We start from the raw sequence: 121896 nt of genomic DNA, 5'->3' as shown, positions 1-121896 counted from the left end.
GTAGAGCACTTGCTTAGTATGCACAAGGCTCTGGGTTAAATCCCCACCACCACAAAAAATATAGATAACTTTCATTGAGTTAGGGCTTCAACTGGGAGCTAATCCAAGAGAAGAAGTAGTCCAGAGTACCCATTTTACAATTCCTTTCTAGGTTTGTATGTGCATGTATGTTTTTGGTTCCAATTCAAGTAACCACATCTAAGTACGATATATCAAAAGTTCCTTGTTCATCTAAAATACAATAATGAGCACAATAATAATTTATTACGTCACACATTTAATTGTTATTTTTATATTTAATTGTTATTTTAAAATACATTGCCTCCAAAATGGATAAGTCTAATCTTGATAGTGATAACAGTTTGATTTTCTATCTGTGGCTGGAGTGATGATGAGCATAAAATAGTTGGTATAAAATTTCCTCCACAATTGGATTTTATTTTTACTGAGCTTTTAACTATTCATGATGTCTTTAGGGATGACATCATTGTGCCTTATATTACAAATAATGATTATCTCTGTATCACTGTCATTATCACCGTCATGTGTCATCCTATCACTGCCATTTACATTATCATGGTATGCCTTGTCCTTGGACTTGGGAAGATGCTTCATTTTATTTGAAACATGATGGTTTCCAGCACTTTTCTTCTTTGCCTCACTAATATTATTGACCAAAAACTCAGAAGAAGAATTACAGACAAGGCATCTTTCTTTGTAACACTGGCACTTCTTGGCTAACAGAGGCCTGGATAACATGACTGCTTTTTGTATACTCACTGACCTATTTAAATTAGGATGTCTGTATGACTTGGCCAGTTTCTTTATACTGGATGTTTTAGATGACAAGATTTGATTTTGTGATCGTGGTAGGCAAGGTGACTTGGCTTGCCTGGTTGCAGATGGACTATTAGCTACCCAACGTGGCCCAACTGACTTTAGTGAATAGGATGATCTGTTGTGACGGACTAGCTTATAGGAGTGAGTTAGCTTTTCTAGACTCTGCATCCTATGTGACTTCTCCAAGTTTGACTTACGTAATCTTTTTGGGTTTTTTAGCTTAGACGACTTTTTTGTAGTTGATTGCCTGATTAACTTTTCTGCACTGAATGATACGGTTGACTTTTCTGGACTCGGGGTCCTGATAAACATTTCTTTACTATTTAATGTGGATGACTTTTGTGGACTCGGGGTCCTGATTAACTTTTCTGCACTGGAAGGTAAGGATGAAAACTTTTCTGGACTTGAAGACGTAGAGAACTTATCTGTACTGTATAGCGTAGGATAATTTTCTAAACTGCACACATTTGTTATCTTGGAATCACTGACTGGTATTTTGCATGGGCAGGATGGTATGGCTTCAAAACCTTCAGTCTGGACCCTGAAATGTAGAAAATTTAGAGTGTAACAATTTAAAACAAAAAAAAATTCTATAACCGTCATCAGAAATAATAGGGTACTATGTCAACTTAGACATTTGGTCTTTTTTTGCTTTCATAGTAAAATTAAACAATAAGAATTGGAGTGTGGTAAAAGTTATAACTCAGGTTACAGATATGAATTCATGCTAAATGCTTTTCCTCATGAGTATTTTACTGTTTCAACCATATTTGGTGATAACTTATAGTCTAGATATGGAATGACACAAAGTTGTTTCAAATTTACTGTTAAGAGAGAGAGTCAGCAACACAGAGAGAGAGACAAAGATAAACTCTCTTATTCCAGAAATTAAACTTTTTATTAAAATTACCACAAACTGGCAACATAAGAATCTCCTTAGACCAAAGTCATTATTTTCCTATCATGCTTAAAATATCAAGATATCTATCTAAGCATATTTATATTCATAATACTCCTCTAAAACTAAAGGAAAAGAGCACTGGAACCATATTTAGTCACTAGTCCTTAGATTGTCAATTTTTTAGGGAACCAGTTTATCAAGAGCAGCCTAATCCTCCAAAATGAAAGGCAAGGTTTAAGATCATGAGAGTAAGAGCAGTGAATAATTTTTCATGCTATTAAATCTTAAAATAGTAAGATTATCCAAAATGTTTTATTGCCTCTGAAAAACAAACACATCTCTCTGTCTCTTGCCTCTTCTTTCTCTCATTTTGAATTTTATTCAAATACTCATGCTCTCTTTTCCTAAACTAAATTTATAATGAAAGTAATAGCTTACAGTTCAGCTGAACCTTGAATAAGAGACAGTTTTGGTGAAAGTTGTTAATGTATTTGAGACTATTTAAGAACGGATATAATTTAAGTAACAGTATTTACCCACAAGAAGTTGGCAGCTCTTTGGATGGTTAAAGTTAATATTAAGTAACCTGAACAACAATGAAACCTCCACTATACGTACACACACACACACACACACACACACACACACACACACACACACTTTGCACTCTTAATTTAAAGGTGTAGAACTTACATTTCTTCTTTGGTGGCATCATCATCCACACAATTCAAATGAAGAAAAAAAAAACAGGTGAAGACAAAGGCTGTGATCATAATACTAACTATGAAAGTGAGTAGACGTTTCCTAAAATTGTCCATTTTCGGTAGAGTTGGTCCAGATTGCTTTGCTTCTGCTAAAGAGATTGTATCATTGGAGAATACATTAGGTAACCATATTTCCTTCCACTCTGCTAGTGGTTTGCCACTGTAGGCAATCTCTACATTGATGACTTTATAAAACTTGATAAAGTTTCCACTATAATTTTCTTTCCTCATGCACATTCCCAGCCATAGCCTAGAACTCAGATCTCAGAATTATCTCTGGCTAATCTGTACAATAATTTGCATTATCCCTGCTTCATGTCTTTCTTACTATAGTAAATAGATTTTTGTGTGAGTAATGTTATGCATGTGTGAGTGTACTTGAGTGTTAATGTGTATAAATGTGTGTGATAGGAAATGGTACAAGAACAAGTCCTTGTCAAAAACTGATTATTTGGTTGGGCGTGATGACATGTGCCTATTAGTGCCAAGTACTCAGGAGGCTGCGGCAGAAGGATCACTTGAGGCCAGGAACTCAAGACCAGCCTGGGCAACATAGGGAGATCCTGTCTCAAAAAACAAAAGAAAATGGAAACAAAACCCTACTATTTATTAGGTCCTATGCCAGATTCATTCACACAGTATCATCTAGTTTGATTGGGAGATTGTGTGGGAAATGGGAGTTAAAGGAGACCAAAGACCATAAGTCTATACTCTTTACAGTTATATTTTGCTCAGACTTTCTACACAGAACTAAAAATATCAGCTGTTATGCTAGAAATTCTTAATACCTATTAATAGTAACCCCAAAGTAATAGTAGAAGGCTGGCGGAGTGACTCAAGAGGTAACAATGCATGCCTAGCAAGGGTAAGGTCCTGAGTTCAAACTTCAGTGCTGCCAAAGTAGCAGCAGATTTCTTAAAAATAGCTAGTTTTTCTAATTAAGTGCTTGAATTAATAACATAATATATTATAATTTATAAAATTTAAAGTTAAGCACATACCTGTAGTAAAAGATACATCACTTTGGTTTGTGTTTAAACAATTGATTGTCCAAATAGACAAAAACAGGACATAAATACAACTATTCATGTCCAGGGCTTTGTTCATATGTTCCTTCTGCTAAGGTAACTACTGTATTTTATGTAGTTCAGCCTGTTCTAGGGCTTTATGACATCACCATCATTTCGCATCATACCTTGACAACAGAATCTCACCACAGGGAAGTATCAGTTTGTGTGTATAAATTTTATCAAATGGCTTTTTGTCATTTATTTCACCTTCACATCAAATATTCTTCACAATTCAAAACAAGAAAACTAAGGCCTTGTTAGTCACAGAAAGAATATTTACAGAAGGTAGGGGAACTGAAGTAGCTCTAGAAATCCAATTATTTCTCCATATTAAACAGCAAAGAGACATTTCATAGTGTGCTCTGGACTGAAAGTGTCTCCTAAAACTTCATATGTTGAAATCTAATGCCTGCATGATGGTATTTAAAAGGTGAAATCTTTGAGAGATAAATAGGTAGCACCAGATTGAGTTTCTGGTGGGGGTCTACCTTCCGGTTCATAAACCAGTGCCTTCTAGCTGTGTTCCCTTCCTCTTATGAAACAGGACCCTCATGATCTAATCACCTACCAAAGGTCCACCTCCTAGTTTCATCACCGTGAATGTTAGTATTTCAAAATATGAATTTTGAGGGAACATAAACTTTAGTCCATGATAGGGATCTAGGGATGACATTTTCTTTTTTTTATTGTTTTATTATTCATATGTGCATACAATGCTTGGGTCATTTCTCCCCCCTGCCCCCACACCCTCCCTTACCACCCACTCCGCCCATTCCCTCTCTCCCCCACCCCCTCAATACCCGGCAGAAACTATTTTGCCCTTATCTCTAGTTTTGTTGAAGAGAGAGTATAAGCAATAATAGGAAGGAACAAGGGTTTTTGCTGGTTGAGATAAGGATAGCTATACAGGGAGTTGACTCTCATTAATTTCCTGTGCATGTGTGTTACCTTCTAAGTTAGTTCTTCTTGATCTAACCTTTTCTCTAGTTCCTGGTCCACTTCTCCTATTGGCCTCAGTTGCTTTTAAGGTATCTGCTTTAGTTTCTCTGCGTTAAAGGCAACAAATGCTAGCTAGTTTTTAGGTGTCATACCTATCCTCATACCTCCCTTGTGTGCTCTCTCTTTTATCTTGTGATCAAAGTCCAATCCCCTTGTTGTGTTTGCCCTTGATCTAATGTCCACATATGAGGGAGAACATATGATTTTTGGTCTTTTAGGCCAGGCTAACCTCACTCAGAATGATGTTCTCCAATTCCATCCATTTACCAGCGAATGATAACATTTCGTTCTTCTTCATGGCTGCATAAAATTCCATTGTGTATAGATACCACATTTTCTTAATCCATTCGTCAGTAGTGGGGCATCTTGGCTGTTTCCATAACTTGGCTATTGTGAATAGTGCTGCAATAAACATGGGTGTGAAGGTGCCTCTGGAGTGACCTGCATCACATTTTTTTGGGTATATCCCCAAGAGTGGTATTGCTGGATCATATGGTAGATCAATGTTTAGCTTTTGAAGTAGCCTCCAAATTTTTTTCCAGAGTGGTTGTACTAGTTTACATTCCCACCAACAGTGTAAGAGGGTTCCTTTTTCCCCGCATCCTCGCCAACACCTGTTGTTGGTGGTGTTGCTGATGATGGCTATTCTAACAGGGGTGAGGTGGAATCTTAGTGTGGTTTTAATTTGCATTTCCTTTATTGCTAGAGATGGTGAGCATTTTTTCATGTGTTTTTTGGCCATTTGAATTTCTTCTTTTGAGAGAGTTCTGTTTAGTTCACTTGCCCATTTCTTTATTGGTTTATTAGTTTTGGGAGAATTTAGTTTTTTAAGTTCCCTATATATTCTGATTATCAGTCCTTTGCCTGATGTGTAGCTGGCAAATATTTTCTCCCACTCTGTGGGTGTTCTCTTCAGTTTAGAGACCATTTCTTTTGATGAACAGAAGCTTTTTAGTTTTATGAGGTCCCATTTATCTATGCTATCTCTTAGTTGCTGTGCTGCTGGGGTTTCGTTGAGAAAGTTCTTACCTATACCTACTAACTCCAGAGTATTTCCAACTCTTTCCTGTATCACCTTTAGAGTTTGGGGTCTGATATTAAGATCCTTGATCCACTTTGAGTTAATATTGGTATAGGGTGATATACATGGATCTAGTTTCAGTTTTTTGCAGACTGCTAACCAGTTTTCCCAGCAGTTTTTGTTGAAGAGGCTGCTATTTCTCCATCTTATATTTTTAGCTCCTTTGTTAAAGACAAGTTGGTTATAGTTGTATGGCTTCATATCTGGGTCCTCTATTCTGTTCCACTTGTCTTCATGTCTGTTTTTGTGCCAGTACCATGCTGTTTTTATTGTTATTGCTTTGTAATATAGTTTGAAGTCAGGTATCCTGATACCTCCAGCATTGTTCTTTTGACTGAGTATTGCCTTGGCTATTCGTGGCCTCTTGTGTTTCTGTATAAATTTAACAGTAGATTTTTCAATCTCTTTAATGAATGTCATTGGAATTTTGATGGGAATTGCATTAAACATGTAGATTACTTTTGGGAGTATAGACATTTTTACTATGTTGATTTTACCAATCCATGAGCATGGGAGATCTCTCCACTTTCTATAGACTTCCTCAATCTCTTTCTTCAGAAGTTTATAGTTTTCCTTGTAGAGGTCGTTCACATCCTTTGTTAGGTTTACACCTAGGTATTTGATTTTTTTTGAGGCTATTGTAAATGGAATTGTTTTCATACATTCTTTTTCAGTTTGCTCATTGTTAGTGTATAGAAATGCTAATGATTTTTCTGTGTTGATTTTACATCCTGCTACCTTGCTGTAGCTATTGATGATGTCTAGAAGCTTCTGAGTAGAGTTTTTTGGGTCTTTAAGGTATAAGATCATGTCATCTGCAAATAGGGAAATTTTGACAGTTTCTTTACCTATTTGTATTCCTTTTATTCCTTCTTCTTGCCTAATTGCTCTGGCTAGGAATTCCAGTACTATGTTGAATAAGAGTAGAGATAGTGGGCATCCTTGTCTGGTTCCTGATTTTAGATGGAATGCTTTCAGTTTTTCTCCATTAAGTATAATGCTGGCTGTAGGTTTGTCGTATATAGCTTTTACAATGTTGAGGTACTTTCCTTCTATTCCTAGTTTTCTTAGAGCTTTTATCATGAAATGGTGTTGTATCTTATCAAATGCTTTTTCTGCATCTATTGAGATGATCAAGTGGTTTTTGTCTTTGCTTCTGTTAATGTGCTTTATTATGTTTATTGATTTTCGTATGTTGAACCACCCCTGCATTCCTGGGATGAAGCCTACTTGGTCATGGTGAATAATCTTTTTGATGTGTTGTTGAATTCGGTTTGCCATTATTTTGTTGAGGATTTTTGCGTCAATGTTCATTAAGGAGACTGGCCTATAGTTCTCCTTTTTGGAGGTGTCTTTGCCAGGTTTTAGGGCAAGTGTAATACTGGCTTCATAAAATGTGTTAGGCAGTTTTTCTTCCCTTTCTATTTCGTGGAACAGGTTAAGTAGTGCTGGTATCAGTTCTTCTTTAAAGGTCTGATAGAATTCATCAGAGACTCCATCAGGTCCTGCACTTTCCTTTTGGGGAGACTCTTGATTGCTGCTTCAATTTCATTTTGTGTTATAGATCTATTCAGGTGATTAATTTCCTCTTGATTCAGTTTTGGATGATCATATGTATCTAGAAATCTGTCCATTTCTTTAAGATTTTCAAATTTATTTGAATATAGGTTTTTGAAGTAGTCTCTGATGATTTCCTGGACTTCCATGGTGTTTGTTGTTATCTCCTCTTTTGCATTCCTGATTCTACTAATTTGGGTTTTTTCTCTCCTCATTTTAGACAGGTTTGCCAGGGCTCTATCGATCTTGTTTATTTTTTCAAAGAACCAACTTTTTGTTTCATTAATTCTTTGTATGGTTTTTTTGGTTTCTATTTTGTTGATTTCAGCTCTTATTTTTGTTATTTCTCTCCTTCTATTTGTATTGGGATTTGCTTGTTCTTGTTTTTCTGGGAGTTTGAGATATATCATTATGTCATTGATTTAGGATCTTTCCGTCTTTTTAATATATGCACTCATGGCTATAAACTTTCCTCTCAGGACTGACTTTGCTGTGTCCCATAGGTTCTGGTAGGTTATGTTTTCATTTTCATTGACTTCCAGAAACTTTTTAATTTCCTGTTTTATTTCATCAATTATCCATTGTTCATTAAGTAATGAGTTATTTAGTTTCCAGCTGTTTGCATGTTTTTGTCTTTACTTTTGTCGTTGAGTTCTACTTTTACTGCATTGTGATCAGATAGTATGCACAGTATAATTTCTATTTTCTTATATTTGCTGAGGCTTGCTTTTTGCCCTAGGATATGATCTATTTTGGAGAATGTTCCATGGGCTGCTGTAAAGAATGTATATTGTGTCGAAGTTGTATGAAATGTTCTGTAGACATCAAGTAGGTCCATTTGATCTATGGTATATTTTAGATGTAGGATTTCTGTATTGTTTTTTTGTTTGGATGACCTATCTATTGATTATAATGGGGTATTAAAGTCTTCCACAACTACTGTGTTGGAGTTAATATATGCTTTTAGGTCTTTCAGGGTATGTTTGAATGAAATTGGGTGTGTTGACATTGGGTGCATATAGGTTGATAATTATTATTTCCTTTTGGTCTATTTCCCCTTTTATTAGTATGGAATGTCCTTCTTTATCTCGTTTGATCAATGTAGGTTTGAAGTCTACTTTGTCAGAGATAAGTATTGCTACTCCTGCCTGTTTTCGGGGGCCATTGGCTTGGTAAATCTTCTTCCAGCCTTTCATCCTAAGCCTATGCTTACTTCTGTCGGTGAGCTGGGTCTCCTGTAAGCAACAAATTGTTGGATCTTCCTTTTTAATCCATTTCATCAAGAGGTGCCTTTTGATGGGTGAATTAAGTCCGTTAACATTAAGTGTTAGTACTGATAAGTATGTGGTGATTCCTGTCATTTAGTTGTCTTAGTTGTTTGAAGGTTTGATTGTGTGTACCTAAATTGAGGTTACTCTCTACTGTCTTGCTTTTTCTTTTCCTGTGTTTTGGTGCTGCCTGTCTTTTCATGGTTAAGTTGCGTTTCACTTTCTGTGTGCAGAATCCCTTGAAGAATCTTTTGTAGTGGTGGCTTTATGGTCACATATTGTTTTAGTTTCTGCTTATCATGGAAGACTTTTATTGCTCCATCTATTTTGAATGATAGTTTTCCTGGGTAGAGTATCCTGGGGTTGAAGTTATTTTCATTCAGTGCCCAGAAGATCTCACCCCACACTCTTCTTGCTTTTAATGTTTCTGTTGAGATGTCTGCTGTGATTTTGATGGGTTTACCTTTGTATGTTACTTGTTTTTTCTCTCTTACAGCCTTCAATATTCTTTCCCTAGTTTCTGAACTTGTTTCTTTAATGATGATATGTCATGGGGTAATTCTATTTTGATCTGGTCTGTTTGGTGTCCTGGAGGCCTCTTGCATCTGTATGGGAATATCTTTCTCTAGATTTGGGAAATTTTCTGTAATTATTTTGTTGAATATATTACGCATTCCCTTCGCTTGCACCTCTTCTCCTTCTTCAGTGCCCATGATTCTCATGTTTGGTCTTTTGATGGAGTCGGTGAGTTCTTGCATTTTCTTTACACAGGTCTTCAGTTGTTTAATTAATAGTTCTTCAGTTTTTTCCTTTAATTACCATTTCATCTTCAAGTTCTGAGATTCTGTCTTCTGTTTGTTCTATTCTGCTGGATTGGCCTTCCATTTTGTTTTGCAGTTCTGTTTCGTTCTTTTTTCTGAGGTTTTCCATATCCTGGGTGGTTTCCTCTTTATTGTTGTCTATTTTTGTCCTGAGTTCATTCATCTGTTTATTAATCGTGTTCTCTGTTTCACTTTGGTGTTTATACAGTGCTTCTATGGTTTCCTTTATTTCTTCTTTTGCTTTTTCAAATTCTCTATTTTTGTTGTCTTGGAATTTCTTGAGTGTCTCCTGCACATTTTGGTTGACCATATCCAGTATCATCTCTATAAATTTCTCATTGAATACCTCCTGTAGTATTTCTTCTTTTAGATTATTCTTGTGGGCTTCATTGGGTTCTTTGGCATAGTATATCTTCATTTTGTTGGAGTCTGGATCTGAGTATCTGTTTTCTTCATATCCTTCTGGTTCCTGTACTAATTTTTTGCTGTGGGGAAACTGTTTTCCCTGTTTTTTCTGTCTTCCCGTCATTGCCTTTGGTGTTGTTACTGTCCCTGAGCTGTGTGCAATTAAGTGTTTTCTAGCTTGTAATAATAACAATGGTGATATTTGGAATGGAAGGGTGAGAGGAGATGGAAAGCAAAGAAGTTGAAGAAAAAGGGAAAAACAAATAAACAAACAGACAAGTAGAAAAAAAAACAAAGAATCAAACAAAAAAGTTTCAAAGATATAAACAGGGAGCATTAGTGTACTAATCAACAGTAAGCTGACAGGCATTAGAGAGACAGAGAGAGAATTGAAAATAAAAAAATAAAAAGAAGAAAGATAAGAATAAAAATAAAAAATAAGTAAATGAAAGAAAAAATATATAAAAATAAAATAAAACAAAATGAAAAATAGAAAATAAAGAAACCCTCCAAGTTCAAATGCAATGAAGTTTCAGTCTTAATAATTTTGGTGTCCGTCTCAGCCTCCAATCCTGGAGATGGTATCTCAGATGTTGTTCTGTAGTTGTCTCATCAAAGGGTACGCATAAAGTAGAACAAAACTGCACACACACACAAAAAAACCCACAAAGTGTCCCAAGTTCAAATGCAATACAGTTTCAGTTTTTCAGCATGCAGGTGTAGTTCAGTTGTTTTCTCATCAAAGGTATGGAGAGAGAAAAAAAGAGTCTGGAGACAGGTCTGTGAATGGTATCTGCAGCTGTGGCTTGCCTGCCTGCTGCTGTCAGCCTGCTGTTGATGGAGGCGTTGTTTATGCAGATCTCTGGGGTGAGCTGAGCACTCACCTGTCCCCGCAGGCTTTGCTTACTCAGAGTCCTCCTGTGCGTGAGCCTCTACTACAAGCTTTCCCCTTTCCAAGCACACTGGGGGGGGGTGACACTGCATCCACTTTCTCTGGCCTGTGTGTTTATTTACAGCTCATGTGGGAAGTTGGTCTTCCCCCATCTCCTGTGGCATTTTCCTCCCACCACTGCTTTTACAAGCTTTCCTGCTCTTGATTGCTGGGCAGTGCTGCTGCTCCTGCCAGTTGCTGTGTTTGTTTACAGCTCATGTGGGAGGTGGGTCTTCCCCCCTTTCCTGTGGAGTTTTCCTCCCTCCACCACTCTCATAAGCTTTCCCTCTCCTGGTTGCTGGGCGCACGCACCCCCTCCCGCCCTCTCCTCTCTGGCCAGGCCCGGCTTGTTTATTTACAGTTCTGGGAAGGATTCCCCTGCTCTTCGGAGCTCAGGGTGCCCCACCCTCTTTGCCACGTGTCTTTATTGTTCTTATTGCTTATTACTCAGTTTCTCTTTTTTCCCCAGGTGGAGGTCGGTCTGTCCAGGGGGCTATGCTGATCTGGTCCAGGGTTGTCTGTGGGAGTACCGCATACCACTTAGCTCACCTTGTCCGCATTTTCCCAAGCTGTCTGGGTGCGGGCGACTGGTGGCCCGGGGGCCTTCCTGGTTTCTCCATTTAATGTGAAGTGGAGATTCTCTGCGCCAGCTGGAGTTGTGGAGGGGTCAAAGTTTTGCCTCTTGGTGGTTTTGCCTACAAGGTGTGTCTCCAGCATGTCTCCAAGATTTCACTATAGGAGGCATGCTTTCTGCTTCCTCCCTCTAGCTGCCATCTTGGAATTCAGGATGATGTTTTCTAAGACAGAAAACACCAGGTCGATTAAAAGATTATAGGAAAGAGCATGAGGAAGATATTGAAGCCACAGAAAAGAATGGGAGTAGGTGACAGGGCCAGGCTGCTTAGGAGGCAGGAAAGAATGTCATAGTTAGATTACTCTTTAAGGTAGAGAGAAATGTAGATTACAAAGTGGGAGTCTGGAACTCAGGATGTAGCTCAGCAGTAGAGCACTTGCCTAGCATATGCAAGGCCTTGGCTTCTATTCCCTTGCAATGAAAAGAAAATAGAATCTGGTACAAATCCAATCAAGGTGGGAGAAGGAGTAGAGATGAAGGTGTTGGGGAAAAGAAATTGAAAAATTTTTATCTGATGGTTATTTTCTTTTTTCTTTTTTTTGCTGAGACTGGGGCTTGAACTCAGGGATTCATGCTTCAAAGCAGGTGCTCTACCACATGAGCCTCACTTCCAGTCCATTTTTCTCTGGTGACTTTTCAGATGGAGTCTCAAGAACTATTTGCCTGGGCTGGACTCAAACTCCATCCTCCTAGATCTCAGCCTCCCAAAGATTACAAGCCTGAGTCACCAGCACCCAGTTCATGACTATTTTCTTAATGAAGTAAGTGTGAAAATAATTTTTTAAAGGAGGGGCTCAGAAGTTTGATGACAGTGGGGAAAGTTGGAAATAGAAGCTGTAGAGAATGGAAATAGAAACTTGTTCAGTTGTGATACAGTTGGAGATTTTGTCTTTCTCCAGATAATGAGAAAAATGCTTTCCTTTAATGATAAAGCTATTTCTATGGTACTTGATATGTTCATTAAGTTAAAAAAGTTAATCATCATAATGAATACTACTTGGGAAGTAGATGTTAATCATGGCTACTACATAACAGAGCATTCAACTCAAGTGTTTTCCCCACAATCATATTGTCACTGTATGACTAATGGACCAGTATATACTGTTCAATTTGCTGACGCATCTCAGAGCTCTGAAGCCTATGTCCCTTAAAAGCAGAGGAAATAAGAGGCCCTTTGCTTAGTACATGCTCCAGTCTCCCTTTGCCAGCCTTAGTTTTGTTTTTTGTAAGCACTGTTTTAAAGATTTATTTTTTCACACAATATTTTAGAGTCCTATTTCTGATAAGCCTTTGTTGTAAGCACCCTTTTAAAAAGTGCTTTGGCTAGACAGAAGACCAACTGCCATAATTTCCACTTCGGTCCAACAGAAGACCTGTGATTGGTTTAAGCACAATCTCTCATTTGTATAATGGGCTGTACCAGGATTGGTGCAAACGGGAGAGGACTGTTGTGAATGGTGCAGACACCCTTTCCCCTCCCTCTTCTGGCTGTATAAGTTAGCTGCTCAACCCACTTTGTGAGGAGGTGGAACACATTCTCCTTGCTGCCCTTCCCTACCCTGCCACACACACACCATGTTCCAACAAAAGGACTCCAAAAAGGCCTCTGCAGTGGTTTTGCCCACCTTTGCTAAGTCATTTGTTACTATGCCTTCAGAAGTAGAGACAGTTGAGTGAGGGAGGCACTCTACCTGTTTTTGCATTGGTTATTTTTGAGATGGGGTCTAGCTTTATTATACTCCCACCCTCTTAAACTCTCAGTATCCTTTCCTTTCTTCCTTCCCCCTCACTGACCCATAAACAGCCCTCCTTTTACATTCATGTTCCATGGTCGTTATTGTTGTCATTGTCATCATCATTTTAAATCTAGGTTCCACAAATGGGTAAGAACGTGATATTTGTCTTTATGAACTTAGCTTATCTCACTCAACATGATGATTTCCAGTTCCATCCATTTTCCTGGAAATGACATAATTTAATTTTTCTTTATGGCTGAGTGTTTGTGTATATGTATATATATGTGTGTGTCACACACATTATATTTTCTTTATCTATTCATTGGTTGTTGAGCACCTTGACTGATTCTTGTAGCCATTTGAATCCTTGCTTTTTTGGTGGTTTCCTTATATGTATCAGTATAGTCCTTCTTTTGCTTCAATGGCTAGAACTGAGTTCCTGCCCTTTGTAATCCTGACTAGTGCAAATTGGTGGGATGTGTATGTAAATAACAAGATAATACCCCAGGTGTCCCAGAGCTATTACCACACATCATTAGGTCAAAGGCAGTCCCAACACTCTGGTCTCGGACTGCAGCCCCCAGCCACACCTTTGTAGCACAGAGCCTGCTGCTGAGGTAGATTACGGCTGAGGCCAAGAACATTCTAACACATTGAAAGCATTTTAAGTATGCAGGAGGGGGATGAGGGAGCATGATGATGGCGATGAACCTATCCAAGGTACACTGTAATATGGAAATGTCACAATGACATTAATAAATGTATTATTACATTTATAATAAATAAATATAAAAATAAATAAATAAATAATAAAAGCTGAGACCATTGACAATTTTCCCTCTTTATGCCCCTGTGCTTAGCCAACAATACTTCCCTGCCATTATTAAAGTGCACGTGTTCTTATCTCACATAGTCATAATATGTGTGCATGTGTGTCCTCAAGTGTCTTCAAAAACACACACATGTGCATAGGACCTTGTGTTCTCACCTGTAGGAAGCATACTAGAAATTAAGTTTCTGTGTCTATTAATGTGCTGTAGTTGTTGCCATGTAAATGGTGAGAAGCAAGTTTGATCTGAACTGTGGGTCCAGTTCCAATCTCAATTTATTCAGTGACTGATGTTAATGGAATTGTAATAGATTACTTCTAGAAGGTCATGACTATCCTCAAAAGGAGTTCTTGACATTCCAGTATCCATTTCACAATTCTTTGCCTATTCTGCCATCGTGTGGGCAAGGAGCACAAACACCAAGGCAACGATGACCCAAGGTTACACTTGAAAAGGGCTCTAACAATCAGATATTTTTCCTTTAGGGGTGGAGAAGCGGGAAGCACACAGGTAGAAAACCTGAGTCCCACATCAAAATTGATAGACCGCTTTCACTAAATCTTTACAATCATTTCAGGTTGGAGGGTTTGTTAATCTCAGTACAGTGGCCCTCTGAGAAGCTAGCACTTAGCACTACTGGGTGCTAGGTATGAAATTTTCACAGCAGTCATCCTGTCCTCCCCAGTATCCAGCTAGGTAGGCATTACCATTGCATTATAGTCTTCACTTTACAGATGAGCCTACAGAGGCTTGGAGTGGCTAAATAGCATTTTAAAGTCTCCACAGCTGTAAGTGTGGGAGGTTTTGAAAATAAACTGGGATGATAAACTCCAAATATAAAATAAAAAGCTTCATTAAGAAATTACATACAAAGGAATATAGGTGATACCTATATATCTATATATAACTTATGAAGATAAATAATAAAGCAAATATGAACCCTCCAACTAACTAAAGAATACCACCAATGTCACAGAATCTCTCTGTGTGTTCCTAATTCTATATACTCTTGTCATTCTGTCCTCATCCAGTTTCCTGACTTGTTTTATCACTCACTTGATTTTTATTAATGTTTTTATCTCGAAAGTGTGTGTCTTTAGTTTTGCTTGATTCTAAAAGATATAAGAATGGAAGGCTTGCATATAACAGGTTGTAGAATGTTCACAACAGAAAAAAGAATGGAAAAATATTTTTGTACTTCTCTTTCACTTACTTTATTCACTTAAAATTGTCTGTGAGATTTATCCATGTAGGAAGTGTTGGCATGCATAATTGCAAGTTCCTTTTTTCACTGATGTATAGGATTCTATTACATTAATGTACCAGAATATACTCAACTATTCTCCTGTTGATGGAAACTTGGCTTGTTTCCAGCTTTCCACTATTCCATGACTTGCAGTGCCTGTGTAAGAGTTTCTCCAGAGACTACACTTGAAAGAGAATGCCTGTATTGCAAAGAGTGCAAATTTCAACTTTTATAAGAAAATCTAATAACCTTCCCCCAAAGTATTTGTATCAGTTTATATTCCTACCAGAAGTGTTGTATCAATTTATATTCCTACCATTCGTCCACATCCTTGTGGTCATTTAAAGTTGCCAGAACATTTAATTTTGACCAAACTAGTAAGTGTAAAATGGTAATTCCATTGTGGTTTTCCTAGGAGTTTGTCAAATTTATATGTCTTCAAATTTAGTGGCATTGAATTGTATATGTTGATGGGGTGGAGGGAGAGAACTCCAGGTGGAAGGGACCACTAGGGAAAGGGCTCTGAGTCAGGCCAGAGGTTGATGCCTATATGGAACAAAAGCAAAGCCAGCATAGGTGGAGCACAGTGACCTCACCCCTGCCTTAGGTAGCTCACCTCTCTACCTCACATCTTGCCTGGCTTGACCTGTGGCATCTGCCAGGCCTCACCTGCCGCTCCTGACCTCTTCCAGCCAACCAGCCATTATTGCACCATATGATATGTTGAATCATGTTGTAGTTTTAACCAAGCTGGCTCAAACTGGGTCTCCTGCTTTTTATCTTTTATCAGCTAGCTTTCACATTTGGATGAATTTCCAGAAGGTTATTTCTGAGTATCTTTCTTGCCATTTCATCATTGGTCCACTGTCAATTCCTCTTTAATCATCAAACAACTTTAAAATTGGTTTTTGAAATACATGTGGGCCCTTTCATAGACTTCAGAAAGATGTGTGAGAAATGATTTTTCAAGAATTTACTTTAGAACTAAAAATAAGCTTCCACTTCTTTGGCCTAGAACAAGGGAGAGATTCTGTTAACTTAGCTGTGAATTCAGATTATCTTTGTTTTTTGGGAGATTTGGCTGCTGATGTTCTAACTCAGGTTTTACCTACTGGATTACAACATGCAAACATTAAAACAAAACACAAAATAAGAATTTGAGTAATCATGAGGTTAGTGAACTTTGCCTTTGGTCCTCTGTGGTATCTAGATTCTAAGTATGGCCCCCTGAGAACCACACTACCTACTATTTGTGTCCTTGTGTAACCTTGCCCATACTAAATACAGGCTGGCCTGGGACCAATAGAAAGCTGTGGAAGGGATGCTGTGTTAGTTCCAAACCTAACCTTTAAGAACACTAGCAGTTTCTGCTTCCTGTCTCTCCAAATACAGTCAGACCTACACATCATCAAGTTCATCATCCACATATTCACAGAATTCAAATATTTGGGAAAATTGCATCTTTGCTGAAAATGTACAGATCTTTATGTATATATCATTTATATTATAATAGGTATTCTGAGTAATCTAGAGAGAGCTTACAGTAAACAAGAAGATGTGCATAGGTTATGTCCAGAAACTACATCCTTTATGTAAAGGACTTGGGCATCTGATCCCCTACAGGTCTGATACTGAGGGACACCTGTACTCACTTTAGGGAATCCTGTGAAATGTCTAGCTACCCTTCTGTGGGGACTATATGGAGAAGTCACGTGGAGAGGAGGGGCCCTGAGACCATACAGGGAAACAGAACAGACTAGCCATATCAGTGTCCCAATCAAACCTCCAGATGACTCCAGTCCTAACCATCATGTGACTGCAACTGCATGACAGCCCCTGTGTGAGACCGTCAGAACTTTATAGCTGAGCTCAATAACAGCACAGCAACTAAGAGATAGCATAGATAAATGGGACCTCATAAAACTAAAAAGCTTCTGCTCAACAAAAGAAATGGTCTCTAAACTGAAGAGAACACCCACAGAGTGGGAGAAAATATTTGCCAGCTACACATCAGACAAAGGACTGATAACCAGAATATATAGGGAACTTAAAAAACTAAATTCTCCCAAAACTAATGAACCAATAAAGAAATGGGCAAGTGAACTAAACAGAACTCTCTCAAAAGAAGAAATTCAAATGGCCAAAAAACACATGAAAAAATGCTCACCATCTCTAGCAATAAAGGAAATGCAAATTAAAACCACACTAAGATTCCACCTCACCCCTGTTAGAATAGCCATCATTAGCAACACCACCAACAACAGGTGTTGGCGAGGATGCGGGGAAAAAGGAACCCTCTTACACTGTTGGTGGGAATGTAAACTAGTACAACCACTCTGGAAAAAAATTTGGAGGCTACTTCAAAAGCTAAATATTGATCTACCATATGATCCAGTAATACCACTCTTGGGGATATACCCAAAAAAATGTGATGCAGGTTACTCCAGAGGCACCTTCACACCCATGTTTATTGCAGCACTATTCACAATAGCCAAGTTATGGAAACAGCCAAGATGCCCCACTACTGATGAATGGATCAAGAAAATGTGGTATCTATACACAATGGAATTTTATGCAGCCATGAAGAAGAACGAAATGTTATCATTCGCTGGTAAATGGATGGAATTGGAGAACATCATTCTGAGTGAGGTTAGCCTGGCCTAAAAGACCAAAAATCGTATGTTCTCCCTCATATGTGGACATTAGATCAAGGGCAAACACAACAAGGAGATTGAACTTTGATCACAAGATAAAAGAGAGAGCACACAAGGGAGATATGAGGATAGGTAAGACACCTAAAAAATTAGATAGCATTTGTTGCCCTCAACGCAGAGAAACTAAAGCAGATACCTTAAAAGCAACTGAGGCCAATAGGAGAAGGGAACCAGGAACTAGAAAAAAGGTTAGATCAAATGAATTAACTTAGAAGGTAACACACATGCACAGGAAATTAATATGAGTCAACTCCCTGTATAGCTATCCTTATCTCAACTAGCAAAAACTCTTGTTCCTTCCTATTATTGCTTATACTCTCTCTTCAACAAAATTAGAGATAAGGGCAAAATAGTTTCTGCCGGGTATCGAGGGGGTGGGCGGGGAGAGGGAGGGGGTGGAGTAGGTGGTAAGGGAGGGGGTGGGGGCAGGGTGGAGTAATGACCCAAGTATTGTATGCACATATGAATAATAAAAAAGTAAAAATTAAAAAAAAACCCACAGAACCATGATAGATGACAGAGTCGTATTGTTTTAAGCTGATAACTTTTTTTTGGTGGTACTGGGGTTTGAAATCAGGGCCTCATACTTGGTAGTTAGGTGCTCTACCACTAGAGCCACTCCACCAGCATAAGCTACTAAATTTTAGGTTGGTTTGTTATGCCATGAGAGAGAACCAAAATAGAAATGGGTATGTGAAGGTTGGGTGTGGTGGCACATGCTGTAATACCAGCACATAGGAGGCAGAGGCAGGAGGATTGTGAGTTCAAGGCCAGCCTAGGCTACATAGTGAGACCCTGTCTTAAAACAAAACAAAAGCAAACAAAAAGAAATAAAAAAGAAGAAAAGAAATGGGTATGTGAGAGGGAGTGCTGACATAACAAAAATCAAAAACATGTGCCAGCAGGCAAAAGCTGAAATGGTCTCGCAGAAAGTGCTAGTGAAGATGAGATACATTCACTTTTGGGAACACTTCTCTACCATGTAAGACATCTAAATACTTTGTTGGGAAGGCCACCTGGAGTGGGCAGGTGTTGAGCTACAAGGAGAAGAAGAAAGGCCCAACCTTCTCAGTATCTGAGCAGGTCTACACATGAGTCCAGCCCAGTAGCTATCTTGTTGTCTGTGACCTTGAAATAACCCAAGTGAGACCAGCTGAGGAACTGGCTGAGGGAGCCAAGTTTATCCACAGAAAGATATCAGGCAATGAAATAGTATTTTAAAGCCATTAAATTCTGTCCAATGTTTGTTATACACACTAGGTAAACTGATACATTGCTCTGGCCTTCATTGTTCATCAACTCCTGTACACAAAATAACCTCATGCTGCCCTCACATTCGGGGCCCACAGTTATAAAATGTTCCACCTAAATCTTTCTTCCTTTGGCAGTGCCACAGAACATGGTAGTCAAATGGCCCTCAGGTCAAATCCTGGCTCTCTTGCTTGTTAGCTGTATAAATTTTGGTAGGTCGTTTAAGCATTTTGAGACTTAATCCTAACCTGTCAAATTGGGGAGATGATTTTTCTGTCCTCCCAGACTTGTTATAGATAAATTAGCATAAACATCTTCATTACTTGAAAGCTACAGGCATAAATGTACTGTATTTTTATCAGATAATCAGTAACCAGCCATACTAGCCTCCTGCAGACTAAAGTTAGTCCAGCTACCCAATCTATCCTCTCCCTGAATCCCAGTTTACATCGCCAAGGAATGGTGTCTAACCATTGTTTACCCACAAAAAACCTGGTATGTTTAGAGGAGTCACCCCTCACTTGGGTTATTGAAACCGGTCTGCCCTTCTCCTGTGATCCCTGGCCAGTGTCCCTTAAATACTGCATGTAGTTTGAGAGCCTGCTCATGCTTAACTCCAACTCGTTGCACTGAAGTTCTTTCATATAACCTGGGCTCACTCACCCATCATTAGCTGAGACAATTTTTTCTAATATTTGTCAAACCTCAAGGAACTCCCTAATTGCAATTCTGTTCTGAGACGAAGCAGGCTCCCCAACTAGACTCAAAAAGCTGCTTCTAAAGTTGGGGAAATTCATGTATATTTTGTAAAAATGTACAGTAGGGGCTGAGGATACAGTAAGGTCCTGGGTTCCAGTCCAGCATCAAAACAAAAAAGCTTCCTCTGGAATTTATCTTCTAAATAAGTTGGAACAATATGGGGTGCATTTACTTATTTACTATCTCATGTGAATCAATTGGAAAAAACAGACAAAATATTTGAAACAGTCTCAAGATGTAAGACATCAGGAAATAAAGGACAGTGATTCTGGGAGGTGGGAAAGCAACAACGTGAACACTACAATGGCGCAGCTTACTATCCTTGGAAAATTTCCAAGCCACAAAGCATGAAGAAAGAATCCAGGTGGAGGCAGGCAGATTTTCTGTGGAATTATAATACATGTAGAAGTATAATATATGGCAATAAAAGCACCAAGGACAGAAGGGGAGAAATGAAGGTTTACTATTGCATGGTTCCTGTACTATATGTGAAATGGAGGTAGACTCTGATAAGATGAAGATGTGTCCAACGAACTCTCAACCAATCACTAAAACACTAAAAGAGGTACAGCTAAGTTAACATAGGAGATAAAATGAAATTATGAATAAATACTCAGTTCAAAATAAGGCAGAAAAAAAGGCGATGAATGGGAAAGAGAACAAATGCGGAGAAAGCAAATTATGAGATGATATAATTACACCAAACTATATCAGTAATCACATCAACTATATATTCTTTAAATGTTTCAATTAAACAGAAATTAACATACTACATAAAAAGAACAAGACTCGGCTACATTCAACCTATAACAAACCTGTTTTAAACATGAAAACACAATAGGTTAAAAGTGAAATGATGATGTATTCAGAGCCTACGCCTTGAGCCACTCTACCAGCCCTTTTCTTATGATGGGTTTTATCAAAATAGGGTCCCATGAATTATTTGCCAAACCAAGATCCTCCTGATCTCTGCTTCCTGAGTTGCTAGGATTACAGGTGTGAGCCACCAATGCCTGGCTGAAGTCTAAACTTTTAGAACGGCTGTTACTCTGTTTAAAAAAAAAAAGTGAAATGATGAGCAAAGGTTGGTCAAAGGATGCATCCTTTAGATAAATAAGTTCTAGAGACCTAATGTATAGTGTGGTGACTATAGTTAATAATCATGTACTATACACAGTATTTAAAATTTACTAATAGAATATATCTTAGGTGTTCTCACCACACACACAAAAAGGTAACTATGTGGGATAATGGATATGTTAATTAGCTTGAGTGTGGTAATTATTTCATAATAGATCCACTTTAAGTACATGAAATTTTTTGTCAGTTATATCTCAGTAAAGCTGAAAAAAGGTAAAATGATGGAAAAAGATAAGTGCTTTTCATATGTTGCATAATGAGGTTTTTGGTTAACAATGGACTGCATATACAATGGTGGTCTGATAAGATTATATCATTTAGTGACATGGCCATCTTAGTTGTGTAAGTATACCCTATGATGTTCATACAATGATGAAATTGCCTAATAACTCACTTCTCAGAAGTTCTAGTCCTGTCTTTAAGTGATGCATGACTGTACTGTGATAATACTAGTCAAATGAAAACTGGAGTGGCTATATTAATATCAAAATAGATTTCAAAGCCAAGACATAGACACAGAAAAGGGAAGCTGTTACAAAGTGATAAAAAGGTCAGTTAATTTAGTGAAACTAACAATCCTAAATGTTTATGTACCTAAGAACAGAGCTTCAAAATGTATGAGGTAAAATTGAAGGGATGGCAAGGAGAATTAGCAATTGTAGCCAGGCAATTCAATACTTCTTTAATGTTGCTAGAATGAGCAGGTGGCAGATTGCAAAATATATAGAACAGTTGAACACTGTCAACCAAATTGACCTAATTGGCGTTTAGAGAAGGCTACTCAACAACAGTAGAATGCACATTCCTTTCAAGTGTCCATGGAACATTTACCCACACAGATCATACTCTGTGTCAGAAAATCAGTCTCAATAAATTTAAAAGGATTCAAACCACACACAGTGTACTCTCTGACAAAAATGGAATTAAATTAGAAATCAAGCAGGTGTGGTAGCACACACCTGAAATCCCAGTACTCCAGTGGCTGAGGCAGGAGGATTGGGAGTTTCAGGCTGGCCTAGAACGAGCAAGATCCTGTCTCACCAAAAAAAGGTTAATAGTTTTCTCTTCAACCCCACATAGTACATAGACTTTTAAACTTGAATAGGATTTGGAAGTAAAAGCTGAGACCTAGAGGTTGGAAAGATTTAACTGATGCACACCAGAACCAAGGGAAGGATTGCACACTTCTACTGCACAGCCAGAAATCTTTATTGTTTCTTCACTGTGCTGCCCATCATGGAGGTTTGTTAACTTCAGGGTTTAATTAAGTATCTTTTCCCTTAAAATATCTTCTCCTTTTCCTGCTGAGTATGCTTAAGAGGAATCACCTAAAATATAAGGGGAGTGGGAATTTGGATAACACATTTTTAGTTAAATTAGTTAAATTTAACATTTAGTTAAATCCATTCATTCAATAAATAACTTTTGAGAACTTGGTTAGTTAGCTTTTTGACTGGTTCAGCTTTTTTTGTTGTTAAAAAATTGGTTTGGTTGGTCAAACAAGGTTAGTCAGTGAAATAGGCCTTATTGCTTCATAACGTGTTTTTAATTTAATGTTCAAAGGCCATCTGCCTTACATGCAAATCAAACAAACAACCAAAGCTGATTTTGTTGGGCAACAAAAAACCTGCAAGCTAATTGCTGGCTGCCTAAGCATGTTCTAGTGGAATTTGAGATAACCTTGAAGCTTTACACAAGCTTTACTGAAAGAGCTATTTTGAAATAGTGTAGAGTGACCTGTAAACAATGTCAGGTAACCTGCAAATTATGTCATACATCTCAAAGTACCTTTTCATTCTGACCATGTTTAGCAGGAGTTGAAGACCAGGTTCGGAAATGGAGGTATAAGGACGAAGGAAATAGGGAAGGATTAAAATGGTGTGGTGTCTTAGTGGAGATTTGTTTTGGGAGCTGAGGTGAGGGGACCAGAAGGGGAACCATTGCTGTGAAAGGCAGGTGGCTTTACCAGGTGGTCTCCTCACGTCCTTTCCAGCTCCATAGAGACAAAGGTCTAAAGCTCACTTCCTTCTAAAATGCAGCTCACTTCTACAGCAGGTTATTGTTTTCCCAATAGTGGTATGCTTTGTTTAACATGCATTTCTCACAAACTATATAAAATTTTGTGCTTTGCAACTGAAATTGTTCAAATGTTTTGTTTTGCAAGTTTGAGTTTTGATTTGTTTGCTTAAAGTGAGAACTATCTCAATATTTCAAAGTAAATGCATTTTAGTAAAAGAAAACATTTGCATTCCTACCTCAATGACATGTATCCCAAAAGTGTTAAATTGCTCTCCTGAGTCCTTGAAGCATCAGAACAAAATTTATCCTTATAGCAATGACAGCAGCTGTGCCTAAGCCTCAGCTCCGATAGCGAGAAAGAACATCAACATTACCATCTAAAGGGTTAGGATTTGACCTGAGCTCCATATATTTAATAGTGTTTTCATAACATATGTCCTTGCTTATCAGTCTTTACCTAGCTTAATGTTTTCTTAAAATGTGAAGGCATGGATTTTAAACAACCCATTAGGAAAATAATGAGTTACAGTATAGAGATGTCCCAAACGTGTGATATTGAAGGCTTAAACTAGAAATGAAGACAGGCAGAATGAACCACTTTAAGAAAAGGAGGGAATAGCAGAAGAGTGAATGTGCCCTCAAGGTGCTTGCAGTAGCTGAAATTATGCCACTGTTGAGCTATTGCCAAGATGCTGCGTCAGGACAGTGGCATTGTGTTTTATGTTTCCCCATGTGCTCCAAACCTTTTGTAATGTGGTTAGAATATTTTTGTCAGTAGCTGTATGTATATACTTACATTCCTCTTTGATTCACAAGAACACAACAATGTTTCTGCAAATTAAAATTTTAAAAGTTGTCAGCAAGGACGCATTCTGAAGCATTGATTTAAGAAAATAGGGTGCCTGGATTTTAACCCTAGCTCTTGTCACATTGGTCAAGTGATATCTCCACTCGGTGCCTTGGTTTTTCCATAAATAAAATGAAGAGGGTGTACAGGATGTTCTTCAAAATCCCTTTTAGCCTTCAGTCCTCTTAGTCCTTTCAGTCAACATGTGTTTAATGATTATTCCACTCAAGCTCAAAGTATTTAAGATTTTCCAAGGCCCAGTTACATTTTAAGATCATTCTGCCAGATGTTTTTTGTTTGATTTAGAGCAGGAAAACAAACACAATCTGCCTTAGACCAAAGCAGCCATCCTAAAACAGCTCTGACAATAAGCAAAAACCAAAGAAGAAGGAGAGAATTGATAGGGTCTCTGTTTATTCTCTATATCCATTAAAAATGGTAACATTGAAGTGGGAGTTCAGTGTTACAGGCTCATGCCTGTAATTCTAGCTACTCAGAAGTCTCAGATTGGGAGAATCTCAGTTCAAGGCCAGCCTGTGCAAAAAAGTTATTGAGACCCCCATCTCAATTCATAAAAAGCTGGGAGTGGTGGCATGTGCCTGTCTTCCCAGCTATACGGGAAGCGTAAATAGGAGAATTCTGGTTCAGGCCACCTGGGTGAGATCCTATTAGAAAAATACTTAAAGCAAAAAGAGCTAGGGCGATGGCTCAAGAGGTAGAGTGCCTGCCTAGCAAGCACAAGGCCCAGGGTTCAAACTCCAGTATTTCAAAAAAAAAAAGACCCGCAGTGAATTAGGGAAAAGGGAACCAGTGTGCATACAAACATCAGCAAGAAATTTTCCACAGAAGAAAGAAACAAAGGTCTGGGCAAGTGACTTTTCCACAGAAAAGCTGTCCTCCTTGTCAGAATTATGAAAGGATGTGTGGGATTTCAACTCCAATGTGGCACAGGATGGCCTCAAATTTGAGATTCCTGTGCCAGCCTCCCAAGTAGCTGAGATTACAGCTATGTTCTACTGCTCTCGGCTGTCATGTCTCTTTAATCTGTATCGGTTCCTCAGTTTCATTGTCTATTTTCGCCTTAGAGTATTTGAAGAATATAGGTCAGTCACTATGTGTTGTCCTTAAATTTGTAGATTTCTGCTATTTCCAAATGATTAAATGGACAAAAATAACAAAAGTGATGTTTCCTTTTTTGTTTTTCATATATTGTTTATGCTAGTTTTGATCACTTAGTTTATGTAGTAACTACCAATTTCCTCTGCAATAAAGGTAGTTTTCTTCTTGTCATTAACAAGTAATTTGTGAGGAACTGCTTTGATATTGTATAAATATCCTTTTCCTAATCAAACTTTCACCTACTAGTTCTACCATCCATTGGTGATTTTTAATATCCATAATTCTTTTTAGGCTTATTCATTTGTATTTTACTTTAAGGAGGAGCTTTTCCTCTCTTCCAATAATTAATTTGATAACCAATTAATATAAGTATGAACTCATTCATTCTTACTATATTTAGTATAATATAGTGAAATACTACCATTTATTTTGATGCATGTATCATATTACGCCACATTTCACCATTGGGAGTCCACTGGTTTCTGTGTTCTTTTGATATCCCATCATTCTCTGAACTTCTTTACTGACTGACAGAGATGCCCCACTTCTAGGCAATGGACCAGTTCAAGAAAGACGTAAAGACATTAACACTAGGTGTCACCTTAGTAAAAGCCAACCAAGGTTTCACCAAATCAGCAGTTATCATTCATATAAACATAGCTTCCAACCAAGTTTTACTGCTTCATTTCTTAATATGAGCAGATTACCAAAGATCACTGTGTTTAAAGGAAAACACCTTAACTACAGAAATTATTTCTAGGATGAACTTTGTTCTGAGATGCTGTTAAATTACTAAGAAACAGTATGATTATTTGCCTGGAGCAGACTAATATTTACTTTAGGTTTAATTTTCTCCTCTATGAATCCAGGCCCTTCTTAGTACTCTAACTGATGTCCTGTGAACCTTGAGGTTTTCTATTCTGATTTGTGGGAACAGTCATTTCTTGGCTCTGTGTGAGTACTTGGCACTGTTACTTCTAACTCTTTCCTATGTTTTCCCGCTTCAGGTAGTTTCTTTGCATAACTGGACTGCTTAGTACCCATGTCAGTACTCAGGGAATCCTTGCTCTTCTCTCTCAATCTCTTTTCTCTCTCTCTCTCTCTCTCTCTCTGTTTTCCTATCTCTCTCTCTCTCTCTTTTCCTCCCTTCCTTCCTCCCTCCCTGTCTCTCTCCTTCTCCCTTCCTCCAAGTTTAGAACTTTCATTACCCCTGTAAGAGGACATCCTCTATTGCCCTGTCATCCAGTCTGTGGCAACTACTAATCTACTTTCTGACTTTATTGATTTCCCTGGGCATTTAGTACAAGTTGAATTATTTAATATGTGGCCTGACATTGCTGGCTTCTTTCACTTAGTATAATGTTTCAAAGTTCATCCATACAAACCCCACGTTTTAGAATTTCTTCTGTGTTTAAGATAGAATAGCATTCTACTATATAGATATCCTGTACTTTACTATCAATTCATCAGTTGATGAGTGTTATGAAGAATGCTACTATGAACATTTGTGTATGCTGTTTCTGTGGACATGTGTTTTCATTTCTCTTTGAAATATTCTTAGGAGTACTGTGTAGCATCTGGTAACTTCATGTTTAACACGTTCAGGAACCGACAAACTTTTCCAGAGGGGTCTCATCAATTCACATCCCACCAACAATGAACGAGAGCTGCAATTTCTCCATTCCTTTCCAATACTTTCTATATTGCATTTTTGATAATACCATCTTTGTGATGTGAGATGCTTGTGGTTTTGATTTGCATTTATCTAAGGGCTAGTGGTGTTGAATATCTTTTCATGTATTTATCAGCCATTTGTGAATCTTCTTTGGAGAAATACCTATTCAAGTCCTTTGTCCATTTCAAAATTGAGTTTCATTGGTGTTGAAGGGTTGCAAGAACACTTTGTATCCTGATTATTAATTCATTATCAGATCTATGACTTGAAAATATGCTTCTCTTATTCTGTGTGTTGTCTTTCTACTCTCATGATAGGGTCCTTTGGAGCACAAAAGTTTTTAATTTTCATGAAATCCATTTTTTCCCACTTTACCTTTTGTTTCCTGTGCTTTTGGCATCATATTCTCAAGAAATCATTAGCAAATACAATGTCACAAAGTTTCCCGTCTGTTTTCTTTTAAGGGTTTTATAGTTTTCACTCTTACATTTAGATTTCTGTTCCTTGTCTTTCCTTTCCTGTTTCTTTGAGACGGGATATTTCTATATAACCCAGGCTGGCTTGGAACTTGCTATGAAGTCCAAGCTGGCCTGGAACTCACTATATAGCTCAGACTACCCCCGAATTTACAATCTTTCTGCCTCTGCCTCCAGAGTGCTGGGGATTACAGTGTGTATCATCATGCCAAGTTTCTGATCTATTATGACTTAATTTTGTATATGCTATAAAGTAAAATGTCTGAATTCATTTTTTTTTTTGCATTGGTGTTTTGCTATGTTGCCCAGGCTTATCTCAAACTCCTGGACTTCAGGGATCCTTTTGCCTCAGCCTCCTGAGTGCTGGGACTATAGTGACATGTCTAGCCTCTGACTTCATTCTTATGGATATAGACAATCCATTTTCATAGAACCTTTTGTTAAAAACACTCTCCTTTCCCATTGAATGGTCTTGGCACTGTTGTTAAAATTAATTGACCATATATGCAAGGGATTATTTCTGAGGTTTCTATTCTATTCCATTAGTCTATATGTCTGTACTTATGCCACTAGGACATTGTTTTGATTACTGTTACTTTGAAGTAAGTTTTGAAATCAGAAAGTGTGAGTCCTAAAACTTTGTTCTTCATTCAAGATTGTTTTGCCAATTCAGACTCCTTTGAAATACCATATTAATTGCGGGATGGGTTTTTCTATTTCTGAAAAAAAATCACTATTTGGATTTTGATAGGATTTGCTTTAAACCTGCAGATTACTTTGGGTAGTATTATCTGTGATCCATGAACATAGGATGTCTTTTCATTCTAAAATGTTTTAATTTTTCAGCAGTGTTTTGTAGTTTTTAGTGCACAAGTTTTCACCTCCTTGGTTAAAAATATTCCTACATAGTTTATTCTTTTCAATGGTATTATAAATGATGTTACTTTCTTAACTGCTTCTTTGGACTGCTCATTGTTGATGTACAGAAATGCAACTGATTTTTGCATGTTGATTTTGTATCCAGAAAATGTGCTTTTTTGTTTCTTAGCTCTAACAGATTTATTTATTATTCATTTATTTATTTTTGAGATGGCCAGTCTGACTTCGAAATATGGAGCTCAAGCAATTCTCCTGCCTCAGCCTCCTGAAAAACTGAAACTATAAGTACGTGTCACCATGCCAAGCTCTGACAGGTTTTTTTTTGTGTGTATATGGAATCTTCAAAGTTTTTAAAAACTTTTCCCTTTCAGATTTGAATGACTTTTTTTCTTCTTCTTCCCTAATTCCTATGGCTAGGATATCTAATAAAATGTTGAGTAGAAGTGGTGAGAGTGGGCATCCTTGTGTTTTTTTTCCTTTTCTCCTTGATCTTCCCTCTCCTGACTCCTGGAACAGTTTCAACAGGTATCATTTTTGCATTTACTTACATGTTTACACATTTTTTGCACCATATTCACCCTCCTACCCCCTTTCCCCATCACTTTCCCCATTCCCACAGGTATCAACTCCCTCACCCCGGGCAGAACTTGTTCTACACTCCTGTTCTCTGATTTTGTAGAAGAAAAAAGAAAAAAGATAAAAAGAAAAATATGACATTTTTGCTTGTTTGAGATAACGGTGGCTAAACAGGGAGTTCCTTGTGGTATTTCCATGTATGTATGTTCTATAACCCCAATTGGTTTATCTCCTCTAATTCTCTTCATTCTACCTTAGTCCCTTTCTTATGGTGGTTTCAACCAGTCTAAGAGTTCTATATTCATTCTTCTATAGAGAGTGTATCAATCTTATTCAGGTTCTTAGTTTCCTTCTTTTACCGTACCCCTCCCATACATGACCTCCCCTTAGTGACAGCAGTGTTTCATAATATTGCTGCATTTATGTTAGGTCTATATTCCACAAATGAGATGGAACATGTGGCTTTTGGCCTTCTGAGCCTGGCTAACTTCACTTAAGATGATGTTCTCCAGTTCCATCCATTTACCTGTGAATACCAAAATTTCATTCTTCTTTGTGGCTGAGTAAAATTCCATTGTGTATAAATACTACATTTTCTTAGTCCATTTGTCAGTACTGGGGCATCTTGACTGTTTCCATAGCTTAGCTATTGTGAATAGTGCTGCAATAAACATGGGTGTGCAGGTGACTGTGTAAGTAACCTGAGTCACATTCCTTCAGGTTTATCCCTAAGAGTGGTATTGCTGGATCATATGGCAGACCTATTTTTAGTTTTTTGAGGTGCCTTCATATTATTTTCCATAGTGGTTGTACCAGCTTACATTCCCAGTAGCAGTATTTGAGGGTTCCTTTTTCCCAGCATCCTCACCAACATTTATTGTTGTTTGTGTTTGTGATGGTAGCTATTCTAACTGGAGTAAGGTGGAATCTTAGTGTAGTTTTGTTTTGCATTTCCTTTATGGTCAGAGATGATGAGCTCCCTATAGCTCCCACACTTCTGCCCCCCTTATCTCATCCCCCCTTTCTGCACCTCTTTTAGTGCCGCCTTTTCAAATTACCTAAGCATCTATCTCTATCTGAACAACCATTGCACCCCTAATTCCCACTATTTACAGATATTATCACGAAGGGGTTCTTTATATAATATGTAAACAACTGGTCTGGCATTGAACTTGTGAATTTGTTATTGCTAATCTACACTTCCAGGCCAGGGGCAGAAATAGCACATCAACCTAGATAATGACTAAGCCAGTCACAACACAGTAATCAAACCAAGGGAAAGAAAACCTGTGATTAAAATCACCAACTACCCAATCAATAGCATAGGAACACAGCACTAATCAGAAGCATAGGAGAAGAAGGAGGCAAGGAAATTCTACCTCTCAAAAGAAGCCAATAATTCAATAGAGAATTTAATGGGAAATGAAGAAAATGAATACCCAGTTCCTGATCCTAACAGAACAATGATAATTATCACCAATGAGCTCAGTGGCACCCACAAACAAATCTTTCAAAGAGGAAACCATGGATGAGCTCATGGAGATACTCATGGAGAAGCTACAAGAGATAGTTAAACAGAATGTACAGGATGAACTCAAGCAATATCAGGACACCACAAATAAAAAAAACTTGAGAAAACAAGGAAACAACTAAATGAACTCAGAGAAGACTTTGACAAACTTCAAAGTGAAACAAAGGAGACAATTAAAAAGAAATATATGAAATAAAGAAGACAACACAAGATATGAAAGAGGAATTGAACATAGATATGTAAAACCTCAGAAAAAAGAATCAAACAGAAATCTGGGAAATAAAATATTCCTACCTAAATCAATTAAAAAATACAGTGGAAGGCCACTCCAGCAGACTAGAACAAGAGGAAGACAGAATCTCAGGGCTTGAAGACAAAAGAAATATTAAAGGAAAAAACAGAAGAACTCTTAGAAAAAAGTCTCAAGAGCTGTGAAAGAAATATGCAAGAACTCAGCAACTCCATCAAAAGACCAAACTTGCTGATCATGTGCATTGAAGAAGAAGAGGTGCAAGACAAAGGGATCAAAGGGATATGTAATATGTTCAACAAAATAATAGCAAAAAATTTCCCAAATATCAAGAAAGAGTTGTTCATTCAGGTACAGGAAGCTTCCAGGACACCAAGCAGAGTTGACCAAAATAGAACCTCTCCACAGCATATTATCATTAAAACAACTAGCACAGAGAAAGAATATTGAAGGTTGTAAGAAAGAAAAAACAAGTAATATATAAAGGTAAACCCATCAAGATATCAGCAGATTTCTCAACAGAAACCTTAATAACAAGAAGGGCATGGACTGAGATATTTTGAGCACTGAAAGAAAACAATTTCAGCTCTAGCATACTCTACCCAACAAAATTATCACTAAAAATTGATGGAGAAATAAAAGTTTTCCATGATAAACAGAAACAAAAACAATATATGACCACCAAGCCACCACTATAGAAGATTCTGCAAGGAATTCTACACACAGAGGACAAAAACAAACAAAACCATGAAAGGATGGGAAATATTAAACTGCAGGAGAAGAACAGACAAGTACTCAGAGTGTAGAATAAATTGGCTGCACACAATCTAACACTTAAACAACAAAAACAACTAAATGGCAGGAATTACCACATTCCTCTCAACAGTGACACTGAATATTAATGGAATCAACTACCCCATCGAAAGACACCATTTGGCAAAATGGATTAAAAAGGAAGGTATGACAATTTGTTGCTTACAAGAGATCCACCTTATTGAAAGAAATAGGTGAAAAGCTGGAAGAAGATTTACCAAGCTAATGGCCTCTGAAAACAGGCAGGAATAACAATACTTGCATCAGACATGATGGACTTCAAACTTACATTAGTCAAAAGAGACAAAGAAGGTCACTTCATACTAATAAAAGGAGCAATACATCAAGAGGAAATAATAATTATCAACTTACATGCACCCAATGTCAGTGTACCCAGCTTCATGAAACATACACTAAAGGACTTAAAATTATAGACAGACTCCAAGACAGTGATAGTGGGAGATTTTAATACCCCTCTGTCATGAATAGATAGGTCATCCAGACAAGAATTCAATAAAGAAATCCTAGAACTAAATGACACCATAGATCAAATGCACCTGACAGATGTCTACAGAATACTCCACCCTGCAACAGCACAATATACATTCTTCTCAGCTACTCAGAACTTTCTCCAAAATAGACCACAAGCAAGTCTCAAAAATATAAGAAAATTGAAATAACCCCCTGCATACTCTCTGATCACAATGCAATAAAACTAGAACTCACAAAAGCAGCAGTAGAAAATACTTAAACAATTGGAGGTTGAATAACACATTGCTCAACAATCAGTGGGTCATAGGAGAAATAAGGGAGGAAATAAAAAAGTTCCTGGAATTTAATGAAAATGAAAAAACAATCTATCAGAACCTATGGGACACAGCAAAGGCAGACCTATGAGGAAAGTTTGTAACCATGAGTGCATAAATTAAAAACACAGAAGGATTTCAAATAAATGACCTAATGCTACATCTCAAATTCCTAGAAAAACAAGAACAAGCTAAATCTAAAACAAGCAGAAGGATAGAAATAATAAAAGTAAGGGGCTGAAATCAATGAAATAGAAATAAAACAAACCCCCTCATACAATGAAAGAGAATCAACAAAGCAAAAAGTTGGTCCTTTGAAAAAAAAATAAACAAGATTGAAAAACTCCTGGCAAATCTGACTAAAATGAGGAGGGAAAAGACCTAAAGTAATAAATCAGAAATGAAAACGGGGAGATAGCAACAAGCACCAAGAAAATCCAGGTAATCACCAGGAACTATTTTGAAAATTTATATTCAAGTAAATTGGAAAATCTAGAAGAAATGGACAAATTTCTAGATACATATTACCATCCTAAACTGAACCAAGAGGACAATAATCACCTAAATAGATCTATACCATACAATGAAATTGAAGTAGCAATAAAGAGTCTCCCAAAAAAGAAAAGTCCAGGAACTGACAGATTCTTTACTGAATTCTATCAGACCTTTAAAGAAGAACTAATACCAATACTCTTTAAAGTTTTCCATGAAATAGAAAGGGAAGGAACACTGTCTAACTCATTTTATGAAGCCAATATTGCACTCATTGCAAAACTGGACAAGGACACATCTGAAAAAGAGAACTACAGGCCAATCTCCTTAATGAACATTGATGCAAAGTCCTCAATAAAATAATGGCAAACCTAATCCAATAATGTATCAGAAAGATCATTCACCATGACCAAGTTGACTTCATCCCAGGGATGCAGGGATGGTTCACGGATGCAAATCATTAAATGTAATATAACACTTTCATAGAAGACAAAAACCACTTGATCATCTCAACAGATGCAGAAAAAGCCTTTGATAAGATTCAGCACCATTTCATGATAAAAGCTCTGATGAAACTAGAATAGAAGAATGTACCTCAACAGCATAAAGACTATATATGACCAACCTATAGCCAACATCATAATTAATGGGGAAAAACTGAAACAATTTCCCCTAACGTCAGGAATGAGACAATTCAAAATAGTCTTAGAATGCCTAGGCAGAGCAATAAGGCAGGAAGAAGAAATGAAAGAAATACAAATAGGTAAAGAAGTAGTCAAACTATCCCTACTCACAGATGACATAATCTTATACCTAAACAACCCAAAAAAAACTCCACCCCAAAACCCCTAGACACATAAACAGCTTCAGCAAATAGCAAGATACAAAATCAGCTCATGAGCATATTGAGAAAGAATATAGGAAAACAATTCCATTTAGAGTAACCTCAAAAAAAATTATATACCTAGGAATAAACTCAACAAAGGATGTGAATAACCTCTACAAGGAAAACTACAACCCACTGAAGAAAGAAATTAAAGAAGACTACAGAAGGTGGAAAGATCTCCCATGCTCACGGATTGGCAGAATCAACACAGTAAAAATGGTTATACTACCAAAAGCAATCTACATGTTCGGTGCAATCAAAATCTCAATGGCATTCATCACAGAGATTGAAAACTCAACCATAAAGTTCATTTGGAAACACAAAAGACCATGAATAGCCATGGCAATACTGAGCAAAAAGAGCAATGCTGGAGGTATCACAATACCCAACTTTCAAACTACACTACAGAGCCATAGCAATAAAAACAGCATGGTACTAGACAAGAACAGATATGAAGACCAGTGGAACAGAATAGAAGACCCAGATATGAATCCACCTATTTTTTGACAAAGGTGCCAAAAACATACAATGGAGAAAAGACAGCCTCTTCAAAAAATGTGCTGGGAAAAGTAGATATCTCCCTGCCAAAATCAGAAACTAGATCCATATTTGTCACATTGTATTAGTATCAACTCAAAGTGAATGAAGGACCTTAATATCAGACCTGCAATCTTGAAGCTAGTACAGAAAAGAGCAGGGAATACTCTGGAAGCAACAGGCATAGGCAAGGACTTCCATAGTAGAACTCAATTGGCTCAGAAACTAAGAGAAAGGATTCACAAATGGGACTACAAGAAATGAAAAGGCTTCTGTACAACAAAAGAAATGGTCTCTAAATTGAAGAGGCCACCCACAGAATGGAAGAAAATCTTTGCTAGCTATACATCAGACAAGGGACTGATAACCAGAATATAAGGGGAGCTCAAAAAACTAAACTCCAAAAAAATTTCATGACCCAATTAATAAATGGGAAACTGAACTGAACAGAACTTTTTCAAAAGAAGAAGTCAAAATGGCTAAAAAACACATGAAAAAAAAAATGCTCACCATCCCTGGCCATAAAGGAAATGCAAATCGAAACCACACTAAGTTTCCACCTCACTCCTGTTAGAATAGCTACCTTCAAGAACACCAACAATGACAAAGGTTGGCAAGGATACAGGGGAAAAGGAACCCTTATACATTGCTGGTGGGAATGTAAGCTAGTACAACCCTTATGGAAAACAATACTGTGGCTCCTTAAAAAACTAAATATAGACCTACCATATGATCCAGCAATACCACTCTTAGGGATATACCCAAAAGACTGTGACACAGGTTACTCGAGAGGCACCTGCACACCCATGTTTATTGCAGCACTATTCACAATAGCCAAGCTATGGAACAGCCAAGGTGCCCCACTACCGATGAATCGATTAAGAAAATGTGGTATTTATACACAATGGAACTTTACTCAGCCACAAAGAAGAATGAAATTTTGTCATTCACAAGTAAATGGATGGAACTGGAAAACATCATCTTAAGTGAAGTTAGCCAGACTCAGAAGGCCAAAAACTGCATGTTCTTCCTCATATGTGGATTATAGACCTAAAAGAAATGCAGCAATGTTATTGGACATGGGTCACACCAAGGGGAGGCCGTGTATGGGAGGGATAGGACAAAGGAAGGAAACCAAAAACTTTAATGTAGTTGATGTGCAGGAATGAATATCAAAATCTTAAACTGGCCGGGGCCACCATGGGAAGGGGACTAGGGAAAAGTGAAGAGGACTGGTTGAGATAAACCAGTTGGGATTGTAATATATATATATGGAAACAACACAAGGAAACTCCCTGTATAGCTATCTTTATCTCAAACTAGCAAAAATACCTTGTTTCTCTTTTTCTCTTTTATGTTTATGTTTTTTCTTCTACAAAATCAGAGAACAAGAGGGCAGAACAGGGTCTGCCTGTGGGGTGGTGGTGGAGGGGATTGGCGCTTGTGGGAGGGGGGCATATGGTGCAAATAATGTCTACACATATAAGTAAATGCAAAAATTATACCTGTGGAAACTGCTCCATGATTCGGGGGAGGGGAATGAAAGAGAGCAGTGGAGGGTGTGAATTCAATATGATATATTTGATACATTATAAGAACCATTGTAAATGCTACAATGTACCACTACCCAGCACAATAAAAAGTATAGGTTTGGTAGAATTCAACAGAGAATTCCTCAGGTCCTGGACTTTGCTTTTTTGGGAGACTCTTTATTGCTGCTTTAATTTCATTGCATGGTATAGATCTATCTAGGTGATTAATATCTTCTTGATTCAATTTTGGATGGTCATGTGTATCTAGAAATTGGTCAATTTCTTCTAGATTTTCCAATTTATTTGAATATAGGTTTTCAAAGTAATCCCTGGTGATTACCTGGATTTCCTTGGTGTTTGTTGTTATCTCCCCTTTTTATTACTGATTTTATTAATTTGGATCTTTTTCCTCCTCATTTTAGTCAGATTTGCCAGGAGTTTGTCAATCTTTCTTGTTTTTTCAAAGAACCAGCTTTTTGTTTTGTTGATTATCTTTCATTGTATGGTTTTTTGTTTGTTTGTTTTTTGGTCTCTATTTCATTGATTTTAGCACAGATTTTTATTATTTCTGTCCTTCTGCTTGTTTTGGATTTAGCTTGTTCTTGTTTTTCTAGGAGTTTGAGATGTAGCATTAGGTTTTTTATTTGAGATCTTTCCGTGTTTTAAATATATGCACTCATGGCTATAAACTTTGATCTTAAGACTGCCATGGGTTCTGCTAGGTTGTGTTTTTATTTTCATTAAATTCCAGGAACGTTTTTATTTCCTCCCTTATTGCTTCTATGAGCAATGTGTTGTTCAACTTCCAATTGTTTAAGTATTTTCTGCTGCTTATTTTGTTGTTGAGTTCTAGTTTTATTGTGTTCTGGTCTAGTATGCAAGGGGTTATTTCAGTATTTTTAATATTTGTTGATACTTGCTTTGTGTCCTATGATATAGCCTATTTTAAGAAAGTTCCATAGATGGCTGAGAAGTATGTATATTGTGCTGTTGCAGGATGGAGTACTCTGTAGACATCTGTCAGGTCCATTAGATCCAAGGTGTCATTCAATTGTACAATTTCTTTGTTGACTTTTTTGTCTGAATGACCAATGTATTTGTGATAGAAGAGTGTTAAAGTCTCCCACTACCACTGTGTTGGGGTCTATCTGTGAATTCAAGACCTCTAGTGTATGTTTAATGAAGTTGGGTTCACTGGACATTGGGTGCATATGACTTGATAATTGTTATGTCCTCTTGATGTATTGTTCCTTTTATCAGTATTATGTGAACTTCTTTGTTTCTTCTGACTAACTTAAGTTTGATGTCCACTTTATCTGGTATCAGTATTGCTACTCCTGCCTTTTTTCAAGGGCCATTAGCTTGGTTAATCTTCTTTCACCCTTTGACCCTAAGACAGTATTTGTTTCTGTCAATAAGTTGGGTTTCTTGTAAACAACAGATTGTCAGTTATTCCATTTAAATCCAGTTTGCCAAACAGTGTCTTTTGACGGGGGATTTAAGTCCATTAGCATTCAGTGTTAATATTGAGAGGTAGGTAAGTGGTGATTCCTGCTATTTAGTTGTTTTTGTTGTTTAAGGATTTTTTGTGTGTGCAGCCAATTCTACTACTCTGTTTTTCTCTTGAGGTTTAATATTTCCTGTCCTTTTGTGGTTATGTTTATTTTCATCTTCTCTGTGTAGGGTTCCTTTCACAATCTTCTGTAGTGGTGGTTTGGAGGTCATATATTGTTTTAGTTTCTGTTTATCATGGAAGACTTTTATTTCTCCATCAATTTTGAATGATAGCTTTGCTGGGTTGTATCCTAGGACTGAAATTGTTTTCTTTCAGTGCTCAAAATAACTGACTCCATGGGCATCCTTGTCTTGTTCCTGATTTTAGGAGAAAGATTTCAGCCTTTCACCATGGAGTGTAATGTTAACTGTGGGTTTTTCATATATGACCTTTTTTGTATATGAACTTATGTTACATTTCCTTCTATTCCTAGGTTATCGAGTGTTGTCATCATGAAAGGGTGATGAAAAATTTCAAATGACTTTTCTGCATCAATTGGGATGATTCTGTGTATTTTTTTCTTTATTCTATTGATGTAGTTTATTACATTGATTGATTTTCACAACCCTACAATGAAGTATCCCTACCTTCCAGGAATAAAACTCACTTGATCATGGTGTACAGTCATTTTAATGTGTTGCTGAATTCAGTTTTCTAGTATTTTGTGGCAGTACTGAGGTTTAAACTTGGGGCCTCATGCTTGCTAGGCAGGTGCTCTACCACTTGAGCCATTCTGCCAGCCTTTTTTGTGGTGGTTTTTTTTCAAGTTAGGGTCTGTTGAACTATTTACTCAGGCTGAGAGTCTATACAGAAGTAACATTTTTCAAGTGGTCATAACTAACAGAGGAAAGCAACAATTTTTTGATGGCCTTTTATTTATGTCTATTTTTTCTAATGCATCTATCTTATCACCTATTTTAGCAGTACTATATGTAACACAACTAGCTGGTTAAATTCAATACCTATTCTGTTAATTTGGGAATAACATATAAACACTTATTAGCTGCACTAATTTCAAAGCAAGATAGATATTCACATTTTAATCCTTCCCAAAATGACTTCTATCTACTCTTATTACTTCATGTTATAGATGAAGAAACTGAGACTCTGAAGTATTACTACTTGCTCAGGGTCACTCAGCACATAAACCTTGGTAAGTTGACTATGAAATCAATATTCTTAAACATATCTGCTATACTGTATTTCCTTTTTAAAGCATTGTGATGTGGAATTTTATGCAGCCATGAAGACGAATGAAATGTTATCATTTGCAGGTAAATAGATGGAATTGGAGAATATCATTCTGAGTGAGGTTAGCCTGGCCCAAAAGACCAAAAATCATATGTTCTCCCTCATATGCAGACATTAGATCAAAGGCAAACACAACAAGGGGGTTGGACTTTGAGCACATGATAAAATGAGAACACACAAGGGAAGTATGAGGATAGGTAAGACACCTAAAAAACTAGATAGCATTTGTTGCCCTCAACACAGAGAAACTAAAGCAGATACTTTAAAGCAACTGAGGCCAATAGGAGAAGGGGACCAGGAACTAGAGAAAAGGTTAGATCAAGAAGAATTAACATAGAAGGTAACACACATGCACAGGAAATTAATGTGAGTCAACTCCCTGTATAGCTATCCTTATCTCAACTAGCAAAAACCCTTGTTCCTCCCTATTATTGCTTATACTCTCTCTTCAACAAAATTAGAGATAAGGGCAGAATAGTTTCTGCCAGGTAGTGAGGGGTTAGGCAGGGTAAGGGAGGGAGCAGGGGAGGTAAGGGAGGGGGCAGAAGGAAGGGGGGAGAAATAACATTGTATGCACATATGAATAAAATAAAAATTTTTTAAAAACTGTGAAAAAAAATAAAACATTGTGATGGATAGATTTTCAAGATAGCCTCTAGTGATCCTTTAATCCCAGGTGATTAGTCTATTAGAGTGTAGTCTAGTTTAGTGACTTATTTCTAACTAATAGACTATGACACAGGTCACTTCTGTGATTGCATTACAAGAGATGATAACTTCTGTTTTTTCAGTGTACTCTCTACCTTGTTGGCTTTGATGAAGAAAATTGCCATAGTGAGGAAACCACTATGGCAAAGATCATATTGAGGCCATCAACCTATAGCCACATAGAAACTGAGGCCCTTGGTTTTACAGACCACAAGGAATTGAATCTTGGCAATAAGCATGTGATCTTGGAAACAAATCCTTCTCCAGCCAACCTTCAGAAATGCAGAACTATGCCTGGTGATTATAACCTCATGAGAGACTCTGAAATGGAAGACCCAGTTCTGTATTGCCCACATTCCTGACCTATAGAAACAGTAAGATAATAAATGAGTGTTGGTTTAGGTTGTGAAATTGTGGCAGTTTATTATGCAACAATAGATGCTTACTATAGCTATTAAAGATATTGCTAAAACTAAGTTATGTAATAAATACTGCAAATACATAAGTTTACTATGTGTCATGTGCTATTCTAAGTACTTTACATGTATTAACTCACAGCTCCCCTATGAAATAGGCATTGTTATTACCCCTGTTTTCTTTTTTAGTACAGAAGTGTTCAGTAAGTGGGTATCATAAAAAGACTTGTTTTTTGCTGTCATAGTTCTAGCAATCATGGTCTCCCCAAAGGTGACTATGAAGGATGAAGCATTGGGATCTAAATGGATGAAACTTTAAATTAACTCTTGAATGTTTTGTCTCTTCTAATCTAGCCAAATGCTCTCAATTAGAATGACAAGTCACACTGCAGTTTACCCTTGAAATGTTTAAATTAAGTCAGAACATAGAAACTTTAATATTTGCATGATTTATTTTATCTTGGTGATAACAACTAAAATAATTTACATACTAGATTCTTGATGTTTCATATTTAGTGCTGGTGACTGGAGAAAGAGGAGGGATTTGTCTTCCAAGCAAACATTGAGGTTGAAAGCAGACAACAGGAGGAAACAGTTTAAGCCTGTGAAAATTATATACTATTTCCACATCTTTGTTAGCATGTTATTGATTTTTATCACAAATTAAAATATATTTATAACAAGAAATACTCATAAACACCAGAAATAACATCTGTTTTTAGAGTTCTGTATGATGGAATTTCTGAGTAGCAGATAACAGTGGCAGCCACCTCAGCCCAAATTTCCCAACATTCCCTCTACAGAAAAACAAGGTGGCAAAAAATAAAACTATACAAAGTCATACTGTCATTATAGCTTGGAGAGAAATAATATCCAAACTTCAAAATAACTCTAAGTAAACCAATAAGTAACACCAATTTTTGCTATAAAGCTTTGTGGTGAGGGAAAAACAGGAAAGGGAATATAGCAAAAGGGCCTAAAGATATGCAAAATTACCACCAGAAAGACTTTATTGACCTTAATTTAAAAGTGTGTAAGTGAGTCAGAGCATAGATGAGACTTAAAAACATACGTAATTAGAAAACACAATCTTTGAAAAGGATAGACGATGGGAAAGAAAAAAGGTAAAAAATAATGAAGAAGAATCTTTTGTCAAATGAATGCTAAAGGGGAATAAAAGGCAAAAAGCAAAATTTGCCTCCAAATACACAAAAGAAAACTACAGGGTTTGGGGCTGTAGCACAGTGGCAGAGCACTTACTTACATGTGCTAGAATGGGAGCTGGGTTCAACCCCTAGCAGAAAGAGAGCAAAACCAAGAAACTATGATGTAAGAGAATACCCAAACACTCCTCATCACCAAAACTAATGAAAAATTATTAGCTATCTGGACTTTGCTGTGCTGACAGAAGAGGGCGCCATTAAAGTAGGAATCTCACAAAATATACCAATATCACAAAATGAACAAAAACAAAAAGATTAACAAATCTATACAGAGTTGTTATTAGGAAGGAAACTTATAGCACTAAATACTTAAAATAGAACAGGGGAAGGACTTAAATTAATAGTCTTAAGTGATCACCTTGACAAATGAAAGAAGAGCAAGATAAACCCAAGGCAAGCAGAAGAAAGGAAATAATTAAGAGCAGAAATAAAGGAAAACAACAGAGAAAATGAATGAAATAAAAAGATAGTTCTTTAGAATATAAATAAAATTAATAAACCTCTAACAAGACCAGAAATGATAAAAAGAGAGAAGACCTATTAAGTGAGCTGTTGCACACTTTTAATCCCAGCACTTAGAAGGATTACCAATTCAAGGCCAGCCTGGGCTAAATAGTGAGACCCTGTCTCAAAGAACAGAGAGAGAGAAAGAGAAAGCAAGAGAGAGAAAGAGAGAGAGAGAGTATGAATTACCAATATTAGGAATGAGGTAGGATATTACTACAGATCCTTCAGCTATTAAATAATAGTAAGGCAATGCTATAAAAAGTCTTCTCACTTAAATTTCAAAAACTTAGATGAAATGGACCAATTCTTTAAAAATCACAACTACCAAAACTCAAGCAATGCAAAGTAGATAATATTAATAGGTCTATAATTATTTTAAAAATTAGAACCATATTCTCAAAGCTTTCAAAGGCTGGGGATGTAGCTTTGTGGTATATAGTGCTTGCCTAAAATGCTAAATCTCTGAGTTTGATTCCTAGCACTGAAAAAAGATCTTTCATAAGGAAATCATTTCACTAGAGATTTATTCAAAATATTTGAGAAAATTTGGCACCAATTCTCCACCATCTATCTCTTCTTGAACACAAAAGTGTGGTTCACTTTCCAACTTGTATGAATTTGTCTGATAACAAAATCAGACATGGACTGATTTTGTATGTACAGCTCAATAGCTATCATGATCTTAGTTCCCAAATTTTTCAACAAAATGTTGACAAACATAATCAAGCAATATACTCAGTATCTTTTCTTTTTGGCAGTACTGGGTTTGAATCAAGCAATATATAAAATGAATTATATACCACAATTAAATGGGGTTTGTTTCAGGAATGCAAGGCTGGTTCAATATTAGGAAATAAAGGTAATCTTCCATATCAACAGGCTAAAGGAGAAAACCTGCATGATTACATCAAACATTCATTTGACAACATTTAACACACACCCATGATTAAAAACCAAAACCTCCCAGGGGGAGAGTGCTTTGCCTAGCATACATGAGACCCTGGATTAGATCCCCAGCACAGAAAAGAACTCCCAGAAATTTATATATATAGGGGAACCTTCTCAACTTAGCAAAGAACATTAAGTGTTATCACATTTAATGGTGAAAGACTGAGTGCTTTTTCCTTAAGACAGGGGGCAAAGCAAGGATCTCTGCTTTCTCTATTTTTATTCATCATAGTAGAGGAAGTCCTAGCCAGGTTAATAAGGCAAGAAATGGAAATAGAATGCATACATATTGGAAAGAAGAAATAAATCTGCCTCTATTTTCAGAATTTATGATTGTTCCTGTAGAAAATTCTATTTTGGGAGTGGGATTGGACTGTGATTTGAACTGAGGGCTTCACATTTGCAAAGCAGTTGCTGTACCACTTAAGCCACACCTCTAGTCCAATGTAGAAAATTCTAAAGACTGTACAACAAAGTTTGTAGAATTAATAAGTGAGTTCAGCAAGATCTCAACTATACAAGATTAACATATACATGTCAATCACATTCCTATATATTAGCAAAGAACTTGTGGAGACCAAAATTTAAAATATAATTACTACAATAATTATAATACCTAGATGTAAATCCAGCAAGACAATTACAGGATCTTTATGATGAAAATTTCAAAACAAAAGAAAGAAATTAAAGAAGACCTATATAAAAGGAGACATAACATGCTCATGCGTTGCATATAGAAAAGATGTCAACTTTTTCTCATCAATCCATAGGTATAATGCAATTGCTGCAGAAATTTCAATAACATTTTTACAGACATAAACATGCTTAATTGAAAAGCTGTATGGAAAGGCAAAGGCACTAGAATAGTTCAAAAGGGATAAAGGATAAAGTGGAGGAATCACTATTTCAATTTTAAAACTTACTATGTAGGTATTGCAAGCAAACTAGTATCCTATTGACTGAAAAATAGGTGGTTGGGTAAACGAAAGAGAATGCATAACACAGAAATAGTGTAATACACTCCAATTGATTTTTGAGTTTAAACACTTTCAGTGTATAATTCAGTAATTTTTAGTATATTCACAAAGTTGTACAACAATCACTGCTATCTAATTTCAGAACATTTTCATCATCCTAAAAAGAAATTTCATACTCATTAGCAGTCACTCACTAAGCCCCCACTCTCCATTCCCTAGCCCCTGGCAATGACTAAGCTGCATTCTATTTCTGTGGATTTGTTTATTCTGTATTTTACGCTGTATTTTACCAAAATTAAAAACTTTTGCTTTGCAAAAGACACTGTGTGGTTAATTTGACATGTCAAGGGGCTGGCGGAATGGCTCAAGTGGTAGAGCACCTGCCTAGCAAGTGTGTAGAGCACCTGCCTAGCAAGTGTAAGGCCTTGAATTCAAACCCCAGTACCACCATCAAAAAAAATTTACATGTCAAATCGACTGGGCCATAGGCTGTGCAGACATTTGGTTAAATATTATTTCCAGGTTTGTCCGTGAGGATATTCCTGGATAAGATTAATATTTGAATCAATAAGCTGAGTCAAGCAGATTGTTCTCCCCAGTACTAGTGGGTTTCATCCAATCTATTGAAGGTCTGATGAGAATAAAAGCTGAGCAGCGGCCTTTTTTGTTGTCTCTGTTTTGTTGTCTTTAAGCTGGGATGTTGATCTTCTCATGCTTTTAGGTTTAGACCTAGACTGGAATACACCATCAGCTCTCCTGAATTTTCAGCTTGATGACTGTGGATCTTGACCTTCTCGTTTCCATAATTACATAAGCCAAGATCTTATAGTAAATCTATCTATATCTATCTATCTATCTATCTATCTATCTATCTATCTATCTATCTATCTATCATCTATCTATCTATCTATCTATCTATCTATCTATCTATCTCAGAAGGTCCTTAAAGGTGAAGTACAAAAGTGTGACTCACGAAGGTGTGTACTACATTCCAAAAGAACTATCCTATTTATAAATTTATCCTAATTTATACAGACAGAAATCTGGGGTAACATATGTAGGGTAATGGTGGAAGGAATATAAAGTTGGATTAGGCTGAATTTATTGACATGGGTTCAGTAAGCAGAGATTCTACATCTAATGTTGCAGATTCTAGAGTTAGGAAGGATGCTGTTTGTTTGGTTAGATGAAATATCAACCAAAAGGAGACTCATAGTGAGTGAATTAGAAATTTGGGAACTGTCTTGGTTAATGTAGTAGAAGATATTGAGAGACGTTGGGATACTGGAATGTTAGAGTGAATTTGTTACTTAAAACCTACTCACCTACTGGGCCTGGTGGTGCATGTCTGTAACCCCAGACTTGGGAGGCCAAAACAGGAAGATTATGAGTTTGAAGCTAGTCTGAGCTATATACCAAGACAGACCTACTCACCCATAATGGGAGAGTTCAGAAGGCATACTACTCACCACCAGGTGAGAAATAAATTTGTGAAGAGAGCACTGACATCCTTGAGTTCAGTAATTGCTCATCTGTGCAAACCAAATCTTATCTTGTGTTCCAGAGTGACTGAGTTGGGAAACATAAATGCAGTGAGAATAAGTGGGCCTCCAGATGGTGGAGGTCAAATGGTGGCACTCAGTTGTCAAAGGCAAGGTAATGGTAGTGTAATAGGGAGCAGAATCAAAGCAACAGTCAGAATATACTGGCCTGCATAGACCTATGGTGTTGGCTAGTTGATCGTGGTATTACTAGAAGTGAAATAAATAGGAAACCTAGTAAGTTATCACATGTCTGTGTAAGCAAAAAAAAAGTTCTAGGGCAAGTGAAAAAAATGTTTAATCTGAATCATTGAAATAGAAAGTCGTGACCCCCTTTATCAAATCCCATACTTTAGCCAGTTAATAGACCCATAATCCCTTGAATGAAGCAGAGGCTGGACCTCTTTAAGGAAAGACCCTCGTATATTGTCGAAAATGTACACTTTTTTGAGACAGGGTCTCACATTGTATCCCAGACTTGCCTGGAATGCACAATCCTCCTGCCTATGCCTCCCAAATGCAGGATTACAGGTGTGCACCACCATGCCCAGCTTTAAATTGTACACTGTTAATCTTTCTTTCAACCTTGTCTTAGTCTGTTTTCTGCTGCTGTAACAGAATATCACAGCCTGGGTAATTTGTAAAGAACAAAAATGTATTTCTTCCATTTTTGGAGACTGGGAAGTCCAAGAGCATGGCACTAGCATCTGGTGAGGGCATTCTTCCTGCCTCATAAGATGGTAGAAGGGAAGTGAGCATGCACAAGGCAGAGAGGATGGGAGCAAGAGAATACAGTAAACAAGATGGGTCACTTTTATAACAAACCACTCCTACAATAACCCATTCCTGTGATAATAGTGTTAATCCATTCATGAGGATAGAGCCTGCTCAATACTGTCATGGTGGCACTTACATTTTAACATGGGTTTTAGAGGGAACATTGAAATCAAAAAAGCCCAGGGAGAGCTACAGCTTTTTGCCAGACTAATGATTCATTGGAGAACAGGAAATAGTGAGACCTTCTGAGGACTACTAGACACTGGCTCTGAACTGACACTGATTATAGAAGACCCAAAATATCACCATGGTCCACCAGTTAGAGTAGGGACTTACAGAGGTTCAGTGATAAATCAAGTTTTAGTTCAGGTTCATCTAAACCCAGTGGCTCCCTGAAATCATCATGTGGCTATTTCCCAAGCTCCAGAGTGTACAATTGGCATAGACACACTGGGCAGCTGGCATAATCCCAACACGTGTCCCATGACCTGTGGATTGAGGACTATTATGGTGAAACAGGCCAAGTGGAAGCTACTAGAACTGCCTATACTTAGGAAAACACTAAGCCAAATCAATACTGCATTCCTGGAGGGATTAAAGATCAGTGCCACCATTAAGGACTCTAAAAAATGCATGGGGTGGTGATTTCCACCTTATTTCCATTTGACTTGCTTATTTAGCCTATGCAGAAAACAGATGGATCTTGGGCAATGAAAATGGATTATCACAACATAGGCTCTTGGGATTTTGAAGCAAAGCCCTGCCATAGTCTACATATAATTACCCTTTTTTTGGAGAAACCATTCTTGGCCTGTTGTTGGGCCTTAGTAGAGACAAAATCATGGGCTGCTAAGTTGCCACGTGACATAAGTGGCCAACCACAAACTGGCTGTTAATCTGATCTATCAAGTCATAAAGTTGTCAGTATACAGCAGTACTCATCATCAAGTGGAAAATGAAGTAAGGGAAATATTTAATGTTGAAAGAAAAATATCACCCACCTTGCAAGAAAAGTTCAATGAAATTCCTCAGATTAAAGGAAAATGATATAGGTTTGAAATTCAAATGTACATAAAGAGGGCATCAAGAGAAAATATAAAAATGTTTTCAACTAAATAAAAAATTTTTTAAAAAATTATTCATTTATTCACATGTGCATACATTGGGTAATTTCTTCCCCCTGCTCCCCTCCCCTCTCCTCTCCCCTCCTCCCCCTCTCAGTTCCAGGTAGGTCTTACTCTGCTTTCTGTTGAAGAAAAGACACAAGCCTAATAAGGAAGACAAAGCGTTTTTGCTAGTTGAGTTGAGGATAGCTATACAGAAATATTCTTAGCATTGCTTTTGTGTACACATGTTATGACCCATGTTGATTCATCTCTAACTTATCTTTGCACTGGTTACTGATCCCCTTCTCATAATAACCTTTGTTGCTTTAAAGTTTCTGTATTAGCTCCTTTGGAGTGGGGACATCAAACGCTTTCATGTTTTGGGTTTTCTACCTATTCCTATTCCTATAGGTAGAACTAAATAAAAATAAAAGTGCAACACATCAAAATGTAGAATATAGTACTAGAAATGCTTAAAGCAAATTTTCTATACTATGCAGAAGAAATTTTGTATACTATGTGTACTAACCTTCTCCCTTAGAAAATTAGAAAAAGAAGAGAAAATTAAATCCAAAATTAGTAGAAGAAAATAAATAATAAAATAAATGATAAAAATTAGAGCAGAAATCCATGAAGCTGAAAATAGGAGAATAATAGAGAAAATCATCAAAACCAAAAGCTTCAGATTTCATGAAAATTAAAAGTATAACAAAGTTTTATGAGACCAATATTACCATAATACCGAAACCAGGTAAAGATAAACAAAAAAGAAATTTCAGAACAATTTCTTTAATGAACATAAATGCATAAATTTTCAACAAAATACTTGAAAAGTAAAGCAAGAACACATTAAAAAGATCATGCAACATTATCAAATTGGTTTCATTCCACAGATGCAAGGATGGTTCAACATGCACAAATCAATAAATGTAATCAACACATAAAAAGATCAAGGACAAAAACAACCTGACTATCTCAATAGATGCAGAAAAAGCTTTTGACAAAATTCACCATCCCTTCATGATAAAAGCTCTGAAGAAACTAGGAATACAAGGAACTTCCATTCCTCAACCTAATAAAGGATATGTAAAATAAACCTATAGCCAACATCACAGTAAATGAGGAAAAACTGAAACCATTTCCTTTAAAGTCAGGAGCAAGACAAGCATGTTCTCTCTCTCTCTCCACTATTCTTCATATAGTACTGGAATTCCTAGCCGAAGTAATAAGGCAAGAGAAAGAAATAAAAGGCATTCAAAGAGAGAAGAAAGAAGTCAAATTATCCATTTTTGAGATGAAATGATGATATACCTAAAAAAGACTCCACAAAAAACACTTAGCTCTGATAAACACTTTTGGCAAAGTAGTGGGATAGTGGGGGTGGTATGGTTCTTGGTACGTGAAGTAGCAGCTGTGGGAGGATGTGAAAAGGCCTCTGTGCACAACTTGAAGGTCAGGGTGCATTTTGCCAAGTATGTCCACTCCTGTGAACTGCAGCTGGCCCTGGGCAGGGGACCCAGTAGCAGCTCAGTCTTATTAGCAGTGAGGTTTGCCATTTTCTACCTAGTGCTTCAGGTTGATGTTTTCTTGGCAGAGTGGCACATGGGTAGCTCTTGCCACATAGGTACACTGGGTAATAGGTCTAGGGATGAAGTGGGCTAGGGTGGGCTTTATGGGGTAGGTCTCTTCCTGTACCCATCCTTAGTCCTAAGCAGAGGATTCAGGTGCTGGTTGGCTCCTCTCTGACTAGAGTGAGGTTTGCCAGTTGCTTAGCCTGCCAGGCTGCTGTTTCATTGCAGAGTGGTGCATGGGTAACTCTTGCCACACAAATACTCTAGGTAGTGGTTTCTAGGGATAGAGAAGATCAAGTCCTACTCTGCAGAGTTTGCCCACTTTAACAGGGCCACTCTGGGCTCCTCCCAAACAAAGTTTCCCTTTTGTTTCTTTTATAGATCTAAAATTCTGTATTTCTTAACTTTCTGTAGTCACTAGTTGTCTATTCTTTTATGGTGCTCTCCCCTGCCTTTCTAATTTGCTTGCCTTTCCTTGTAGCCACATATCTGAGGTTTTATTTTTGGTCTGTGGAGATATAAGAATGTGGTGGTTTTCTGCAATCCATCACCTTGAAGCCAATCAAAATGTACACTTTTTTTTTCAGCACTGGGGTGTGAACTCAGGACCTTATGCTTGCTAGGCAGGCACTCTACCACTGAAGCCTGCCCCTAACCCCAAAATATAAAATCTTCCTTTTTTTTTGGCGGTACTGGGGTTTGAAGTCAGGACCTCATGCTTGCTAAACAGGTACTTTACCACTTGAGCCATTCCACCAGCTAAAATAAACAATCTTAATAGACCTATATCTATTAAGGAATTGAATCAATAATTAACTTTTGAAAAAAGAAAACACCAGGTCTAGATGGGTTCACTGGTGAGTTTTACCAAATATGTAAGAAAAAAATTAAGGCCGTTCTCTATAATCTCCTCCAGAATTTAGAAACAGAAAGAATAATTCCTAACTCATTCTATGAAGCTAGTGTTATCTTAATATCAAAACCAAAGAAAGATATTACAAGAAAACTACAGGCTAATATCTCTCATGAACATAGATGCAAAATCCTCAGTTTAAGTTCAACAAGGTATAAAAAAATTATGCACTGTGACCAAGTGGGATTTATCCTAGATATGAGAGGCTGAATCACACTGGAAATCAATTAGTGAAATCCATCACATGAACAAACTACAAAGGAAAAAAAATCACATGATCAGACAAATAGATTTAAAAAAATACTTAACAAAATCCATCACCTGTTGATGATAAAAAAAGAAACACAGCAAACTAGGAATAAGGAAACCTTCCTCAACTTGATAATAGCCCAGAAATACACCTATATAAGTACACTCAGCTAATCTCTGACAAAGGAGCAAGGTAATATAAAGAACAAAGATAATTCTTTTCAACAAGTGGTACTGGAACAGCTGAATATTCACATACAAAACAAGCAAACAAGCAAACAAATAAACAAATAGATCTGGAACCAGATGTTACAACAAAAATTAACTCTAAAAGGTTCATAGACCTAAATGCAGAATATAAAACTATAAACTCCTAGAAAATAAAACCACTATAAGCACAGTCCATGAATGAAATAATTGAGAAGCTAGACTTCATTAAAATTAACAACTGCTTTGTGAAAGAAGCTGTCAAGAGAATGAGAAGACAAGCTACAGATTGAAGAAAATATTTACAAAAGAAACATCTGATAAAATACTGCTATCCAAAATGTACAAAGAACTCCTAAAATTCAACAATAAGGAAATAAACAACCTGATTTTAAAATGGGCAAAAGATCTGAATGGACATTTTAAAGAAGTTAAACAGATGGCAAATAAGCATATGAATAGATGCTCCACATCTTATGTCATTAGAGGATTGCAAATGAATACAACAGTGTAGTATCAGCCACTACACACCTAGTAGAATTGTGAATGCAAAATGTTGACAATACCAATTGATAGGGAGTATTATAGCAATAGCAAATCTCACTCATTCCTGGAGGGGTTGAAAAATAATAGTCACTTTGGAAGATAACTTATCAGTATCTTATAAAACTACATATATTCTTGCCATATGATCCAGCAACCATACTCCTTGATATTTACCTAAATGAGTTGAAATTTATGTCCACACAAAAACTGCATATGGATGTGTATAGCAGCTTTTTTCATACTTGTCAAAACTTGGAAGCAACCAACATATCCTTTAGTAAGTTAATTGATAAATTGTGGTATATCCAGACAATGGAATAATTACTAAATGCTAAAAAGAAATGAGCTAGCAAACCATACAAAGACACCAGGGAAAGATAAATGTGTAAGAAAGAAGTCAATCTGAAAAGACTACATACTGTATGATTCTAATGATATGACATTCTGAAAAAGGTAAAATTATGAAGACAAAAAGTTATGGGTCACCAGTGATTGTCACTTGGAGGAATGAATAAGATGAGCACAGAGGAATTGTAGCTCAATGAATGCAGTTATTCTGTATGATAATTTAATGGTGGATATGGTATCATTATATATTTGTCCATACCTATAGAATATATAATACCAAGAGTAAGCCCTAATATAAACTGTAGACTTTGGGTGATAATGAAGTGTCAATGTAGGTTCATCATTTGCAACAAATGTGCCACTATTGCAGGTTCTTGTTTGGGGAAGGCTGAAGAAAGGTATAGGAACCCTCTTTACTTTCTGCTCTATCTTGCTATGAACATGAAAATCCTCTAAAAAATCTTTGAGGTTTTTTTTTTTTAATGTGTGTTTATGCTGGCAAGTGAACACTGGGCCTCAAGCATGCTAAGCACACAGGTCCACCTCCAGCCAAAACAGTCTATCTTTTAAATATTCAAGGAAACACCAAATTCCATTACTTTTTTCAAGTCCTTAAGTTTAAGCAGCTGGATATTTCGCAGACGCATAGACTTTGTGAGCCACAGAGTGGATCCTAAAGTGCTATACCTAATTTAATTTTTCCTCTGTCATTCTCCCTTTAAAAGAGTTTTTTGGATTATAAAGGTAACAGACAGTATCCAAATGTTCATAACAGAATTGTTCATAATAGCTAAAAAGTAGAAATAACCCAAATGTCCATCAACTGAAGAACAGATAAACAAAATGCAGTATATCTTATAAAGTAGAATATTATTCAGTCATAAGAGGGAAATGATATTCTTAAACCTGCAACAACATGGATGAACCTCCAAAAGTAAGTGGAAAAGGTCAGCCACAAAATGCCACATGTTGTATGATTCCATTTCTATGAAATATCCAGAGTAGGCAAATACAGACAGAAAGCAGATTAATGGTTGCTAGAGGCTGGGGGAATACGAGAGATAATGAAAAGGTAGCAGATTTCTCTTGAGGGTAATGAAACTATTGTGATAATTTCACAACTCTGAGAATATACTTAAATTATATTGAATTGTGCACTTTAAATGGATAGGTTTTATAATATGTGAATTATGATTTTAAAAGTTGTCATAAAACTTCAACATTGCTTACTTGATGTATTTTACAGTCCAATGTTGCTATTCAATACTTTCTCCCCTATGTTTTTCTTTCCTTTCCTTTGGGAAATTCAAGGAGAGGCAGTATGGTTCATGTTTAAGTACAATGTTTTTGAAGCCAGGCTGCCTAGATTTCTGATCCTAGATTTACCACTTTCTAGTTTTGTCATCTTTGACAATTGATTAGTCTTCCTGTGTCCAAGTGTTTTCCATTAATAAAATGTGGGAAATAATATTATGATGCTAATGATATTATAATGCTAATGCATCTGTTTTATAGGGTTGTTGAGATTAAATGAGTGAGTCCATATAAAGCACCCACAGCAGTATAAGCACAGCATTTGCTATTATTATTCTATTAATCAAATATTAGACCTGGAAGACGTTTTTAAACTTCTTATAGTTATTTCCTCCTATTTTCCTATCTCTTTGGTTTGTTCTCCTTTCCTTTCTTTCTTAAAACTTTCCAGGAAAATTTCTAGCTTTATCTTCCAACCCTTCTATTCCAGTTGAAATGTGTTTACTTTTTATTTTTATTTATTTATTTTTTTCATTTTTCTTTTATTATTCATATGTGCATACAAGGATTGAATGTGTTTACTTTTTAAAGAGATAGTTCTTGTTCTAAAATATCCCTTTTGTACAGTATCATATACTTGTGGTATGAATAAAATACCTTCTCTTATCTCTCCAAGGAACAAGTATAATGCTTGAAAGTTTTCTCCTATCTGCATTGTTTTCTCAGAAACTCCTTTTTCCTATTGTTATGGTTCTGTTACATATATGTATATGAAGGCTATCAACCATATTTCTTTACCTTCATCTCCTCCATTCACCCTCCCCTTCCCAAAAGTACCCCCTATACACACTATATCTATTTTATAGTCTTGTCTTTCGTTATTGATTCCAAAACACTTTTTAAGGGGAAGACAACTAATTATTTTATTTCCTTAATAACATGTTTGTGAGATTTAGGGGAGGGAGAAAAGAGAAGTACAGTTGAATGATTGCATTTACTCATATGTTCCTATATTACTTTTTTAGAAGTTAGGATTTTTTTTGAGATGGTTTCACTGTGTAGCCCAGACTATCTTGGAGCTCACTATGTAGCCTAGGCTAACCACAAACTCATGATCCTCCTGCCTCAGCCTCCTAAATGCTAGGATTACAGGCATGCACCACTATGCCTGGCTTAAAAGAAAGGTTTAATGAACTGTAATTCGCATACAATAAAATTCATCCATTTAACTATACATTTTAGTGTTTTTAAGTATATTCACAGAGTTATGCCACCATCACCACTAATTCCAGAATGTTTCTATCACTCCAAAAGAAATCTCACTTCCAACTCCCACCTGCCCCTATTCTCTCGGAACCACGAATCTAATAGAGACAGAAGTCACTATGGATTTGCCTATTCTGGATAATTCACATGAATATCATCATACAATGTGGGGCCTTTTGTGTGTAGTTTCTTTCACTTAACATGTGTTCAGGGCTCATCCATGCTGTAGGATATATCAGTACTTCTTTCTTTTGTGCTGAATAACACCCTATTATATTGATATGTCCTATTTTGTTCATCCATTGATCAACCCAACTGATGGACATTTATGGGGTTTTTCCCCTACTTTTTGGCTATTATGAGCAATGCTGCTATGTGCATTTGTATACACATTTTTGTGTACATGTTTGTTTTCATTTCTTATGAATGTATACCTGGAAGTAAAAATGCTGGATCATTCAGTAGCTCTAACTAATTGAGGAAATAAACAAACTTTTCTTTACATCAGCTGCACCATTTTGCCTTCCCATCAACAATATATAATGGTTCTAATCTCTTCTCATTTTTGATGAGAAAATGCTTGAACTGGCATTCTCCTAATTGCACTTTCTGTGTTGCTGGGATGACAGGCATGCACCACCATGCCCAGCTTTTTATCGGTTGAGACAGGGTCTTGGGAACTTTTCTTGCCTGAATTGTCTCAAACCACAACTGCCACCCTCTGAGTAGCTAGGATTACAGGCTTGCACCAAGGCACCCAGCTGTTTTCATCTTCTTATTGGCCATTTGTGCATTTTCTTTTTTTTGCCGCTCAGACTGGCATCAAACTTGAATTCTCTTGTCTGAACCTTCCAAATGCTGGATTAGAAGCACCATCACACCTGGCTGAGAAATGTTTACTCACATCAATTGCCTATTTTAATTAGATAATTTCTCTTTTATTATAAAATCATAAATCTTTTTTGTGGTACTTGTGATTGAATGGACCTTACACATGCTAGACAAGTGCTTTACCACTTGAGCCTGCCTCCATGTAAAATCATAAGTATTCTTTATACAGTCTAGATACAAGTCCCATACCAGATATATTTGTAAATATTTTCCTTGTTCTATGGGTTATATGTCACTTTCTTGATAGTGTCTTAGAAGTAAAAAAAAGTGTTTAATATTGATGAAGTTTCATTTATGTATTTATTCTTTGGTCATTTGTGCTTTGGATGTCATATCTAAGAAATTATTGCCTAATCTAGGGTCATGAAGATGTATTACAAAGTTCTCTTTTATATGTTTTATAACTTCTCCATTTTAGCTTTTGCATTTTGGTCACGGATCCATGTGCTGGTCAGTTTTTTATTGCTGTGACAAAATACCTCACATAAACAACTTAAAGAAGGATTTATTTTGGCTCGTGGTTTTAGGGATTTTAGCCCATAGTCTTTGACTCTGTTGATTCTGGGTTCATGGCAAGGCAGAACCTCATGGCAGGGGGAGCATGTGTAGAGGCTACTCAGCCACATGCAGGGAGGAAGTAGAGGCCAGGGATAAGATACCCCCAAGGAACTGCCCACAGCAACCTTCTTACTCCTAAAGTTTCCAGAACATCCCAAAATAGTGCCACGAGCAGGGGACCAAGCCTCCAATCCATGAGCCTTTTGGAGGGGCACTTCAAATCCAAACCATAACAATCTGTATTGAGTTTATGTGTGTGGTGTGACTTAGGCTACGGTTTTATTATTTTGCTTAGGCAAATCCCAGTTTCTTGGCACTATTTATTAAAAGAATGAATACTCCTTTCCCACTGAAGGGTCTAGACACCCTTGTAAAAAATCAATTGATCATTAAATACATATTTTTAATGGAAAATGTTTTCCATCTCAAAAGGTTACATCAATCCAAATACACCCATTAAATATTAGCGCAAAATATGGAAGGCCTTAAAAGTTTCTCCTATGAGTCCTTTCTCTGGAAACTATTGAAGGTTTTGCTGTACCAAAGTGAGAGTAAACCAAGAAAGAGGAAGATCCAGTGTAAGCTTCAGGAACCAAAGGTTCTAGCTCTGGGTCATAGTGAGAGGAAATACCAGGAGAACAATGACATTGCAAGCCATGAGAATAATTGGCCTAGTATATAGCAGGGGAAAGAAAACTGTGACAGTGTAATCTTTGGGGAGAATATGGAGCCAGCTTAGTTTTAGGAGGATCAGAGTGTTTGGAAAAATTATGGATATGTTACAGAATTGTTAGAATGGCTGGAAATAAATAGCATTAGAAATAAAGAAATGTAAAAAACTAAATACTGAAGCAGTTATTAACTTTGGAAAAAATTAAGACTAATAACATTGTGTTAAAACTAGCAATAGTATACCACTTTGAATAGCAGTGAACAATAATTACATTGCCATAATCATGTCATCCTGGCTTCTGATTTAACCAAGAATTATAATAGGAAGATTGAAGGAAGTGAAGAATCTGGTGATGCACTAGGAGGAAGCATAAAAATGTGAAATTTTCAAGTATTATAAAAGAAAATCAGTAGACAACATCTAAGACTGTTAAATAAGTATCTCTCTAGGCATATTATTTAGATAGTATAGTAAAGAAAGCTGAAGAAACAGCTAAAATCATTGAAAATTATTACTTCCCAGAAGGGTAATGGGGAGGAGTGGGGCTGGGAAGTGCTCTTATGTCTTGCTGTGGTATTACTTTATGTTTAGTTATGTGTGTGTGTAATATCAGAAGAAGCAAAATTGTTATTCTTTAATTTCCAAGCAACAGGAACTACAAAGAGACCATTACCTCATAACCATGGTCCATCTACAAACTTAGTCTCACCTTTAGTTATCTGAGTTTGGCCTTCAAGCGGGTGAGTATGTTGCAGAGAGGGGAAGGCCTTTAGCCTTCTAGATGCCAACCTCTGATGATGTAAATTAATGTGTGCAGGTGGCTTTCAACTGGCCAGCTAATTTCTGCAATATAGGAAATGACTGTAATTTCTGTTTCTGCATCTGGCCTTAAAAAAAAGTGGCCCCAATTGCCTATTGAATTTATGGAGATGAGATCTCAAGTATCTTAGTATAATTGTTGGATGAGGTGACAGGCTTTTCCAGAGAAGCAATTTTAATACTTCCCCTTCTCATAAGGTACTTTGAAACAATTTTTCTATTTCAATTTAAAAAACTACCATATCTTTAAAAATGTCCATTCTCACATTAACTGGCTTCTCTTTATTAATGCATTTTAGGTCCAATCCTAGTCTACTAGTTCAACAAAATGGGGTTCTATGTAGCTTGCTTCCTTTCTTATTTACCCTGCTTTAGTTCAGTGTTTGTCTGTTTACCTAGGTCCCAAGGACATCTCCTGTTCCTGATCATTACAGTGTGTTTCTATGGCTCTTTTCCTGTACCTCATCTATCTCTTTCATCATTTCCATAATTCTTTCTCTTTTTGCAGTTATTTTGCTTTGCACTCCCACATTTTTCTGTCCATTGTCCATTCATTTAAGAAGTATTCATCAAGCAGCTATAATATGCATTAAAACGTGACACTCCCTGAGACACAGGCTCTTAACAGTCTAATTGAGGTGACACACAAATGATGAATAGAAATAGTAATTAACTATAGTTAATGATGTAATGACAAAATTATTTCTATACACGATGAATGTTACAGGATTAAAAAATAAAGGTAATATGTGCTCATTGTAGGAAATTTGCAAAGTACAGAAAGTATTAAAAAATGTGAGAATTGAGTCAGACTGTCTAGTTGGAATCCTAGCTCTATCCTGATTAGCTCCATAGCCTTGGGCAAGTTGCATCACCTCTTTGTGCCCCATTTTCTTTATCTGTTATATGAGGATAATAATAATATGACTTCCCTAGCCCAGAGGATTAATAGGTTCACCACAAAGCTTAGTAAACACAAGAAGTACTAATCAGTTATCCTTGGTATCACTATCAGCTTTTTGGTACACAGTCTACAATTTTTTTTTCTGGCATATATTTCATGATTCTTTATTGTGGTTTAATGTTTTTCATTTTTTTAACTTTTCTGACTTTATGCTTAGTTTGCAAAGCTTGTTAATGCCATTTCCCTTTCTTTGATGACTTCTCTGATTTCTTCTTTACCTTTATACCTGTAATTGTTCTTTTCTCCAATTATTTTGCAAGTAGTCAAACAGGCAAGAAATGTTTAATGAGTTGCCATGAAGTACAGGTGCCATGTTCTTTAAGCATAAGTTCCAAGGAAACACAAAATAGAAGGTGAAAGAAATTCAATCTTTTCCAGACAATTTGCTTATAGAGAACCTGGTCTGACATAGGAAACAAGAGAACAGAGCTCTAGTCCCTAGCTCTGTCACTGTCCAGGTAGTGCAACCTCCTCTGTCATTTGTACAAATGAATACATAAATGTCATATATCATTAGACTGCGGGTCATGAATGTCAATGAGCTTTCTAAACTAGATGCATGGGAGAAAATGGCAAGACCCAGGTTTAGAGAGATGCTGATTCCTACCTTTTCTTTCCTTTTGAAACTCTTAGCAAGGATTTATTTTAGTATAACAGGATAAAGTAGGGAGAAGTGGAAAAAATGGGAGAAACATTTCCTCTTCCCTATGCAGGCAATGGGAGTAAAGACTCCCCTATCTTCTTTCTTCTTTTAAAACCAGATCTCACTATGTAGTTCAAGGTGACTTCAAACTTGGAATCATCCTGTCTCAGCTTCCAGGGCGCTGAAATTACAGGTGTGTACCACCCCTGCCTAGATCTACCTTCTTTATTAGTGGGCAGCACAAGCTGTTCTTATTTCTTTTTATTTCTTCTTGAAGAAGATAATTTTAATTATTCTTCTTTCCTGTGCTCACTTTGCTACGAATAGTTGCATCTCTGGTCAGAACTACCCTTAAGCTAAATTGATTTAACAAACTGAGCCAGCTAAACACATGATGCTATAAATAATGTTACTGTGAAAATGAAAGTGCTGCACTGTGTATAAACTAGCTAGAACCTCTCACCGCACCACCTTGTTCTCCACAGACAGTTGGAATTCACTAGCTCTTGGTCTGGAATGACAAACTGATGTATAATTTAGATTGGAGATTTATTATTCTGAAACATTTTAAATGCAAAAAGACCAAGTGAAATATCATCCACTTAGATTTTGCCAGGTTTTGAAATTAATGTTTTCTTTGGGATTTGAGAAAATCAAAGAAAACTCCTCCATGATTTTTCTCATAAAGAAGGACCACATTCATATAATGTCTTAGATTTTTTTCAAGTAGAAATATGTGGGGGAGGCTATATAAAACAAAAATGGTAGAATCAATAATCACTGAATCTGGGTCATGGAATTTATCACTTATTCTCTACTTTCATGTATGTTTGAAAATTAAAAACAAAATAAATTGAAACAAAGAGATCTTGTTCAAGGTTGCAGTTTGTTTCAATAGGCATTTTCCTGGTCTAAGAATTTTGATTTTTATTTTGTATTGTTTTGAGACACAGTTGCACTACGTAGCCTAGGCTGACTTTAAACTTGAGGTCTTCATGCCTCAACCTCCTAGGTGCTAGAATTACAGCAGTGCACTACCATAGCTGGCTGAATTTTTATTTTTAATTGGAAAAATCTAATTTTGAGCTTTTCCAAAGCGTTTCAGATTTAATTTTACTGAAAATCCTGTGGCAAGCATTTTTTTTTGGTTATGAAGACAAGTAAACTGTGGTCAAGGGACTTGTCCAAGGTTCCATACTACCTAGTACTACATGATGGATTAGATGCCAGTCTCTGGACTTCAATGTTAGAGCTCTTCTGACTAGACGGACAAAATTGTTCACAAGTTAGCTTGAATGAGTCTTCTACAATTCCTAGGATACTTTGTTATGAGATGCCAGCATATTTTTAAATATATGAAATTTTGTTCATAAAGTCTGATGACAGGTGAGGGATGAGCAGCTTTTGTTTGTCACTATTTTAGGTGTTTTATATTTCTTTAGTTTGCCTCATATTCCTGAATTTCAGTCCTGTCTCCTCCAACTTACAAACTGTGGGACCTTTTATTTTCATTTTTGGAGATAAGGTCCAGCTGGTTGGTCTCAAACTCATGATCCTCCTGCCTCAGCTTACTGGATACTAGGATTACAAACATGTGCTACCATGCCTGGCTTAGCTGTGGGACCTTGAGTAACTTTTCTACATTTCTTGACCTTGATTTCCTTATACATAAAGGGAGTGGGACTTGAGGTAGCATAATACCTACCAAACTGGGATTTTCAAAGTTAATTAGATAATATATATTTATATGTGTGTATATATATATGTAATATATTCTCTGTCCTATTCTTAGTCTACATTATATGAGAGTCACCTCACTTTAATTATATAGGCACGATCATGTTGACTCCCTACTCAAAACTCTCAAGTTCCTCCCTATAATCTTTCAACATTCCAGAATCCTTTTATGAACAAAAAGAAAGTCATTTGAAGGTTTTCTATAAACTTAGAGAGCATAAGAACAATGCTTTGTGAAATATACGCTGGCAGTCATGCAATAATTCAGTTAGGTAGGGAATAGCAATTTAATAAATGGTGACATTCTAAAATATATCCTTAGATCTAAGTTTTATATCAAAACTAACTCCAAGTAGGTAAAAAGCGGAACTGATCAAAATGTGGCTCAAAAATTAAGACCATAAAAATGTGAACATTTATTGCACCTCTACACGGAGGACATGCTAAGATTAAAAGCAATAAAAGAGGTGCTGGGGATGTGGCTCAGTGGTAGAGTGCTTGCCTGTTTCCTAGTCTATGCCAGACCCTGCGTTCATTCCGAACACTTTAAAAAAATGGAATGGAGGAAATAATAAAAAAAACCTTAAAATATTTGACTAGATAAAATGAAAAGCTTCTGCATGCCAAATATAATTAAAGACAAAGAACATACATGGAAAAATGTTTGCCATAAATCTGAGAGGAAAATAATGTCTTTAATATCTAAAGAGCACATACAAAATAATGAGAAAATACAAAGGCTCTCAATGGGAAAATGACATTAACGAACAAGTCACAAAAGAGGAAATGTGAATGGCTAATAAACATATGAATAAATGTTCACCTGCACTAGTAATCAAAAATGCTAATGGAAACAAGAGCCCAATTTTCACCTATTAATTAGCAAAGATGAAAAAAGACAATACTCTGTTAGCCAGGGTGCCATAAGAAGGGCATTCACACACTGATAATGGGAGGGTAAACTGATGCTGTCTTCTGGGAAAGCAATTTGGCAATATGCTTCACAAGCTGAAATACAGTCCTACCCTTTGACCCACAGTATTCCACTGTTAATAACAATCACTTTCCAGGAAGTAAGCTGAAGTCCAGACAAAATGTATGCAAGGAGATGCTCATTCAAAATAACCAAATTGTAAATCATCCTAAATGTCCAACAATGGAGGTGTGAGTAAATAAATTACTGTGTAATCTTAAAATAGAATATTATGTAGTGATTGAGATTGTGCCCATGATGACTATTAAATGGTTTAGGAAAAACATAAATAATGTTTAGAAATATAAAGATGATACACCACTATATATACATGTTCTCACCTGGGCAAAAAGAGATATAGACACATAGAAACAAAAGAAAAATCTGTTAATATGGTAGGTATTTTAGAGAGGCAAAATTGTAGGTGCTTTTAATATTATGGTCATTTTTATGTTTTTTTTTTTTACAAGTGTTTGACAATAACCATGTTTTTTGGGGGGGAGTTTAAAGCGAGTATTTAGAATAGACTATGAAAACTGCTGCAGACCAAAATTATGCAGCATTATACAGAATCACAATTATTATTAGTGTGGCTGACGTCCAGCAGATGGAGCTGCCTCCCTTAACATTTAGCTTGTGCTCTGGGGCATATAAAAACTATGGCCACATTTTCATTCGTTTTGTTTTGTTTGAAAGCAATCCCTTCTATCCTACTAAAGGTTTGTAGAGCCTATGTTCTTTAAAAAAATAATGTTTAAAATTTGTTCTGAGAATTTTATGAAACCCTTCTGAGATAATTGGAGACTCCCTGGAATGTCACAAAAAGCAGGACTATGCAATGGATTTGGGAAATGGGAATTTGAGAGATTAGCTGACTGTGTGGGGCCACACAGGGAGTCAGGGTAAAGCCAGGAAAAACAAGCTGAGGGTCCTGTTTATTGGGACTCATTTGCTGAGTAAAAGCAGGGTAGAAAATTGAATTTTGATGTGGAAGTGCACAGACAGCATTTCAGCATAATTTCAGACTTGATGTTTTTATTGATGCTTACCACACATTTAGGACGTGGATTAAAAACCTTGGTTTTGAATTAATTAAAACTTCTACTTAAAACCTAATTCTACAACTTCCTAGCCATGTGACTTTGGGCAAGTCATCTTGCCTCTTTGTGACTTCCTGTCCTCATTTGTAAAACAGGAATGGTGATAAAATCTACTTATAGGGTTGTTGTGAGGGTCAAATGAGATAATGCATGTAAAAATGTTTGGTATAGTGCCTGAACATGGTCAACAAAGTAAATGAGAGTATCATTCATTCATTTATTCAACATATGTTTTGGTCTATGTGCCCGAGAGTGGGTTCTCCACTGACATGGCCAAGAAAAAAATTCCTGCCTTCTAGGACTTTGGGGGGAACAATATTATTTGTAAGAGCAGTGGGGTGAGAGTGCTTGGGACCAGATTTTCTGGGTTTCTCTGTGGCCCTGACTTATTTATTTATTTTTGAGACAGAGTCTTGCTATGTGGTCCAGGCTGACCTCAAACTGATGATCCTCATGCTTCTGCCTCCTGAGTGTTGTCATTATAGGTGTGTGCCGTCACACCAGACTTGTCCTGTTTTTATTTTAGAACCTCACATAAATTACTTAAATTCAGTCTTTCTCTCAGTGAAACAAGCAATTCAGACAAGATAATCTCTAGAATACCTTCCAGCTCTGAAGCATTTTATGGCTATATTTCAAAGAACATCACTGAATGAGAGCAAATCAAAGTTATTGTCTTTCAAATATATTCACATTTATGCAGTCTCTTCTCAGGAGGTGCAAAATTCTCATAATTAGGTAAAGGTCCAAGGGCAAACAGAGTGATTACAGCAGAGGCTGGGGTAAGACACCCATCTTAGAGAGGTTGGAGAAGAGAAAAATCAGTCTTCAAAAAATATATTGAAATAGTGTCTTGCAAAAAAAAAATCTATTTATGGTTAGCTTAATTGCTAAGCTAATTTAATTCTATTTTCACAAACTCCATGAAGGCATCAAAATTTCTTTATTTTCCAATTACAACAAAATGGTATTCTATTACTGCAGCACATTTGTGCACCTGTATGATCATGTCTAGACCTATGAGTATAGACATGGTTGCTTCTGCTCTATTTTATTTACTTAAGTTGTTGATTGGCAACATTTGTATACGATCAGATAGCAAATATTTTAAGTGCTGTGGGCCATATACCAGCTCTACAGCATATTCTTATGTTTGTTACAACCAATGAATAATGTAAAAAAATTCTTAGAACTCAAGGTGTATAAAAGTAGATTTAAGATTAGGTTTAGCCTGTGGGCCAGTTTGCTGACTTCCACCTTAAATCAACTTTTCATTCCCCTATCTTTACTGGTGTACAGTGATCCCCTTGGTGTACAGTGCAGCTCCAGCAGAAAGCACCATCTGATCCAAAATGGTGGCTGATTGGTCCAAGGGATTGACTGCTTCTTGGACAGGGATCCATCAACATATCTGTCCCATGAAACCACATACTAGGTTTCCTGGACCCAGCTCCTTCACCATGCCAATGGCATCTACTTTGCTTCCACCTAGAACCAATTTTTTCATTATTCAGCAAATATTTATTGAGTAACAGTTATATGTTTGGCATTGTACTGGAATATAGATCTTATACACCACAGTGAAGGAGAAAGATAATGGAAGGACTTCTATGTGATGATTCTGGAATTTCTATATAACACTACAAGAAGTACAGGATGTTGCTGGAGCATGGAGGAAAGCACTAATCCAGCTGTAGAGGTTGGAAAGGGGTGTGTGGCACTTAACTCTTGCTTCTAGATAAGAAAGATATATTGAACCTTATATTAGAGTTATTTACTAAGGAGATTAGGGTGCCTGATATTCTAATGAACTCTAATATAAGAACATCAGGCACCCTAATCTCTTTAGTAAATTGTTCTTGAATTCTGTTTAGACCTTTGCTGACAGTAATCCTGCCCAATCTAGTCTTATCCCCTTGGACTGAGCTCCTGGCTTCAGTCCTATTTCCTAGACTTTGGTCCCCAGAAATACCATCCTTCCTACCACCTCCCCTCCCTGGCCATGCCCTCATGTCTAGAACACTGATCCTAACCTAATCTTAAAGGTCCACCTCTTCCAGGAAAAGGGTTTTTTTTTTCTTTTTTTTTTTGGCTGAAGTTACCTGAATTGAGTTGTCATTTAGCAAGAACAGTGATGATCAATTTTATCAGTGTTCAGTTACTAATAGGATACCAGCAGTTACTCAGTTACTTATTTCGGGTATTAGATATTTGCCTTTTTCAGTGGGCTGAGTAGATTATGAAGGAGCATCCAGGCTTAAATGGATATTTTCTCCACTCACATTTTAAGTTTAAATTCTGAGTTCCCAAGAAAACTGGTCAGTAAAGGTCCTCTTCCTCTTCATTAACTGCAAAATGAATAAAAGGATCTCCTCCTTTTGTGCCCCCCCAACCTCGTGCAGGGGCTTCTTGGGAGGTATGTCAGCCTATTCATATGTTAATTTCGTAGAGCCCTCAATCTTTTCACAGAGGCCCTGTACAATGAGGGGGGAGTCTGCATATTTCAAAAGAGCAGCATATGCTCCTTAAGGTGAACGTGCACTATAACACTGCAGGGGAAATACAGTGCATTATTCTTTGCCCCTTTGCTTAGAGAATTTACAAGCAACATTTGGAATTAGATGGTATTTTTCTGTACAGATGCTGAATTTGACAATTAACCATAACTTTTTTTTTATTGAGAGGTTTGGATCTTCTAAACTACTTTCTTTTTTATATAAGTAAAAAAATAAAAGAAAATTTCAATTTTTGGAAAGCACAGAAATGCCTTCCCCTGAAGCTGTTTAACTGTTCTATTGAAAATGAATTCCCTTGTGAAAAAATTCTGAAGTGACAGGGAAGTGGACAATATACATAACTTAATAACTGAAATATCTCTCATGCTTGCTCTCTTTCCATTCTTAAGCCTAATGTATCCTATCATAAGAGTGCTTAATGTTTAGGTTATAATTTCAGATATGCAAATGATTCATTAGTCGACTATTCGATAATCATATTTCAAAAAAACTTCTGATAGACATTAATTGCTTCTTCCAGAATTATATTCTAGTGCTCAGTAATGACAAACACTGTGTATTAATTTCACATGTATTAGAAATAATGATTAAAATAAAACCTATTTGACGTAATGACCATTAGTTCAGAGCTGTTGAGCCACACTTCGTGGCTTAAGATGAATAATAATGGCCCGTTTTTCATCAGACAGATGTTCCATCTTAAAAAGAAGTTACGTCATTAAAATAGAAAGTGTAAAAGAATTAGAACATATAATATCACTAAGCTTGATTAGTCAAATTGAACAATTAATGTGTGAAAAGCATTAGCATTTGTATTGTACTATGAGCTATTTTTATCAGGTTTTCTATGGGATCAATTTTGAAGAATGTCTTATACTAGAAAATTTTAAAATTAGAGGAGAAATTCATAATAAATCATGCTTTTGATTTATGTGGATGATGAAATGCTGCAATGTCAAACTACAGTTTTATAAAAGTTTAAAAAATTGAGCAACTATTTACAGTATTCCTACACAAGTTACTGGGTGCTGGGGGGACAAGAAATGGGAGTGAAACTAATTTTTTTAGGATTGATTTTCATTATTTTTGACCTTTTTACATGATATGCTGTAAGTATGTATTACTTTTTTTTTTTTTTTTTTCCGTACTGGGGTTTAAACTCAGGCCTCATGCTTGCTAGGCAGGTATTTTACCACTTGAGCCACTCTGACAGAACTTTTTTGTGTTGGGTGTTTTCCAGATAGGTTCTTGCAAATTATTTGCCCCCACTGGCCTTGAACCTCAATCCTCCTGATCTCAGCTTCCCAAAAAGCTAGCATCATAGACATGAGCTACAGGTGCTAGACAAATGGAACTTACTCTTTTCTTTTTTGTTTTTTGGTGGGACTGGTGTTTGAACTCAGGACTTCCCACTTGCAAAGCAGGCATTCTACTGCTTGAGCCATACCCTCCCTATACTTTCATCTAAGTGTGGTAGTACATATCTGTAATCCCAGCACCTGACCTCCTGAGACAGAAGGAATTTGAGACCAGACCAAGCCACATAGCAAGTTCAAGGCCTACCTGAGCAACATAATAAGACCCTGTTTCAAAATACCCAGGGCTGGGATGTAGTTCAGTAGAGCACTTGCTTAGCATATACAAGGTTCTGGCTTCAATCCCTAGCACTGCTAAAAAAGAAATGTGCCTTAAAATTCTTTCATTAAAGACAATGGGAACTATTGATACCACATAAGGCAGTATTACAGGTTACGATCATAGGCTTCTTTCTAGAATAGAGAGAAATAGAGAAATGAACCTTTGTGAAGAGGGAATAATATGATAAAGGTTCATTTCTCTTTCTGGTTATGAGGCTTTGAGCAGGTTGCTTATCTTTTCTACGTTAAGAGAACATACCTCATGGGCTTCATGGGAGAATTTAAAGGGCAACTGGCATGTTAAATGTTTGATGAATATTGTTTAGCATTATTTTTCTATATCATATTAAAATCTTACCAAATCAAATTGTCTTACCAAATATAATTGTCCTCTAACATCTTTTACTCTTCCTTTTGCAGTATCAATTTTTAAAAGTTAGTATTTATGTGTGGTTTCTTTTATTTACTTATAGCAGATCACATTCCATTGAGAAAGAAATGAGGGCTGGGGATGTAGCTCAGTGGTGGTGCACTTGCCTAATATGCATAAGGCCCTGGATTCTATTTCCACTATCGCAAGAAACAAACAAAAACTAATCTCCCACAAACTTTCCCTAGGTACCTACTAAGTGCCAGGCACTGTGCCAAGTGCTCTGTGCTCAGATGCATACAAAACCTTAGAAACTATCCAATTTTTTCATGCATACATGCATTTATTTCTGTCACCTCATGGTTACCCAGCTACAATAGTAACTCTCTAAGTTACAGAGACCTCACTGCTCTCTGAATGATACCTTACTGAACAATTCTATTTTATTAGAATTTCTTTATTTTACACTGAAGCAATGTAAACAATTGGTGCTCCCATGGCTTCCATAGCTCGATTGATCTCCATCATCCTCTAAATCTTCACCTCCTACTTCCAAAAGCTTCATTCTAGTTAGTCACAATGGTGGAATGGGAACCCAGATCCCCTGACTCCTGGTGCAGTGCTCTTAAAAGTTTCCTTATTAAATAAAAATCTCCCCTAGACAAGTTGGCCATCTTAGAGTCTGCTGAATGCTTTGACCTTCAAGAAAGTCAAGAGAACTGACTTGTGCTGAGGACTTCATTTTGAATATAAAAAATTCCAAGAGTACTTCCTAGGTATGATGATTAATTCTTGTTTGCCAGCTTGACTGGATTGAAAAGCACCTAGGAGATTAGTAAAGCCCTCCTTTGGGTGTGTCTGTGAGTGCATTTCCAGAGAGGATTAACTAAGGGGAGAAGACCCAACCTGAATGTAGGCTGCACCATTCTATAGGCTGGGGTCCCAGATGGAATAAAAGAGAGAAAAGGAGAATGACCCCCTACTGTAACCTTTCTTTCTCTTTCTCTCTCTTTCTCTCTCTCTCTTCCTCTCTTCCTCCCTCTGCTTCCTGTCTGTCATGAGATGAGTAGCCTCTGCCACATGTTGCTACCGCCATGATGTTCTGCCTGAGCATGGGCCAGAACCTACATAGCCAAGGGCTATGGGCTAAAACCTCTGAAACTCTGAGCTAAAAATGAATCCTTCCTCTCTAGGTTGTTCTCTCAGCTTTTCTGATCATAACTATAGAAAGGTAACTAACACACTAAGCAAGACTTAGTGCATCCTTATCAAAGTGCTTGCAATCCAGTGGTCACCCTAGCATTGCCTGTTGTACTAAGGACAAGAATTTGATAAGAGCAATTCTCAATGTGTTTTGTAGGTGTACTGGTCAAAAAGTGCTTTCCCCCAGAGAGTCTCAGCATGGCATCTAGACAGAAGACAAACTTCATTGATATTTCATTCAGTTTTTCTGCCAGTCTCAAATATTACCACAAAGTAATTTGAATTGTTCAAGGTTTCCAATGTCTGTTGGGAACAAAATACCTTACCCTAGTCACTTTTGTCACCTTGTCACTTAATTTTCAATGCAGAAAACTTAAGAATCTTAAGATGGGTTGTTGAAATATGCAACTTCTGAAATAGGCACCAGTCTCAGAGACTGGGGAATTTTTGTCAAAGTCAAATGTGTGATAGATAAATCATTCTTATTCCCAGATCTGTTGGTGAGAGGTCATGCTGGGGTCTGCAAATAAAGGAGGAGACACCTTTCAATGCAGCTGCATTTGGACAGGTTCTGGATTAGGCCAGGAGGGGGCAGTAAAGAGCTGGCCTACTTAAGAGCTAGGCGAACCCAGGAATGAGGGAGTTTAATGGAGACTCCTGAAGGAAAATAAGATTGTTTGCTAAATGACTAGGAAAGACCTAAGAGAAGAAAGAGGTCTAGTTTGAGGGCTGTGAGATCAGTGGGGAGACAATCAGAAAGGAGACATCTTGTTGGGGACAAATTTACCAACCAGCTCGTTAGGGCCACAGTTTAGTGGAGTGCCTATTAGCCTGGCTTTCGAAGTCAAACAAACCTTGGCATGAAATAGGCTTGGGCAGGTTGAGATCTTTGAGTCTGATTTCCTTGTGTATAAAAGGGGAATGATAGTAGTAATTATCTTCTGATTGTTATAAAATACTTCTGGCTTATACTGAACAATTAACAGCTAGTTAATCAGAACAGTAACTACCTACTGTTAAAAAGGCAAACTTAAACCCAGAATGATGGCACACACCCAGCATTTGGGAGAATGAAGCAGGGATATCTCAATTTGAGGCCAATCTAGGATATATAGTACCTCAAAAAAAACTTTAAAATTTTTATTAGTGCATATTAATTGTATAAAATAATGGGCTACATTATTACATTTTCAGACATGTATATAATGCACTTTGGTCATATTCACCCTATAGCCCTTCCCTTCTCACTGGTCCCCTTCCTCTTCCTTAATAGTCCCCCTTCTACTTTCATGTATTTAAAAAAAAAATCTAGATTTCACATATGAGAGAAAACATGTGGTATTTGTCTTGCTTAACATGACGATGTCCAGTTCCATCCATTTTCCTGCAAATGACATGACATTGCTTTCCTTTATAGCTGGATAGTACTCCATTGTGTACATATGCTACACGTTCTTTATCCATTCATCTGTTGATGGGCATCTAGTTTGTTTCCACAACTTGGCTATTGTGAATAGTGCCACAATAAATATGGGTGTGCAGCTCTCTCTATTGTATGTTGCCTTTGATTCCTTTGGTTATATACCCAGGAGTGGTGTCCCTGGATCATATGATAGTTCTGGTTTTAGTTTGCTTGTTTTTGGTGGGACTAGGGTTTGAACTCAGGGCCTTGCCCTTGCAAAGCAGGTGTTCTACTGCTTGAGCCACAACTTCAGTCCATTTTGCTTTGGTTATTTTGGAGATAGGGTCTCGTGAACCATTTGTCAAGGCTGGCCTCCAACTGAGATCCTCCTGATCTCAGTCTCCTAAGTAGCTAGAATTACAGGCATGAGCCACTAGTGTCCAGCTTAGTTTTAGTATTCTGAGGAGCCTGCACACTGGTTTCCATAGTGTTACATTCCCACCAACAGTGTATAAGGGTTTCCTCATGTTTGCCAGCATTTTTGTTGTTTTCTTGAAGATAGCCATTTTGAGGTAGAATCTCAATGCAGTTTTGATTTGCATTTCCTTGATGGCTAAAGTTGTTGAACAGTTTTCATCTACTTATTGGCAATTTACACTTCTTTGTTTGAGAACTGTCCAGTTCATTTTTCTATTTATTGAGCGGATTATTCTTCTGGTGTTTACTTTTTTGAATTTTTATATATTATAGGTAATAATTCCCTGAAAAGACACAAGCCTGGTGAAATGAAGTTTTGAGGAACCACTAGCTAGAACCTTCTGAACAAGAAGGCCAGTGGTCTGCTCTGCCCCTGCTTTGGCCCCACCAAGAGCACATTTGAAAGTGCAAACACTTCTGATTTGGATAAAGAAATCAAAATAATACACATGGCACAATGTGAAGGAAGGGGTTATACAGAGCCTGATAGGGAAATTAAAGAGGAAATCTGGGATTACTGAAGTTACCTGGCTCAATGACCTGCCCAAGGCTGGCCCACATCCAAAATTTTGTATACATATATTCAGCAACTTTCTTTTCAAAGTTTCCAAGTTAAAAAAAATGTTAAGAGTGATTATTTATGCTTAAGAAATTTGTCAAAAAAGAATCTTGATAGGAGAAAAATAACTCCTGCCCCTCTAGAAGTAGAATAAGGTTGAGGGAAATTTGTAGAGGAAGCCACTGGGGATTTTGGCTGGCAAGAATTCCTGAGCATGATGTTTTATGGGGACTATGTTTGAAGAACTGTTAGGACTATTTTTCCTGCAAACATATTGACACAAGTTCTGGAACATTTTTAGGAGTTGGTCATCTGTAGAAACAAGGTAGGTGTGGATTACTACTAGAAAGTTCAGCGCTTTCTAAGAAAATAAACAACAAGGGAGGAAGATGAGACAGAATGATGGTGGGGGTGCACCTACTCAAGGTATATTGTAACAGTGAATCATCCCTCTACAACTAGTGTAGGCTAATAAAAATGCTAAAGAAAAAAGAAAGAAAACAAATAATTCCTGAGGATTCAAGTTCAATTGCGGTTTTATTCTTTGAAGTATGCTAGCTATAGGACTAACAATTAAGGCTTCCTGATGATGAATAAATTGTTTATTATTCATTTTACCAAAGACTTCTAATAGGATGATCAGAAACACTCTTTTAGTTTAAAATGTCTAGATTTCTTTAACATCTAAAATGTGCTCTACTACATAGAGGGAGACACAGAGAGAAGACACCATGATGTTAAATTCATTTTAGACCAAGAGCCTTAATAAGTCTTCCTTTGTTTCTTCCTTTGTGAAACTAAGATACTTTGTCCAGGTCTCTATCAAAACACTTTATCTTCTACTGAGCTCCTTGATGGAAGAAGCTGGGTTTCTTTCATCTTTTTGTCCCTCAGGGTCCACTTCTGGGCCTAGTGGGTAGCAGACCCTCATAAAATATTAACTGAAAGTGTACATGAAATAAGAGCATAAAATGTTTCTAGTTCTTTTTTTTGTGGCACTGGGGTTTGAACTCAGGTCTGTATGTTTGCAAATCATGCGCTTTACCAGTTGAGCCACTCTGCCAGTCCATTTTGCTCTGGTTATTTTGGAGAAAGGGTCTTCCAAACTGTCTTGGCTGGCCTCAAACCATGATCCTCCCATTGTCAGCCTCCCAAGTAGATAAGATTACAAGCATAGATCACCAGTGCCCAGCTTATTTCTAGCTCTTTAGTGTAAAAATAAAATATCTTTCTAACAATAAAATTGTATGTTATGTTTAATCTTAAGCAAGCCACCATACTATGGGTCATTTTATTTTAAAGGACAGGTAGAAAAGGAAGCAATTACCAGAGTGAAGAGACAGCCTACAGAATGGGAGAAAATTTTTGCCAGCTATTTAATTGATAAGTGATTAATATTCAGAATATATAGAGAACTCAAAAAATTAAGCACCAAAACAATAAATAATCAAATCAACAAATGCATGAGTGAATTGAATAGACAATTGTAAAAAAAAAAGCAGTATAAATGGTCAATAAACACCTGAAAAAATGTTCAACATCTCTGGTCATAAAGGAAATGAAAATTAAAACCACACTGAGACTCCATCTCACCCCAATCAGAATGGCTATCATCAAGAAAAAAAAACAACAAATGCTGGCAAGGATTGGGGGAGAGGGACCCTCATACACTGTTAGTGAGAGTGTAAATTAGTGTAGCCACTATGGAAATCAACATGGAGGTTCCTCAAAAAACTAAAAATAGAAATGCCATATTATCCATCCATGCCAGTCCTGGGTAACCACCTGAAGATATCAAAGTCAACATGCAATAAAGAGGCTAGGTGTCCATCAACTGATGAATGCAGAAAATGTGACACACACACATACACACTCACTATGAAGTATTATTCAGCCATAAAGAACAAAATCATGTCATTTGCAGGAAAAAAATGTATGGAACTAGGCATTGTCATGTTAAGTGAAAGACAAATATCACTTTTTCTCTCATATGCTGAATCTCCACAAAAAAAGATATGAGCCAGGTGCTCATTCCTATGATCCTACCTACTCAGGAGGTGGAGATCTGGAGGATGGTGATTCAAGGCCAGCCCATGGAAAAAGTTAGTGAGATCTCATTTCAACCAAAAAGATGAGCATAGTGGCCCATACTTATAATTCCAGGTACATGGGAGGCACAAATAGGAGGATTATGGTGCAGACCAGTACCGGACAAAAACATGAGAATTTAGTGAGAAATAAATAAAGCAAAAAGGGATAGTGGCATGGCTCAAGTGGTAGAACATCTGCCTAGGAAGTGAGAGGCACTGAATTCAAAACTCAGTGCCACCAAAAAAAAAAGATAAGAAAGTAAAAGGGGAACTCTTGGGGGAGATGGGGCACCCAGTGAAGAGAATGGGGGAGTCCAGCAGGAAGAGAGAGGGGGACAAGAAAGTGATGGGAGTAACTGAAGTACATAGTATGAAGTATGAAAATGTTATAACAAAACCTGTTCTTTTATACAATTAATAAAAAAAGGGCAGCTGGAAGCAAAAGTGAGGTGGATGAAGGCCATCCTCAGTCTTGCCAATTTCCCCTTGCATCAGCCTTCCAATATGCATATTCATCAATAAGAATGTATTGAATACATAGTATGCACCCAGGATTTTGCTAGACACTACAACAGACGATACAGAAATACAGGAAAGTCAAGAAGGCAAGTTTAACCAACCCAAAACAATTAGGCAGAGATATATGACAAAGGACTAACAACAGATGTTGCAGATTCTAGATTTTGTCAGAGGTCAGAGAAAGGAGGATATTGATGAGGGAGAAATGTTCTGGGAAGATTCCAGAAGGAGAAGGAAATAGAGCTTCATCCTCAAACATGGGGAGAACTTAGAGTAAAGAACAAGAGGTTAACCAGACAAAGGACTGATAACCAGAATATATAGGGAACGCAAAAAACTAAATTCTCCCAAAATTAATGAACCAATAAAGAAATGGTCAAGTGAACTAAACAGAACTCTCTCAAAAGAAGAAATTCAAATGACCAAAAAACACATGAAAAAATGCTCACCAGCTCTAGCAATAAAGGAAATGCAAATTAAAACCACGCTAAGATTCCACCTCACCCCTGTTAGAATAGCCATCATCAGCAACACCACCAACAACAGGTGTTGGCGAGGATGCGGGGAAAAAGGAACCCTCTTACACTGTTGGTGGGAATGTAAACTAGTACAACCACTCTGGAAAAAAATTTGGAGGCTACTTAAAAAGCTAAATATTGATCTACCATTTGGTCCAGCAATACCACTCTTGGGGATATAACCAAAAGATTGTGACTCAGGTTACTACAGAAGCACCTGCACACCCATGTTTATTGCAGCACTATTCACAATAGCCAAGTTATGGAAACAGCCAAGATGCCCCACTATTGACAAATGGATTAAGAAAATGTGGTATCTATACACAATGGAATTTTATGCAGCCATGAAGAAGAACGAAATGTTATCATTTGCTGGTAAATGGATGGAATTGGAGAACAACATTCTGAGTGTGGTTAGCTTGGACCAAAAGACTAAAAATCATATGTTCTCCCTCATATGTGGACATTAGATCAAGGGCAAACACAACAAGGGGATTGGACTTTGAGCACATGATAAAAGCGAGAGCACACAAGGGAGGGGTGAGGATAGGTAAGACACCTAAAAAATTAGCTAGCATTTGTTCCCCTTAACGCAGAGAAACTAAAGCAGATACCTTAAAAGCAACTGAGGCCAATAGGAGAAGGGGACCAGGAACTAGAGAAAAGGTTAGTTTGAGAAGAATTAACTTAGAAGGTAATACACATGTACAGGAAATCAATGTGAGTCAACTCCCTGTATAGCTATTCTTATTTCAACTAGCAAAAACCCTTGTTCCTTCCTATTATTGCTTATACTCTTTCTTCAACAAAATTAGAGATAATGGCAGAATAGTTTCTGCCTGGTAGCAAGGGGTAAGGGGGGGTAAGGGAGGGAGTGGGGGGCATAAGGGAGGGGGCAGGGGGAAGGTGGGAGAAATGACCCAAACAATGTATGCACATATGAATAAAATAAAAATTAAAAAAAAAGTATTTTGATAGCTGGTTACCAACTCTAAAAAAAAAAAAAAAAGAACAAGAGGTTATTCCAAGTAGTGGGATTGATGTGAGAAATGATCAGGTAGGAGAGATGAGGGATCTGTGTGTTGCACATGCTGTGAGCTTTACAAAGTGACTATTTCACCCAGGAAACCTCTTTGCTAGTCCAAAGTCCAGGCCTGCTGAGGTGGAAAGCACACAATGTGTGAGTAGTAGTTAGAACCATGGCTAAGTCATAGTGGGCTAGTCAACTCTTCCTACTCCTGTTGGTTATTGCAGTTTGGCACTATCTGCATATGTAGAGCAGAAGATGAGCCTATGTAGTGGTTACAAAGTTCTTGACTTCATTAAGGTCCCTTGTTAGAACCAGCTGCCTCCCTCAACCAGCTACCACCCCAAATGGCAGGGAGGGCTTGCTGGAGACTGCAGAGGGTGGGACTGACTAGAGCTTACTTTTAGAGACATGGGGCCATATTACAAAGAGCTCAGTACCTTATCAGCAGAGTTTAGGTGACAACCCAGCTTTCTGATGCTTTATACCTTACATTTGTCTTCTTTTAGGAAAACAGTTAAGGTAGGCAGAGAAGATATTTTTATTTCTCTTTTATAGATAGGGAAGCTAATCTGTCAGCTTCTAGGAGTACTGCCCCTCAGGGGCTCATAGGTAAGTTAAAGGAAGTCAAGATGTAAACATAATTTTAATAAGCAGTATAGTTGCTCACAACTCCCTCAAAGAAATGAGGTCCCTGAGGTTTGGTATGTGGGGACCTGATATGGACATAAGAGGAACAACATTTGCCTAGAACTGCAGTGCATAGTGCTAGGATGGCCAACTTGAGAAATAACACTGTAGGGAGATGCCAACTCAAGGCTAGTCATCCAAATGAGGCATTAATCCAGACAGGCTAGACAGAGAGGAAGAATTTGGATGTGAGTGAATGAGATCAAAACCAGAAAGCCAAGCTGGGGACTGGTGGCTGGCTCACACCTGTAATCCTAGCTACTGAGGAGCCAGAGATCAAGAGGATCATGATTTGAAGCCAGCCCAGGCAAATACTTCCTGAGAACTTATCTTGAAAATACCCAACACGAAAAAGGGCTGGTGGAGTGGCTCAAGTGTAGAGTGCCTGCCTAGCAAGCATGAAGCCCTGAGTTCTAAACCCCAGTACCACAAAAAAAAAAAAAGAAAGAAATAAGAAAAGCCAGAAGGCCAGACAAAGAAAGGAAAGTTTCAACAGAAGAATGGGAAGCAGAACATGGAGCTATTCCTTGAGCTGTCAGCTATGAAGGGTAGCTGAACCAGTCATTGAAAGAATTCTTTTATGGTATTTGTTGTTTGTGGTGAGTATTAGTAAAAACTCTGTTGGGCCAGGTGTGGCGGCACAAGTTTATAATCCCAGTTACTCAGGAGGGTCGAGTGGGAGGATCAGGAGTTTGAGGCCAGCCTGGGCAACATAACAAGACTGTCACAATTAAAAAAAAAAAAAACCAAAATTCTGTTGGAGCCTAAATACCAACATCCCCTGAGGTAAGTGGTATTTCCTACATTTGTCCAGTCAAAGACCTCAAATGTGCACTAGAGAATCCTGAGGTGGGAGGTAGGGACCATTATTTTGACCCATATCTTTTCCAGGATCTTGAGTTGAAAGATCTAGCCTCACAGATATTTCTAGGAAGACCTGAGGTGATCAGAGAGTTGGAGGAGTGGGATCAACATTGTGCACTAACCTGACCTGAATTTCAGAAACCCAGACATTGCCAAATTGGCCTCTGAATAAAGCTTACACATTTCAGGGCTACCACATCCATCACACTCTATGACGATGTGAATTGCTAGGCCAAGTGGCTATAATAAAGAAAACAACTTTATTAGTGAATTTGGGCTTATGTCAGTGTGTCAGAACACTTCTGAGTCCCACTTCATGCTGCATCCTTGTCCTCAGTCTCATACGAGAGCATTTCCCTCTCATTAGGGCTCAGGGTGTAAGTTTCTGCCTTTGATAGTTTCAAGGACTTGAGGAGATTCCATGGACTCAGATTTGAGTCAGTTAGAGAAACTAGCAATCCATGAGAGCAACCCCATTGAGTTGGATTTGTATTTAGAATCCTGCAAATTGTGTTGCCTGTGACACATTTTCCTTGGTTCATTTTGATCTTTGCCTTCTTTTAGGTCAAGTTCCATGATACCACCTTCCAGTGGAAAAATTGTATGCCACTATTTTGTTAATCAGATTGTTGACCAAATACTACTTTATGTAATAGTACTAGCCCAAAGGTCCTGAGCAAATCTCCAGTTTACAATAAAATATTTACAGATACGAAAGTGGCACTTCCCTATCTCCACCATGTATAGTAGATCTGGTACTAGGATGGACCTAGACCTACCAAGCAAGTTCATTCGCACACAGCATATGGCAAGGATGTCTCAATTCCTCCACTAGTCTGAGCCCACTGTTCCCATTGTGCCTCAACCCCTTGGATCAGCTCTGGGAGATCTAGGTCCTTACATAGTTAGATCAAAGAGCTCCCACCACCTCATTCTTAGCAGCAGGTTATTAAAAGGGGACACTTTTAGGTCTCAGAGTTAGTAAGACCTGTTATCAGCCTTAATGGCCTTCCTGTTGTTCCTCAACAAGAACATTCCCTCCCATGGGGCCTTCCACTGGCTAGTCTGTTATTCTGAAATAATCTTTCTTTCCATCTTCACATGGCTGGCTCCTTATTGTTATTCATTTGTCTTCTTATAAAGGCCTTCTTTGACTACCCTAACTAACTTAGCCATCCCTCAATCCCCCACCACATCATCTTTACTGCCTTTGCACTTATTTTGTTTAATTTCTTTTCATAACACCATTCCTCAGCCTTATATAGGTATTTTTTGTCACTTGTTCATATTCTGACTGCCCAATAGAATGTAAGTTCTGAGGTCAAGAACTTTGTCATGTATGAGCTGTTCTAGTACCCATCACAATGTCTGGCACATAGTAGGCATTCAGTATATGCATTAAGAATTTTAAAAATTTATAATAATTACTATCACTCTTCACAATTTTCTTATCAATTTGCCTGAAAAAATTATCAAGGGGCTAGAAGTCACAATGAAGTTCTCCCTAACACCACTGACTGCTATCCCATTCCTGAGGACCATGAGGAAGAAAAAAAAGCCAAAACTTTGAGTCCCATGTGGTAGCCTCAGCCTGTCTCATGCTGGCCAAGATAGAATTTTTAAGAGTTCTGGGTGCCCACCATGTTGTTTGGGACTCAATATGGCTTACTGTCTTTTCCTCAACTCTGTGATCAAGCTAATTCTATCATCACCCTCTTCAAATCCTCTAGAAGGCACATCTCCTGTTTAACCAATTCACCTACAGAACCAAACTTTTTATAAAACAGTCTTTTCATGACTTAGCCTTAAGCGAAGCCTGGTTCATCAATGAATAGACCATCAGCCCTGCTGCTTTTTTTCTTTTGAGACAGGGTCTTGTTATGTACCCCAGGCTGGCCTGGAACTCCTAATGTAGTGATCCTCCTGCCTCATGGGTGCTGTGATGACAATTGTGCACCAACACTCCCAGCTCCCCAATGCTTCTTTAGCTGGCTGCAGCTCATATTCCCACACTCCATGGTATAGCAGGGCCAGTTTCTTCTTCCCTCTCCAAAGCCACTTTCAGCTAATCCATCCTCTTGTAAGCAAAAACAACCTCAAAACCCAAAATCATGCTCCTTTTGAGACTATCAGTTTAATTGCTCTTTAACCTTCCCTGTCACTGTTATCTTTTGGCATCCTGGATTCGCCTCTGTAGTCACTAAAGACTTTGATGGTAGGCCCATTTTCCTCCCTCTTAAGTCTTACTATACATTCTGGACAAAGTCAAAAACAATGTGAATGACTTATCTCACACCTTGATCTTGAAGCTCCTTGCCCTCAACCTCAGTCACTCACATCTCCCATCTCACCCGTAAGACCACAGCTTCAAACATTCCTCTCTGACCACAAGTTCTAGCCTTTTAGTTTACTTGGTCAGTGCCCTCACCCTACCCCTCATGCCTATAATTTCCCCTATTTTTACTTTTTCTCTCCTTCCATCTTACATAACATGGATCATGACTATAATTGCTCTCTTGTCAATATTTTTCATGACCAGTGAGCCTCTCCCACCCTCTTCTCCCCCTGCACACAATATAAGGGGACACTCACTCTCAGGTGCCAAACCCACTTGCATGACCCTGAGAATGGGTATCTCCTTATATTCTGTGCCAGGGGAGGAAGGATGTGAGAAGCACACTCATGCAACTCACACTACTATCTAGGAAACTCTTAAACATAGATAAATTCAATTTACCCTATTTCTTTATACATTTCCTGAAGCAACTGTGCATAGCCTAAAAAAGTGACCAAGGATTCATGATTACTCACCCTACATGGTCCATCAAACCTAGTCTAGCAGTTCACTCATTGCCCCACTCTATACAATAACTATTTTAAATCTTTTCCACTTTCCTCACACTTCTGACCTCTGACCCTATCCCCCACCTCCATTACCACTGATAGATGATGACTCACACGTCTCTTCTCAGGGAAAATGCAAACCACCAAACACAAGTCTCTAAATCCCCTCCACCACATTTATAATCTTACCTGTATCTTTTTCTTGTATTAAGATAAATTTCGTCATCTCTGTCTCTGTACTGGGGATTAAACCTAGGGCCTCTGCATGCTAAGCACGTGTTATACCACTTGGACTACACCTTCAATATAGTCTTGTCTTATTCTATCTAAACTCTCTTGCCTTGTTTCAACTTCTTCCAATCAGTATTTAAATATGCATCCATCTTAATAATATATCCTTCTTTGGTTGCATGTATCCATGCAACTACTGCCTTATCTCTTAACCTTCACAACCAAACATCTTTTAAAACATTTCCCATGATTTCTCATTAACACTCACTTCTCCATCCACCTAAATCTTCTTTCTGCCTCTCCCACCACATGAAACTACTCTCGCCAAAGATCTTTTTGTTGCTAAAGCTAATTACCTAACTTTTTAGCCTTATTCAATATTATTAACCACATCCTGTTCAAAATTTTCTTCCCTTATCTTGTACAGCAACACACAGTGCGGGATTTTCTCATTTTCCTTAGGATACTTTGTGTTGGATTTTTCTCCATCTTCCCCAGATATTTTCTTCCACCTAGGCTTCTACTGGATATTTCTGCTTGGATGTCTTACAGGCATCTGTAACTCAGTATGATCAAAATTGAGCTCATCTGTTCCCCCCCACCCCTACTCCTCAACTGCTCTTCAGTGTTCCTTAAGTTAATGTCATCAAGTGGCCAAATTAGAAACCTGAGACAGTTTTCCAACTTGACTCTGTTTTTATCCCTTGCTTTTCATAAGTGTTCAATCATTAAATCATGTTACTGTGGCCTAAATCATTATTATCAACCTTTTTTTCAAGTGTATATCAAAACTTGGTCATCTCTAACCAACTGCAAGAAGCCCTGAAAAGGTGGTTTATAAAAAATGCAGAATCCCTGTCCAGTGCTCTTCAGGTGATTCAATGTGCAGCCAAAGTTGAGAACTACTAGTTGTAACTCTAAACACTTTTCAACATTTCCATCTATATTACTGTAAGCATCTCTCACCTAAATAGCTGCTGCAGCCTCCCAACTGGTCTTCATACACTCATTCTTTTCTGAACCAAGTAGCATATAGTTTCACAGTGTAGGGTGCTACTTAAGAGGGGGGTGGATTGTGGTTAAGCACACGAACACTGGTTGGTTTACAAGCTCAGGGTTTTGGTTACAAGCTCTGTTGTATTTCTTTGTGCAAGTTATTTAACTCCCTTGTGTGCCTCATTTACCTCATCTTCAAGACAGGGAAAATAGTAATATCTACTTCATGGGGCTACGGTAAGGATTAAATGAGTTTGTATTGCATGTAAAGTGCTCAAAACATTGCCTGACAAACCACAAAGGCTCAATGAATGTTGACTTTTACTAAATTGCAAATGTGATCATGCCACTCTTCACTTGAATACCTTTAGGATAACCTCTTAAATCCTTCACATTTCCTTCCAACTCCTTGCCAGTCTCTCAACTCTCACCTTGGACCCAGGACTTCTATGCTTGTTATGTTTGAGGCACTGCGATACGCACAAGGTACATAAAGACATGTCAGAAGTAGACCCTGCCCTCAGAGATTCTATTGTCTTTCAGGTGAAGCAATATGGGTATGAATATAACTAGTACATAAAGCACTACATATATTATCAATGTCAAGAGTGGTGACCAATACTCTATAAATACAGATAAAGAAGACATCACGTATAGCAGGGATGATGGAGAAAGCCTCCAGTAAAGAGGTGGCATTTCATTTGAGTCTTGAGCAAAGCATAGACATTGAAGTATGTGATGATTACTGGAAATTAAGTGACTAATTGTTAACAGAATGAGGAGCATGTAAAAAGGTCAGAAGGAGGGAACGCCCAATGTACATTTAGGGTAGGTGATTAATCTGCATCCAGTAAAGTAGAAGGTTTGAGTGTGGAAATTGGAGAAACCTCTAAGGGTACGTGCTGGGGCCAATAATGGTTTCTGTAATGATTTGTTTTATGTAAATTCCTCCCAAATACAGTGCAAACATTAGGGCCTTGGGATCTGTGTCTGTCTTGTTCTGTGCTATATTCGTACTCTGTAGCTCAGTACTCAACAAAGGGCAGGGTCTCAGAATATGCTGAATAAATGAATGATCAAATGAAACAGGTTTCAAGAAAACAATTCAGGATAATGGCATCATTAGAGGGAGGTTTTTGAAGGAGATAAGGATATAAAATGAAATGTCTTGGAGGGTGTCCAGGTCTTTGGAAAGTAATCAGAATATATGCATCAAAGAACAGAGAAAGGTGAAGATCCATTTCCAGGAGCCTGAGTCCAAACCGAATTTTTTACCAAAGTCCACAAGTCAAAAGTACAGTTGGAGGAGGCAAAAGTGGGCAGGCAGCTATGGCTCTGATCAGTTGAGCTGGTGAGGGCCTCTTTTTGCAGCACGTAGGGGAAAGGAAGATAACTGGACAGTGCAATCCTTACAGCCCTTGGTGGGTATAGGACCCCTCCTTTTGCATGGAGACAGTAAGAAATTCAACCCTAGGATTCCAGAAAACTTCAATAAACCTTAGAGCCAGGCCAGAGGGTCTTCTTAGAAATCAAAGTATATGGGCCTAGTAGTATCTCAGGAAATGACCTCATGGATAGGTAGGTGTTAGAAACAAAAAGAGACCAAGAGTTTGTCCCAGTTCTACCACTTCCTAGCCATGAGACCTTAGGTAAATCCCTAAGTCACTCTGTGTCTTAGCTTCTGCATCTGTATAATGCAGAGCAGTGATGTCTGTCTTCATAGACTGGTTGGGAAAATTAAATGAAGCAATGTTGGGAGCATGCATGGCACATAGTGTCCCCAGCACACAAAACCTGTAAGAGAACTGCCCTACAGGAAAAAGAAGACAGATCCACTGTATTAAATTGAAATAAATATGACTTAAATCTACTGTGTTAGTCAGACTTTCATTGCTGTGACAAAATACCTGACATAAACAACTTAAAGGGACAAATTCTTTATTTTGGCTCACAGTTTTTCAGAGGTTTTAGTCTGTAGTCCTTGGTGAGGCAGAACATCATGGTAGTGAGAGCATGTAGCAGATGCTACTCACTTCATGGAGGACAGGAACCAAGCAAGGGAGGGAGAAGAGGGGGGGGAGAGAGATTATATGCCTGTGCTAGGGGGTCTTTGTCCTTTTTTCTTCTTACTCAATCTGTGGCCCCAGCCAGTGGAAGGTGCTTCCCATGTTCAGGGTAGATCTTTCCTCCTTAGTTAATCTTCTATGAAAACCACCTCAAAGAAACACCCAAAGGTGTACTTTACTAATCTCTTAGGCACTTCTCAATCCAATCAAGTTGACAGTCAAGGTTAACTATCAGACCAACCTCTATACTTGGGTGATAAAATTTGATCTATAGTAGCTTCTGTATATATGAACTGCAATCTGGTTAGATGTGCAAATAAGCTATAGCCCAACTCTTTACCCTGATAACCAAGCAAATGAGCTTCAGTCAATCTAGCAGCCAAACCCTCATCCAATTCTGGTCTGAAGGCTGCCGATTTATGCACAAATAAGGAATTAACCTTCGTAGCTAACCTCTATAGATTATTTCCTGTCCTTTTGGTAATAAATATAGCTCCACATTGGAGGTGGGGGCGTTAGGAAACATCTTCAGTCTGTAGTGCTGCCAGGTTCTAGAACATATTTCTTTTTTCATTCATAATTGTTTATTAAGATATATTCGTTATACAAGGGAGATTCATAGTGACAATTCTTTTTCATTTTATTTTATTTTTTTATTATTTATATGTGCATACAATGCTTGGGTCATTTCTCCCCCCTGCCCCCACACCCTCCCTTACCACCCACTCTGCCCCCTTCCTCTCCCCCCCACCCCCTCAATACCCAGCAGAAACTATTTTGCCCTTATCTCTAATTTTGTTGAAGAGAGAGTATAAGCAATAATAGGAAGGAACAAGGGTTTTTGCTGGTTGAGATAAGGATAGCTATACAGGGAGTTGACTCACATTGATTTCCTGTGCGTGGGTGTTACCTTCTAGGTTAATTCTTTTTGATCTAACCTTTTCTCTAGTTCCTGGTCCCCTTTTCCTATTGGCCTCAGTTGCTTTAAGGTATCTGCTTTAGTTTCTCTGCGTTAAGGGCAACAAATGCTAGCTAGTTTTTTAGGTGTCTTACCTATCCTCATCCCTCCCTTGTGTGCTCTCGCTTTTATCATGTGCTCATAGTCCAATCCCATTGTTGTGTTTGCCCTTGATCTAATGTCCCCATATGAGAGAGAACATACGATTTTTGGTCTTTTGGGCCAGGCTAACCTCACTCAGAATGATGCTCTCCAATTCCATCCATTTACCAGCGAATGATAACATTTCGTTCTTCTTCATGGCTGCATAAAATTCCATTGTGTATAGATACCACATTTTCTTGATCCATTCGTCAGTGCTGGGGCATCTTGGCTGTTTCCATGACTTGGCTATTGTGAATAGTGCCGCAATAAACATGGGTGTGCAGGTGCCTCTGGAGTAAGCTGCATCACAGTCTTTTGGGTAGATCCCCAAGAGTGGTATTGAACTTCCATTGTACATTAGTTACATTGCTCCCATCATATTTCCCCCCTCAATACCCTCCCCACCCCACTTGTAAGAGGTTTCTTTGTTCTATTCCATATAGGCATATGAAGTCCATCAACCATGTACCCTCACCTTAATCTCCTTCCTTCACCCTCCCCCTCACATGAATACTCCTTCCACACATACACTGTAACTATTTCACAATCCTGTCTTTCATTATTAATATTTAGTTGATGTTCAAAAGGGTTTCTCAATGTATCCTGGCTATGAGTATACTTTACTTTGGTTGGTTCATCCCCTCCTGTTGCTCTCCCTTACCCCTTTACCTTCCTCTCCTCATTTTTCAACAGCTTTCGATATACATCCTTATACCATCTACCTTTACAGATCTATGTCTTATGACATTACTGATGCTCTATCATTCTCTTTTCCTTTCCCTCTTTCCCTGAGTTCCATAGAGTAATTCCACTGTTACAAATGTGTTCTACATATGAGTTTGTATATGATCATGCTTGTTTTCATGTATATATTTATCTTTTGGATCTACCTTCCACGTATGAGAGAAAAGATGAGGTCTTTGTCTTTCTGAGCCTGGCTTACTTTACTTAAATGATGTCCTCTAATTGCATCCTTTTACCTTCAAACCCCATGTTATTATTCTTTATGCCTGAGTAGAACTCCATTGTGTATATATACCACATGTTCTTGATCCATTCATCCATTGTAGGGGACTTGGGTTGTTTCCAAAGCCTGGCTATTGTGAATAGTGCTGCAATGAACATCAGTGTACTGCTGTCTCTTTTGTATCCTGACTTACGTTCCATTGGGTAGATGCCCAAAAGCGGTATCAATAGATCACATGGCAGTTCTAGCTTTAGTTTTTTGAGGAATCTCCATACTACTTTCCATACTGGTTGTTCTAGTTTGCATTTCCACTAACAGTTTATAAGTCTATTTCTGTTTCACTGCATCCTTACCAGCATTTGTTGTTGTTATTGCCCTTGCATATAGCCATTCTAACTGGGGTGAGATGAAATCTAAGTATTGTTTTGATTTGCATCTCCTTTATAACCAGGGAAGCTGAACACTTCTTCATGTATTTACTGGTCATCTGTACCTCTTCTTTGAGAATTCCCTGTTTAGTTCATGTGCCCATTTCTTCATTTGGGATGTTGATTCTTTGGGGGTTGAGTTTTTTGAGTTCCCTGTAGATTCTGGATATTAGTCCCTGATTGGATCAGTAGCTGGCAAAGATTTTCTCCCACTCTGTGGGCTGTCTCTTGAGTCTAGTGACTGTTTCTTTTACTGTGCAGAAGCTCTTTAGTTTGATGTAGTTCCATTTGTTCATTCTTTCTCTTAGATGCTGAGCCTTTTGAGTTCTACTTAGGAAGTCATTCCCTACACCTATATGTCCTAGTGTATTTCCTACTACCTCCTGGAGTTGTTTCAAAGTTTCAGGTTTTATATTATGGTCTTTGATCCACTTTGAGTTGATTTTGTTACAGAGTGAAAGACAGGAATCTAGTTTCAGTCTTTTACATGTGGATATCCAGTTTTCCCAGCAACATTTGTTGAAGAGGCTGTCTTTTCTCTATCGTGTGTTTTGGGCTCCTTTGTTGAAAATCAGTTGTCTGTAGATGTGTGGCTTTATGTCTGGGTCTTCTATTCTCAGCCATTGGTCTTCCTGTCTATTTTTGTGCCAATATCATGCTGTTTTTGTTGTTATGATGCTGTAGTATAGTTTGAAGTCAAGTATTGTGATGCCTCCAGTATTGGACTTTTTGCTCAGATTGCTTTGGCTATATGAGGTCTTTTGTGTTTCCATATGTTTTTCAAGATTGATTTTTCTATTTCTATGCAGAAGGTCATTGGAATTCTGATAGGGATTGTGTTAAACATGTAGATTGCTTTTGGTAATATAGCCATTTCTGCAATGTTGATTCTAACAACCCATGAGCATGGAAGGTCTTTCCATCTTCTGATGTCTTCTTTAATTTCTCTCTTCAGTGGTTTATAGTTTTCATTAAAAAGGTCTTTGGTTTCCTTCATTAAATTTATACCAAGGTACTTTCTTGTTTTTGAGGCTATTGTAAATAGAATTGTTTCCCTGATTTCTTTCTCAGTCTGTTTGTTGTTGGTATACAGAAAAACTACTAATTTCTGTATGTTAATTTTTATCCTGCTACTTTGCCAAAAGAGTTTATAATTTCTAATATTTTTGGTAGAGTTTTTAGGGTCTTTTAGGTATAGGATCATGTGCAAATAGGGATAGCTTGAATTCTTCCTTCTCTATTTGAATCTCTTTATTTCTTGCTCTTGTCTGATTGCTCTAGCTAGAAATTCCAAAACTATATTGAATAGGAGTGGGGAAAGTTGGCATCCTTGTCTCATTCTTGACTTTAACAGGAACAATTTTAGTTGTTCTCCATTTAGTATAATGTTGGGTATAGTATTGTCATATATAGCCTTTATTATGTTGAGGAACATTATTTCTGTTCCTAGTTTCTTCAGTGTTTTTATCATGAAAAGGTGTTGGATTTTGTCAGAGAATTTTTCTGAGTCTATTTAGGGGTTCATGTGGTTTTTATTCTTGCATGCTGTATTATGTTTATGGATTTACATCTGTTGAACCATCTTTGCATCCCTGGAAAGAAACTCACTTGGTCATGGTGTATGATCTTTATAATGTGTTGTTGAATTCTGTTTGCCAATATTTTGTTGAGAATCTTTGCATCTAGAACATATTTCTTGTTCAAATAAACTTTATTAAATTTAACTCATCTCAGTTTCTTTAACAAGTGTGCCTTATCTGAAATCCTAAGAGCAAAAGCCTATTCAAGGAGAGGTGGCCTACAGATTAGAAGAAAATATTTGAAAACCATATATCTGACAAAGAACTAGCATCTGTAGTATATAAAGAACTCATAAAAATCAGCAATAGAAACAACATAGCCAGAAGTTGGACTTAAGACCTCAAGTAGTCATTTCACTGAAGGAGATATACAGGTAACAAATAACACATAAAATGCTGTTCCACACGATTACCTCAACAAAAGGAAATGTAAGTTAAAACCACAATAAGATGTCACCACACATCTATCAATTAGAATGACAAAAAAAGTAGTGACAATACCAAATGCTGGCTAGGATATGGAGAAACTGTATCATCACACATTGTTGGTGGAATGTGAAATGTCATAGCCACTCTGGAAAGTAGTTTGGCTGTTTCTTTAAAAAGTAAACATGCAACTACCATGCAACATAGCAATTGTCCTCCTGAGAATTTGTCCCAGAAAATGAAGATTTGTGTTCATGCAAAAACTTCTACATACTCATACATCTTTGTTTGTAATAATAAAAAAGAACCCTTGAAAATAACCCAAATGTTTTTTAGTGAGCGAATGATTAAACTGTGGTCCTAGGTCCACAATGGGATATGACTGAGCAATGAAAAAGAATGAACTATCAATGCAGCACTCTGATTCTCCAAGGAATTATGCTGAGAGAAAAGAGTCAATCTCAAAAGGCTACCAACTCTATGATTAGCCTACCTAACTAATATAACAATCTTGAAATGACAAGATTGTGGTCATGGCAAATAGATAAGTGGTTGCCAGGTTTAGGGATGGGGTCTGTGAGGGAGTTCCATGGGATTATAAAAGGCAAAGGGGTTGTCCTTGTGGTGATGGAACTGCATCGTGACTGTGATGGTGGACACATGAACCTACACATATGATAAAATTTCACAGAGCTACATGCATACAGGCAGATAGGCACAAGTAAAACTGGGGACTGGGGAGGTGTGAATAAAATCCACGCATTGTACTATGTCGGTATCTTGGTTGTGGTCTTGGAGTAGAGTCAAGAAGAGTCAGAATCCTAAACTATGTTTAGGACACATGGGATCTCTGTATGATTTATTACGTCTTCATATGAATCTATAATCATGTCAATAATGATTTCTATACAAATATAAACAATGACTATAAATATATGATAGGTTATATATTTATAATATAGTATAAGAATATATTGTTATCAAACTAAATCTGGTAAAGAATTGAGAAAGAAATGAGAGAGAATCTCTTTCTCAGAGGTAAGAGTTGCAACTTCCGGGCCACTTCATGTCCTTTGTCAATTTCTGCCTAGAGCCCCGTGTCCTGAAGCTGAATGTGAGGTTCTGACTGGGTTCAGTGGGATGGAGTGTCTCATCAGGGGTGTCTGCCCTCATATAAGAGGAAGTGTCCTCAGAACCAGTGCTGCACATTTGCCACGCAGTCTATGTGGAGTGCATGTCTAACAATGACAGCATGACATTATGACACCTGGGGCAAGGAGTGCTCCACAAATACCACCATCAGAGCTCGCTCTTCCCCAAGTTCACTTGTGATCCACTAGCAGGTTGCTCATGGAACTGGGATCATGGATAATCTTAATAGTAATCGACATCCACTGGGCATATAGTAGGGGTTGGGTTCTGTGCTATGTGCTTCACATGAATTAATTTACTTCATCCTTGATGCAGCCCCTTTGATTCCTTTTCCAACCAGGCTTTCTGGATCCTAGTTGGTTTCAGCTATGAGTTCCAGAATGCTTTACAATTAAATGGTTGACCTACCTCAGATGGTGACTTAACCCACTTTCTGCGATGCGTGCGTTAGGGAGTAGAAAATGAGAAGTTATTTTGTCCTGAGAAGGCAAGCACCCTTGCTTCTTTAAGAACTTTTCCCCACACATTCTCCTAAATAGTAATTTCTTACGTAAATTGTTTTCCAAGTGTGAGCCCGGGACCAACACTATCACTCAGGGTTTGTTAGAATGGAAATTTTCAGGTCCCATCTCAGAACCTTTTTAAATCAGAGTTTCTGGGTGTTGGGAGTCTGTGTCTTAATAAGCTCTCCAGATGATTCTAATGCATGTTCAAGTTTGAGAACCACTGATTCATATAGTGGGCCTGGAGAGGGTTGATGTGTCATAAATGATCAAGATGGTTACTTAGAATGATTCTGATATTTTGTAGAGTTGACTAGTTAAGGACTTGTGGTTCCTGAAGGAGATAACATGGGCCTGTTATTCAACTTGGTTTGCCCTGGATCTTCCTGGATTTAGCATGGAAAGTCTCATGTCTTGGCAACTCAGTCCCAGATATTTGGTCCCCTTACTGGTAAATGACAGTGTAGTTTTTCCATTATTGAGACAGTGCCATTATTCACCCGGAATTTATAGTTGGGGAAACTGTAACAGAGGGAGATCAGACAATCAAGAAGGCATTCGTCATGCCAGAATTCAAATCCAGGTCTATTTCATTCAGAAGGGTTGGTGGAATGGCTCAAGTGGTAGAGTGCCTGCCTAGCAAGTCTGAGGCCCAGAGGTTAAACTCCAGAGCCAACACTCTTAATAAATTCCTAGATGTAGAATTGCTATGTGATTGTGTATGAAATTTTTCTAACACTATTACTGAATTATTTTCAAAGAAGTACAACATATTACCTTTTGTTCTAGAGGCATAATTAACACCTATTTTTATGAGCTATTGCATACACATGCATACACACATACACACATAACAGGATATATATATAGTATATTTATGACACAGTTTATAAAAATATGTGTTTCCCCCATCTACCCATCAAATGAGCATATGTAATTTTTGCCAATCTGATAAAAAGGCATCATATTACTTTTTGGTACATTGTCTTTTGACCTTGTATAATATGCTGAACTGGACAGCAGAGCTCAGTGTAATTTGAGACAGAAAATTGAATAGGGCATGACTCTTGGTTAAGTGTGAAATTCATTAAAGTCAAGTCCTAGTGTAGTACAGATACTTCTGAGGGAAACATTGAGGATAAATATGTAAGAGTCTTGTGAATATGAACATCCCATTTCATTGGTTGCAAGTGGGTGCCAGAATTGGAGAGGCCTGCTAGAACTTTGTAAGCCTCCAATGACATCTTTCTCCCCCTAATTGCAGTTATGTTCTTGGGGCTGAAGGAAAAGCATGTAGATGGTTAGTACATACTCTATCCTTCAAGGGAATTGGTTTTATCCTTCCACTTCCTCAGAGAGGTGATAGATTCAGAGGGGGGCAGCATTTGAGCTGTCAAAGGAATAGGAGAGCGCACAAGAATGCAAAAATTTGAGGTTGGAGGAGATACTTAAATATTTAGAATCAAAGAAAAGTTCCACCTGCCATCCTCAGAAAAGGAGCTGGTCTACATGGGTAACGGATTCCATGTGCCTTTAATGGAGTAGCTTGTGATATGATTGTCCACTTGGAAGATATCCTTCAAGTGACTTTTAGGTTCACAGCATGTAGATTCTGGACAACTAGCATGGATTGGCATCTTGGCAAAATGCAAGCCCCCCAAATATTCCTTTTTAGGAAATTTCTAGATATATTGAGTTGTAATTTACATAAGGTTCACCCACTTTAAATGTATAGTTGGTTGGATTTCAGTAATTGTATACAGTTATGTAACCACTATGACAATCAAGTTTGGTACATACAGTCCCATAATCCTCCAAGAAGACTGGCTTTAAGCATCCACTGCTGATTTGTTCTCTGTTACTATAGTCTTTGTGTCTGTTTTCTTGCATTTTGTATATTTTTTACATTCATCCAACTTGTTGTGTCTATCAGTGGCTTGTTTCTGTTGATTGCAGTTCATTCATCTATTTTAGGTTGATGACCATTTGGATTGTTTCTGGTTTGAATCATGCTGCTATAAACTTTTGAGTACATGTATTTTCACTATGCATTTTCATTTCTTTTGAGTAGCTATCTAGAAGTGGAATTTCTGGGTCATATTTTAAGCACACTTTTCATTTTATAAGATGTATGTCATCCTGCCATATTGTTTCCAAAGTGGTTGTACCCACTTGAATTCCTACCAGTAGTTTCTATAAGATGTATTTTGATCTGTATTCTCATTAAATTTTGGTATCATCACTCTGTTTTTTGGTAATATTAGTCATTTAAGTGTGTGTGTAGTGACATTATTGTGCTTCTAATATGCATTTTTTCTTATGAATAATCATGTTGAGTATCTTTTTGTATGCTGGTTAGCCATTTTTATAGTTACTTTGGGGAAAAGTCTGTTAAAACATTTTCCCTACATTTTTGTTCATTTGTTGGTTTTTTTTTTTCCTTGAGGTGGGGTATTGCTATAAAGCCTAGATTGGCCTTGAACTAGTGATCTTCCTGCTTTGGCCTCCTGAGTACTGGCAATGTAGGTATGCACCACCATGCCTAGATTATTTTACTCATTTTATTTTATTTATTTATTTATTTTTTTATTTTACTCATTTTAAATTGAGTTATTTACCCTTTTCTTAATGTGTGATGAGAGATACTTAAACATTCTGGATACAGGTCAAATACATGTGTTGCAAATATTTTCTCCTGTCTTTTAATTTCCTTAATAGTACCTTTTGAACAATATAAGTTTTTAATTTTCATGAAGTTCAGTTTGTCAAAATTTTCTTTATTACATTTATGCTTTATGTGTCTTAAGAAATCTTAGCCTGTTGAAAGGTTCCATATTTTCTCTGTTGTCTCCTTCTAGAAGATTGGTAGTTTTAATTTGCACATTTCTCTCTATCTGTGAACTGAGTTAAGTTCTATGCCTGGTATGAGATAAGGGTAGAGGTTCATTTTTCCTTAAATGGTTATCTATTTGTTCCAGCACTGTTTGTCTCAAGAACTGTCCAGGAATTTTTCTTGTTTGTTTTCTTTAAACCTTTGTACTTGTACTTTACTGAGCAAAGGGTATGTTGTATTCCTTCAGTAACAGTCATGTGGATCTAGATTGTAAGTGGAAATGTTGTTGCTTCAGAAATTGTGTCTAGACTGTAAAGAATATCAACAATTATATATGGTCCCAGCATTTGACAAAGTTCTGTAGGTGTGGAACTCAGGCTCCCACATTCTGTGTGGTTTGTTAGCTCCTTGGAAATCCGGAAAGACAGAAAAACCTGAGGATCAGGTAATAGCATTTGGGAGATGTTGACAAATTTCAATCAGTTCCAAAGGTGAGGTCCCAAACTTCAACCAAACACTTGAGTTAGGCCCCTGTAGGTGGATGGAGAAGAATGGGAATAAAGCTTTGTATATAGTTTGTTTTTTATTGTTCTTGTTTTTCTTTTTATTAACATATTAATTGTACAAAGGGGTTTCATACATGCATAAAATGTACTTTAGTCAAATTCACCCCATTGCTTTTTCTTCTCCTCACTCCTCCCTTTCAAAACAATTTTTAAAGCTTTCATTATTTTATTTTCATATATGTGTATAAAGAACTTCAGTCATATTCACTCCCCTTTATCCTATCCTTTTACCCTCTCCAAACCTTCTGGTTCCTACACCCAAACATTCCCATTGTTTTACACTCTTGTCATTCATTTTATTTTAGATCTAGAGTCAACATATTAGAGGGAACATATGATATTTGTCTTTTTCAGTCCAGTCTATTTCACTTAATGATTTCATTTGATGATTTCCAGTTCCATCCATTTTCCTACACATGACATAATCTCATTCTTCTTTATGGAAAATACTACTTCATTGTGTATTTATATCACACTTCTTTATCCACTTATCATTTGATGGGCACCTAGGCTGATTCCATAGTTTGGCTGTTGTGAATAGTGCTGCTATAAACATGGGTGTGCAGGTGTCACTATTGTATACTGACTTACATTCCTTTGGCTATGTGCCCAGGAGTGGTATAGCAGGGTCATATGATAGTTCTACTTTTAATTTTATTGAGGAACCTCTATACTGATTTCTGTAGTGGCTGCATTAATTTGCATTCCCACCAACAGTGTATAAGTGTTTCTATTTCCCTGTATCCTCACCAACATTTGCTGTTTGTTTTCTTGATAGCCATTCTGACTGGAGTGAGATAGAATCACAGTGCAGGTTTTTTGTTTTTTTTTTCTTTTATTCATATAAAAGAAAAAAATGTTCAGGTCATTTCTCCCCTCTTCCCCCACCCCCTCCTTTCTCCCCCCATCCCTTCCCTCTCCCCTCACAGTGTAGTTTTGATTTGCATCCTTTATGGCTAAAGATAATGAACATTTCTTCACATATTTATTGGCTATTTGTACTTCTTTTGAGAACCGTCTGTTCAATTCATTTGCCCATTTATTAATTGGACTGCTTGTTCTTTTAGCGTCTAATTTTGGAACTCTATATGTCCTGGGTATTAATCCTATATCGGATAAATGGCTAGCAAAGATTTTCTTCCATTCTATAAGTTGTCTGTGATTCTGATAATTGCTTTCTTTGCTGTGTGGAAGCTTTTTAATTTGATGCAATTCCATTTGTCAATTTTTGCTCTTATTTCCTGAGCAATCAGGATCCTATTCAGAAAGACCACCTATGCCTGTATATTCAAGGGTCTTACCTGTGTTTTCCTCTAGTAGTTTCAAAGTTTCAGGCCTTACATTTAGACCTTTGATTCTTTCTGAATTAATTTTTCTACAGGTTGAGAGATTGGGGTCTAGTCTCTTTTCCTTTTTTATTGCTGTGCTAGGGGTACACTGTGACCTTTTACAAAAGTTCTTACAATATATCATAGTCAAAATCAACCCCTCCATCATTCTCCTTTATCCCCTCCCTTCCCAATGGGGTCTAGCTTTAGTCTTTTACATGTGAATATTCAGTTTTCCCCACACCATTTGTTGAAGAGGCTGTCTTTTCTCCAGTGTATGCCTTTTGGTGCCTTTGTTGAAAATCAGATGACTAGCATTATATGGATTTATTTCTGGATCTTTTATTCCATTTCATTGGTCTACGTTTGGTTCTTATGCCAGTACCATGCCGTTTATCTTTCCATGAGTCTGTAGTATAATTTGAAGTCAGGTATTGTGATACTTTCAGCATTGCCATTTTTGCTCATGAATGCTTTGGCTATTCAGGGGTCTTTTGTGCTTCCAAATGAATTTTAGGATTGATTTTTCTATTGCTGTGAAAAATGACGGTGGAATTTTGATGGAAATTGCATCAAATCTGTAGATTGTTTTCAGTAGTATAGCCATTTTCACAATATTGATTCTGCCAATCCATGAACATGGGAGATCTTTCCATCTTCTAGTGTCATCTTCAATGTTCTATAGTTTTCCCTATTGAGGTCTTTCATCTCCTTTGTTGGGTTTATTCACAGGTTTGTTTGTTTATTTGTTGGAAGATATAATAAAGGTGATTGATTTGCTGATTTCATTCTCAACCTGTTTATCTACTGATATTTGCATATTAGTATTATATCCTGCTACTTTGCAAAAAGTATGTATCAGATCCAAGAGTTTTTTGGTGGAGTCTTTGGGGTCTTTTAAGTGTAGGATCAAATCATGTACAAATAGGGATAATTTGACTTCTTTGTTTCCTATTCATATCCCTTTTATTTCTTTCTCTTGCCTTATTACTCTAATAGTTCAAGTATTATGTTGAATAAGAGTGAAGAGAATGGGTACCCTTGTCTTTTTTCTGATTTTAGAGTAAATGGTTTCTGTTTTTCCCCACTTAGTATGCCATTGTCTGTAGGTTTATCTTATATAAACTTTATTACGTGTAAGTATGACCCTTCAATTGCTAGTTTGCTCATTGTTTTTATCATGAAGGGGTGTTAAATTTTGTTGAAGGATTTTTCTGCATTTATTGAGATGATCATACGGTTTTTGTCCTCAATTCTGTGTATGTGTTGTATTAAGCTTATTGATATGCATATGTTGAACCATCCTTGCATCCCTGGAATGAAACCAACTTGATCACAGTGTTTTTCAGGTGTTGCTGAATTTGGTTTACAAATATTTTACTGAGAATTTTTGTGGCTATGTCCATCAAAGAATTGGTTTATAATTTTCTTTTTTTGGTGTGTCCTTATCAGCTTAATCCTGGATTCACAGAATGAGTTTTGTAGCATTTGTTCCCTTTCTATTTTATGGACTAATTTGAGGAATAACAGTATTAGTTCTTCAAGTTCTGGTAGAGTTCAACAGTAAACCCATCTGGTCCTGGGCTTCTCTTTGGAGACTCTTTGTTACTGCTTCAGTTTCATTGCTTGTTATAGATTTGTTTAGGTGGTTTATATTCTTCTTGGTTCAATTTTGATAGGTCATATGTGTCTAGAAATGCATCCATTATTTTTCTATATTTTCCAGTTTATTAGAATATAGGGTGTTTGTTGTGATCTCTCTTTTCTCATCTCTAATTTTATTGATTTGGGTCTTCTTTCTCTTTCTTTTGGTTAGTTTGGCTAAAGGTTTGTCAAGCTTGTTTATCTTTTCAAATAACCAACTTTTTGTTTCATCAATTCTTTGTACTGTTCTTTTAGTCATCATTTTGTTATTTTCTGCCCTGATTTTTATTATTTCTTTCTACTTACTAATTTGGGGTTTGGCTTGGTCTTATTTTTCTAAGAGCTTGAAGTGCATCATTAGATTATTTATTTGGAATTTCTCTGATTCTTTTAATAAAGATATTCATAGCTGTAAACTTCCCTCTTAGAACTGCCTTTGCTATGTCCCAAAGGTTCTGGTAAATTGTGTTTTCATTTCCTTTAATTGTATGATTTTTAAAAATTTCTACCCTTAATTCTTTGATGACCCACTGATCATTCAAGAGTGAATTGTTCAGTCTCCATGTCTTTGAATAGTTTCTCTTATTATTGATTTCTATTTTTTCCATTGTGGTCTGGTAAAATACAGGAAATTATTTCAATTTCCTTGTATTTGGTAAGACTTATTTTATGTCTTAAGATATTGTCTAATATGGATAAAGTTCCATGGGTGGCTGAGAAAAATGTACATTCTGTGACTGTTGGGTGGAATATTCTGTAGTTGTCTGATAAATCCATTTGATCTATAGTTTTCCTATTGATTTTTTTGTCTGGATGACCTGCCTATTGGTGAGAGTGGGTATTATTAAAATTATTCACTATTATTGTGTTTTTATAGTTAGTAGTGTTTGTTTTATGAAATTGGTTGTGCTGATGTTTGGTGTATATATGCTTATAACTGTTACGTCTTCCTGCTGGATTGTTTCCTTTATTGATATCATGTTACTGTCCTTGTCCCTTTAGAACAATTTTAATTTTGAGTCTGCTTTGTATGATATGAATGTAGCTACTCCTGCTTGCTTTCAGGTACCATTTGCCTGGAAAATCTTTTTCCATCCTTTCACTCTAAGCCTATGTTTGTCTTTGCCAATGAGGTGCTTACTTGCAGGCAAGAAATGGTCAGGTCTTGTTTTTTAATCTAATTCACCTGTCTGTGTCTTTTGATTGAAGAATTGAAACCATTAGTATTCAGAATTATTATTGAAAGGTATGCAGCAATTTGTGGCATTTTACAGGTTTTGTAATTCTTGATTTTTCCTTACCGTTCATTTGCTTATTTACTTATCTAATGAGACTTTTTTCTTTCCCATATTTTCATGGTTGCATTTATTGTGATCTTTTGCATAGGATTCTTTTAAGTATCTTCTGCAGTGCTACTTTAGCAGTCAAGATTTGCTTTTGTTTTTGTTTATTATGGAAAGTTTTCGCTTCTCCTTCAATTACAAAGGATTGCTTTGCTGGGTACAGTAATCTAAGTTGGTAGTTATTTTCTTTCAGGGCTTCAAATACATCAGCTCATGCCTTCTTTGCTTTTAAAGTTTCTGCTGAGAAGTCTATTGTTATTCTGATGGATTTGCCTTTGTAGGTGACTTGAGACTTCCTTCTTGCATCTTTTAATAGACTTTTCCATTTGCCCAGTGTTTTAACTGTAATATAATGTGGGAAGTTCTTTTCTGGTCTTGAAGTTCTAAAAGCCTCCTGTTCCTGGATTACCATTTCTTTCTAAAGATTTGGGAAGTTTTCTGCTCTTATTTTATTGAATATGCTTTCAGTACCTTTAGTTTCCACCTATTCTTCTTCTATGTCTATGATTCATAGGTTTGGTCTTTTAATGGTGTCCCAGAAGTCTCCTATATTGCACTTTTACTTTATCTTTTTTTCTCTGACTTTATCTGTATGTTCAATCACATCTGCCTTGTATTCAATTCCTGATAGTCTGCCTTGAATTTGAGCCAGTCTATATGGAAGACTTGCAACTCATTTTCATTTTACTTACAGAGCCTTTCATTTCCAGCATTTTAATTTGATTTTTTTTCAGAATTTCTATATCTTTATTGAGTTTCTCTTTCATCTTGTACCTTGTCTTCTTTATTTAATTGAGCTCTTTACTTGAGTTTTCTTGGAATTCATTCATGCATTTATTCATGTCCTCTTAATTTTATTGATCATTCATATACGCATTTAGAAAAATTCTTTGAGATTTCATCTACTTCACTGTCATTAGTATTTGTTACAAAGGTGTTGAGTTTTGGAGGAGTCACATTGTCTTGATTTTTCATATTTCTTGTGATTCTGCATTGGGATTTGCACATCTAAGGCCAAGTCATTGGTTGGAAGTTTTAATCACCTGTTATCTTTCTTTTGAAATATTCTCAGTTTTCAAGCTATAAAGTATAGTGACCATTTTGAGGTGCTATTTCTCACCACTGGACTGGGGGTATGAGTCACTAGCCAAACATTTACTCATGTGCTTAGGGCACTGAGCCTGATCCCCAGCATTGCTTAGGTTGTGGTAAACTCACTGGAGCCCCTTATAGAAGGATCAGTTGTTTACTTCTGGGCTGCTTTCACTATAGAAGCGTCCTTTCCTTGTGTACTGGGAGCTGCTGCTGGCTGGAGGGAGATTACAGCCTGTGGGCTGGGTAGGTTCCCATTTTCTCAACAACCCCCAGTTTGTGTACCCAGAGGCAGCAAGTGTCCAGGCCTCAGGGTGGCCACTGAATGCATCAGAAAGTAGGGCAAGATTCCATCTCACCCCTGTTAGAATAGTTATCACAAAAAACACCTCTACCAACAAATGTTGGCAAGGATGTGGGGAAAAAGAAACCCTCATACACTACTGGTGGGAAACAATATGGAGGCTTCTTAAAAAACTAAGCATAGATCTGCCATATATCCAGCAATTCCACTCCTAGGGATATACCCAAAGGAATGTAACTCAGGTTACTCCAGAGGCACATGCACACCCATGTTTATTGCAGCGCTATTCACAATAGCCAAGTTATGGAAACAGCCAAGATGCCCCACTACTGATGAATGAATTAAGAAAATGTTGTATTTATATACAATAGAATTTTATTCAGCCATGAAGAAGAATGATATCTTAACATTCACAAGTAAATGGATGGAACTGGAGAACATCACTTTAAGTGAAGTTAGCCAGACTCAGAAAGTCAAAAATCATATGTTCTTCCTCATATGCAGACTTTAGATCTAAAACAAATGCAGTAATATTACTAGACTTGGGTCACACACTAAGGGGAGGACACATACGGAGGAATAGGGAAAGATAGGAAACCCAAAACTTGAAAGTGTTTGATGTGCCCACTGCAGAGGAGCTAATACAGTAACCTTAAAATGACAGAGGTCACTATGGAAAGGTGACCAGGAAGTAGTAAAGAGGTCTGGTAGAGATGAACAATTAGGGTTGTAATACACTTGTGAATGGAAGCAAAGCTAGGAATCTCTCTGTATAGCTATCTTTATCTCAACTAGCAAAAACACTGTGTCGTTCTTATTATTGCTTATGTTTACTCTTCAACAAAATTGGAGAAAAGGGTGAACAGATTCTGCCTGGAAGCAAGGAAGATTGGGGGAGAGGGAGGGGGCAGAAGCAGGGGGGAGAAATGTATGCACATATGAACAAATGAATAAAGAAAAAAAAGAAAGAAAGAAAGTGGGGCATACAAATAAGCACTCAATTCTGTGCTGGTTGGGGGGAGAATTGAGAGACCTATTTGGTCTGCCTGCTGTTCTCAATGCTTTCAGGCCTATAGACCCCATAAAACAGTTCACCTCCTTGTGGGGAAAAGGAGTCTATGGAAGCCTGGTGATTCAGGGAATCTGGACTTGCAGTCCTCAGTCCTGCCTGGCTGCAATCAAATGTCAGGATGCAGTTCCCAAAGGCAAGTCTCAGTGCTTTTAGACCTTTCCAACAGTTTCCCTCCTGGTGTGGGGAGACAGCTGTAGAAGTCATGTGACTCAGCAGGACTGGGTTGGGGGCCATTTGCCCCACTTGGCAGCAGATGTGTGCTGGGATACAGTTTCTGGTGTTTTTAGACATGGCCCAGCAGATTAACTCCTTGTTGGGAGTTGGAAGCTGTGGAAGTCACATAATTGAGCAGGTCAGGACTGGGGGCCCTTAAGCCCGCTTCGTAGTAAACACAGGCCAGAATGGAGCTCCCTGTGGCAGACCTCAGTACTTTCAGATCCTGAATATCCATTTAGCCTCCTTGTTGGAAGAAGGAATCTATGGAAAATTGTGATTCAGAAACCCTGGGCTCTGTGCCCTAAGATTCACCTGGCAGCATGCATACACCAGGATGCATTTCCTGAGGGTGGGTCTCAATGCTTCCAAGCCCTGCTAAAAATTTCATCTTTCTGTTGGGGGATAGGGGGACAAGGAGGCTGTGGATTTTATATGATGCTAAGGGTTTGGGCTCAGAGCTCTGACCTACCTAGCAGTGAATACACACAGTCAGGAGGCAGACCCTGGAGGCAAAATACTCTGCCAGCCACAGGCTCAGTGTTTTTTTTCCACCAGGACCCGCAAATAATGGGACCTGCTCCTCACCAGGGAAGGTGGGGACTCTGACCACTGCACCCTCCACTTCTGTAGCTCCCTGCTGCTTGAACTTCTTTTCGGGACCATATCAGACCCACTCCTTCTCCGTGACCACCTCTCATGGCCATCTCCCAACCAGACACTGTGGTAGATTGTCCTAAGACCCACTGATCCATGACTCTTCCTTGTTTTCAAGTCCCGGAGTATCTCAGTCTCAAACAATAGGACTTTTCTCAAGATGGCTATAGCCCTCTGTGATAAGGGGATGGCAGAACTGTCTTTCTTTAATGAGGGTACCCTTCCATACCAGATCACTGTCTCAACAAATTGTTGTATTGAGTTTAAGACTTGTGGGTATATCTTGAAGCCAGAATTGCCAGTCTGTGTCCAGGGCCATCTGGCTTACCTTGTGATTGTGTCTTCAACTTCCCTCCTCCTCCTGGGAAGCTGGGGATGGAACTGTTTGCTGCTTTTCTCTCTTGCCCTTGGTTTCTCTGTGCTTTTCTGATGTCCTGCCACCTCTTTTGTGATTCTGGTGCTCTTCCTCTCTTTTTCTCTTCAAAATATAGTTTCTCCTACATTATCTGACTCTTCTCATTCACTGAGTCAAAATGGTGGATGCTTGCAACCCACCATCAGGCCCCATAATTTGGATTGAAGTTTCTTTGGGGGAATTAATAAAATATATTTGATTGGCACTTTAAGTTTTCTAAAGTAATGGAAGACAATATTTTTGGAAAAATTATTTTTATTTATTTTGGTGGTACTGAGGTTTGAACTCAAGGCTTGGTGTTTGCTAAGCAAGGTACTTTACTGCTTGAGCCACACCTCCGGCCTTGGAAAAATTATTATAGGGTTCACTTTTCTTAAATGATGGTAAATTTAGCACATTTTCAAATGCTGCTGTTGTAAATAGATATAAACCAGTGACTATTGGTCCAGTTTCTAAATTCTTCAGTGACCATTGACTTTTTATTTATTTATTTATTTATTTTTTTTAATTCATATGTGCATACAATGCTTGGGTCATTTCTCCCCCCTTCCCCCACCCCCTCCCTTACCACCCACATCACTCCCTCCCTCTCTCCCCCACCCCCTCACTACCCGGCAGAAACTATTTTGCCCTTATCTCTAATTTTGTTGAAGAGAGAGTATAAGCAATAATAGGAAGGACCAAGGGTTTTGGCTAGTTGAGATAAGAATAGCGATACAGGGAGTTGACTCACATTGATTTCCTGTGCATGTGTGTTACCTTCTAGGTTAATTCTAACCTTTTCTCTAGCTCCTGGTCCCCTTCTCCTATTGGCCTCAGTTGCTTTAAAGTATCTGCTTTAGTTTCTCTGTGTTGAGGGCAACAAATGCTATCTAGTTTTTTAGGTGTCTTACCTATCCTCATACCTTTCTTGTGTGTTCTCGCTTTATCATGTGATCAAAGTCCAATCCCCTTGTTGTGTTTGCCCTTGATCTAATGTCTGCATATGAGGGAGAACATATGATATTTGGTCTTTTGGGCCAGGCTAACCTCACTCAGAATGATGTTCTCCAATTCCATCCATTTACCAGCGAATGATAACATTTCGTTCTTCTTCATGGCTACATAAAATTCCATTGTGTATAAATACCACATTTTCTTAATCCATTTGTCAGTAGTGGGGCTTCTTGGCTGTTTCCATAACTTGGCTATTGTGAATAGTGCTGCAATAAACATGGGTGTGCAGGTGCCTCGACCACTGACTTTTAATGTGCTTATAGGCACACACTCACATACACACTTGTGGTGATTAATTTTATGTGTCAGTTTGTTTGGGCTAGACATGTATATGCACATGTTGTATACACACACATCTAAATGTTTCTGTTCTCTGGAGAAACTTGCCACACACACACACACACACACAGATAGTTGGTCAAACATTATTCTGGATGTTTTTGCATAGGTTGATTTCAGGTGTGATTAACATTGAAATTGGTGCACCTTGAGTAAAGCAGGTTGCCCTCCATAAAGTGGGTGGTCTTCATCCAATCAAATGAAGGCCTTTGCAGAACACAGATTAATACCTACCCCTCCGAGCAAGAAGGAATTCTGCCAGAAGACAGCCTTGTGCTTAAGCAACATTGGATCTTCCTCGGTCTCCAGCTTCTGCTGGCATTCAGATTTGAGCTACAACATCAGCTTCTATCTGTGTCTCCAGCTTGACCATGTTTGTAGTCAAAGTACTTCATTAGGTCTTCACAAGATTCTAGCCTGACAGCCACTAAGCAGATTTTGGACTTGTTAGCCTCCATAATCACGTAAACAATTCCTTAACATAAATTGATATATATGTATATATACATATATGTATATGCACATACATATATACATATAAATGTCCATATATATGTATATAAGCATACATATATATTTATATGGAGAGAAAGAAGGAGGGGGCAGAAGGGCAAAAAACACATATGTATGTGCATATACATATACCAATTAGATGTATATACACATGCATACACACATATATGTATGCAAATATAATTTGTTCTGTTTTTCTGGAGAACCATGAATCAAACATACATACACACATGTGAGCATGTGCCTGCTCACTAAGAGCCACTGTCAAACTTGTCTTCATTCCTACTACAATTTTTGTAAGTAAACAACTCAATCCCTATTCAATCATAGGGACTGCTTCAATAGGTTATGGTACTTTAATTGGCTGTGCAATGGAATATCATATGGCTATCAATTAAATTGTGCTGGTATAGTAATCTTTCTTACTATAACAAATAATAATATATTAAGAAATCTAATCTTTCTATTCCTGATATAGAAAGATACATGTACACATATGTATATTTTACATGCTTTTGTGTATCTCTGAATCTGTTCTACTGAAATAAATCAGATATAAAGCTTTTTATACAAAGGTGGTCACTATGGTGTCATTTGTAATGATAAATGTAGAAATATAATAATCCAAATGTCCACAAATGGGAGATTGGTTAAATAAACACGGTATGCCCAGAAAAAAAGGATATAATGCTGTTGTTAAGAAGAATGAAGTATATATGCATGTGAAGATTTGGAACAGTCTTTTAAAAATAATATGTGAAAAAAGAAGCAAGAAACAAGATAATGTGAAGGTTTTGCCCTCACTTGTGTATAGGGTACGTGCATTATTTGGAAAGATACATTTAAAAATGTTAACAATGATTGACTTTGGCAAGGACAGCACGGAGTCTAGAGTTCAGGGAGATTTACTTTCCTCTGTATGCCCTTTTGTGCTATTTGAATTTTGTAACCATGTGCACATATTACATTTTTAAATGAAAAATGCCTCCTTTTGGGTATTGCCTGGAATACAGACCTATTTTTATATTCTGTCAAAAGCTTGAAGTTGGAAGATGGAAATTAATCCTTTCCTATCTTTGACACTAATAATACTGCTAACCATCCACCAAATTTCCAATTCTGTATTTGAGAAAGGATAATTTGGGTAACATAAGAGAGAGTGAAGGACAAAAAAAAGAATAGAATTAGGAAAAGCACCCTATGTGACTTAGAGTTTAAAGATACCAAAACTGGAAACAATTTGCTTAGCAACACACAGCAAGTCAGTTTTTTGCTGCTGTGACAAAATATCTGAGCAAAATAACAGAGAAAGGATTTATTTATTTTGGCTTACAATTTCAGAGGTTTCAGGCCATCATGCTGGGGAGAGAGAAGCTCACATCATGGTGGCCAGGCAGGAAAGAGAGAGAGAAAGAGAGAGAGAGAAAGAACTAGCAGATTTTCTTCTTTTTTTGGCAGTACTAGGGTTTGAATTTAGGGCCTCACACTTGCTAGGCAGGTGCTCTACCACTTCAGCCACTCTGCCAGCCCTTTTTTTTGTGTTGGGTATTTTCAAGATACGGTCTCACAAACTATTTGCCTGGGCTGGCTTCGAACTGAGATCCTCCTGATCTCTGTCTCCTGAGTAGCTAGGACTACAGGTGTGAGCCACTGGTGCCCAGCAGGTTTTCTCTTTTAATGCTACACCCCTCCCGATCATGGGACAGTGCCTACATTCAGGGTGACCTTAGTTAATCCTCTCTGGAAACACTCTCAAAGACATCCAGCGGTATGCTTACTAATCTCACAGGCTATTCTCAATCCATTTAATGTTACAATCAAGATTAACCATTACAAATCTAGTCCTTGTCCACTTGACACCCAAAGGCATCTCCCAAAACTGTAACTTTCCACCACTAGCCCCCAAAAGGCTTATGTCCATCCCAATGCATTCATTCTATCTCTAAGAGTCCCCATAATCTTAACAGTCCCAATATTGTTCAAAAGTTTAAGTCCAAAATCTCCCCTGAGACTCAAGGTAAGCCCTTAGCTGTGAGCACTTGCAGAATCAAAAAGAAGTTATATACTTCCAACATACAATGGTAAGAGTAAACATCCCCATTCCAAAAGAGAAGAATGAGGCATAGGAATGAGGGATGGGACCAAAGCAAGACTGAAACTCAGCAGGACAAACATTAAATGCTGTAGATCGATATCTGCCTTCTGGGCACATGGTGGTATGATGTGGGCCCCAGGGCTCTAGGGCAGCCTTTCCCCTATGGCCTTGATATTTGCAGCTCACGTGACCTCTCTCTTAGGCTGACTCACTCATTACTTGCAGCTCTCTTTGGCAGACTTTCCACATTCCTGGCAAATCCAACATCCTGGGGTCTCCACTGCATCTTTAGCTTCACTCTCACAGCTTTATGTGTTGTCATATTTACTGACTCATAATGAGTAAGATGAAAGATTTAACATAGTTTTACCTACTTCTAACTTCCCTGAAATTTTGTTATATTGTTATAATTTTCAGGACTTTTAAATGATTGCCTTTATAACTTAAAATAATATACTTAAATCTCTATTTCTGGTTCCATTAATTTCAGACAGTATTTATTAGTGCTCATTTCAGAAATATTTTTCTCACTCTTTCCACTGATCCTAAATTCTGTCAGTTATAATATTACTTGTACATTATTAATCTTATGACAATTATTGCTTGGGTTCAAGTTCCAGGCCCACCACTTGTTATCTGAGTAATCTTAGATAAATTACTGAATATCTCTATGCCTTCAGTTCCCTAAATTTTGAAATGAAGATGATAATGACAGTATTTACTTCATAGGGTTGTTATAACATGAGATTTCACTTAAATCAAAATAAATATTTTAAAGCAGTTAAAATAATATTTGAAATATTGTAAGCACTTTTAAGTGTTAAATTAAAAATTAAATAATATAAAAATTAAAAATAAATGAAATTCTGCTTTACAACTTCAGATAGTATGCTATATCTATAGCTTAATTAAAAAAAATCAAAGGTCAAAGGACATGAAGAAACATTTCACCAAGAGGCTATTCTGATGAATATGGCACATGAAAATATGTTTAACATCATTAGATAATGGAGACACACAAATTAAAACCACTATGAGGTCTTACGGGTATAGGTTAGTGGTATAGAACTTACCTAGCATGCACAAGGTCCTGGGCTCCATCTCCAGCACTGAAGAAACAAAAACAAAAATAAAACCAAAGCAACAACCTCCCCACCACCAATACCACCCCAAACAAAAAAAGCCATGATGAGGTAACACTATGTATCTAATAGAAGGGCTAAGATTAGCAACAAGAATGAATTTTGATGAAGATGTGGTGAAAGTACATCACTCAGTCTTTGCTGGTCAGAACATAAAATGGCACTCTGGAAAACAGTTTGGTATTTTCTTTAAAAAAATGTAAATACGCAAGCACTGCACAACCCAACAATTGTGAGACTTAAGTCCTCACAAAAACATGTACAGATGAACATAAACTTAAACATTAATAACGAAAACCAGGACTGTAAAATAGGTACAGTGTGTGTGTGAGGGGCACTAGTAGGAGGGGAGAGGGTGAATGAAAGAGATTAAGGTGATGGTATATGGTTGATGGACTTCATATACCTATATCAAACAACTTCCTGCAATTGCTTTAAATGGGGTGGGAAGACAGTTGAGGGGGAGGGATGATGGGAGAATGTAACTATGTACAATGTAAGTCTAATTGGAATTGTCACTATAAATATTGCCCTGTATAATGAATATATCCTAATAAAAAATTTTTAAGATTGTACAGAGATGTTCCAAGCATATTTATTCATAATAGCTTTTTCCATAAACTAGAAACCACCCAGATAGTCTTGAAGAGTAGAATGGTTAAATAAACTGTATTACACACATAGCATGGAATTCTATGCAGAAATCAAATGAACAACTATTGAGACAAGCAACAACCAGATGATTCTCTAGAGAATAGACTGAGTGAAAAAACCCAAAAAGTTATGGGGCTTGAAGTCAGGGCCTACACCTTGAGCCACTTCTCCAGCCCTTTTTTGTGAGGTTTTTGTTTGTTTGTTTTTTTTTTAGATAGGGTCTCCTGGAACTATTTTCCCCGGCTGGCTTCAAACCTCAGTCTTCCTGATTTATGCCTCCTGAGTAGCTAGGATTACAGGTGTGAGCCACTGGCGCCCGGCTTGTATGCATCCTTGAAATTATACAATTATAGAAAGGAGAACAGCTTCTTCATTGGTTATCCTGAGTTTGGGAGGGGATAAAAAAGGAGGGAGTGGGTGTGGCTATGAAAAGGAATCATAAAGGTTGGCAAGGTGGTACATACCTGTAATCCCAGATACTTGGGAAGTGTAGATCTGTAAGGTCACAATTCGAGGCCAGTCTAGGTGAAAAAAAAGATAAGTGAGAAATCATTTCAACCAATAAACTGGGTGTGGTGGTGCAGGTCTGCCATCCCAGCTATGCAGGAGGTGTAAATAAGAGGATCACAATCCAGGCTGGCCTAGGGAAAAATGCAAGCCCTACCTGAAAAATAGTAAGGCAAAGATGGCTGGGGCATGACTCAAGTGGTAGAGCACCTGCCTAGCAAGCACAAAGCCCTGATTTCAACCCCAAGTACCACTCCTTCCCCCAAAAAAGAGTATAAGGCCAGTTTGGGCTACATAGCTGGTCCTTGTCTCTAAATTAATTAATCATCAATTAATTAATTAGAAACCGTAAGAGATCCCTGTGGTGTCTTGACTGTACCAATATCAATATCAGTGATATTATGTTAGAGGTTTTTTTTCCCCCAGTACTGGAGATCAAACCCAGGGCCTAATGAATGCTAGACAAGCACTCTATCAATGACCTACATTCCATGTATTGTGTTATAGTTTTGCAAGGAAACTAAATAAATGGTACACTGGGTCTCTCGAATCTCTTTATATTATTTCTTAGAACAGTGTGTGAATCTATAATTACCTCAAAATTGAAAGCTTGATTTTTAAAACAGAACCAATAAATATCTTTCCCAATGCTAAGCTCCATGTAAATATTATTCATAGCAAGACCAAGTAGTGTAATTGAACACATGGAGAAAAAAATATTATGGCACTAAAGAAGTACTGCTGGAAGGATAATGTTTCTACTGTCAAAATCAGATGGATTTCCTCTAATAGTTCCAAAGTTTCAGCTCTTACGTTAAGGCCTTTGATCCATTTTGAGTTGATTTTTGTTCAGGGCACGAGATGGAGATCTAGTTTCAGTCTTCTACATATACATATCCAGTTTAACATCATTTGCTAAGAAGATTGTCTTTCTCCAATGTATGTTTTTGGCACTTTCATCAAGAATCAGATGACTGCAGCTCTGTGGGTTTATTTCTGAGTCTTCTATTCTATTCCATTGGTCTACATCTCTGTTTTTGTGTCAGTATCATGCTGTTTTTGTTACTCTGAGTCTGTCGTATAGTTTGAAGTCTGAAACTTTGAGACTAGTAAAGAAAAACAGGGAAATATGTCGAGATATTAGACAGATATAAGCAACAACTTCTGAATAGGACTCCAAAAGCTCAGGGAATAATAGTAAGAATTGACAAGTAGAATTGCACCAAATTAAAAAGTTTCTGCACAGTAAACAATTAACTAAGTGAAGAGATAACCCACAGAATGAAAAAAAAAATCTTTGTTCATCAGACAGGGGATTAATATCCAAAATATATAAAGAACTCAGTGAAACCCCAGCAGCACAGCAACTAAGAGATAGCATAGATAAATGGGACCTCATAAAACTAAAAAGCTTCTGTTCATCAAAAGAAATGGTCTCTAAACTGAAGAGAACACCCACAGAGTGGGAGAAAATATTTGCCAATTATACATCAGACAAAGGACTGATAACCAGAATATACAGGGAACTTAAAAAACTAAATTCTCCCAAAACTAATGAACCAATAAAGAAATGGGCATGTGAACTAAACAGAACTTTCTCAAAAGAAGAAATTCAAATGGCCAGAAAACACATGAAAAAATGCTCACCATCTCTAGCAATAAAGGAAATGCAAATTAAAACCACACTAAGATTCCATCTCACCCCTGTTAGAATAGCCATCATCAGCAACACCACCAACAACAGGTGTTGGCGAGGATGCGGGGAAAAAGGAACCCTCTTACACTGTTGGTGGGAATGTAGACTAGTACAACCACTCTGGAAAAAAATTTGGAGGCTACTTAAAAAGCTGGACATCGATCTACCATTTGATCCAGCAATACCACTCTTGGGGATATACCCAAAAGACTGTTACTCCAGAGGCACCTGCACATCCATGTTTATTGCGGCACTATTCACAATAGCCAAGTTATGGAAACAGCCAAGATGCCCCAGCACTGACGAATGGATTAAGAAAATGTGGTATCTATACACAATGGAATTTTATGCAGCCATGAAGAAGAACGAAATGTTATCATTCGCTGGTAAATGGATGGAATTGGAGAACATCATTCTGAGTGAGGTTAGCCTGGCCCAAAAGACCAAAAATCATATGTTCTCCCTCATATGTGGACATTAGATCAAGGGCAAACACAACAAGGGGATTGGACTATGAGCACATGATAAAAGCGAGAGCACACAAGGGAGGGGTGAGGATAGGTAAGACACCTAAAAAACTAGCTAGCATTTGTTGCCCTTAATGCAGAGAAACTAAAGCAGATACCTTAAAGCAACTGAGGCCAATAGGAAAAGGGGACCAGGAACTAGAGAAAAGGTTAGATCAAAAAGAATTAACCTAGAAGGTAACACACTCGCACAGGAAATCAATGTGAGTCAATGCCCTGTATAGCTATCCTTATCTCAACCAGCAAAACCCCTTGTTCCTTCCTATTATTGCTTATACTCTCTCTACAACAAAATTAGAGATAAGGGCAAAATAGTTTCTGCTGGGTATTGAGGGGGGGGGAGCGGGAGGGGGTGGAGTGGGTGGTAAGGGAGGGGGTGGGGGCAGGGGGGAGAAATGAACCAAGCCTTGTATGCACATATGAATAATAAAAGAAAAATGAAAAAAAAAAAAGATCTCAAACCATTGTACATCACCAGAGAAAATGATCCAATTAGCAAATGTTCAAATGATTGTTTTTAAATTCAGCATCTCACTATGTAGCCCAGGCTGGATTCAAACTCCTGATCCTCCTGCCTCAGCCTCCTCAGTGTTGGGATTACAGGTACGTGCCACCATGCCTGGTCACTTTTCAAATTAAAAATACAAATGGACAATAAATACATGAAAAATGTTCAACATCTTTAGTCATCAGGGAAATGCAAATCAAAACTACACTGAGATTCCATCTCACCCCATTCTCAATTAAAATGGCTATCATTAAGAAAACAAATAAATGCTGGCAAGTATGCATGGGGAAAGGTGTTGGTGGGAATAAATTAGAAATCACTATGGAGGTTCCTCCAAAAACTAAAAATGGAACTAACATATGATACTGCTATACTAGTCTTGAGTATATATCCAAAGGAATGTAAATAAACATACAATAGAGATGCCTGCACACCCATGTTTATTGCAGTACTGTTCACAATGGCCAAGCTGTGGAATCAGCCTAGGTGCCCATCAACAGATCAATGAGTAAAGAAAATGTGAAGAATGGAATATTTGTCAGTCATAAAGAAGAATAAAAGTATGTCATTGGCAGGAAAATGGATGGAACTGGAAATCATCATGTTAAGCAAAATTAGCCAGATTCAAAAAGACAAGTGTCATGTGTTTTTCCTCACATGAAGAATGTAGGAGAAAAAAGGATGTGAAAGTAAAAGGGAGTGAGGGAGAAAGGAGACAAGAAATGATACTAGAGAGTATGAATATGATCAAAGTATATTATATGATATATGAAAATAGCACAATGAAACCATTACCTTGTACAATTAATATATGATAATAAAAATCAAATGGGTTATCTTTCCTACCACTCCTTCAATGGCTCAGACTGATGCCACATGTCAGAAACAGGGTCATTGTACAACTTTTTGTTTTCTTTAGACTGCCTAATTATTTTCATTTTTATTGTCCACAAAAAGCCCATAAAAATGCTTGTTTCTTAGTTATTATGTTTGATTATGTAATTTGTATCTATTGTAAGAATATTTTTCACTGAGCCCTCTGACTTCTTGTTCTAATTATGACTTACTGCTTCCTTGGTTAGCTTTGTAGTCATCATCTTGGGAATTCTTTATGCACCTCTGCAGTGCTTTAAATTACCAATTCCTGCACCTCACTACACAGCTATTTAACTGAAATTTCTTTGGTGAGCTATAGCTAGTGTATCATATTTTGGATCCCCCTGGTGATTTTATTAATTTTTAGGATTTGGGAACCAATCTACCCAATCCTTAAAGTCCTCAAATTTTATTATTAATAATAGCAACAATATGAATGTACTAATTATTAAGGGTTTGCTGTGTTCCAGGCATCATTTTAAGTCTGAATGCTTAGTCTCATTTACTCTCTTTTTTGTGGTGGGAGGGGTTTGGAGACAGTTTCACTATGTAGCCAAGGCTGACCTCCAACTCATGATCCTCCTGCCTCAGCCTCCTTACTGAGATTATAGATGTGCACCACCATACCCTGCTCATTTACTCTTTATTAAAATCCTATGAGGTATACACTATTAATGTAATTTAGTCCATTTCATGTTACTAAAATGATATACCTGAAGCAGACTAACTTTATAAAGAAAGACGTTTATTTAACTCACAATTTTCAAAGATGAAAGTCCAAATTGCATGGCAAAAGGTCTGACAAGGGAGCCTCTTCAATATGTCATGGTGGATGGCAATGGCAAGAACATGTGTGGGAGAAAGAAACCATATCACCAAGCCTGAAGTCAGAGAGACAATGGCATCCCATAAACCCTCACAAGGGCATGCCTTCAATTAACTAAGGACCTCTCCCTAGTCCCCAGCTCTTAAAAGTCCACCCCACCCCACAATGCCACAGTGAGGACCAAGCTTCTAACATACGGACTTTGGGAGACAAATCACACCTCAACCTTAGCAATTACTATCATATGTTGGAAAAACACTGAGTACCAAAAAAGTTAAATCATACCACTTTCAAGCTCTGGAACTACGAGTAGAATCCAGGTTTGTCTGACAATGAAATCTTGGACTTTGACCAACAAACTCTGTTTATTTACAAATGGATAGACTCAGTAATTCCATAGAAAACATACAGAAGTCAAAGAATTTAGTGTTGGAACACAGGTAAAGGATTGTATAATTTCAACTAATTTTACAGCTAAAACCTGCCATCTTTTAATCAGTTAATTCAATTAGGCAAGGTAATTTTTGTAAGATACCAAAGTATGAATAATGAACCATGGATCAGTTGGAAAACCACAGGGATTTCTTTTAAACTCTGGATATTTGGGATGCCATAGAAACAGTTTATAAACACTACAATAAATATCTTTAAAAGTATTATGTTCTCATGTCTGAAAGTGGAAAAATGAGACCTGTCGAAACTATTCCAGGAATGGGGGGGAGGGGTGTTAAGGAGAGTGATGGAGGGAGTGAATTTAACTAAGATACATTGTAAGGACTTTTGTAAATGTCTCAATGTACCCTCAGTACAACAATAATATGATAATAAAAAATAAAAGTGTTTCCATGAAAGCACCTCTAACAAGACCGTATCTGTGGTTTATCTATGACCTTCTCCACATTCTCTCTTGTTTTCATTTAACTACATAATTAAAGTTAACTGCACTAGTTTCTGGGTATTTGAAATGAAATGCTTAATGCAATAATTTTCAGTAGAAATCAGAATAATTTCCAAATAGCTTGATCACTTTGGTAGCTAAATATTGAAATAATGCATATTTCCTGTTCTTGAACTGGACTCTTAATTTTTACAAATACCAACTATGACTCAAAGCTATTCACATTTAAGAAGCATGCCCTATAGGGTCTTAATGTTCTCATACAGGCTAATCTCCAAGACTTATCATAACCTGATGTTGTATGCCACATTCATACAAAACAGAGGAGGCATGCATATTTGTATTTGGCGATAAATTAAAAAAATCTTTAAAAGGATACAGAAGAAGAAAAGAAACATGCTCTAACAATGGGTGCAAAGATGATGTTTAAAATCTAAATTTAAATTGTTAACACAGTGTGCAAGATAACTGCACATACTCATAATGAAATAGTGAATTTTGTGCTACATTAGACCACTGTATTCTTTCATACTGTATTGATTGTTTTTCTTGTGTAATTTAAAAACCCAAACCAACTCTGCTAATTAAGCTCTCCCTGGCCAGGAACTCACTTGGATCTCTGACAGTTCCTAGTTAAAGCCCACTTTGTGGTTTTTGACAGTAAACCAAGACCCTCTTGTTTGCTTCAGGAAAACTGGCTGGTTTTAGTTGCTGGCATTATTCTGTGGGTTCCCCGTCTCAACAAGTCACCAATTGTCTTGACCATGACTTACAGTTGTGCCAGATTTTTCTTGGTCACTTTTTGCTTGAGACAGATAGTAATACTAGTGAATAGAATTGTTGTTAATTTGGTTTTAATTTATGAGAAATTTTCTTGAAAAAGGAACAGATGATATATTGAAGTGACCATGTAAGAGTAAAAGCAACTAAATGAAATTATTTAAAGTAATGTATACTTTGTTTTGGTATGTATTTTAATTCTTCCACTTACTGCTTCTTAATTAGTTCAGAACTCAGAAGATAAGAACACCATAGACAAGAGACATTTTACAAAATGAAATGCTTATACTGCTCCTTTTCTGATAATGGGATAGTGAATAGTACTTAGCACTTCTTACAATTTTGTTTACTTTTTGACATATTTGGGAACAGGAAAAGAGGCTGAGTCAGAGACTCTTGTTAAATCCATGTCATCTCCCTTTTCACATCTTCTTACTAGAAAGAAATGGCCTTAAAATTTTCTGTCTGCATGATATGGGATTTGTAAGAAGTCTCATAGTACTTTGATTACCTGAATTAGGTAGTTTTATAACCCTTACCCCTTACGGAGCCCCAAACGAAGCTTGAAAGGAAATCATAAACCTTGTAAAAAAATTAGAACTATTCATTCATTTCCCTAGATGGTCTACTAGTGTCACTAACTAAAACTCCTTAGTCTGTGACCTTGAGAAACTTAGAGGCTAAGTAGAAGCAACAGAGTGTTGAAGATCATCTCCACCACTACCCAAAAAGGGGAGCAAATATCCTAACAGGTAAGTGTTTTTATAATTAAGGCAGATGGTGATTGAAGCAAAGGCAATTCAAAACCCGGGTTTCACGAATGCAATAATTTTGAATGTTTGACATTTGTTTTGAAACTACCTTACTACCCTATACCCTTTACCATCTGTCTGTTATCCCTCCCAACACCCACCTCTGTCTTCCCACAGGGCTCCATTGTCTGCAGTTCCTGTTTCTCAGGGGCGGAGCTGTGGGAGGCAGCCATGGGTGCCATAATAGGCACCTGCGGCCAGCACAATGGGCTGTGGGTGCTTGTGGGAGAGACAGATTGATGTATTGTGCATGGGGGAGGAGGGCTGTCACTTGAATCCATGTGAACCCAGGCTTTAGGGGCAAGGGAGATTGACAGCTTTTGTAGGTTGCATTTCTTTTTCAAAGCTTGGCTTTAATAGACAGTAAGTTTGGGGCCCCAGGCTTTCACTCCCATAATTCTAACAGGGCAATCACGAGCATTCAGCATTTCTTTTTACCCCCCCTTGTTACGCATTAAATGATTTCAGTAAAGGAATGTGCAGCATTAATTAGAATTTGTTAGCAGATACCAAGGGGAAAAGTTTCTTCACAACAACTATAGGAGGTGTCATTTGTACAAAGACTTTTTTGTTTTCTTTCCCCATTACATTATCACTGCAATATGTAAGGTAGTGATTCTTTTCATTTAAATTAAGTGGAAAGCTACTAAATCTTGTTTTATTCTCCAAAAAAGAATAAGGTCCTTAACACTTATCTTTTAACTTCTTTCATTTCCTAAGGTTGGTGTTTACTTTTGCTTTCAGTCCGACCCATTTATTGGTTTGTGTGGTTGTGTATCCAGTTTTGTATACCATTTAGCTCTTACAATTACAGGCAACCCACTGTACTAATATATAAGGATTGTTACCAGGTGAAAATAGTTACCAATAATATTGGAAATCATTGATACACCAGTACCTTTCAATAATGGTACATTGAGAAACATTAACGATTAGACTCTTCCAGGTTTGTGTCCTAACTTACTTTCTAAAACATTTTCCCTAGTTGATATTTAATCTTAGGCATGACATCACGTTTATGGAAGAATGGTGCAGCAGCCAAGGAATATTTTTTCCCCATCAAAAACTCATCCCTAAGCCATGCCAGTTTTGGTAAACATCAAATGCCCCTCCCCAATACAGATAGTGTCATTGCTTTACAGTTAGTAAAAAATGATCTTTTTGTTTTGTGTCTATTTTTTATTCCTGACATTTTAGACTTGTATAAGAACAAAACTAATGTCATCTAGGATATATCTTGTAAACACATTAAGCCATCTGGGGAACTGATAAAAATTATTAAAATTTTTGCTGCGATTCTTCTAACATCTCTCCTGTATAAAATCATTTTTTCAATGGAAAGGTTGAAGGCTAATTGAATTAGAGTTTTTTCCTATTTAATTGTCTTATTTAAATGTGTTAAGGGCAACAGTGGAAAATATTAAGTCTACCATTATTCCCAGAAAGAACATATTCCCACAGAGTTGTCTGGCTCTGTCTATAATAATAATAATTTGGTGCAATGGCTTTAAAAGTAGTGGGGTGATAATAATTACGGTGTGCGACAGAAATTTCAGTGCTGGATTCAACATTTCACCATGCAGGGCATGAAAATTGCAGACCGGGGGCTAGTCAGCTCTAAGTACTAATTAACTAATTAATCAGGTGCTGAAACCAACTGAATGGAGGATACCAGCCAGATAACTCAAGCCCAAGCACAGGCTTGTGCTCTTGAAAAAAAGACAGTGCAGTCTTTCTTCTTGGTTTTTAACCCAGTCAGAAATGAGGAGAGTAGGTTATGGTGTCCTACTGTTAGTCGTCTCTGTCCAAGCTTTTTACTAGAGAAAACAAAATAAAAACATGTGCCTCTGATAATAACTGTAAGGCACGCATTTGCTCTAGCAAATGCGCTGACTCCTTGGCCAAGAAGTCTTTCAGGTCTGGGGCAGTGGTGAAGAAGGTGACTCTGCCTTCCTGAGGTTTATTTCTACAATATATTATTTTTTTAACACAGGAGAATGACAAACATACTTCTCCTTTTGGGCTGATCTTAGCTCTTTTTGCCTCATCCTTCGTTTATGTAAATGAGAAGAGTCCAATTACACTTATGGAAAAAAGGTTTAATGAATCGTGAAAAAGCCCGGTTTGCAGAGAAAGGGCACAATCCCCTCTTCTTCTTGTCTTCTTGTCTTTTAAATTTAACTTAGAAACATGTATTTCTTTTAACGAAGATGATAAAGCCTGATGCCTAGGTTATTTTATGTATTAGTTTTCATCCTTAGAGATAACCAAACATACTTTGTTAGCTTTAGCTTTATCTTCGTCTCGAAGGCTTTCTGGATATTTAGCAAACATTGGCCAACAAAAACTGCAAAAGTTTTAACTTTTTTCCTTAAATTTTAAAAGGGATTAAATGTCAGTCCCTTCCCTTTTGATATTATTCTTAGGTCAGTGATAATTTTTCTTCTTTTAAGACAGTTTGTTCTGAAATTGTCTGCAGTGAAACAGGATTGCATCATCAGAAGGAAATTGTTACTGAATCCAAGGAAAAGACAATAGTTTCGTGTACCTTTTTAGTTTAATGTTGGTAGGTATTAAGATGTTTTAACTAGCTAGAATTTTAGGATGTTGGAAATTAGGTAATTTTTTTTTCAAACTTTCTTTACAAAAGGGGTTTGAGTTTTATACGACAGCAGAAAATTCTGTGTTTGGGCTTTTTCTCTTCCCTTTCTTTCCCCTTGCTTAATCTTGGAATTTTCAGTAGTCGAGAGTGGGCCACACAGAATCCCTCCTCCAACCTATTTTTTAATGACATAAACCTTTGGATGAACGCTGGGGGAAATCAACGCCATGTCTGACTGTTACTTTTAGAATTTGGTAAGTATGAAACTTAGTCCGGAAGAAGCGCTTTGCAGAGACAGCAGGAAGGTTTTCAATCAGGACTTTCATGTGCTTTCCAGAGACAGTCTAACAAGTTCACTGGACTCTTGGGGAAACTGAGGCCCCAAAAGCCGGGGTGGGGTGGAGTGTGGTGGGGAAGGGCGGAGGAACACGGCAGCTTTTCTAATATGACCATCCCCCCGACCCCGTTACAAAATGCTGCTTCGGTCCACAGAAACCACTTTTTACGGGCACCTCCTGGTATGGAAGACATTGTTAAGGTGCGCATTGCCTGCCTATTCTCCACTCTGCCCCGGGCCTCCCCGGATCGGCGCCCTGGATGTGATCGACACCATGAAGTTACCCCATAATCCTCTCTGGCAACATAGGATGTAAAATTTGATCAGCTCATTGGATGAAACCGACAAGTCCCAAAAATGTGTGAAAAGGGGCCAAGCGGCAGGCAAGCTCTGCGTTGAGAGGCAGCGCTCCAGCCAGCCCTCCAGCGAGTTAGTGCGGCAGCCGCGGCGCGAGCGGGGGCTGGGGCCGAGCGGCCAGTCCGCAGCGGCGGCGACAGCGACTGGGGCGGCGGCGGCGGCGACGAGGCCGCGGCGCTGTGAGGGGGCAGATCCGCGGGGCCGGAAGGGGGCTGCGCGGCGGCGCCGGCGGCTGCGGGGTTATCTCCACGGCCGCAGCATAGCCGGGGGCCGGGCCGGCGGGGCTGGGCGGGGCTTCACCGGGGCCGCGGGCTGCGCGCGCCCGAGCAGTTGGCCTCAGGGCCCCGCCGCCCGCGCGCGCCCGCTCAGCGGCGCCCGCGGAGGCGGCGGCGCCCGCCGCGGAAGGAGGAGGGGAACCCGAGCAGGAGGTGAGGTGAGGGTGGCGGAACGAGAGGAGGCAGAGGAGGCGGCGGTGGCAGAGGAGGCGCGAGGCCTGGAGGTGGAGGATGGAGGAGCAGCCGAAGGAGGGCGAGGCCGAGGTCGCCGAGCCCTGGTTCTCCAAGTGGGAACGCCAGTGCCTGGCCGAGGCCGAGCAGCAGGAGCAGCTGCTCCCCGAGCTACAGGAGGAGGCGGCCGCTGACGCGGCGGGGCTCAAGAGCGAGCAGCAGAGGCTGTGGCACCTCTTCCAGATCTCGGCCACCGCCGTGGCCCAGCTGTACAAGGATTCCGGGTGCCAGCAGGCGGGACTGTCTCTGTGGGACCCCTTCCAGAATGCGGCCATGGCCGTGACCAGCCTCTACAAAGAGAGCGGGCATGCCCACCAACGAAGTTTTGACCTGGGTGTCCAGGTTGGCTGTCAGCGTCGCATCAAAGATGTGCTGGAGTGGGTGAAAAAGGGCCGGAGCACCATCCGCCGGGAGGACCTGATTAGCTTCCTCTGTGGCAAAGTGCCCCCTGCTGCTCCCCCGCCGCGCACCCCTAGGATGGCCCCGAAGCCGCCCGCCGGGGCTGCCAGTCAGGCTGCAGCCACCGAGTCCAGCTCATCGGTGGACGTCGACCTGCAGCCTTTCCACGAGGCCATCGCCCTGCACGGCCTCAATGGCGCCATGGCCAGCATCAGCGTGCGATCTGGCGCGCCCAGCTCTCCTTCGCCAGACAGCGGTGTTGCCAACAGTGGACGTCGAAAAAGTAGCTTCCTCGAGGACGACGTGAACCCGTTCAGCGCCGAGGAACTGGCCCTCCGCCTGGACAGTGGAGGGAACCGCAAGCGCACCTCGGCCCAGTTTGGCGATGGCACCACACACTCCCCATCGCACAAGCGCAACCGCGTGGTCTAAACTGCCTCCTTGGTAGCCAACTGCCATATTGCTTGACAGCTAACTTGATCTTCAACATGCTTGTGGAAAGGCTACTGGGCACCATCCATCTTCCTTCTCTAAGTTAAAGATTTCTAACAAGTTTACCATAAAGAAACTTTAAAAGTATTCTAGAAGAGGCCTCATGTGACTCTGACTTTCCAAAAAATATCATGTCATTAGAGACATCAGATATCATGTACTTAGCAAGATCATTTAAAGCAAAAGTATCCAGTCAGGGCGGGAGCCTGCTTTATCTTATTCATAGTTATATTCCTTAGCACCTCGCGTGGTTGCTGGTGCTCAATAAATGTTTGTTGAATGAATAAATGTGACTTTATTTTAAATTCTTAATGGGGAAGGGCATAGCAGGTTTTTACTTGGTCATAGGATAATTTTATCCTTTGTTTTGGTTGTTGGCTTTAATAGTCTTTGCCAATTCAATTACATTGTACCAAAATGTAAGACTAGACATCTCTGTGAAATCTGGAGTCTTCTGTTTTTACCCCTCTGTACATGCAACTAATTTCTAGAAAGAAGCTGTGGAAGTTAATGCATTTTAGGCTGTGATTTGTTTTGAAAAATGGTTGATGGTTTTGGTGATTATGGTGGTGTAAAGAGGTGCCATAATAGTTGGGCTGATGATACTTGATGTTGGATCAGTTCAGTGCTGTTTTTAGGAATATTAAACCAGCAATTGAGATCATGGTAAAAATAAGATGGTGTCCCTGGTGGCCCTCTGGGACAAGAACATGCTTCTTGTTCTTAGGAACTTAAAAAGTTCCTTTCTCTGAGGTTACGTCTTTTTTGGTGATTTCTGTTTTGAAGTGGAAGGCCAGTTAGTCAAAGTGAATTTCTGCCTTCTATGTAAGGGGAAAACATAGTATAACTATGAGCTTTGTAATTAAATGAACCAATAGTGGAATCATAGCTCCATAAAATAACTATGATTTTGGGCAAATCACTTAATGTCCATTGGCCTCAGTTTTCATCTGTAGAATGGAACTATGTATTGCTAAGATCCTTGTGAATACCAGATGAAATCCATATTTCAAGTATCCAGTGCAATGCTTGGCACCTACAGGTAATCATTAAATGTTCTCCCTTCTCTATAAATAAAAACCAGTAAAACATTAAAGTCCATATTTTACCAAATCAATCTAGAAATCACCAAGCAGAACCTCTGTGTTTGAGCTGGAAATTCCTGTCACATAGTTGATCCTTGCCTAAATATCACAGACTTTCTTGTAAGTACCTGGAGCTCATGACTCAGGATCACCACTTTGGATATACAAGAGCATCCTTAGTGTTCCTAAAGTTGCCCGGAAGTTGCACTTTGCAACCTTGAAAGATCTACCTCCTCCAGCCTGAAAGAATATGGGGAGGGGCTTAAGTGTGGGAAGAATTTGTAAGTGAAGGTCCCAGGGCATCTAAAAGGCTAAAGAGGTTTTGAATAAGGGTGGGGTACAGTGGAGGTGATAAAGGAGGTAGAGTGGGTGGAGTGGGGGTGGAGGAGCTGAAAGTGAAGTTATGGAAGGAATAGTAAAAACCCAGGTCCCCCCCAGAGTCTCCCATTGCTGCCAGTATATAAAATATTACACATTGACTAGTAAAACCTTGCCTTTACGTTCACATCAGAGTTGTTTCAGCTTCATTAGCATGACCTTTGTAGTAAATTCGTAATTGACCAATGCATTAAAATAGTACAATAACAAAGTAAATTCCCTGATAGATAAAAAGTTGGTATTGCACTCCACAAATACCGAGGCACTGTTAGCTCCTGAGAAAGGACATAAAAAAACCATAAGACAGTCCTTATGCTCAAAGAGTACATCCTGCCTTGGAAGATAAATTATGTAGCCAAGAAAGCACGTCTGACTGGGAAAAGCATCCAAGGTTCTGGGCAGAATTCAAAGAACAGAGGCTCTTCTTGCTGAGAGGGTCACAGCTTGCGGAGGACATGGCATTTAAACTGGGCCCCCCAAAAAAAGGGTAAGAAGGGAGTTTTCAGGGGGGGTTCAACAGAAGATTAATATAATGTTTCAGGAGGAAAAAACAAAGTGGGTAGAGGAGGCTAGGCCAAAAATAGTTTCTCCAATGCCTGATGCAGCAAGGCAGAGGGTGATACCACCCAAACTGCTGGTTTGACAGGGGACTTGCTTATCCAAAAGCAAGACACTGGAGCAGGGCAACACAGTATATCCTCATAGGATGTTCATCACTGGGGACATGGCTTTTGGTTATTCCAGGTTAGGGAGATGGAGCTCTTGACAGGGCTCTCACTAGAAAGCCTTTGTTTGCCCCACCCTCCCAAGCCACAAACCATACAAGGTAGGAAGCACCTCCAGTGTATTCTGCTGCACTTCTTAAAGGCTGAGAAAGCCTTCAGTTCCAGCTGCAGTCTCTGTCAGAATACTTGCCTTTTGTTCATTCTTCCTGCTTCCTTTGCAGGAAACAGGTTTGAGCAACTGTAATAATTTTAACAGGTAGGTAGGAAGAGCTGTAAGAGGGCATGTCAATATGAGGGCAGGGACTTCATTTGTCTTGTTTACCTTGTAATCTCCAGTGCCTAGTACAATGTCTGATACATATGGGCATATGATACATATTTATGAGATGAGTAGGCACCCATCCAGACCCAGGTATAGTCATGCCCTTTTCCCTTTCTGTTACTCCCCAGGAAAGGCACCTGAAGCCTATGCTGTAATTCCTAGATTATTGCCCCCTGTGGGCCTTTACCCTCATCCCCAACGATTAGATTCAGCTTTTTATCCCATGAACACCTCCCCGAGACTCTCCCAAGGAACTTGTGAAACTGGCAGCTTCAGAACCACTCTCCAGCTGAATTAAAATCTCTTTTGAAAGGTCTACAAAGCTACCTGCTTTCAGTAGGAGGTCTCCATAATTATGTTGTGTGGTGAAGTCTGAAAACCAGCTCTGATCCTCATTGTGAAATTTGAGATTGACTCAAGGAACTAATTTTAAATTGATTGTTGTTGGTGGAATTTTTGTGTAGGCCTAAAGAGAATCTCCCTATTTGTAGAGAGTATCTTTCTCATCATTTTGCCTGTTTCATACATTTTCTCTCTAGGTAGGGGTGCAGACAAGGCTGAGGCAAAAACTAGTTAATAGGTAAAATTTCCTCATGTTTTTCCTTTTCTAGAAGCCTGAGAGAAGGCTCTGATTTCCTTCACCTCTAGCTGAGTATTTTATCCATTAGATTACTGCCTTCTAATAAAATTATGAGTCAAATGATAGTTAGGAAGCATTAGTTAGATCATTTTGCCTTTTATGAAGTGAAAATACACTAGGGGTTAGGGGAAAAGTTGGTTGCTGAGCAGCCTGGGCCTTTGTGGTAGTCTATGACATGTCTTTCATCTTCGAGTTGCATATGTATGGTGGAGTCCTCACAAACACAGGATCCAGAAAAGACCTTAAAGATCATCTAGGACAGGGTCAACAATGCATTTTATTTTATTTTATTTTTTATAAATGGAGCAGCTGACCTCACTAGGAGGCCCACAGTGACTTACTGGTAACTTTCAGTCCATTGTTCCCTTCTCTGTACCTCTGTTAGTTACATTGTACATGACTTTTTAATTAATATGTTGTTGTTGGGGTGGGGCCAGAGAATTTATGATGCCACTCTGGCATGGCAAGCATATTCTTTTTACTGTTGTGTTTTCTTGGGGGACACTGTTGAAATTCTTCATTCAGAGAGCACAAGTCACCCCTTGCCACCACAATAGCACTGTGGCCACCAACCAGAATCGACCACTTCAGATTTTCTGAACTTCCTATCATCTCTTCCTCTGGGCTCTTTTACCTGGTAGCTACTTTGGTCCAGAATGCCTCCCTTTGTCTGCTTAGCAGCTACTTAGCCTGCAGTGTTAGCTTACCTCAGGGTTTACCTTTTCTTTTTTCTTGGATACCTTCCTTGCCCTTTCAAGTCAAGATTAAATGCCCCCTCCCATATAAAGTCCCCACTTTGGACTCATCACTCTAATTGTCAGTTTGCCATTTTTTTTCAGCCTCACTAGTTTATAAACTAAACACACATTTCCAACCTAGAAGATTCCCTAGGTGGGTATGGCGTGGCCACTTGTAGGTGGGAACATATGTGCACAGTACAGCCTTCTCTCTCTTTTGGTTCCATCTTTCTTAGTAGGATAAGAATGAAAAAAATCTCTGAATGCTTTAGAGGCGTAGTACAGCCAAATGCCCTCTTATTTAGGCATTTTCTTTTCCAAAAAATACTAAGTTATTCAGGAGGAAGCTACAGAGCCAGATAGTCCTATACTTAGTGGACTAAAGAAAGGCTTGGAGGGCTGACGGCTCTACATGCCCCAACTCTGGGGAGAACTGGACTGGAAACCATCCTGATCCATGAGCTGCTCGCCTCATGTTAAAGAGCATTGAGAAGGGTCCAAAGCTTTCTTCAGGAGCTGCCAAGTGGGGCTTTCTGAAAACAGCCCCAGATTCCTTAGAATGCAGCCGGGTGTGCCTCTCTGCTTCTATTGTATCCTAACGGTAGGAAAGCTGGCTGTCCAGCTCAGTGGAATAATCCTGCGTTTTTCAAAACTCTCATCTCCAAACCTTGGCTTCAGGCATTTAACAAAATCAAACGTTTTTTGGTTTTTTCTTTTTGTGGTATAGGGGATGGAACCCAGGGCCTCTTGCATGCTAAGCAAGCCCTCTACCACTGAGCTGCACCCCCAGCTCTTCATTTTAAATGATTTTTCCGGCCTTTTGGTTGGATGTGATACATTTAGTTAATACCCAAACTATGTTCCCTGCCCCCAAAGCCCACATATGGCATATATTACATAGTATGTCTTACATTTACCCTCCTACCCCAGCTGCAATTTTCTCCTTCTTCTTGGAATCCCAGGCTTTCTTTACTCCAGAACCCAATTTTGTGTTTAAGTGTGAATATCTTAAATTGGAAGCTTATGGGAAAGTGAGGGGAAATGTTAAATCGTTAAGAAAATCATGTACCAAACCTCTTAAATACAACTTTGGTGGTTATGACCTTGGCCAGAGAGTGAAGTCTGTGATGTCACTTCTTCCCTGAGTCCCAGTTTCAGGGATAGTATCTTTCAATGGAATTGTCTGAGGGAGATTGTTCCTTGTGAAAAGTTCACATGATAGAGTTTGAAGAGCTTGTTTTACTCAGAGCCCAGCAGGACAGAGGGGTTTGGAATGCAGCATTCAGTGTGTTCTGTTTGGCTGAAAGCTGTCACAGGGAACAAGTACTTAGCAAACAGCTTGAACAAGGATTTGAACTAGAAAACGAGAAGGGCCTTGACAACATTGTATTAGTGGCTTGTGTCCTC

The 121896-nt window shown here is 38.0% G+C and overlaps 2 protein-coding genes across 2 annotated transcripts; one reads left to right on the top strand and one right to left on the bottom strand.

Annotated features, from left to right (window-relative positions):
- Positions 1–453: 453 nt before the first annotated feature.
- Positions 454–112082, bottom strand: CXHXorf66 (chromosome X CXorf66 homolog). Its single transcript, XM_074063627.1, has 4 exons — positions 111974–112082; positions 104944–105000; positions 102896–103010; positions 454–1381 (listed from the first exon to the last, which is right to left on the bottom strand). The coding sequence occupies exons 1-4, from the start codon at positions 112080–112082 to the stop codon at positions 454–456; spliced, it is 1209 nt and encodes a 402-aa protein (XP_073919728.1).
- A 3472-nt stretch (positions 112083–115554) lies between these two features.
- Hapstr2 (HUWE1 associated protein modifying stress responses 2) lies at positions 115555–118014 on the top strand. Its single transcript, XM_074062875.1, has one exon. It carries the CDS (start codon positions 115712–115714, stop codon positions 116540–116542), a length of 831 nt encoding a protein of 276 aa, XP_073918976.1. The 5' UTR covers positions 115555–115711; the 3' UTR covers positions 116543–118014.
- Positions 118015–121896: the final 3882 nt, after the last annotated feature.

This window comes from Castor canadensis, chromosome X (assembly GCF_047511655.1).
Source record: "Castor canadensis chromosome X, mCasCan1.hap1v2, whole genome shotgun sequence".
NCBI lineage: Eukaryota > Metazoa > Chordata > Mammalia > Rodentia > Castoridae > Castor > Castor canadensis.
This window is presented reverse-complemented; position numbering and strand designations above follow the sequence as displayed.

Excerpts from the sequence above, each read along its gene's own strand:
- CXHXorf66 (XM_074063627.1), bottom strand. The coding sequence starts at position 112,082 with ATGGCTGCCTCCCACAGCTCCGCCCCTGAGAAACAGGAACTGCAGACA. Across the intron at positions 105,001-111,973 it reads TAACAGACAGATGGTAAAGG|ACTGGCCTCGAATTGTGACC; the intron begins GTATAGGGTAGT and ends TTTTTCACCTAG. Across the intron at positions 1,382-102,895 it reads AAGAGAGCTGCAAGTAATGA|GGTCCAGACTGAAGGTTTTG; the intron begins GTGAGTCAGCCT and ends TCTACATTTCAG.
- Hapstr2 (XM_074062875.1), top strand. The coding sequence starts at position 115,712 with ATGGAGGAGCAGCCGAAGGAGGGCGAGGCCGAGGTCGCCGAGCCCTGG.